General features: G+C 37.6%; 11 protein-coding genes across 17 annotated transcripts in view; 2 read left to right on the top strand and 9 right to left on the bottom strand.

Annotated features, from left to right (window-relative positions):
- The window catches only part of LOC311086005 (polymeric immunoglobulin receptor-like), a 3,604-nt gene extending 2,796 nt beyond the window's left edge, over positions 1–808 (bottom strand). The window contains exons 1-3 of the mRNA XM_084118633.1: positions 688–808; positions 292–603; positions 1–189 (exon numbers count right to left, since the gene is read on the bottom strand). The exon at positions 1–189 is cut by the window's left edge and continues 120 nt beyond it. Of these exons, the coding sequence (XP_083974759.1) occupies positions 1–189; positions 292–603; positions 688–748 (562 nt within the window). The 5' untranslated portion in view covers positions 749–808. The remainder of the gene's footprint in view (positions 190–291; positions 604–687) is intronic.
- Positions 809–7,144: 6,336 nt separating this feature from the next.
- Positions 7,145–20,900, bottom strand: LOC311085999 (polymeric immunoglobulin receptor-like). The gene is made up of 7 exons (XM_084118627.1): positions 20,783–20,900; positions 20,001–20,336; positions 10,703–10,999; positions 10,544–10,606; positions 9,867–9,897; positions 9,625–9,710; positions 7,145–7,373 (listed from the first exon to the last, which is right to left on the bottom strand). The coding sequence occupies exons 1-6, from the start codon at positions 20,868–20,870 to the stop codon at positions 9,647–9,649; spliced, it is 879 nt and encodes a 292-aa protein (XP_083974753.1). The 5' UTR covers positions 20,871–20,900; the 3' UTR covers positions 7,145–7,373; positions 9,625–9,646.
- Positions 20,901–22,313: 1,413 nt separating this feature from the next.
- On the bottom strand, positions 22,314–29,949 carry LOC311087051 (CMRF35-like molecule 7; the record flags this gene model as incomplete). Its single annotated transcript, XM_084120302.1, has 8 exons — positions 22,314–22,429; positions 22,637–22,734; positions 24,286–24,361; positions 26,419–26,645; positions 26,789–26,870; positions 27,768–28,112; positions 29,723–29,767; positions 29,928–29,949. 8 exons carry the CDS (start codon positions 29,947–29,949, stop codon positions 22,314–22,316), a joined length of 1,011 nt encoding a protein of 336 aa, XP_083976428.1.
- Positions 29,950–33,889: 3,940 nt separating this feature from the next.
- Positions 33,890–46,862, bottom strand: LOC311086004 (polymeric immunoglobulin receptor-like). The gene is made up of 5 exons (XM_084118632.1): positions 46,741–46,862; positions 34,908–35,222; positions 34,498–34,806; positions 34,382–34,418; positions 33,890–34,186 (listed from the first exon to the last, which is right to left on the bottom strand). Exons 1-5 carry the CDS (start codon positions 46,799–46,801, stop codon positions 34,159–34,161), a joined length of 750 nt encoding a protein of 249 aa, XP_083974758.1. The 5' UTR covers positions 46,802–46,862; the 3' UTR covers positions 33,890–34,158.
- A 2,139-nt stretch (positions 46,863–49,001) lies between these two features.
- On the bottom strand, positions 49,002–50,592 carry LOC311087050 (CMRF35-like molecule 1; the record flags this gene model as incomplete). The annotated part of the gene is made up of 5 exons (XM_084120301.1): positions 50,395–50,592; positions 50,014–50,310; positions 49,854–49,916; positions 49,196–49,226; positions 49,002–49,041 (listed from the first exon to the last, which is right to left on the bottom strand). The coding sequence occupies exons 1-5, from the start codon at positions 50,501–50,503 to the stop codon at positions 49,002–49,004; spliced, it is 540 nt and encodes a 179-aa protein (XP_083976427.1). The 5' UTR covers positions 50,504–50,592.
- A 120-nt stretch (positions 50,593–50,712) lies between these two features.
- On the bottom strand, positions 50,713–94,800 carry pigr (polymeric immunoglobulin receptor). Of its 5 annotated transcripts, none has more exons than XM_084118621.1 (9): positions 94,615–94,800; positions 88,307–88,651; positions 87,435–87,516; positions 87,078–87,304; positions 84,236–84,314; positions 81,248–81,342; positions 58,020–58,069; positions 57,560–57,701; positions 50,713–50,730 (listed from the first exon to the last, which is right to left on the bottom strand). In XM_084118621.1, the coding sequence occupies exons 1-8, from the start codon at positions 94,661–94,663 to the stop codon at positions 57,618–57,620; spliced, it is 1,011 nt and encodes a 336-aa protein (XP_083974747.1). In that variant the 5' UTR covers positions 94,664–94,800; the 3' UTR covers positions 50,713–50,730; positions 57,560–57,617. The 5 variants fall into 5 exon arrangements, with proteins under 5 accessions (XP_083974747.1, XP_083974745.1, XP_083974748.1 ...); XM_084118619.1 differs by lacking the exon at positions 50,713–50,730 and adding an exon at positions 51,689–52,312 and having other exon boundaries at positions 57,541–57,701; XM_084118622.1 differs by lacking the exons at positions 50,713–50,730; positions 81,248–81,342; positions 84,236–84,314; ... (1 more) ...; positions 87,435–87,516; positions 88,307–88,651 and adding exons at positions 51,689–52,312; positions 58,276–58,373; positions 59,907–59,982; ... (1 more) ...; positions 62,534–62,615; positions 63,513–63,857 and having other exon boundaries at positions 57,541–57,701; positions 94,615–94,770.
- Positions 53,364–57,500, top strand: LOC311086002 (uncharacterized protein). 2 transcript variants are annotated; one of them, XR_014606987.1, is made up of 2 exons: positions 53,364–53,872; positions 57,273–57,500. XR_014606987.1 is itself a non-coding variant. In XM_084118630.1 (2 exons), the coding sequence occupies exons 1-2, from the start codon at positions 56,381–56,383 to the stop codon at positions 57,426–57,428; spliced, it is 810 nt and encodes a 269-aa protein (XP_083974756.1). In that variant the 5' UTR covers positions 56,209–56,380; the 3' UTR covers positions 57,429–57,500. The 2 variants fall into 2 exon arrangements, 1 of the variants encoding a protein (XP_083974756.1); XM_084118630.1 differs by lacking the exon at positions 53,364–53,872 and adding an exon at positions 56,209–57,034.
- Positions 74,905–79,570, bottom strand: LOC311086000 (polymeric immunoglobulin receptor-like). The gene is made up of 6 exons (XM_084118628.1): positions 79,399–79,570; positions 78,628–78,963; positions 78,247–78,543; positions 78,087–78,149; positions 77,430–77,460; positions 74,905–77,263 (listed from the first exon to the last, which is right to left on the bottom strand). The coding sequence occupies exons 1-6, from the start codon at positions 79,499–79,501 to the stop codon at positions 77,224–77,226; spliced, it is 870 nt and encodes a 289-aa protein (XP_083974754.1). The 5' UTR covers positions 79,502–79,570; the 3' UTR covers positions 74,905–77,223.
- A 252-nt stretch (positions 94,801–95,052) lies between the features above and the next one.
- On the bottom strand, positions 95,053–99,235 carry dad1 (defender against cell death 1). 2 transcript variants are annotated; one of them, XM_084119107.1, is made up of 3 exons: positions 98,919–99,235; positions 97,988–98,151; positions 95,053–95,233 (listed from the first exon to the last, which is right to left on the bottom strand). In XM_084119107.1, the coding sequence occupies exons 1-2, from the start codon at positions 99,127–99,129 to the stop codon at positions 98,021–98,023; spliced, it is 342 nt and encodes a 113-aa protein (XP_083975233.1). In that variant the 5' UTR covers positions 99,130–99,235; the 3' UTR covers positions 95,053–95,233; positions 97,988–98,020. The 2 variants fall into 2 exon arrangements, with proteins under 2 accessions (XP_083975233.1, XP_083975232.1); XM_084119106.1 differs by having other exon boundaries at positions 98,003–98,151; positions 98,919–99,234.
- A 759-nt stretch (positions 99,236–99,994) lies between these two features.
- abhd4 (abhydrolase domain containing 4, N-acyl phospholipase B) lies at positions 99,995–106,260 on the top strand. The gene is made up of 8 exons (XM_084120408.1): positions 99,995–100,168; positions 101,361–101,449; positions 101,865–101,969; positions 102,056–102,344; positions 103,478–103,662; positions 104,733–104,844; positions 105,471–105,657; positions 105,741–106,260. Exons 1-8 carry the CDS (start codon positions 100,125–100,127, stop codon positions 105,828–105,830), a joined length of 1,101 nt encoding a protein of 366 aa, XP_083976534.1. The 5' UTR covers positions 99,995–100,124; the 3' UTR covers positions 105,831–106,260.
- Positions 106,261–108,855: 2,595 nt separating this feature from the next.
- tgm1l1 (transglutaminase 1 like 1) lies at positions 108,856–136,487 on the bottom strand. Its single transcript, XM_084118607.1, has 14 exons — positions 136,360–136,487; positions 128,096–128,382; positions 127,813–128,004; positions 126,109–126,360; positions 121,314–121,432; positions 120,210–120,317; positions 118,855–119,032; positions 116,672–116,810; positions 116,137–116,329; positions 114,995–115,148; positions 112,924–113,208; positions 111,586–111,746; positions 111,307–111,443; positions 108,856–110,593 (listed from the first exon to the last, which is right to left on the bottom strand). Exons 2-14 carry the CDS (start codon positions 128,379–128,381, stop codon positions 110,446–110,448), a joined length of 2,352 nt encoding a protein of 783 aa, XP_083974733.1. The 5' UTR covers position 128,382; positions 136,360–136,487; the 3' UTR covers positions 108,856–110,445.
- Positions 136,488–144,179: the final 7,692 nt, after the last annotated feature.

The raw sequence follows: 144,179 nt of genomic DNA, 5'->3' as shown, positions 1-144,179 counted from the left end.
CATCATTACTGATCTGGACTGATGAATTCTGGGATGTGTCGGTCCTCTTCTCAGTGTAACAGCTCTGATCTTTATATCTGCACCACTGTTTGAGTTTATTCTTATATCTAGAACTGTAGAAACACTGGACACTGACATTACCACCTTCATGTCCAGATACACTGCTGTTCATCACAGACACATCAGGAGCTGAACACACAGACACAAGACATTTGAGATAATAACATATGTGTGTGAAGTCAGAGAATTATTCATTAGAATGTGATTAAAATTATTACAAAAATCTCATACCAGACTGAACCCTGATATAAAGATCAAATGTAGCACTCGACTGTCCATCAGTCTCCACTAAACAATAATAGTGTCCAGTATGTTTGCTCTGCAGGTTTCTCATAGTCACAGTAAAGAGACTCTGATCAGGATGATCGATTACTGACAGATTCTCCTCTGTTGTGTTTGTGTATATATTAGATAGATCATTATCTGAGTGCCAGTATTTCTTCTGTGGTGGGTTTTTCTCATCATAATGACATGGGATGGTGACAGATCCTCCAGTCTTAATAGTTACGATATAATTTGACTCATTGCTGAAGCATTCAACACCTAAATAAACACACAAACCATTATAATATCCATGATTTACAATAAATATCACTAAACAAACACAGCACAACATAAAATATTCACCTAAAGTGAGCCAAAACCCGATTGAAATGTAGAATATTTTTGCCTTCTCGTACGCAGTCATTGCGATTGCTCCTGCTTATGTGTCCTGTATGAGGTTTTCACTGCAGTTCAGTCGTACAACTGCTCAGCTTCTGCTTTCTGCCCTCATATTATCATAGACGGAGGAGGAAATGCCCTTACATGTCTTGGACCACGTGGATAAGGGGTGAACAGACTGTACATTCATAAAATACAGTGCAATCAATATTTCTTCCATTGCTTTATGGGTGTTCAGTATCAGTTATCAAAAGCATGTTTTAACGTGAACATTAGTTAATGCTTCAGGTTTCTAAGAATGAAATGTTTCAACACTTAGATTGATGTTATTTTCTGCATAGACAAGTTTTATAAATGACCATTAATGTATTATGAACAAAAATGTATTATCTACAAACAAATGTATATTTATATGTAAAGAAAAAAAAAAACATTAGGCTAATAATTGAAAATAAACTACAATTTATATTTTTTATTATTATTCATTGCAAGTTTATCACACTTACAGCAATGCATTAACTAATAGTAATGGACTGAACATCGTTGTAAAGTGTAACCAACTAAAATCGTTTTATTTATTGGCATGCATGTCTATGTCACATGAAGTAATGCATTTTTTGCAGGTTTTAAAGGAATAGTTCACTTCATAATGAAAATTCTGTCATCATTTACTCACCCTCAATTTGTTTCAAAGCTGTATGAATTTATTTTCTTCTGCTGAACACAAAAGATGATATTTTGAAGAATGTCAGTAACCATTGACTTCCATAGTAGGAAAAAAAAAAGTATGGAAGTCAATGGGGTAGGCCGACATTCTCCAAACTATCTTCTTTTGTGATCAGCAGAATAAAGATATAGGTTTGAAACAACTTGAGGGCGAGTAAATGATGACAGAATTTTCATTTTGAAGTGAACTATTCCTTTAAAGGTCACATAGTTTATCAACTAAAAGTCTAATTTGTGTAGTTTTGTTTATGTGCTTATTAACTTTCATGATGCTACACAACCCAGTTTATCTTGCAGATTTAAGACACAAAATGAGAGATATGGATGTAACACGTGATGATCGATTAACCAAACACAACATGAACTAATGACCATTAAAGGACAATAAGAAAAATCTCCAAATACTGACATTTCCCCCAGTTCTGCTTATGATCCTTAAATAGAGACAGATGTAATAATGAGAACATTCATCAAGTAACATCATAAGGATGTTCTGGAAATGTTCTCAAAAAAAAAAAAAAATCCCTCACTGTTAGAGAACATTCAAAAACAACATCATGGAAATGTTCCAAGAACGTTGTTCTAAGTTAAGTGGGCAGAGATATAGACAGAAAGATTGGTATTTTGCAGTTACACAGCTACAAAATGTCTCTCAAGATTAACATCCAGAACTCATACTGTGTTAATTTGGTGTCCTGTATATTTAGCTATGGGCAAATGAGTCCGAAGTCTTGAACATTCTCAGAAAACAGATTATTCCACATTGCAAAACAAGGTGGTTAGTGTCAGTTTCAGGCAACCGCTCAAAGGGAAAGCGCGTAGTGTGTAAAGCTAGCTTTAATTATGGCCACTATTTGATTATTGCAGTGACTGATTTCAGATAACCGCCCCTAAATGACACTTGGAAACAATGTGGTTGGTCACTTGTGGTTGGTGTGTCAATCAGACCGTCACTTCCTGTCTCCGTGGGTGGATCCTGGCCACTAGAATAGCCTACTTGCACAACTTTTTTTTAATGCTTTATTTCCCACAAATAGCAGTTACAAGGGTAACTTCAATATTACATCAGAAGACTTTCACAACGGCTTCCACGTTCTACTTACTATTAGAGCTCAGAAGTTTCCAGTAACAGCATTCAGCGCATGCGTTAACATGAATTATCTTGAACCTGCTGAAATGTTTCTATAAATATATTTTCTTTCCAACTGTGCATTCGATAGTAAATAAATATATTTCCCCTCTAATCTGCAGCAGTCCAGTGCACGTCTTCTCATTAACAGTGTTTTTTCTCTTAATGATAATATTTCATACCTGTTGAGTTTACATTTTTAAATTAATTTGACTGATAAAAAGGACTGCTTGTGTGCGATGGTGTGTAGTACGTGCCATTAATTTAATGATGTTAATATTTAATTAGCTAATCTTAAACAGTAAAGCACACAGTGTAGAGGAGAATGACAGTCAACTACTTTGAATATTCCATCCATCCATCTTCTTCCTCTTATCCGGGGCCGGGTCGCGGGGGCAGCATAAGCAGGGATGCCCAGACTTCCCTCTCCCTAGACACTTCCTCTAGCTCTTCCGGGGGGACACCGATGCCCAGAAACACCTTCCCGGGAAGGCGCCCAGGAGACATCCGGAAAAGATGCCCGAGCCACCTCAGCTGGCCCCCCTCGATGTGGAGGATCAGCGGCTCTTCTCTGAGCTCCTCCCGAGTGACCAAGCTTCTCACCCTATCTCTAAGGGATCGCCCAGCCACCCTGCGGAGAAAGCTAATTTCGGCCACCTGTATCCGGGATCTTGTCCTTTCGGTCATGACCCACAGCTCATGACCATAGGTGAGAGTAGGAACGTAGATTGACCGGTAAATCAAGAGCTTCGTCTTGCGGCTCAGCTCCTTCTTCACCATGACAGACCAGTACATCGACCGCATTACTGCAGAAGCTGCACCGATCCGTCTGTCAATCTCCCGTTCCATCCTTCCCTCACTCGTGAACAAGACCCCAAGATACTTGAACTCCTCCACTTGAGGCAGGAACTCTCCACCAACCTGAAGTGGGCAAGCCACCCTTTTCCGACTGAGGACCATGGCCTCGGATTTGGAAGTGCTGATTCTCATCCCAGCCGCTTCACACTCGGCTGCAAACCGTCCCAGTGCATGCTGAAGGTCCCAGTCTGATGGGGCCAGCATGACAACATCATCCGCAAAGAGCAGAGATGAAATCGTGTGGTCCCCAAACCTGACGAACCGGCGACAAAGGGCAGCCCTGCCGGAGTCCAACATGCACCGGGAACAAGTCTGACTTACTGCCGGCAATGCAAACCAAGCTCCTGCTCCGGTCGTACAGGGACCGGATAGCCCTTAGCAAAGGGCCCCGGACCCCATACTCCCAGAGCACCCTCCACAAGAAGACACGAGGGACACAGTCGAATGCTTTCTCCAAAACCACAAAGCACATGTGGATTGGTTGGGCAAACTCCCATGAACCCTCCAGCACCCTGGAGAGGGTATAGAGCTGGTCCAGTGTTCCACGACCGGGACGAAAACCGCACTGTTCCTCCTGAATCCGAGGTTCTACTATAGGCCGTATTCTCCTCTCCAGTAGCCTGGCATAGACTTCCCCGGGGAGGCTGAGATTTTGAATATTAAAGTGTAAATTGCAGGTTAACCACCACAACCAATTAATGTCTAAATTAAAGTGTTCAATATGTATATATTTAAACATTTCTGTCTTAAAATGCATTACAATAAAATGTATTGGGGTTTCTTCAAAGGTAGCATGTTTTTTTACAGTAACTGGGTGATAACGTCATAAGAGCAGTGGTGTAGTCTACGTGATACGCAGGTATACGCCGTATACCCACTAGAAAAGGCCAAGGATTTCCGTATACCCACTTAAAAAATCGTGAGGATACGTAACAACTTCGTTTTGTGTCAGAACTTTCACACTTTCATTCATAAATTCACCCCGTCAGTGTTTGCGAAGCGACACCGAATCGCGGAATCCAGTCACAAATGGAGCTTGCTAAGCAGAACGTCATCACGGAATTTGGCTATTTTTTAATGAATAAATCAAAAGTAGGGATATGATATGGACTATAGTGTCTGTGAATATTAAAGTTAAAAGAGACTGCAATTGTTCTACGCGTCTCTGGGAATGAGCGCTCAATGTGTGCTCCACTACGCGCACACACACACACACACACACACACACTGAAGCACGCGTGACTCACGCTCGTGGTGTTTTCAGCGTTTCACTGTATTGAGACATGATGTAGGATAGGATACACATGTGCACTTTCATCGCAGAGCTGCTATGAGAGTCAATGCACGAGAATTTCACCATTTAATTTGACAAAACTATCGTCATTCATTCGTTTCATATAGCCTACACATAGAAACTGTAATGTCTTCAAAACAACCTGTCAAAATAAAAGTTCGGTATAACTTGAAGAAATTATAACAGAAATATATTACTATTGCACAGTAGAGTATACTTCAAGTAGGCCTAATAATAATAATAATAGTTTATTAAAACACACAGAAACTCAAATGTCTACAACCCACCAAAATAAAAGTTTGGTCTAACTCAAAGAAATTAGAAAGAAATTGCACAGTAAAATGAATTTTAAAATAATAATAATAATAATAATAATAAAATCTATTAAAACGTTATTTTAAGGGAATATCACACAATTTTTCATACATGTTATAATTTAAACAGTAAACTTGCCAAAACAATAACACCTTTTTTTTTCTTTTCTTTTTTTAAAACACCATTTCTAAAGGTAAATTTGTATTTGTGCCTATAATGTTTCTTTTTTTCTTTTTTTTGTGTGAAAATTGTCAGCTGATAAAACCTGTGCTTCAGGGACCATATTCATATAACATCTAAGGCTAAGTGTAGCTCTTAACTGGCTAAATTAGATGGTGATTAACACTAAACAGTAGAAAATCAGTCCAGTCTCCCCAGCTGTAAATGTCATTGGCTGTTAAAGTCTTGTGTTGCTTATAATAAATTGACATGTTGATAACACCTAATACTTCATAATGCTCTCAATTTCATGTTGATGCATATATGCATTAGTGAGTGTGGTGGTGCTTATGGGGTGACGCTCTGGGATGGGTGAGTATGAGGCGGTATATTACAGTATACTCACTACAAAAAACTAGACTACACCACTGCATAAGAGGGAGTAGCAACCCATACTCGGCTAGATTCCTACTGTTTGTGGCTTGACTATGGAGAACGACTGGGAGACTGATAACATTAAGGAACAAGCCAAAGTCTTTTCAAAATCTTGCCGTCATGTAGAATAGCAAGGAGGGACAACGACTGAAGACATTATTTACTTACATGGTGTCAGAGTAGTCCTAATCAGAGCTGTAGAGATGCACACACTGCACAGGCACAATGGCGCTTTGCCGGCATCTGCTGACAGAACGCGATATTGTCAGTGCTAAAACGCAACTCCGCAACGACACAGAGCTGTTGCAAGATATGCGCCTTTAACTGGATTAAGCCGAGAAAAGCCGTTTTGGACGGACCGAGCTCAAGGCGGATGAGCGCAGCCCGCGGGAGGGCAAGTGTGTTTCTGCGGCGGGGTCCAGTTAGCGAAAGATGAACAAAAACCACAGAGTGCCGAGCAACTGAACTCTGAACGCCGTGGAGGTGAATTTTGATGTATTCGTACATCCCGCACAAACACAATAGTTAACCATTTTTGCTAGCTAGGTCTCCAATATAACTGCTAGCCTACTTGCCGTTAGACTAACGGTAACTCTAGGCTTGGAGTCCCTCTTATGACGTCACGCCCAGCTTAGTGGAAGGGAGGGCGAGTGCTTAAAACCACTGTAAAAAGTACCAACTTTTCATATTATATTCAGCATTTTGGTATAAAAAACATACAAAACAATGGTGGGCGGTTCTTATCTTTATGTTTAATAAGCACATTGCATTATCTTTGTGAAAAATGTAACCTGCAATTTACACTTTAAGGCGAGACACGGCAGGCAAAAACATTGTTTTTGTTTTTGTTTACTGGTCAATTTTTAGATTTTTGGATATTGTTATATTTACTGAAAGAAGAATTATATTTACTGAATTATATTATATTTACAAATATATTGTAAATATATTATTCCTAGCCTGATTTATATAATATTTTATTCCAAAAAACATGGCGAAAATAAATTTTTTTAAGGCTATTGACAGTATATTCTGATTTACAGGATAACAAAAGTAGATATCCATAAATCCCTCTGTAATTTTTTCCCCATCTAATATGTGAACACAATGAAAAAATAATTTTTAACCTGGCTTTATCCAATACTCAGATTTCGTTTTTTAAAATATATGCAAATTACCACATATTTAATTAGATATTGCCTAATTTGCATATTTAAATATTAAATTACAGAAAACTTGTAATACATTTTTTTTTTCTCATCTTAATGTCAACTGGGAAAATTTCATGGTGATATCTGCTAGTTAAAAATGTTACCCTATTCACCTGTTGTGTCTTGCCTTAATTCAGCATTTTAAGCATAAACATGTAAATTACATTACATTACAATATTTAATTAAAATATATAAATGTTTGTACTGATGTTATTCATCAGGTCTCACACACTTCAGCATCGCGGTCACTAGTTTAGACGAGCACTGACACCCTGTGGTGAAATAATCACGTGTTTATATACGTTGCTTTCTATGATACTTTCTAGGCTCAGTGCAAGTAGTCCACGAGGATTTCCTACCGCAAAACAAAAGTCTGCTAACTGCTAACAGTAGCAAATACAAATCTAATGAGTTTCACAAAACCTGTTATTTAGATACAAAAGTCCATTTTCTTCAGGTCAGTGTGGAGAATAGTCTGATCTCTAATTCTGTGACAGACAGAAATGCTCCATCATGTGCCATCTGAAAGAGAGAATAGATATAAAGATATGAAAACAGCACAAAGATGAACATATGAGTGCAAAGATAACAAGACACATCATGTAGATTTAGGGCACATTTAAAAAAAAGTAAACTATGTTTACTGTTTATAAAGCACATTTTTATTAATAATTTGATCCACTTATATTACCTGGTTTTAAAAAACTAAAGAAAAGGCAACAACACGTGCAAAATTGACAAAATGTTTAACAATGAATTCAACTCTATTACACAGATAAATAAATAAAGACATGTCAACGTTTAGGGTTATGATTATAGGATTATGAGGAGTAGAATAAGTTGACAGTTGCAAAGTTACTTATAGTCAGTAGAATGTCTGTTAGGGAAAAACTCAAGAGGAATCAAGAAAATATTTAAACTATTTATGTAATAATAATAATAATAATAATAGTATTATAGTATTATGTCATTTTAATTGATATTCAAATTAATATTAAACAAAACAAACATTTTCAATGGAAAATGTCTTTTGAAAAGTTAATCGTCTTAATCATAAATGTCCGTTCCGTGCCACCATCACCCATTGCCTCCTGTCATGGTTGAGGACAAGGATCTTATTCAATGTGTGCATTCACCCCTTATTGCTTTCGTGTCCTTGGAGCAACTGCTGATTCCACCCTCTCTTCTGTCCGCCAGTATATCCTAAATGGCTGGCCAGCTCAAGTCATAACAGATATCCAGCCGAAACATGAATTTTCATGCTGAAATGATACATGCTTGTCCCGTGGACATTGTGTCATTATCCCTGCTAAGCTCAGAGGACGAGTGCTGGCCATGGCGCACGAGGGCCATCTCAGCATAATCAAACTGAAGCAGTGTTATATTGATCTTGTATGGTGGCCAGGGTTGGACAAAGATATTGAGCTGCTTTTTCGGGACTGTACTTCATGTCATGCAAGCGAGCCACTGGGGTCTTTGCCTTGGCCAACTCGATTTTGGGACCACGTTCAACTGAAATCTGCGGTGAATTCTGTAATGTGCCCTGTCATAGTTGTATCTACACTCAAAGTGGCCAGAGGTTGTGTAACCCCTCCAGTTCGAACCGCCCACTCTAAGTGGGACTCGAACCCGGGCCTGTTGCATGGGAGGCTAAAGATCGCAGTCTCTAGTGTCAGTCGCTAGAGCGCCTCTTGAGATCATGGGATTGAGGTTTATACACACAGAACAAACCGAGCAAAAAACTCATTCATTCCCATGGCAATAACACAATCAAATAAGATGTGGGGAGGGGTATGACTGGAGGAATATATGTGAAGTAATGTGAAGTAGTTTTATTATTTATGATATTGTGCATGTGGATAATGTTTGTGTTGTGGATTGTGTGTCACTATGCCTGTACTGTACAACAAATTGCCTCTCGGGGATATTAAAGTTTAAGTCTAAGTCGCACAGCTCTCACAGGCCGACGTCTGTTAATCCGCCTTTCCACTGCACACGACATTCGCATATGATTATCGCATTTCGCCCACCAGCGGCAGTCGAACAAACTTTGAAATTGGTCGTGAAGCAACCGTCACCTCGGCTTATTCACCATGGTAAAATTAATCATTTTAATGAATGCAATATGAATACATCCACACAAAACAAATGACCCTCAATACATTTTATAGAGCTAATCAAAAGTGATTTAATAATTATAAAATAATTATTTCTGCCATAATTAATAATTACTCTTACAGTAATGCATTAACTAATTGTAAAGTACTGAACGTTACTGTAAAGTGTTTTTTTTTTTTTTTTTTTTGGCATGCATGTCTATGTCACAGGTAGTAATGCATTTTTGCAGGTATTAAAAGTCATATAGTTTATCAACTAAAAGTCTAATTTGTGTAGTTTTGTTTATGTCTGTGCATATTAACTTTATTGATGCTACACAACCCAGTTTATCTTGCAGATTTAAGACCCAAAATGAGAGATATGGGTGTAACAAACATGATGATCGATTAACCAAACACAACATGAACTAATGACAATTAATTCTCCAAATACTGACATTTCATCCAGTTCTACTTATGACCATTACAGATGTAACTGACATTGGGATTTATTAGGAGAATTGACAGGAAAGAGTAAAATTTTAGCGGAAAAAAATAGTGTCTCCAATACACAGGAATCTCCAGCTGACGGATTTATGTTCTGAAAACTTTGGCCAAAATATACTGCAATGAGGACTCCCTACTGCAAAACTAAACAAACAAAACCTGTTATTTACCGACAGACAAAAGTCCTTCTGGTCAATGTGGAGAATAGTCTGATCTCTTATTCTGTGACTGACAGAAACGCTCCATCACATGCCATCTGAAAGAGAGGATATAGAAAGATATGACAACAGCACAAAGATAAACATATGAGTGCTGAACAAGACGCATCATGTAGATTTAAGTCACAGTTTTTTTTTACATTGCTCATATTGTATTTCAATCAATTTGAATAATGAAACCAGTTAATACTAACGTGCTCCTCTCGGTGTCTGTGCTTACAGTTGCTGTCAGAAATGGAAAACAATTTTAAAAAAGTGGGAATAAAGCAAATCTTTATTAATTATTTGATGCACTTATATTACCTGGTTTTGGAAAAGGAAAGAAAAGACAACAACACATGCAAAAAATAGACAAAATGTTTAGAAATACAAAGAATTCAACTGTTATGTAAATAAATTGGTTACACTTATTTCGATAGTCCACTTTAGACATTCTACTAACTATGAGTAACTTTGCAACTTGTCAACTAGCACTTAGTATTAGCAGACTGTATGGTTACGGTTATGATTAGGGTTAGGGTGAGTAGAATAAGTTGACATGTAGTTGCAAAGTTATTTACAGTCAGTAGAACGTCTGTTGGGGGAAAATAAAGTGTTATCGGATATTAAGCAGACATTCTACTAATACTCTAATGATGATTGCTAGTTGACATGTAGTTGCAAAGTTAGAATGTCTAAAGTGGAGTATCAAAAGTGTTACCAATACATTTATAATCAATCAGGCCATGACAGAAAATATAAATCCTTATTAATATTTTCCTTATCAAACTGGTTGCTCTCAAATACTTCTGTGGTCATAACTGCTGTCAAAGAATAAAATAAAATGATTTATTATGAATTTATCATAACCACCAGTAAGACTCTGCATTACCTGGTTTTGGTGCAGTGACAGTGAGAACAGGAACATGTGGATCTTCAAGAGAAACATCAGGAACTGAACACAGAAAAAGATGCAAACATTTTTTAGCCTTATCCCCTTAATTGTCCAGCAGGAAAACCTATACAGATTTGATTAGTGAGTGAGTTTTACCAGTGACTGTGAGTTGAACAGAAACCTGCAGATCTCCAGCAGAGCAGAAGTACCATCCAGAATCACTGAGTCTCAGTCCAGTCATCAACACAGTGAAGGAGCTTCTCCCATCATCACTGATCTGGACTGATTGATTCTGGGATGTGTCAGTCCTCTTCTCAGTGTAACAGCTCTGATCTTTATATCTGCACCACTGTTTGAGTTTATTCTGATATCCAGAAGTGTAGAAACACTGGACACTGACATTATCACCTTCATGTCCAGATACACTGCTGCTCTTCACAGACACATCAGGAGCTGAACACACAGACACAAGACATTTGAGATTTATTAGGAATCAGGATCAGAATTATTCATCTGAATGTGAAACTCATCTCATACCTGATTGAACTGTGAGATGAAGCTGCTCTGTTTCATTTCATCATTTTGAAATATTCCTCCAATCTCCACAACACACCAGTAAGATCCAGTGTCTTCATGCTGCAGGTTTCTCATAGTCACAGTAAAGAAACTCTGATCTGGATGATCGATTACAGACACTTTTCCTTTGGTTTCATTAGCATATGCCAGAATAGAGCAGTAATTATATGCTCCCGAGTCATCAAAGCACCAGTATTTCTTGTGTTCTGTGTATTTCCTGTCATAATAACATGGAATAATGACAGATCCTCCAGTCTGAACCGTTAACTTTCTGTTTACTGATCCTGTTGTGCATTCAGGACCTGCGCGAAGAAAAGATCAACAATCATGACATAAAGAGTCATTGTAACTTTTTGTCAAAGCTTATTAATGGATGATGTTGAGATTATGTTTACATGCCTGTAACATTTATGTTTATATTTTTAAAAACCTACACATTCATGAAGAATATGAATACATTAAAAACAGAAAGAGAGAACACTTGCCTCTTATGAGCCAAAGAAACATCAAAATGAACTGCATGACAGTGAGGATCCGCTTGTGAAAGCGTTGCGATAATGTTTCTTCGCTGATCATCTCTGAACTCTAAAATAATAAACTTCCTCTTGTCTTCTCAGAATAGGCTTCACGGTTCTTCACACCATGAGGGGAAACGTCACTGACTCTCTCTATATATAGGCGGCGTTATCACTTGGCATTAACATGCGATCACTGTGAACTGATCAAGCAGATCAGAGTATCAGTCAATCAGGACTTATCAACATAAAGTGGCTTCTGTAGCTGGATAAATGATCGGATCCATATTTCCAGTGTAATATTTAGGCCCTGGTGCAAAGTCGACCTGAAGTGGTGGGGTTTCTTTTTAAATTTATTTTCAGTTATTTCAAATCTCATAAAACTAAGAGATGGAGATTGCACATTGCATAGATTCTGTGATCGAAATGGTAAAAAGAGACATATGGGTGTACATATGGGCATATGGGCGACATATCGCACAGAGTGACACACACACCTCTGCACTGTGATGCCTGGCAGATCATTTATAAGGCGGCTGGAGACAGAATTGTTTTTTCTCATCACTGTATTGCAACCATCCGACCCGAACCCCACTATGTTTTCGACAGGTACATCTGCATCGGTGAATGACTTCATCATTTTGCTGTAAAGGCCCCTTCAGTGGAAAACTGTCTCTGTTGGTCTGAATAGATCTGCACCAGTTTCCAGAAACGGGTCTGAATCCTGTTTGTGCCCTCATCGAAAAAACTAACAACGACACAAAACGTTTTCAGATTCCTGATGTCTGTTGACTCGTCAATAAAAACGCTGATTTTTTTTCCTTTTCAGGATTTCGGTTAGACTCTCAAAGTAACAGTAACAGCCTGTGCGACCAAGACTCATGTGCTGAGCTGTTTCCGAACCTTTAGAAACATCTTTTAAGACCCGACCAAATGGTCAGAGGTCCTCAATGCTATGTTGTGCTCTGCCATGAACCCTGTTAGCTTGATCTCTGCATTTTTCACTGCTGTATCTAGCTGTTCACTCTCTGACAATTTCTGCAAATGGGCTATGGATCTTTGAGCCTAGATTTTTCTTTTTGTCCTGATGTTTTTTCGATTTTTCGTGATTTTTTAAAACAGTGATCTCAGCCACCATGTGCACATTACAACACCGGCAGAAGGCTTTGGTGTCATTGCCCGAAACAGGTCTTAGCCATCCTGCAAAACTGGGGTCCTTTTCCCACTCAGTTCTGTATATTTGCTGTCAGTGCTTACTTTTAGGCTGCTCCATAGACTCTGCCTTCCTCTTAGTCTCATCTTGTCTTCACCTTCCTTTTCAGCATTAATTTTCTTACTCATTACTTTAGTATTGCTTTACTATCGACCTCTTTGAAACCGCTGACTTAGCGCCACGGCAAGAACGTCACCCTGTGTTGTGCACGTGAGAGAGAGTCAATCTCCACGATGATTGGCCAAGAAGACATAACGTGATTTTTTTTTTTTTTTTGTGAGATGAGATGGAAGACATGCGTAACACCACGTTTATGACACACATATTCTCCTCACAATCATGATGGTAAATGTAGGATCTACAGCAACGACCATGATTTGAAATATCACAAGATTCTGAAATTGTCGTACATTATGGGATTTTTTTCATTATTGATTGTACATCGTACAGAGGTCAAAATTATTGTACAAATATGATAATTATCGTACGTCTGGCAAGTGGCAACACTGACCAAGCCCTACATTACATAAGCATAAAGCTGTGGCATGGAGGCTGGAAACTTTTTCATCACAGACAATAATTTCTTTATTTTTGTAGATGTTTTTAATGCATTTTAAAATATACAAAACAAGTCTGAAAATAAATTGATAATGTACACCTAAATATTTACATACCATGTATCTTAAATATTTAGTGATTTGCATTATTATTTATTTGCTATTATTAGATTATTGCGGGGGGGGGGGGGGGGGGGGTGTAATCAAACAAAAAACAAACATAACAAATAACAATGTCTTTGACATTACAACTTTGCAATATGAATGCTTTTTACAATCAACAGTTTTCACACACATTTGGTTCTTTACTAACCCCTATACAGTAAGTAAACCACTTGGTTTGTACATGGAAGTACTGTACTTTCACTATGTTACCACTAGGAAAAGTAAGTTAATATATTTTTTTAGAAATTGGTAATAAAAAAAAAAAAAAGGTTTTCCATGTGTAATAATGCATGAAACATAAAGTATGTTAGCCTGTTTCAAGTTCAGCGCTGTTGTGGTCATATTTTCTCAGGAACATGCACCTGTGATAGAGAAATTAAACAATGAGATGAAATCACATGTTCAGTGTCTGTGTAAAACTTCCTGTGATCATTAACATCAACAAACCTGTAACTTCTCACTGTTTGTGCACAGAGCTGTAGGTCACCTCGTCCTCCACTGATACTGGGCTAAACTGGAGATATGAAAGATGATTAAGAAGAATACTGACAATTACATTACAGGACAAATCTCTGTGCATGTTCTTGTGAGTTCACTTACTGCTTTAGTTTTAGGTCGTACTGTCACAGAGCTGTAAGTCACGTCATTCTCTGCAACCGCTGATGATGAACGGACACCGTTTCCCTGTGAATAATTATAAACAAATCTGATTATAATGAGTCTCTCAGTAATGAGCTTAAACTCAAATCGGTTGTCAGCTCAAACCTACCGCGTCACTGTCTCCATCTCTGGTATTGTGGGTGTTATTTCTGTCTGTTAGTGAGAAAACAAATGTTATCAGTCCTTCCATTAGACAGTTCTTAAACATCAGCATCACTGACGGACATCCAAACGGGTTTGATTGACATCAGAGTTTGATGACCTATATCTCCATCCCTCCACCCATTAGAGGTCCAGAGAGGTGGAGCTGGACATCATGACTCTGCAGTGAGCACCACTTGTTTCTGCTGGCCTTCAGGACAAATGGACTCCTGTGATCTTTAGAACATTTGCGGTACATTGATAAACGCAAATTGCCATTATGTGCTGACAGCCTGACACTTTGAAAACAAACCCAAAGGTTTAAAAGCATCTCCGGTTACCTAACGTAACCTCGGTTCCCTGAGAGGTGGGAACGTGACACTGCGTCAAAGCTGACGCTTTTCCTCTGCTTATGAGTAAATGAGCGATCAAAGCTCTTACTCCTCTGTGCGTATCAGGTCACAGCACTGAGATTTGTGGACGACCTACCGCTGTTCTGAGACAGGGGACTGTTTATTATGTTATTATCGTGCTCTTGAGTGAGCGACTGGATCTTTTTCCATCTTTTTCCACCGCAGACCGCTGCTTTGAGACAGGGGCTGCTTATGTTGTGTGGCGGGAATTTTGCCTTCCGCACACGACAGACCGCCGCACTGAGACTGGGGCTGTTTATTTCATGTAAGTGCCGGGCATTTTGTCTTACGTTCACGACAGACCGCAGCACTGAGACGAGGGGCTGTGCATAGATCAAGGGCCATGCGGGACCTGTGCCGACATGAGAACCCTAGTTGCAGTCTCTGCAATCTACCACAGGGGGGAGAGCAGGAGAAGCCAGGCTTATGTCCTGAAGGGTTGGGTGAAAGAAATGAGGACGTCGACATGACATAAGGTCCACGGCTGTTATTGAGGGCAGACAGACTCACGCAGCGCTGCTTCTGAGTAGGCATCACCCAGGCAGAAACACCATGGTCTGGAAGGCATCTGAAAGAAATGTCATACTCACCAGAATCCGGGTCCGTCCCCCAGATGAGCGCACCTCAAAGGCGAGCTGTAGATGGCTTCTTGTAGCTGAAGGAAAAGATTCTAAGGCAATGGCTTCCAGCGGCACCTTATCGTGCGGGGGAACCCGCCTCTATTTTGCCCACTTGAATGCCATTGGCGGGCGAATTCTCAATTTCATAAGGTTTCAGTAGATTAGAGGAAGGAGGGGATAAAACCCCAAGCATCAGCTTTGATGCAAACGCAATTTGGGTCATATTCAAATAATGTAATATGAACACAAACCGGTGGAGGCAGCAATCGAACTCTGGTTTGGATCAGGCAGTCGAAAATCAAGTGTGAAAGCACCCTAAATTACCCCTTTTCCACCAAAAAAGAACTGGTTCGGAACTGGTGCTGGTTCAAAGTTGGTTCAACTTGCGAACCTTCTCAGAACCTGTTTGTTTTTCCACTGACTAGAGACCCCAGTGAACAACGTCATTACATCACTGTGTACGTTGCCATACGTCTTAGTTTTCCCAGAAACGCTTGCGCCAACTTCAAGCATAACAATTACAATGGCGGACTACATCGTCTTTCTGCAAATGTTTCTCCTGGCTTTGCGATCCTATATTGGGGTCAGAAGAAGACGTTTATAACACATTTGTGCTGTACGTCTGGATTACTATAGACGGAGATTACGTTCGAGAAGAAGTTCGACAATAACCCCTCCCCCAGCCCCCGACGTAAGCATGACGTGGTAAAAGAACGGTTCTAGTCCAGCAAAGAGTTGGTGCCGCTTTGGAACCAATTTTCCTGGCCGAGAACCGGTTCTTTGGCTGTCGAAACACAAAGAACTGGTTCACGAGTGGGCACCGGCTCCGAACTGGCACCAGCACTGCTTTGGTGGAAAAGGGGTAAATGATTGATGGAATCTGTCATATGTGACCCTGGACCACAAAACCAGTCACATGGGTCAATTGTTTGAAATTGAGATTCATACATCGCCTGAAAGCTGAATAAATAAGCTTTCCATTGATAGGATAGGACAATATTTAACCGAGATACAACTATTTGAAAATCTGGAATCTGAGGATGCAGAAAAAAAATCGAAACATTGAGAAAATCGCCTTTAAAGTTGTCCATTTATGTTCGCGATTGTGCTGCATTCACTCAAAAAAAATAAAAAAAATAAATAATGTTTTATACATTAACGGCAGAAAATTTACAAAATATATTCATGGAACATGACCTTTACTTAATATCCTAATGATTTTTGGCATAAAAGAAAAAAAGATAATTTTGACCCATACAATGTACTGTTGGCTATTGCCACAAATATACCCGTGCGACATGTGACTGGTTTTGTGATCCAGGGTCACATATATTAAAAAAAATGTATCAATACTTACTGCGCTTCTTTCTCAATATTATGATTGACACAACCACCATCAGCAGCAATAGAACAACTGGAATCCACACCTCCAGATACCCATAATGCCTGTGATCATGAACAAATCATGAAAAAGGTATTCAGTTCATCCTATAATTTGTAATTTGCTCATATACACATTTATTTACATTATTTGCTACACACATTTATTTACATTTTTTGCTACACTATATTTCTAAACTAAATACTGAATTGCTTTGAGCTGTTCAAATGACCTTTACAGCTTGTTGTGGTTCTAAACCATTTCACACCAGCCACAGTTGCAGTTTAACTGCAGTTCTGCTAAAATTAAAATAGATAAAGGCAACAGCATATGCAAAAGACGATGGCCTCACTCATGTAGCTACTGTTTTGCTGTAGACTATTCTTTGCTACACCAGTTACAGTCAAAAAATGAAAATAAATCCGGTAGCAGATGATTAATCTCAAAAACGGTGCACGCTTACGTTAACACTTACATTTCAAACAATACATCCATTATTTACATTGTCTCTGGTTAGAATGAATGTACATTTTTTAATATTATTGACTGCTATCAGGATGTGAAGAGAGTTTCAACCAGAATAACAAGAAGTGTTTATGAAAAAAAAAAAAAAAAAACTACCCTACCTTTAACCCTGGACCAAACCCCGGATACATGGAAACCTGGGTTGTTTTCCTTCATGTTTAACACTGCTTATAATTAACAAATAATCCAACTGCCATTTCACACTGTACACTAAATCCTGGGTTAATGTCCTTGCATATTTGTGGTGTCAGTGTCACCAATTGGACAAAATCCGCAAAGGATGTGTTTGCATAAATGTTCTAGCAATGCGTATCCTCATATTATAGGCCTATAGCCGAGGAAGGCTATAGCAGTGGTTTTCAACCTTTTTAAATAGTTATCAACAGAGTCACTGAAAAGGACAAATGCAGATGTTTCTTCATCTACAAGTAAGGATAAATCTTCAGCAATGACTGACATCAAAAAAACTAAAACTAAAGTTAAATTAAGAAAATAAAGTTTAGCGTTAGTCTTCACATATGTGGGAGCGGAGAAGAAGCAACTTTGTTTTGCTCAAATTAAGCTTTACATTATTTAGCTTATTTTAGCTTTACACATTGTTTTACCAGAATAAGATTCACGTCAAGTCTGATTTCCACTTGCAACTTTCTTCTCTTCAGCCCGACATACAGTGCTTAGTAAATGCTAAACAACGCCAACCTTTGCATTAGGTAAGTCACAAAGATTTTAGTTTATAAGGTCATAGGTCTATGTTATGTCCCAGAGTCTCTTGAGGCTCGGCCAGGCCTGGTTCCACAGGGGTGCTATAGTTGAAGCTGTAATAATAGGATATTGGCTAAACAGATTTGGCAAACGCTCCAGTGCATGTTTGTGTTTGCTCTCTGGAGAGCATCAAATGTTTCTCTTTACAATGTGCTTTTGCAGTGTTGAGCAATATAGCCACAAGTCCTCATTAACCAATGCAACACAAATAGTCGGGTCAGTTAAAATTCTTGCAGTGGGCCATGGAGACGTACGTGTTTGGGGTCGTGAGTTGGAAAAGACTGGGAACCACTTCTACAGAGGATGTGAAGCTGGCTTGAAACAAATGTTTTTTCAATGTGTGGTGTTTCCGTGACAAAGCACGTGAATATGAGGTATGATTGACCTTCGGTTGCCAAGCATGAAAGTGATTGGTTGCTAAGCATCTAGACATTCACTGCATCGTTTCACACTGCCACAAACGCTTTTTATGGGTAAAAGAGGTAACCCAGCTTTTAGATTACAAGTATGAAACGTTATTTTAATCTTTTTTGTTAAAAGCGATGTTTAGAACAATGATGTTTATCCTCATCCAATGGAGAATATTTCATCCTTAATAAAGTTTTTTTAAAAAGTATAACAATTTCTGTATAGTTAATTTAAAAGTTCTAATCTGTTTTTTCATGTTTTAATTTAAGCAATAAACATCCTATTTCAATACTCGTTCTGCTGCTCTTCACTGTTTGATCATTGTTAATTGGTTTTGTATGAGAGAGCTGCATTTCTGCTAAGAAATGACAGAGAGAAATTAATCTGATCAGAAAACTAAAGAAAAGACAAAAAATAAGCAAAGACAACACCACAAACAAAATAAAAAATCAATTAAATGTTCAGAAAGACAATAAATTAAAATCTGTTACACGGACAGCTAAGCATCTAATCAAGACCATGACAGAAAATATAAATCTTACATGTTAATTAGTTACTAACCTGTTTCTCTCAGATGCTTCTGTGGTCACAACTGCTGTCAACAAGAAATTAAGAAAATATTAAAGTAATTTATGACTTTGTCATACATCAACAAGAGTCTGTATTACCTGGTTTTGGTGCAGTGACAGTGAGAAGAACATGTGGATCTTCAAGAGAGACATCAGGAACTGAACACAGAAAAAAGATGCAAACTGTAAAAATGATCCACTGGAGGCAAGTTGAGAGATGAGAACCCAAATGCAGTTTATTATAAACATGGCGTGACATGAAAACTCAACATGATCAAGAACAGGACTCACAACAGTGGTTACAGGTAACAATACTTGACAAAGACACATTGCAAACAAGAGGTCTTAAATACACACAAGACTAATGACTAGACAAGGGACACCTGTGAACAATGAAACAATGACAACATGACACATCAGACAAGGGAACACATGGCAGGATCACATGACTTACAAGGGATCACTGACAGACAAGGAAACATGACATGAACAAACCCAAAAACAACTTATTTTAGTCTTTTTTCCTAGCAGAAAACCCTATAAAGATTAGATTAGTGAATGAGTTTTACCAGTGACTGTGAGTTGAACAGAAACCTGCAGATCTCCAGCAGAGCAGAAGTACCATCCAGAATCACTGAGTCTCAGTCCAGTCATCAACACAGTGAAGGAGTTTCTCCCATCATCACTGATATGGACTGATGAATTCTGGGATGTGTCAGTCCTCTTCTCAGTGTAACAGCTCTGATCTTTATATCTGCACCACTGTTTGAGTTTTTTCTGATATCCAGAAGTGTAGAAACACTGGACACTGACATTATCACCTTCATGTCCAGATACTCTGCTGCTCATCACAGACACATCAGGAGCTGAACACACAGACACGAGTCATTGTGATTTATTAGGAATCAGGATCAGAATTATTCATCTGAATGTGAAACTCATCTCAAACCTGATTGAACTGTGAGATGAAGCTGCTCTCTTTCATCCACTTGAAATATTCCTCCAATCTCCTCAACACACCAGTAAGATCCAGTGTCTTCATGCTGCAGGTTTCTCATAGTCACAGTAAAGAAACTCTGATCTGGATGATCGATTACAGACACTTTTCCTTTGGTTTCATTAGCATATGCCAGAATAGAGCAGTAATTATATGCTGTCGAGTCATGAAAGCACCAGTATTTCTTGTGTTCTGTGTATTTCCTGTCATAATAACATGGAATAATGACAGATCCTCCAGTCTGAACCGTTAAATTTCTGTTTACTGATCCTGTTGTGCATTCAGGACCTGCACGAAGAAAAGATCAACTTTAATTTGACTTATTTGTCAATGTTAATGACAAAAAAATTATATTTACATGCACTTGCTATACACCATTTCTTTTAAGTATCAGTAAAAAAATAAAATAATAATAATAATAATAATACGAAGGCAACACAAAACATGTGCTTGGACTTTTTTTTAAATCAAGATCACATCAAAATCAATATGAATGTATAAGGTAAAATGCAGTATTTGTATAACTAGTCACTATTTCTTTCAAAGGCACTTTTATCTTCACTTGGTTCATCTTAAATAGTCCAGTGGCATGACAAATTAACTTCTCTATTAATAAAAGTCTGTAATTATAAAATAAATATTGCAAAATGCTGTTTGAAATAGTTTTAGCTGGAGTACAGCATGTCATACAGCAGAACATGCCAACTAACCGTATGAAGAAACTCAACACTTGCCTGTTATAAACCAAAGGAAAAACACAATGAACTTCTTCAAACTGACATTCCTTCTGGAAAAAAGTTGCAATGTTTCTTCTCTCTGCATCTTTTTTGCGTACGTCTTCTTTTCCCTTTCTTAATACCACAGAGACTGCTTATCACTCAAGAGGGTTTGCCTATATTTAAAGCTCTAGCTGTATTAGACTCACTTCCTGCATCCGTGCTCTGTGGTTGCTCGTGGCAAAAAACTTTATTTACTATAAAATTTCATAATGCTTGATTGCAAATGTTACAAAAATCACAAATGCATCACCTGGACAAGAAGTCTAAAATTATTCTGAAAAATAATTATTTACTTTTACGTGCAATGCAGTCGACATAAAAGCGGTTCCTTCTGGTATTACTGGGTAGTGGCGATGTTTCCTTCTCTACTCATTTTACACTTACAGAACTACTGCAGTCGGTCACACCATAAATGAGTTGTGTGTGGTCAACACTTGTAAGCAAAAGACAGCAGGTGACAAACAACCTCAATTAAAGATTTTAATACAGCTTGAAACAAAATGTGAATAAAGCACTTTTTTAGTACAGAATTTAATAATGGAAAAATGCAGATAAAAAAACATGACAAGACAAAAATAACAAGAGTGAGACACTCAGTACTTCCCCTCTTCTAAAATCATTCACAAGTGTCTCACACATTTCCTTCACTGTGTTAAATAAACAGCGCTTATAGTAACACATCCATTCCACACTACACTACTCACTCATAACAAGTCTTGTACAAAAGCTGTGTTTTTACCATAATTACCGTAATTACTAGATGACAATCCGTGACGTTCTACTCAAAGCTGTTCTTGGACTCGGAATTATGCGTTTCTATGGCAGCGCTATCAACGCCAAACTGAATCTGCAGCAGTCAGGTGGTACAGCAGTCACATGGTACAAGTCAGAGCTTTCAGAGTTTACAAGTTGGAATCTCGTAATTACGATATTTCCGAATCCACCTTTACTTACAGACATGAAAACATGATAAACATGAAATATACAACATGAAAAATGCATTGAAATTAAAGATTATACTCCATTTAACTGTTAAATGTCAAATATAACCCCAGTTTCTCGATTCTGCAGGTCTTTCATTGACTAGAGTCATAGTGTCCATCAGCTCACTTTAAATTCTCCATCATCAGAATGTCCATGAGTTGTTTCCCATCACGAGGCTCCTCTGTTAGAGCATTTGGACCTGCTGAGCTGGAGCATTCAGGAAAATCACTGAGGTGTTCTTATAGTCTCCTTCTCTCCATGGACACATCTGCAAACAAGCAGAATACTATCAAATACTGCACCCAGAAGAACTTCATCAATATTTGCATCATTAAACATCCACTGGTCACCACAAAAGCTTTATATCGCAATTACCCTTTTTTAATTCCTAGTTTATATCTCACCATTCTGAGGGAAAAAAAGTCACAGTTGTGAGATAAAAAGTGCCAACAATTGCTTCCATAATAACATGCACCAATGAATCATCCTCAAAGAAACAAGGTTATATACACGAAGAAAGTAAATTGGGTGATGTGACTGTCAGATAACAGAGATAAACTGCACTGACTGTGGAATCATCGTTTGTTTCATTTGTCCTTTGATGCTTCTGCTTTTTCTCTGCAAAATGAACCAAAAAATAGTTGTGAAGCATTATTCACAGAAAAATGAGAACACAACCTTTTGAGTTTGAGGTTTAATGAAGGAAAACAGGTAGTCTACAAATTCAGAGACATCAGTTAAGCTTAGAAATCAGAATGGAGTAATGTTCCAGACGAGTTTGGAAGTAACCAATAACTTTTTAGGCCACTTAAAACACAAACTTACTATAATGTTTCCGCAACTTCCAAAGTGCCAGAGAGACAGTCATGACCAGAAGTACTACCCCACACACCACGAGAAGAGACTCCCAAACAGGACGACTGAAACAGACATGGTGTGTTAGTCGAATACCAATATTAGTGCTGGTCAAATATCAGGTTCACTTTATTTTGATGGTCCCTTTAACACATTCTATTATTAGTCTATTATATAGTAGATTATTAGTAGACTGGTAGGGTTAGAATAAGTAGTTGCAAAGTTACTTATCGTCAAGTCACCTTCATTTATATTGCACTTTTAACAATATAGATTGTTTCAAAGCAGCTTTACAGTGATAATAGGAAACAAGTAACAGAGATTGTTTTGGCTTTACAGCAGCTCTAGAATAAAGTTATTGTCCAGCTAAAGTTAGTTTTGATTGATTCACTTCCGTTCCGTTGCAAAGATCATTAGTTATTAACTTAGGGGCCGCTTACAAGACACCGCTCTAACAGAAAACCTTTAACGCACTCCTTCTGCTCATTCACACATCAACAGTGCCTGGCGGCTCGAGAACGCAAACCTTGAAACAGGTTCCAAGGTGGAAGCCTTGAAAAATTGAGAAAAAAAAGTTCTCTCTGCCCAAACTTTAAAAAACGCGAACCTGTGAAAACGCTGACGGCGTGCACATGCGTGTTACGTGTTTAGTCTATAGGTATGTGCGTTTAAATATATATGTGCGCAGGCGTGTAGTCTTTCTTTACAAATTGAACACAACAAATTACTTGTCTGGCCTTAAAAATGTATAATGCAGAATCATTTAGCCATGTGAACCGGAATTATTTTGACAGCGTTTTATCTTTGCAGAGTTAAAGGGAAGGGAAGGAGGCCTTATGATGTGTTATACTGTATGTATGCCAGGTTAAAGAAATGTGTTTTTAGTCTAGATATGAACTGACAGAGTGTGTCTGCTTCCCGGAAAATTTTAGGAAGTTTTGGTGCTAATTAGGAAAATGATCCACCACCAACAGTCGATTTTGATATTCTAGGTATTACAACTGGACAGAATTTTGAGATCGCAATAGACGTAAAGGACTAAAATGCGTTAAGATTTCGCTGGGGAGCTAAACCATTTAGTGCTTTTTTTATAGTCAGTAGCATGTCTGTTGGAGGAACAATAAAGAGTTAGCAGATATTAAGCAGACAGTCTACTAATACTCTAATGAGAGTTAGTTGACATGTAGGTGCAAAGTTACATATAGTCAAAAGAATGTTCAAAAGGAACCATCAAAATAAAGTGTTACCCAAATATCAACTAATGGTAAAAGAATATTCATTCATACACTCTTAAAAATAAAGATTCCAAAATGGGTTTTTCACAGCAATGCCACAGAAGAACCTTTCAGTGATCAGTTCTTAAAATAAACTTTATTTTCTTAGTGTGAAGAACATTTAAAACATCTAAAGAACATTCTTCCACTGTAAAGAAGCATTGAGCATTTCCGTGGATTGGAGCATTTCCATGAATTTTAACGGTTCTTCATGGAACCATCAGTGCCAATAGAGACCCGTTATTTTTAAGAGTGTATGTGACAAATCTGAGTATCGCTCATTGCTGAAAGCGTTTTATCCCTTCATGTGAAATCTGCCATGAGGAAATATACAGAGGTCAACTGTGAGGGTCATTTGTGCCCATTACAGATGGAGTCCGGACTGTTGTCTTCAGATACTGGACAGGAGACACTGTGGCCCCTGGCACAAGGACAGAGATCAAACGTGACAAAATTGAGCAGAGTTTAACTTCAGATCAGTGATGTATGGAAGCCTGTTTCCACCACGTGTAAAAAAATAATAAATAAGAATAATTGTGACTTTTTATCAGACAATTCTGACTTTTCATCTGTAACTGCTGGACCTATCAGACATAATTATTTGTTATATTTAACAATCTTTAAAACCCCTCAACCAACAACAAAACGAGACACCAAGGTATCTGTGGACAACCCCCGGAGAGCAACTAACACCCAGACATGAAAGCCATTTACCAAAAAGAATGTGAAAGACTCTCAAATAAAATCTATACCCCTTTTGAAACACACATAATGACCTTAAAAAGGACTCTTCCACATTCATTCTCTATGAAGGAACGTGCATATCTTCAGAACATTGTGTGTGATTATTACTGTCCTGTATAGTGTCTTTTGTATTGTATACAGTATGCATGCTTTATGATAGAACCACCAGTTAATGTAACCTGACCTAAACCATGTTAGGCATCTACGAATTTGTATTTTGATGATCTAAATGATCATGTATATTATATGTTGATACCTATGCAACATATTAGTATTACAAGAACAGTTGTCTTTAATAGTTTCTGCATCAACACCCAATCTAGTTACATATGCAAATTACCATGATCGAAAACAAAGATTTGTAAACTTTCCCTCTAAACGTTTAAGTTACCACAGGCTCACTGACCCCTATGAGAGACTATGCTCAGAGGTTAAAGCGCACAGATCCCACTTCCTTTTCTGCATCTTCTGGCTGCTGTTCTGTGGGCCTCGCCCGGCCCTCAGGCCTCGACTAATGCCAGCTATGTTTAAACAGTCAGACTAACATCGCAACTTCATCAAAATGTCTTCATTCAACACGGAAGAAATTGATTGCAACTTCCACACCATCGACTCACAGAAGCACCAAGATTTTATCCTGAGACTGCATCCAGATGCATTTTCAACAGCTAAGGCAATGCAAGTATCGTACAATTAACTAAACTGAGGTTTATTATAAGAAGTGGACCTCTCTTAACAAGGAGCTTTGAAGTCAGAAACTGATGGTTCTGTTCAGATGGTTAAATGACTCTTTTCCTTGCTTCATTCCCTGTTTCTGTTTCCAGTTTCATTCACTTTCACTTTCCATTTTACTCATGCAGGATTGTGTGTATGTGTTTGTTTAGATAGTTATGTGTTAGTGATTTAGTTAAATGAAACGGTGTAACTACATTCACACAACGAGTGGATTCTGGTCCCTTGCATGTAAATCAACGTCAATTTAACGATGCTATCACAGCTACATGCTAAGGAAAGCGTTAATTTTCTGTGGCCATAAAAAATATCCTTTCTGAGAGTTAAGACACGATCAATACTAAGTGTTCATTGGATGAACAGATTATTGATTGTAATATTAAATCAGCTACAAGTTATTCGATTAACTCATCCAAATATTTATAATTCATAATAACAAGTTATGATTATTTATATTTCCCTTTTGAGCTAATTTGCTACACTTCTCGCAATTACAAGTTTATATCTCACAATTCAGGCTTTACTTTTCGCAATTCTGAGTTTATATCTAAACTCATAATTTTAAGAAATAAAGTCAGAATTGTGAAATATAAACTCAAAGTCAGAATTGTGAGATAAGTTCATTAGAATTGAAAAACTCCCATTTCTGACTTTTTTTCTTGCAATTGCAAGTTTAGCCTATATCTCGCATTTATTTACTTTATTTCTCACAACTGCAAATTTATTTCTCACAGTTCCGTTTATGTCCTGCAATTCAGAATTGATATCTAAACTTGTAATTTTAAGAAATCATAAGTCATAATTGCGAAATAAAAAAGTCACAATGAAGTTATTTTCTATTCCCTAACAAACTTCCATAGTGATGCAATGCAGCAGCAACCATACAGAGCACTTACAACATCTTGACATCTAACATTGTGACAGCAAGTTTTGCATACACGTTTCTACAAAAACTGTAAGAATGTAGTTTGTGATGTTAGCGATAGGCTCTGTGTAACATACGTGTAGTGGCTTGTGGTGTGACTGACACATGAACAGCCCCATGCTGCTGCCCGGCTCCACACCAGTACCAGCCCGAGTCTCTCATCTCCAGCTGCGTTAGTGTCACAGTGAACATGCTGATCTTGTCATCGTGGATGAACACGTTTCTACTGCTGAATGTTCCTTCAGAATCCGTCACCATGCAGGAGTTCCAGTTCCCACTGCGACACCACCGCTTCTCACTGGACCTGCAGTGAAAACAGTAATACTTAAATTATTTGTATTTGTTAAATGTTTTTTAATTAAAAATATATATATATGAATCAGCAAAAAGTTTGGCATAGACAAAATTTTAATTACACACACATATATATATATATATATAGGTTACCTGAGGTTCTTACTGTAGAGACACTGAACAGTGACACTTCTGCCTTCATCTGCACTCACCATACTGTTCACCACTGACACACCTGCAACAAAACCACCATGAGTTACGCTGACTACTACACCTCTATGACACCTTCACAAACGCTTCAGTGGTTTATAGATTTCATTTAGGGATGCACAAAATATCAATATGTATCAATATGAGAAACAATCATTTTAAATAAATACAGTCAGCAGAATGCGGGATATGACCTGAACATTAAAGGGACATTGTGTAGGATTTTCTCCCATCTAGTGGTGAAATTGTATTTTGCGTTCAAACGAATAGTGCTCTCCAGCGCCTCGCTTTTTCAAATGCGTGTTGCATCTACGGTAGCCGTTATGTACCAAAAAGCTAAGCTTCTAATAGCACTTCATCGAGTTTTCCTTCGGGTGAACTGGTTTGTTATTTCAAACAAACTGCAACTTGACACAACGAACAAACGAATGTTACAGTTTTGAACAAACAAAACTTACAACCTTGTTTTTAGGGCCTTCTCTGCTATACTCAATAGCTGCTATTCATCAAAGAGCCTGTTTAACTTTTAACTATAAATGTTCTACTGTCTATATAATAAAGTACACAACCAAGCAATGAAAAAAAGCTTGTAATTAAGACCGTAACATTGACTTACCTGTCGAGAAGAAAGCAGGCAACAAGAAAGCAAGCGTCTCTTTTGAAAGCTTTCTCCTGTATTAGCTATCCCGACATTAACCCTTGTTTTTTGTAATCTCCGGTCACGTTTCCTTTTATGGTCTATTTTGGATATTTTCAACGACGAGGACTCCTTATCCTGTGACTCAGCACATGTATGGACTCCTCCATTATTAATAACCGTGCAGTGCAGCCTTTTAAACTTGCCGGGGCAGTGACAAGCGCCTCTCACTGCTCTGCTCCTCCGCTTAGTTGTATTTTCATTCATATGATTTTCTTAACTCACCTTGAATGACGCTGATATAAAGGGAGGCAGTGCTGTCAGCAACCCACATCCCTCCGAGCTCCACCCCACACCAGTACCACCCCGAATCCCCCTCCGTCAGGTTCTTCATGCTCACGGTGAACACATGCTGAGTGGGGTCATCCGCGATCGTCACCCTTCCCTTGATGTTAGGGGTTGATGTGGGGTCATCGGTGCGTGCCAGGCTGGAGCAGAAGTCCTTCATCCGGCCGTAGCACCAGTACTTCACGTGGCTGATATACTGCGGGTTATAGTGACACGGGACAGTGACGGATTGACCCTCCAGCACAGACAGATCTCCTACAGTCGTCACGGTGCAGTAAGAACCTAAAAACAGATCGAACCAGATAACGGACAGATAATGACACCACTTTACAATAAGGTCTCAGTTGTTAACATTAGTTGATGCAATAACTAACATGAGAAATAACACGTCATTTTTTAACCTTTGTTAATGTTAGTTCGCATTCACAGTGCATTAAAGGTTATAAAAACTGCATGCATTTTGCAGAAGAACATTGATTAGGTTGTGCTTCGGCTCTGCGTGACTGTGCGGATGAATGTGACCCTTCACAATAGATAATGCTTTACAGGGAACTCTGTTGGAGAGCTACATGATGCAATTTATCAGTTCAACAAAATGCCTTACCAGTTGAATAATAATCAACTGCCAATATTCAGCAGCCATATCACCCTGTAGCCCAAGACTGGTTGCCCGCTGAAGCTAAGCAGGGCTGAGCCTGGTCAGTACTTGGATGGGAGACATCCTTAGAAAACCAGGTTGAGGTGTTAGTGAGGCCAGTAGGGGGCGCTCACCCTGTGGTCTGTTTGGGTCCTAACGCCTCAGTATAGTGACAATATACTGTGAAAGAGCACCGTCCTTCAGATGAGACATTAAACCGAGGTCCTGACTCTCTGTGGTCATTAAAAAAATCCCAGGATGTCCTTCGAAATAGAGTAGGGGTGTAACCCCGGCGTCCTGGCCAAATTTGCCCCTTGGCCTCTGTCCATCATGGCCTCCTAATAATCCCCATATACTGATTGTCTTCATCACTGTCTCCTCTCCACCAGTAAGCTGGTGTGTGGTGGACGTTCTGGCGCAATATGGCTGCCGTCGCAGGACGATGCTGCACCATCTCCGCATCACGTTTACAACATTTCAAATCCCTGTTTTTTTCATGATTTCCGAAAAGCCAAGCCAATGTTGATTCTTGTTTTTTTACGAGCTCTGCCTGTTTATTATTCTCTTTTTGCCAGCAGACTCTCCTCTTTAAACGGGTGATTCCCTGGAAGTTTGAGATTAGCTGTTCCATGTCAAGCTTTCTCACTCGTGACATCTAACCTCTGCCACACCAGACACGGGTCAAAGTAGCCGGAGCAACTTTTCTCTATTTATTTATGACTTACTATTCTGCAATACTATTGACTTGAATGCACTGACAATATTGGATAAGAGCTGAACTGAGCTGGTTGCTTTATGGGTGAATTGAACTCATTTCACAATTGATTAACTTTACAGTTATTGAACCAAACTGAATCAACACTAAAGTGATTTCAACTGAATAATCACTGTTTACTATTGTCCTTTTAGAGCTGCTTTAAAACAGAATTGAATTCTGTTTGCATTATAGAATCATTATTTTCCTGTTTATCCCTGTAGATGGCTAATCTGTATTGTATAAAGCGCTGTATAAATAAAGGTGACGAGACACACATGGGCGAATCAGGGGCAAGACAAAAACACGTTTTGGAAGAAGGAACGATAATGCATTGACTCATTCACATTTTGTTAATTTTGAACAAAATTTAAATAATGTTAACAGATAGGCCTACAACTTGTATTAGTAAATGCAGAGATTGATTAATCAAAACTGTAGATGTATTGTTTATTGTTAGTTTAATCTTAACAATTAAACACTGGACACTGACATTATCACCTTCATGTCCAGATACACTGCTGCTCTTCACAGACACATCAGGAGCTGAACACACAGACACAAGTCATTGAGATTGTGATTTATTAGGAATCAGGATCAGAATTATTCATCTGAATGTGAAACTCATCTCAAATCTGATTGAACTGTGAGATGAAGCTGCTCTGTTTCATCCACTTGAAATATTCCTCCAATCTCCTCAACACACCAGTAAGATCCAGTGTCTTCATGCTGCAGGTTTCTCATAGTCACAGTAAAGAAACTCTGATCTGGATGATCGATTACAGACACTTTTCCTTTGGTTGCATTAGCATATGCCAGAATAGAGCAGAAATTGTATGACGATTTTGCATGAAAGCACCAGTATTTCTTGTGTTCTGTGTATTTCCTGTCATAATAACATGGAATAATGACAGATCCTCCAGTCTGAACTGTTAACTTTCTGTTTACTGATCCTGTTGTGCATTCAGGACCTGCGCGAAGTTAATATCAACTTTAGTTTGACTTTAATGTATCAGTAAATGTAGAAAAGAATTAGCAAAATGCATGTCATACAGAAGGATATGTAAACTTGTATGTGTAAAATTAATTGTAAACAAATAGAGAACACTTGCTTGTTATGAGCCAAAGGAAAAATACAATGAACTTCTTCAAACTGACTGTCGGTCATTCGAAAAGTTGCAATGTTTCTTCTTTCTTTATCTTCATCATTTCCATGCAAGTTTAAAATGTTCTGCTCAACCATTTGGTAGATCACTTTTTGAGTCGCTATTCACCTTATTTTCGAACGCGGAAGTAAACATGGGTCCAGTATCCGGTTTTTGTGCGGCACTTCCGTTTCCTCGCTTCCCTGGGCTAACTAACGATATCAATCGCAAAGGATTAAATGCAGAATTGACAGAAAAATGTTACACATAACGTAACAGATGAATACAACAAAGATCTAAAGCCCCGCCTCACCCAGTTCGGGTACCGGACCTGGTTGAAAACACTCATGCATCTAGCTGGCAGAGTGCCAACTTCGCCGGCGCCTTCAGCACCGCCCTAAACACGGCCGAGCCAGCGCTGGACTAATATATCTATGGAGGTATTTTTGTCATGTCGAATGTATTAATAATGCCATCAGAATGCAACCAAAGCACAGGACAGCAATAAGTAGATGTCTATAAATAATTGTAAATCATACAAAATAAACGCCATGATGACTAGATTTTATACAGAGGTTACTATGATTTTGTTTCTCCTTAAGAGTTTTTTATTGAGACTTCATAGCCCAGCCACTTTTCTGGTATCGGGTGGTCTTCTGTAGGTCTTGTGTTCACGAAATGAAAAGAACAAACATACGGTCGTTTCGGTGGTTTCTTCAAATGTAAAGCTTTTAACCACAGGCGAAGGGTAAAGTAGGTTTTATGTTGGACATTCGTTAGACATTCGCCAAGCAAATTAAGGGACTGTCTTAAAACTGCACACACACACAAATAAGCATTCCAAGGTGCGAAACCACGCAAAGCATACTAATAAAATGTAAATATGTGAATTAAGTGGACAACCTATTTTGCGTCAATACTGCCGACGTTGTCTTTGCTGCTATATATTTATGTTTAACATAGGCCTTCCACAACTCTCTCCCCATATGTCGAATATATCACCAATGAGGCTTATCATATGTCACCAAGCAGCAGCAGCGCCGCGTCAGACACGTTTGGTGTGCAGAGATATAGAAAACGCCACGCAACAGAAACGCCAAGTAAATCTTTCTTTTGTACCAGTTATTATGACAACCTCTAACTGCACAAACAATCCCGGTCTTCCTTGAAGCCATAACGATGAGTTAGTTGTTATGAATACTTGTTTGATTAACCGCTACGGTGAGCTCGCCAGTAACCGGAAGTGCCTGACCGGAAGTCTCGCACAAAATACCGTCAACTGGCTGCGTCCGTATTTCCGTTAAAAATAAGGTGAATATCTTATTGAAAAATGTGTGGAACTGAACTCAAGCTGACTGGGTCATCTCTACAACTTGGTTGAGGTATGCTATGCTTCAAACATCCACTAGAGGTCACTCTATTTTTTGACAGTAGAACTTTTCACTCATCCTGCTGCTAGCAAGTTTAAAATTGAAAAATCACCTCTGACATGTGGACTATTTTTGGCAGTACTTTTAAAGGTGAGTTAGTTTTGTCAACATTTTATATCATCTAACACGTTACTTAACAGAATTATGTAAATTGATGCAAAACAGAAACATCTTATAATGGTCAAATAATTTTTTTAAAACATGCTTGACCATACGGTTGAGTTGGCACTCCATGGTAAACCTTGGCATGGAATGACAGCTCAACCGCATGGTAACAGTTTGGTGAAGTTATGCTAATTTTATTAAAATGCACTATTTTCCATGGAATAAAAACACTGCTGTTCATGCATTGTTATCAATATGTTACAGTTATAGTGTTATTATACTTAAATGGTTTAATATGTATGATTTTTGTAACATGCTGACATTTATATGTAATGGTGCATCATTTCCTTATTCCCGCCTTGTATTTCTGTGTTTTAGAAGCAAAAGATGGATGCTAAATCAGTTTATGGTTCAAGGCCACGGAATTTTCTGGCCCTTGTACCAGAAGATCCTCAAGACTCTGAGGCTGATCTGAGTGATGATGATGATGACATAATAGGGGATCCTGATTATCTGCCCAAACAAGCAGAAATGATTAGGGATCTTTCCACTGAATCGGATGAGGAGGAGATGCCCTCAACAAGCACATCTGCTAAGAGGAAGATAAAAGGGAAAAACACCCTAAAAACAGCCATGGAAGAGCTGGATGTGGCTCCTATGTCACCCCCAGTCACAAAGAAGAAGAAAATGGCTGAAAAGAAAGATAAAGAAGCCAGGAGAATCTGGAAGCATGTAGATATTGAGGAATTCCAGGTTCCTGATTAGTTTTGCACCCCCTGATGCTGTTCCAGTACTTCAAAAGGCTCTTCACTGATGAGATGATTCAACATATTGCTCATCAAACCAATCTCTACTCTGCCCAGGAGTTGGGGGATCCGATCAAGACTAACCCTGGTGAGATTGAAGATTTCCTTGCTATGCTACTTTTGATGGGTGTTTTCGACTTCCCGGCCATGGAGGTCTACTGACACCCTGCATCACGCTTCAGAGTGATTGCTGATATCATGCCGCAGAGGAGATTCAAGCAGTTACATCGCTACATTCACTTCAATGATAAACAGCAGTGTGATGGCAGTGATCAGCAGTGTGTCCACATTCTTCAATGTTGATCTAAGTGAGGAAGAGCAGGAGCTACTTCTAGGGAGCAAAGTGGTGACAACATTATGCAAAACCATAACACAGCCACGGCTTTCAGTTGTCTTCTTTGACAATTACTTCACTAGTTTCGACCTGATCCTGAGCCTGCACGCAAATCTGGGCATCAAGTGCATCGGCACAGCCCGATCAAACCACATCGGTGGAGCTGATTCACATTTGGAAGAAATATGCATTTTAAATGTATATAGTCTCTGTCTACCAACAATATGAGCAACAATTTTGATGATGTCATTCTGCACTTTAGCTTCTCCTCAGATTTTCTGTCCAATCAAATGCTCTCTAGAATCTGAAGAGTCCCGCCCCCTACATCTTAAAAGACAATGAAGCTGTGGCTGAAATCGGCCACTTGTTCACACATTTACTATGTTCTATATGGCGAATGACATATAGTGCACTATAGGGGCTAGGGAGCGATTTAAACTGTTTAAACATGCTTTCCATTGGGGTAAATGAAGTCTGGTTTCAATCACGTCAATTTCACGTGAACCTTTACAGCAGGAACAGTCTGTTCTGGTGTTGTGCTGAAATTTTTCTCCCCTTGAAAGTTCGACCTCTGATTGGTCTGATTCATCAAAAGAATAGACTGTTGATTTTACAGTAAACTTATAAAGTTTTTATTTGCATATTTTTGAGATATAAAAAATTTTCATATGCAATATTTTTAATTTAGCTTTGATGTTTCTGAATTAAAACCCAAATCTCTTTTATCTGTATGTTGTTGGTTAGTTAACATGATGACAGATACAAATACTGTCACTGGCAACCACTAAAATTAAATTACTGTCTGTGATGTGTCTGATATCATATTGATACAAAAGATGATGACTAAATTGAGAGAGAGAAAAAAGAACATATATTTGTTATTTTTGTAGTTTTATTTGGTATGTTCCTCGTTAGTAGGCTAAGTCGCTTTTGGTAAAAGAAAAAATACATTTGAAGAAAAATGGTGAGAAAAAAATACATTGCAGACAAGGTTAACAGGCATTTAGCAAATGTAGGTTCTACACACAGATCTTTAATCTGCTGACTGAGTGTTAAGCAAAAGCAGAATCAGCAGTTTTCTGATAATCTGATCTTTCTGGTCAATGTGGAGAAAACTCTAGTTCTGTGAAAGACAGAAACGCCATCTGAAAGATAAAAGACAATAGCACACTATCAGATATTAACTAAACATTTATCTCTAGATTATTTATAATTTAGACACATTAAAGAAAATATTTTGTTAGAATAAAGACTTGAATAACTGTTTATAGCATTAAAGACACAATGTTTTGATGTTGCTAAAGAATTAATCACAATAATGAGAATTTGTTAAGACTTACTTGTCCTTCTCAGTGCCGATGTCTGTGGTCACACTTACTGTCAAAATAACCAAATAACAATTATTGATTGAGTTTTACCCTTTCAGTTTTTATATAAACTGTTAAATATGTTTTACCTGGTTCTGCCTCGATTACAGTGAGTTGAACAGGATTCAGTGCCTCTCCAGCAGAGCAGAAGTACCATCCAGAATCACTGAGTCTCAGTCCAGTCATCAACACAGTGAAGGAGCTTCTCCCATCATCACTGATCTGGACTGATGGATTCTGGGATGTGTCAGTCCTCTTCTCAGTGTAACAGCTCTGATCTTTATATCTGCACCACTGTTTGAGTTTATTCTGATATCCAGAAGTGTAGAAACACTGGACACTGACATTATCACCTTCATGTCCAGATACACTGCTGTTCATCACAGACACATCAGGAGCTGAACACACAGACACAAGACATTTGAGATAATAACATATGTGTGTGAAGTCAGAGAATTAGGCATTGGAATGTGATTAAAATAATTACAAAATCTCATACCAGACTGAACCTGGAGATAAAGCTCATATGTGACAGTCGGTTTTCCATCAGTCTCCACAACACAATAATAACGCCCATCATGTTTTGAGCTCTGCAGGTTTCTCATAGTCACAGTAAAGAGACTCTGATCAGGATGATCGATTACAGACAGATTCTCCTCTGTTGTGTTTGTGTATATATAAGTTTGATCATTTTCTGATAACCAGTATTTCTTCTGCGGTGGGTTTTTCTCATCATAATGACATGGGATGGTGACAGATCCTCCAGGCTTAACAGTTATGGTGTGATTTGACCCACCGCTGAAGCATTCAACACCTAAACAAACAACACACGCTGTTATTATGTCCAGGTCCAGGATTAACAGTATAAAGAATTTAATCATTTGTTCTATCTTCACATAAAAAACACATTAAAAGCAACATGAACAGCTGAGCATACAATGTGTCATTACAAAATCATAAACAGGATATATTAGAAACAAAAACAGCACAACATAAAATATTCACCTTGTAAAAGTTTATACGATGAAATACCGTTCCAAATTATTTTACATCCTATCAGGACATATAAATAATCCCGCGGTATCTAAAGAGCCTAACCTTTAGTCGTACTTTTAAGAGTTAGGTGATCAGTCTCTACAAATTCGTATTTTATTATAAAGATAATAAGGATTATAAATATAATAAATGTCCCCTTCGTAGTATAAGTCTACCTGTTTAGGTACTCTTCAACCGTGTTTGCTATACAACAATAACCCTGTTATAAGTTGTTTCTTTAGCCAGGCGTGTCAATCAATCAAACAGTGCATACTGATTATTCACATATCAGAATTCATGCTCACCCTCTGTAGTTTTCCCCCGGTTCGGATCGTCCTGATCCAGGAAAGAAAAGGTGAAGCGTACTCAAAAATTCCAAGTTCCAGTCAGATGATTTTGAATAAATGTTTAACAATATTTATTAAAAGAATCAAAAATGAAAAGAATACTTGTTACAGAATATAATAGAGTACTTAGACTAACAGAGTAATATTAGCTATGCTTAAACAGCTTCTTGCATTCAGGAACTGCTGGGGTCCTGAATTGGAGATTGCAAGGATGAGCCCTTATCCGTCTCCAGTTCCTTTCTTTTATAATCCAGATTCGAATACCTTTCGTCATATTTACTGTAAGGCAAATCACATGTGCAGATGCTGATCCCAGCAAATGTCTTAACACTCTTATCCGTAGTTGCTTGACTGTCCAGTCGACGGAAATCCCCCCAGAAGATACAATAGCTTCTCTGTATGTGTGGACAAAGACCCATGTCACTGCTCTCTCATGTGACTTTGAGAGTAGCAGCGATGGACAGAAAAACTTTTCATACAAAGCAATTATCATTGAACAGTCATGTGTTCTAAAAGACCAAGAATTGCATCTGCAGCAGTATTGGGTACAGGCTTCTTATTATGGCCCTTTCTGCGTTGTCGGCGAGTTTGAGGTATGGGTGAAGTGAATGAAATGCCGCTCTCAGGTGGATCCTCGTGACTTGACATCACACCCCCTTTCGGCATTAAATGAGCTTCTTTAATTCTTCTAAACTTGTTCAATCTAGCTCTAGGTTTTCTTGGTTTCAGTTTATCTACAAAATCTCTTACACCAAATCTATCCATTTTGCTCACAAAATCAGTACAGTAGATACTTGGGGTAATGCCGTCAAATTCTATCTCGTACAGTCTATGACTAATCCCATCATTTTTACATATCATCACTTTTAATGAGTTGGCTTGATCCTGGCTCATCCCAACTTGATGACACCAGGTTCTCAGACTCTGGATAACCTTCTGCCTGTACCACGGTTTGAGTGCTGGCTTCCACTGAAACTCGTGTTTGTTCCGCCAGACTTTCAGCAGTCTGTCCAAGTTCACTTGGTTGACTGCGAAGATGAGTCCTCTTTCGGCCACATCCAGAGTCAACGGTACCATTGTCCAGACTCCAGGGGCCTTTGATATGAGGACTCTCTGCGGGGACATAAACACAGCTATAATTGAATTTTTGTCTAGCACTTCCGGGTTGGCTAGGATTATCCAGAACCCAATGCCTGTAAACCATTCCTATTATTTCTTTTAAACCTCCATTTTTCTTTTTCTTTAGATACACCCGTGGTTCCAGGTGATATCTGGTAGCTGCATAATTATTTCTGTAGCCAGCCTGTACGGTTAGAATTTCACTGACCTTACAGCATTTAAATTTCATTGCCATGCACCATTCTATATAAATCTTTGACACCCAAGGACCACTACGGTCCATTCTTTTTCCTCGTTGAGTCACAGTCACTTGTACAATTTCATCCATCTTTACATTTTGTATTACAGTACAATTTGAACAGAGGTCTTGCCGCTGATTCATCAGAAAACATCTTATTCTTAAACCTCCTGGAAGCTTTCCACATATAACACAGTTCGTCTGTTTTTTAACTACATTTCTTGGTCCACAAATTTCATTTGAGATGCAGTCTATGTATCGTTTCCTTTGCCATCCAGAAGCTGATGCATCCTATTGGTAGGTTATAAAAGGGTTTGTCAGCTCAATATTGAAACAACATTCTTTACCAGCTTTTATCAGTTTTGTTACATAAAACCAATCATTACTAACTATCAATATTGCTATACCACACATCACATAATCATCATAGTACTCTGCAATCATCATTATCATAAATGCAGTTGCAACTACAGTTATTTCATAGACAGTCATTTTTGTACCTTCAATTTCTACTCTTCTTGTGGCAAGTATTATAAGATACAAAATCACCAATAGTGTAGAAGAGAGTACTATGTACTTTACAGATTGGATCTCAAGATAATACTTCAATAAATCACATGCAAAAAGTATTATATTAAGTGTTGCCAATCTGATCATGCCTCTAAGTCCAAAAATGGATTTTATCTTAGGGCTTTTCACAACTTGTCCTATTATCATGCTTGCCAGATTTAGCCTTTTCTCCAAATTAAATGAGGCTATGTTACATATTGCAATTGGAATTTGCCATAACCCTTGTAAACCCATTAACATACATATCCAATAAAGGATCAAAATTACATTGTAGATTATAATTTGAAATTTATTTACCGGCAATTCAGAACAAGTTGCAGTGGAGTTGTTTCCCCAATTTGGTTTGGTTAAAGCCATTCTTCAGGTTTCTCAAAACTTTTTAGCTGGTATACTCCGTTCAGTATGCTGGTTTTCAGGAGAATGAAGTGATTTTACGAGCCACTAACTTTTTACGATCTTTGAATTAGCCGTAGGCACTTTCTCCTTCACTCTCATTCTCGGACTCTGAAAGATCAGCTGACAGTCGAATCTTTCTATATTTGGCTTGGACAGCTAACTGTTTTAGCTTCCTACAATGTAAGCATATTTTCACTAATTTAATTAGAATACCTATTATCACAATGATTGCTATCGTGACTCCCACACAATAAAGAATAGTTTTTACTATCTCCCATGTGTCTGTCATTATACTCCATACATTTGTGGCCACTGCCTTAATTTTCCCGCCTATATCTTCGAATGCTGTTTTCACTATTCTCCCAATTAATTTAATCAAAGTTACGTCTGAAGGGCTTCTGGTTTTTGACCAGTAGTCTAAACGGTGAATCCAGTGAGCTCCAAGGCTCTCCGATTCCGTTAAATCATCGACTGGATGTAATAAGTCTTTCCACTCACTTATATATTTAATATAAGGTATAATAGCACATATTTTCCTGATTTGCGTTTCTCCTACCATTTGCTTTAGAATCAGTGGAGTAATCTTTAAGTTCTCTCCTGCCCAGAGGGCGCCTTCCATGGCTTCGTAGTTGCATGACATATAATTCCTATCAATGTTCCCCTTTGTGTTTTTAGCTGCGTAAGATTGCATTATGGGGGCACTAAAAGTTGCATGTTGCCAATTGTTAAATAGGTCCCCTCTGCATAAATATTTAGTTTCTACGCGGTCACTCCAAAATTCGATCTTTTTATTATCCATTCTTTCACCTACCATCAATACTTCTGTTCCTAAGTCGAATTCTTTAACACATTTAAGGTTATATGCTATCCTTTTTCCTTTTGAAGATTTTACAATATCAAAATTGCCTCGTCTTGTGCACGGCTCTCCATACCAATCCGTAACATTCCATCTTTTGTTGAAGTTTCCTCGAGTGGGCCTGATATATATTTTACTCTGAGTTCCCCACGAGTAACTATCTGGATCAGATACTTTTAAATAATAGCCAGTTTCCCATTGTCCTATATTTTGGGATTTATAGGAGTTTAAGATTTTGTGTGAACCTAGATATTTCATGTGTAACGGCCATACAAGGTTGCCTTCTTTTCTTCCAGTATGTACATCTTTTATATCTTGATGTCTTCCGTGGTATCTTATGTAACCATTAGGTCTTTTAGTGATGGTATAATGCTTTAACGCTTCTCCTCCCTGCAGCATGTATAACAACAATGCGCTCCTATATTGTTGCTCCATCACTTTTGTTGTTAGGTATTTTGATATTCCGGAGATAGCTATAAGTTTCTCTGGAATACCTGCATTTGGAAAATATTCTAGCGTATATGGATGTTTATAGTTTCCATTTGCTCTTTTCTTTCCTTCTAATGTGGCTTTCACAGTCCACGTAGTCCTATCTGCTTCACTACCTGTTCCTTGTGTGAAATTATAATTCTTTATTATCCATTTGTGCCATATAGTAATAGTATCTTTCTCATATTTTTCCATAAGAGTTTGATTCCATGGAGCTTCAGCTTTTATGACACAATACCAAACTTTTTTCTCCGGGTTTAATTTACGAGCACACTGCTTTTCGTGATCAACTGTTGATCTGTCTTTGTTACTTGGCCAGACCATCTTTCCCAACCAGGGACATGGTATTTTATGGCACATAGGTGTAGCTCTAGGCCTATGGTAGCAGTCTATCCACTCTGTGGTTTTTGCAGGAATTATAGGTTTGTTTTCATGGATTGAATGAATTATAGTTTTATCTTGGAATTCACTCATACGAAGCCAACGATCTATTGGTTTTGGCCCTGCGCGTTGCGCTGCAGGTTTCAGTGGACTTGATTTTGGTGACTCCCTTCCTTTGGTTTCTTCCATGTCACCTGCCACTTCAAAGTCATCTGCCACTTCTAAATCATCTGCCACTTCTAATTTATTTTGGTTCTCTTTGTCTAATACCTTTAATCTTTTTATGTTTGCTTTGGCTGTTTCACAATTCCATTCTAAAGTCGAGATTGTCTTTCCATAGGAATATGTCCACCATACTAGATCAAAGTTTTTTACACTAATGTTTCTAGCTGCACTACCATTTATTTCTTGGCCTGTTAATAACACATGTGTTTGATTTAGTAGTTGTAGTTTATTCCATTTCATTACAGTTAATCCTTTTTCAGTTGTTGGACCATAATCTGCAGCTGATTCTAAGAAACTTCCTTCACTAGTACAATTCCAGTATTCTGGATCTATGTCTACTATCCAGTTTCTTATCAGCTTAGCATTATTTTCAGGATTGTATACTATCCCTGCTAAAATCAAAGGTGAACCTTTAACCATTATTGTTTGATTATAGCAGTGTAATTTAACTATCTTTTCCATTTTAGTACAAGGATAGACAGTATAGATTTCCTCTGTTTCCTTTGTTCCGAATCCAGCCAAAATGCATACAAAAAGAATGAAAGCCATACTTATCCATGCTACCATTTCCTGAAAATGTTCAGTCTTTTCTTGATGGAGTCTTCTGTAGATGGTTTTCAGTCTTTGTCTACTCCCCCCTCTAGGCATGTTGGCCTGTGGGTGAGAGAACAAAGAATTGCCTGTCTGACCCTAGAATCGTTGTTTTAGCAGCCAGTCTCGGACCCTTTGTTTAAAAGGTTTAACGTCTGTCCTCCAATCAATATTAAAACCCTGTATGGCAAAGCCGATGCCCATGTAATTTCTGGTACAACATAGATTCACCACCAGTGTTTTAATCATAGATGCATCGTTTTCTTCATATTTAATCTTATAACAGGCTTCCCCAGTCATAATTATTTGACTTCTGGACATTCTTGTGATGTCTGTTTCTCTTACACCCAGTTCCCATGTCCTGGTCTCGTAGTTATAGTCTGTAATTAGGAAGCTCATATTTTTAAGTTCATTAACAATTAATTGTTCGGCTGAGCTGCGTTCATACTGTCCCTGTCTTTTCACAAAGATAGTTTGCTTTGGTTTATTTAGATTATGTGAGACAACTCTTTCCCACGCCTCCAAACAAGTGATTTGTCCTAGTACCTGACCTAATACAGATCCAATCTCCAGAGGATCTGTATAGGATGGGCTACCAAGCCCTGACAATTCACAGTATCGATATAGCCATGCTTGTTCATCTTCTTCCATTAATTGGATCGGATTACTAATCCATGCTGTCATAATTTTACCCTGTGACACGCATCCCATGGCTAATTTCGATTTTCTGGTTAACCAGACCTCTTTCTTACTGACAGTCTGGACCCATTGCCGCTCTTCTAGCTTTTCACATCTGTTGCACAGTTCCAGTTTATAGTCACTAAACTTACAGGAACATTTTGAGCCTAGTAAAATTAGTTTTTCTGTACACGTTTTACAGGTTCGGCAGACACAACTCGTTTGTCCTCGTTGTATTGTTTGAATGACCCATCTTTGTTTGCCTAGTCTGCAATTTCCGCATACTGAAATTTCTCCCAAGGCACAGTGGCCGATTCTACCTTCAGGATTGTACCAGGAGAAAAGGTTATGCTCTCCCTTGGTAGGGAGTGATTTTAAGCTCGCTTTGGTAGGCCGAGACTCATTCGGACCTTCCCAAAGTAATTCTGCCACGTTCGCTGCTTCACAAATACAACAGCTTGTGAATGGTATTAATTTACTATTAGTACCATCAGGGCAGTCCTCATGCCATTTTTTGACTCTTAGTAGCTCATACGCTTCATTTTGGCACCTGACCCATCCTGTTTTTGATTCAATAATGGACTCAAATACCACTTTCTTCATGATTATGCCTTAATTAAGTCTCTCAAGGACCAAATGCCGTCATTTTCTAATTGTACAGTAGTATTCGAAGTGATTTTTGTTACCGTGTCCACGGTCCCAGTTTTATGCCTAAATCTTTTACCTCTGATTTTATGCAATATAATTACTTGATCGCCTACCTTAAATGGATTGGCTTTCAAAATTTTCCTGCTCAGGTTGATCTTCACTTTTGAGTTCACTTGGTTTGATTCTGTAATTTAGAAAATGCGTACATTGGTCAATCAAAGTATCCCACTGTCCTAGTTGTTCGTTCTTCACGAAAAATTGTTTACATCTCTTAACAGCGTTCTCGGCTAGTCCATTGCTTTCCGGTCTATATTTTACACTTTTTATCAATTCGACCCCGATTTTATTACAATATTCCTCAACTTCTCGTCCTGTAAGGTTCGGAGCACCATCCCCCCTAATTCTTTTAGGTGGCCCCCGAAATCTGATCCACTCTCTTAGTGCTTGTACGACAATCGCACTAGTAGCTTGTTTGCATGGATATATTTGAAGAAAATTGGAACAATTATCTACAATCACTAAGAAGTAACAGTTTTTTAATTTCGTAGCTGGCCTAATAGGTCCTCCGAAATCCATCGATATTTCATCATTCTCTTTATCTGTTTTAATCTTTCCATACTCATTGAACCTGCAGTTCATGACCTTTCTGCATTCAGGACATTTTTTCCTTATTTCAAGATAGGTAGCTTTTAGATTCTGTATATTCAGTCCTGTGGCCTTACAATACTTTGACATATAAGCTAAGCTTGGATGCATTAAATCCATGTGTAGTTTTTCAACAATATTATTTTCACTTGTCTTAGTGATAACTTTAATAATTTTTATTGTTTGTATTGTCTTATGTCTGATATATTTGTCTACCTCAGCATTACCTTTGGCAGCTGATGTAGTCTGTACTGTGTGACTGCTTTGGTGCAACACTACCGGTTTAACATCTTCCAATAATATTGCAATTTCCTTCCACAAACTGTCCTGTTTTAATGGCTTTCCCTTTGCTGTGCAGAAGCCATTCAGTTTCCAAGTGTCTACGTGCTCAGTTAGCGCTTTGTAAACATAATCACTATCTGAGACAATAATTCCATTATTCGTGGCTGTGGCTTTCATATGCCTTAGGGCTTCTAAAACAGCTTTTACTTCTGCCAGTTGCGCTGAGTCTTCACTAGACAATTGACCCTTTCGTTTAAAAACTATTTTTCCTTTTTCTTTCCTTATGAAGCCCCACCAGACTTCTTCATTTTCTTTTGAACCATCTGTAAAATAACAAATATTAGCCCCTTTAGGGATTTCTGTTATTTTGTCTTTTTTGTTAAGTTTACTTTGTCCAAAAATTATCTGAGTATCTTGCAGCAATTTGCTCCACTTAGCCCAAGTAAATTGATGAATCTTAGGAGCTTCACTGACTAGGTTTTTGGATTCTCTCACTAGTTGTGCGATGCCTTCACCTTTCGATTCTACAATTATCTGTTGATCTAGAGCTAAGGTTTTTATCGCTATCAAACATTTAGCAATACTAGCTAAGATGTCAGTTGCTGATTTAGGTTCCTGTTTTAGCTGATTAGTAGGTTTTGGGTATGACATGAACTGTATAGGATTCTTCCTATCTTTTTCATTATACAAGACCAGTTCAATTTCATCTGCAGTATTTTCAACACTCACTACTAATCTTTGATCCGATTCTCTTCTTGCTATTTTACCTGAGGCTAATGCCAAGTCAATTAATTGTAGCCTGATATTTTCTAATTCATCGCTCCAATTAAATTCATTTCCTTTCGTGGCTCCATAAAGAGGTTTCGCCAATTTTGCATAGCCTGGTATCAGATCCCTGAGAAAATTCATGTGTCCCATGAAGCTTTGTAAATTCTTTAGGCTTTTTGGGCTGTTTTGTCTCAAATCTTCCAGTTTCTCCTTGGTGGTTTTTGAGAGTCCACGATCCATTCCTGTCATTGCAAAGCCTAAAAAATCCACTTCTTCTTTACCTATTTCGATTTTCTTGTAACTTGGCTTAAAACCCGCATTTATTAGTCTAGTAAATACTTCATCTACGATTTTCAGGTGTTCATCAGGATCGTCATTTATGATCAAAAGGTCATCTATATAAACTGTCACCGGTAAATTTGTCATTAGCGTGACCACGATAGATTGAAATGCGTTCGGGGAATTTTTATAGCCTTGGGGCAATCTTGTATAACAATACGATTTCGATCGGCAGGTAAATGCAGTTTTAGCCATGCTATTTTCAGTTAACGGAACTGTCCAGAAACCGTTTGCTAAGTCAATTTTAGTTAATATTCTACCCTTAGGTAAACCATTGGTTATATCTTTTGCATTAATTAAGTACCTCGTATCTGGTTCTGATACTTTATTCAAAGATTTGAAGTTATTAACGACCCGGTAAGTTTTATCTGGTTTAGGGACGGCTTGCAGCGGAGAATTAGTGATCGGATTTTGTATTTCTTTAATAACACCTAATTTTTCTAATTCTTTAATAGTTTCTTCAATTTCAGGTAAAGCTTTTTTATTAATAGGGTATTGACGTTGTGGTTTATGCACACCTCCCTTTATTTCATACTCATATTCTTTACCTAATAGGCCTACATCATTTTTAAATTTAGCGGCTCCACCTTTATGTTTTTCCAGGATTTCTCTCAATTTGTTTTTATCAAGTATGGTTTCCTGTACCATTCTATTAATTTCCTTTTTAAGGTCGACCATTTTCATCCATCTAACTGTTATTTCTTTATCAATTTTACCTACAATTTTAGTTGCATCTTGCAATGTCATCAGGTTTTCTGACTGATTAGGAATAATGGCTATGTCCTTCCACAAATACCAGTCTGTATCAATTGGGCCTTGAGTTTTATTAAAGCTGTATACCCTCATTATACCTTTTTGTTTTATGGCATCTTCAGGTAAGTCAGTAAGGCAGCTAATTTCGGCTCCTGTATCAAGAATGAACGTTCTACCATTGTATTCTATATAAAAGAAACCTTCATGTTCTTTAACTAATTCAGATTGGATGGTCGCTTTTCCTTTAAGGATTTCCTATTTTTGTTTTTGCTCAGACTTGTTAAGTCTCACAGATTTAGGCTTAGACTGACCAGCACTGGATGTTTTTTCTACAGTCATCTTCTGTTTAGCTCTCTGTTCTCTGATTTTGTTTTGTTGCTCAGGAGTCATTTTGTCCCATTCATCCCTAGAAACATACGTGGAGCTAGTTTGCTTACTTGCATATTTTGTCAATGGAGGTCTTTGTTCCCAATTAGGTTTTCTCTGCACTCCTCTGCTCTGAGATCTGCCTCTTCTCTGAAAGCTTGCTGGTCCAAATTGGTCCCTTTCCTCCCTGTAAGATTTCTGCTGCCCAGAAAATCTGGACCCCTGTTGACCATCACGGCCTCGAGCCTTAAGTCTCTCTGAACGTCTCAGACCTTGCTGTTTGCTATTTCCCTGGAAATTTAAATCTTGACTGCCTTTTTTCTCTGTCTCCTGTTTGGTTCTTCTATCATACCTCACAGCAAAAGTTTGTAACTCGTCCCATTTAGTCTCATAACCCCAAGATTTTAAGTTATTTAGACCTGGGAGATCTTTGTCAAACAACAACAGTTCTTCTACAGTTTCTGATGTGCTTTTTCCTTCAAGGGCCCTATTCTTGCAGAATAGCAGTAACCCTGTGCTTTTTATTTCTTTCAGCCTTTTCTCCGGGTTTTATTCTTTAAAGACCGACGAGCCCCCATGTAAAAGTTTATACGATGAAATACCGTTCCAAATTATTTTACATCCTATCAGGACATATAAATAATCCCGCGGTATCTAAAGAGCCTAACCTTTAGTCGTACTTTTAAGAGTTAGGTGATCAGTCTCTACAAATTCGTATTTTATTATAAAGATAATAAGGATTATAAATATAATAAATGTCCCCTTCGTAGTATAAGTCTACCTGTTTAGGTACTCTTCAACCGTGTTTGCTATACAACAATAACCCTGTTATAAGTTGTTTCTTTAGCCAGGCGTGTCAATCAATCAAACAGTGCATACTGATTATTCACATATCAGAATTCATGCTCACCCTCTGTAGTTTTCCCCCGGTTCGGATCGTCCTGATCCAGGAAAGAAAAGGTGAAGCGTACTCAAAAATTCCAAGTTCCAGTCAGATGATTTTGAATAAATGTTTAACAATATTTATTAAAAGAATCAAAAATGAAAAGAATACTTGTTACAGAATATAATAGAGTACTTAGACTAACAGAGTAATATTAGCTATGCTTAAACAGCTTCTTGCATTCAGGAACTGCTGGGGTCCTGAATTGGAGATTGCAAGGATGAGCCCTTATCCGTCTCCAGTTCCTTTCTTTTATAATCCAGATTCGAATACCTTTCGTCATATTTACTGTAAGGCAAATCACATGTGCAGATGCTGATCCCAGCAAATGTCTTAACACTCTTATCCGTAGTTGCTTGACTGTCCAGTCGACGGAAATCCCCCCAGAAGATACAATAGCTTCTCTGTATGTGTGGACAAAGACCCATGTCACTGCTCTCTCATGTGACTTTGAGAGTAGCAGCGATGGACAGAAAAACTTTTCATACAAAGCAATTATCATTGAACAGTCATGTGTTCTAAAAGACCAAGAATTGCATCTGCAGCAGTATTGGGTACAGGCTTCTTATTATGGCCCTTTCTGCGTTGTCGGCGAGTTTGAGGTATGGGTGAAGTGAATGAAATGCCGCTCTCAGGTGGATCCTCGTGACTTGACATCACAACCTAAAGTGAGCCAAAACCCAAATGAAATGTAGAATATTTTTGCCTTCTCGTACGCAGTCATTGCGATTGCTCCTGCTTATGTGTCCTGTATGAGGTTTTCACTGCAGTTCAGTCGTACAACTGCTCAGCTTCTGCTTTCTGCCCTCATATTATCATAGACGGAGGAGGAAATGCCCTTAAAAGTCTTGGACTACGTGGAGAAGGGGTGAACAGACTGTACATACTCATAAGTGCAATCAATATTTCTTCCATTGTTTGATGGATGTTCAGTATTAGTTATCAAAAGTATCAAAGTTTCAATTTGTGATAGTATACACCTCACGTTTCTAAGAATGAATAACACTGTTTTAACATTTAGATTGATATTAATTTCTGCATACACTAATGTAAATTAACATTAATTTATTACGAACAAAAATGAATTAACTACGAACAAATTTATATTTATAAAATAAACCTTAATAAGTAAAAAACAAACAATACATTTTTAAAAAATCACTCTTACAGTAATGCATTAACTAATTGTAATGAACTGAACGTTACTGTAAAGTGTTACCAAGCTAAAATCTTTTTGTCTTATTTTTTTTATTGGCATGCATGTCTATGTCACAGGTAATAATGCATCTTTTGCAGGTATTAAAAGTCACATAGTTTATCAACTAAAGGTCTAATTTGTGTAGTTTTGTTTATGTCTGTGCATATTAACTTTCATGATGCTACACAACCAGTTTATCTTGCAGATTTAAGACCCAAAATGAGAGATATGGGTGTAACACATGATGATCGATTAAGCAAACACAACATGAACTAATGACAATTAAATCTCCAAATACTGACATTTCATCCAGTTCTACTTATGACCATTACAGATGTAACTGACATTGGGATTTATTAGGAGAATTGACAGGAAAGAGTAAAATTTTAGCGGAAAAAAATACAGTGATTTGCAAGAGTGATTTGCAATATTTCTAAAATCATTCTGTGTGATTGGAAAATTATTTAAAAGGTTACAATAATGTTAGTACAACATTCTCTTAACCTTATTTTACTTAAAACATAATATTGAAATTGAAAATTTTAAGAATATTAACATTACGATTCATCAAATATCAATAACATAAGGACATTGAAAGAATGTTGTTCCAAGGACATTTTCTGTCAGCATTACATGCGAAAATTCATCAAGTACAAATAACGTCATATGGATGTTCTGAAAATGTTGTTCTCAAAGCGCTCTCTCACACTGTTATGAGAACATTCAAATAAAAACAATCATGAAGACGTTCCAGGAACGTCTATAGAAGTTTTTTCTCAACATCATGAGAATGCATATCAAATAATGTTAAAAGACCATTTTATCTTAACATTTACAAAATGTGAAAGTTGTGGGAACATTCTCTGTTAGTTGGGCAGATATTAAGACAGAAACATACAAATTTTGCAGTTACACTGGTTCTGCTAAATGTATCTCAAGATTAACATACAAAATTCATACTGTGTTCATTTGGAGTCCTGCAGCGAACCCAACCGTATCCCCTGTGTGTTAAATGGAAGTGCGCAGCCATTTGTAAATTGAATGTGTGAAGCTTATGGGTGTCATAGTCATTTTAGCTGTACAAAAATAGCCAATGCTGCTTTACATTGCAAACTGTTATCATATTACTTTATTATCGTAATCATAAATGCACTGATTTATAGCACAAATAGTTTTACTGTTTACTGCACTTTGTCATTATTATAGTTATTTAGCGGCTAATGAATCAGAAGTTTTGCACATTCAGAAAACAGATTATTCCACAATGCAAAATAAGGTGGAGAGCGTCAGTCTCAGAAAACTGCACACAAAAGGGCAAGACTAAAGCTGGGACTAAAGCCACATGTTTTGTTGTTGTTGTTGTTGTTGTTGTTGTTGTTTTTAGTCCACCTGAAGTCCACACCAGTGCACTAGATTAACTATATTCACAAGGTTAGTGTCACCTAGTTGGAGTCAGTAAACTAAACTGCTTTATTATTAACTTATTATAAACCTCTTTATTAATTTCTATAGTCTGTCATGCCACTATTTAATTGTTGTAGTAAATGGGGGGGGGGGGGGGGGGGCGCGCGCAATGAGGACTTGCAATGAGGACTTCCTACTGCAGAACTAAAGTCCTCTGCTAACCTTAACCTTGACAGTAACAAATACAAATCTAATGAGTTTCACAAAACCTGTTATTTATCGACAGACAAAAGTCCTTCTGGTCAATGTGGAGAATAGATCTCTAATTCTGTGACTGACAGAAACGCTCCATCACGTCCCATCTGAAAGAGAGGATATAGAAAGATATGACAGCAGCACACAGATAAACATATGAGTGCTAAACAAGACACATCATGTAGATTTAAGTCTTTTTTTTTTTTTTTGCTCATTCTGTATTTCAATCAATTTGAATAATGAAAACATGTTAATACTAACGTGCTCCTCTCGGTGTCTGTGCTTACAGTTGCTGTCAGAAATGAAAAAGTGGGAATAAAGCAAATTTGTATTAATTATTTGATGCACTTATATTACCTGGTTTTGGAAAAGGAAAGAAAAGACAACAACACATGCAAAAAAAAATAAGAAATACAAAGAATTCAACTGTTATGTAAATAAATTGGTTACACTTATTTCAATAGTCCACTTGACATTCTACTAACTATGAGTAACTTTGCAACTTGTCAACTAACACTTAGTATTAGCAGACTCTGTATGGTTGGTTATAATTAGGGTTAGGGTGAGTAGAATAAGTTGACATGTAGTTGCAAAGTTATTTATAGTCAGTAGAACTTCTGTTGGGGGAAAATAAAGTGTTCGCGGATATTAAGCAGACAGTCTACTAATACTCTAATGATGATTGCTAGTTGACATGTAGTTGCAAAGTTAGAATGTCTAAAGTGGAGTTTAGATTTTTAGGAATACATTTATAATCATATAATCAGGCCATGACAGAAAATATAAATCCTGATTAATATTTTACTTATCTAACTGGTTGCTCTCAAATATTTCTGTGGTCACAACTGCTGTCAAAGAATAAAATAATACAATTATTTATTATGAATTTATCATAACCACCAGTAAGACTCTGCATTACCTGGTTTTGGTGCAGTGACAGTGAGAACAGGAACATGTGGATCTTCAAGAGAAACATCAGGAACTGAACAAAGAAAAAGATGTAAACTTTTTTTTAGCCTTATCCCCTTAATTGTCCAGCAGGAAAAACTATAAAGATTTGATTAGTGAATGAGTTTTACCAGTGACAGTGAGTTGAACAGAAACCTGGAGATCTCCAGCAGAGCAGAAGTACCATCCAGAATCACTGAGTCTCAGTCCAGTCATCAACACAGTGAAGGAGCTTCTCCCATCATCACTGATCTGGACTGATGAATTCTGGGATGTGTCAGTCCTCTTCTCAGTGTAACAGCTCTGATCTTTATATCTGCACCACTGTTTGAGTTTATTCTGATATCCAGAAGTGTAGAAACACTGGACACTGACATTATCACCTTCATGTCCAGATACACTGCTGCTCTTCACAGACACATCAGGAGCTGAACACACAGACACAAGACATTTGAGATTTATTAGGAATCAGGATCAGAATTATTCATCTGAATGTGAAACTCATCTCATACCTGATTGAACTGTGAGATGAAGCTGCTCTTTTTCATCAAATTGAAGTTTTCCTCCAATCTCCTCAACACACCAGTAAGATCCAGTGTCTTCATGCTGCAGGTTTCTCATAGTCACAGTAAAGAAACTCTGATCTGGTTGATCGATTACAGACACTTTTCCTTTGGTTTCATTAGCATATGCCAGAATAGAGCAGTAATTATATGCTCCCGAGTAATGAAAGCACCAGTATTTCTTGTGTTCTGTGCATTTCCTGTCATAATAACATGGAATAATGACAGATCCTCCAGTCTGAACCGTTAACTTTCTGTTTACTGATCCTGTTGTGCATTCAGGACCTGCGCGAAGAAAAGATCAACTTTAATTTGACTTATTTGTCAATGTTAATGACAAAAAAATTATATTTACATGCACTTGCTATACACCATTTTTTTTAAGTATCAGTAAAAAAATTAAATAATAATAATAATAATAATAATACGAAGGCAACACAAAACATGTGCTTGGACTTTTTTTAAATCAAGATCACATCAAAATCAATATGAATGTATAAGGTAAAATGCAGTATTTGTATAACTAGTCACTATTTCTTTCAAAGGCACTTTTATCTTCACTTGGTTCATCTTAAATAGTCCAGTGGCATGACAAATTAACTTCTCTATTAATAAAAGTCTGTAATTATAAAATAAATATTGCAAAATGCTGTTTGAAATAGTTTTAGCTGGAGTGCAGCATGTCATACAGCAGAACATGCCAACTAACCGTATGAAGAAACTCAACACTTGCCTGTTATAAACCAAAGGAAAAACACAATGAACTTCTTCAAACTGACATTCCTTCTCGTAAAAAGTTGCAATGTTTCTTCTCTCTGCATCATCTTTGCGTACATCTTCTTTTCCCTTTCTTAATACCACAGAGACTGCTTATCACTCAAGAGGGTTTGCCTATATTTAAAGCTCTAGCTGTATTAGACTCTCACTTCCTGCATCCGTGCTCTGTGGTTGCTTGTATCAAAAAACTTTATTTACATTAAAATGTCATAATGCTTGATTGCAAATGTTACAAAAATCACAAATGCATCACCTGGACAAGAAGTCTAAAATTATTCTGAAAAATAATTATTTATTTTTACGTGCAATGCAGTCGACATAAAAGCGGTTCCTTCTGGTATTACTGGGTAGTGGCGATGTTTCCTTCTCTACTGTAGTTCTCATTTTACACTTACAGAACTACTGCAGTCGGTCACACCATAAATGCGTTGTTTGTGGTCAACACTTGTAAGCAAAAGACAGCAGGTGACAAACAACCTCAATTAAAGATTTTAATACAGCTTGAAACAAAATGTGAATAAAGCACTTTTTTAGTACAGAATTTAATAATGGAAAAATGCAGATAAAAAAAACATGACAAGACAAAAATAACAAGAGTGAGACACTCAGTACTTCCCCTCTTCTAAAATCATTCACAAGTGTTCCTTCACTGTGTTTAATAAACAGCGCTTAGTAAGAACACATCCATTCCACACTACACTACTCACTCATAACAAGTCTTGTACAAAAGCTGTTTTTACCATAATTACCGTAATTACTAGATGACAATCCGTGACGTTCTACTCAAAGCTGTTCTCGGACTCGGAATTATGCGTTTCTATGGCAGCGCTATCAACGCCAAAATGAATCTGCAGCAGTCAGGCGGTACAGCAGTCACATGGTACAAGTCAGAGCTTTCAGAGTTTACAAGTTGGAATCTCGTAATTACGATATTTCTGAATCCACCTTTACTTACAGACAGATAAACATGAAATATACAACATGAAAAATGCATTGAAATGAAAGATTATACTCCATTTAACTGTTAAATGTGAAATGTCAAATATAACCCCAGTTTCTCGATTCTGCAGGTCTTTCATTGACTAGAGTCTGTCACGGTTCATGAATTCACTGTTTTCTTCGTGTCTCGTGTATTTGTTGTTCTGTGTGTGTGGGTGTGTGTGAGTGGGCGTGGCTGCTCATTTCAGCTGATCAGCGCTCCACCTGATCTCATTCCCCTCACCAGCTGCTGCCAGTTCATTCATCTATATAGACTCATCGCACTCTCCTTTCTTTGTCAGATCGTTGTTTTGGTGTCTTCAGTGTGTGTCGTCGTGTGCCATTCCAGTCCTGTTCCTGTTCCTGATCGTGTTCCTGTTCGGTGTTCTCGTGGTGTTCGTCGCGTTGGATGTTCACTTCACTGGATTCACCGTCACCTGTCTTCACCATCACGCTGACCATCAAGTCCCTGCGCCACCAGCCCACCCGTGTATTTTGCCTTGTGTCTACTGACCCTCAATAAAAGAGTACTTGCATTTTTGCTTCCACTTCATGAGTTATGACAGAACGATCTGACCAAGCGATGGGAGCAGCAAGTGGATCCTCTTCTCCTCTGGATGACTTCATCAGAGCCACCATTTCTCGGATAGAGGCCCAGGAGAGGACTTCTAATGAGTCGGGTCGGGCCATTCAAGCTCTCGTGGCGCAGGTGTCCGAGCTCACCCAGCAGCTGCAACAACTACGAGCTCCCACTGCGCCACCACCCGCACCGCCCGCTCCCCCAGTACCACCACCAAGCGTCTCCCAGTCAGAACCCCGCCTACCGGTTCCTGAGTCGTATAGTGGTGAGCCGAACTTTTGCAGAGCATTTCTAACACGCTGTTCAATGCATTTTTCTCTGCAGCCCAGAACATTTGCCACCGAACAGAGCAAAGTGGCGTTCGTGCTCACACTGCTGACTGGGAGGGCAGCTCTATGGGGGACGGCGGTGTGGGAGAATCAAGATCCGTGCTGTGCCTCGTTCCAGACACTCGCCGCCGAGATGAAGATGGTGTTTGACCGCGCGGTCGCGGGAAGAGAAGCAGCACGAACCCTGGCGGACCTCAAGCAGGGAGGTAAATCTGTATCTGATTATGCCATTGAGTTCCGGACCTTGGCGGCTGAGTGTCAATGGAACGAGGCGGCGCAGTGGGACATGTTCCTGCATGGGCTGGCTGACCGCGTCCTGAAGGAAATCTACGCCTTGGATTTACCCGCTACACTCAATGGACTTATTGATCTGGCGCTTCGCGTGGATTCTCGTCTCTCCCGAGTGGAACGGATGAAGTTACCAGCTCGGGCTTCTGCAGCCGCTGAGACCACGCAAGCCAGCGGCGGGGACGCGGTCAGCCCCGTCTACGATCACGAGCCCATGCAGGTCGGGCGAGCTCGGCTTTCCCGGGAGGAGAAGGAAAGGCGGAGATCCCAGGGCCTTTGCCTGTACTGTGGGACTGCTGGTCATTTCGCGTACAACTGCCCGGTAAAAGGGCAAGCCCGGCAGTAAATCTGAGGCTACTGTCGGGTGGGATCTCCGCTGAGAAGACCTCATCAACATCTACGCTCCTCCCGGTAAGACTTAGATGGTCAGCCAACACTCACGACTGTCTAGCACTTTTGGATTCCGGGGCAGAAGGTAACTTCATGGACTACACATTCGCTCACAAGATCCACGTTCCTCTGTTACCCCTCACCCACTCCATTGCTGTTCACGCCCTCAAAGGTCAAGCTCTTCCTACCATTTCATTCACCACTGGACCCATTACACTTAGAGTATCCGGAAATCACACAGAGACTACCTCATTTTACATCCTGGACTCCCCCCTTGCACCTATTGTTCTCGGTCACCCCTGGCTCATCAAACATAACCCCAAGATAGACTGGCAGCAGAGATCAGTGTTGGAGTGGAGTAGTTTATGTCACGAGTCCTGTCTTGTGTCTGCTTGTCCGTCTGTTGTTGTTTCTGCGTTACAGGAGGAGGCAGTGGATTTGTCAAACGTGCCCACGGAGTATCTGGACCTGAAGGAAGTGTTCAGTAAGTCTCGGGCTGCTTCTCTCCCTCCGCATCGTCCCTATGACTGTGCGATAGATCTACTACCAGGTACGTCTCCGCCTAAGGGCACGCTTTACTCTCTGTCTATTCCCGAGAGGGAGGCCATGGAGAAATATATTTCTGATTCTCTGGCATCCAAATTCATCCGACCTTCCTCTTCTCCAGCGGGGGCGGGGTTCTTTTTTGTGGGGAAGAAGGACGGTTCTCTGCGACCTTGCATTGACTACCGAGGGTTGAATAACATCACGGTAAAGAATACTTACCCTTTGCCGTTGATGTCTTCAGCCTTCGAGAGGTTGCAGGGAGCGTCGGTCTTCACAAAGCTGGACTTACGTAATGCTTATTGCTTATCATTTGGTCCGCATCAGGAAGGGGGATGAATGGAAGACTGCGTTTAACACCCCCAGGGGGCACTTTGAATATTTGGTTATGCCTTTTGGGCTGTCCAATAGCCCAGCGGTCTTCCAGGCACTCGTCAATAACGTGTTGAGAGACATGGTCGATCAGTTCATTTATGTCTACCTGGATGACATATTGATTTTTTCTTCGTCTCTCCAGGAACACGTTCAGCACGTCAGACGAGTGCTTCAGAGGTTGCTAGAGAATGGGCTTTTTGTCAAGGCGGAGAAATGCGCTTTTCATGCACAGTCTGTTCCTTTCTTAGGGTACATTGTGTCGTCTGAGGGGATGCGTATGGATCCTGAGAAGGTTAAGGCTGTGGTGGATTGGCCAAGTCCAGATTCCCGTAAGGCCCTACAGAGGTTTCTGGGGTTTGCAAATTTCTACCGGCGGTTCATTCGCAATTTCAGCCAACTAGCCTCGCCTCTGACCGCCTTGACCTCCCCCAGAACTACGTTCAGGTGGTCAGACGCAGCTGAGGCTGCGTTTGCCAAACTGAAAGGCCGCTTTGTTTCAGCCCCCATCCTAGTTACCCCTGATCCATCACGTCAGTTCGTGGTGGAGGTCGACGCGTCAGAGGTGGGGGTAGGTGCAGTGTTATCCCAACGTTCTTCTACAGACGACAGAATGCATCCGTGCGCGTTTTTGTCTCATCGTTTGTCCCCTGCCGAACGTAATTATGATATTGGTAACAGAGAGTTGTTGGCAGTCAAGTTAGCATTGGAAGAGCGGCGTCACTGGTTAGAAGGGTCGGGGGTACCTTTTATCGTTTGGACCGATCATAAGAATCTGGAATACATTAGAACCGCTAAAAGATTGAACTCTAGGCAGGCACGGTGGGCACTTTTTTTCGGACGTTTTGACTTTACTCTCTCGTACCGCCCGGGCTCCAAAAACATCAAGCCCGATTCTTTGTCACGCATTTTTGACCATTCCGATCGCCCGTCTACTCCCGAGTGCATTTTTCCGGAGACCCTAATTATCTCCACACTCTCATGGGAGGTCGAATCGAAGGTCAGGACGGCCTTAGAAGGGGTAACGCCTCCGCCCGGTTGTCCACCGAACCGTTTATTTGTGCCAGAGGAATTACGGTCCAACGTCATTCAGTGGGGTCATTGTTCCAATGTGGCTTGTCATCCAGGAGTCAGTCGCACTACGTCCTTAGTTAAGCAACGATTTTGGTGGCCACGTATGGCTCGTGACGTTCACAGTTTTGTTTTGGCTTGCTCAGTTTGTGCCACTGGTAAGACTTCCAATCGACCCCCAGACGGGCTCCTTCAACCGCTGCCGATCCCTTCGAGACCCTGGTCCCATATCGCACTAGATTTTGTTACCGCCCTCCCACCCTCTCAGGGTAACACGGTAGTTTTGACCGTGGTGGACCGGTTCTCGAAGGCGGTCCATTTCATTCCCTTGCCCAAATTACCCTCAGCCAAGGAGACAGCGTTAACAGTCGTTAACCACGTCTTTCGGTTACATGGCCTCCCGACAGATGTGGTCTCCGACAGAGGACCCCAATTTGTGTCCAAATTTTGGCAAGAATTTTGTAGATTACTGGGTGCGACGGTTAGTCTGTCCTCAGGGTTCCATCCCCAGAGCAATGGCCAAACTGAGAGAGCCAACCAGGATTTGGAGAGAACGTTGTGATGTCTGGTCTCCAAGAATCCTTCCTCATGGAGCCAACAACTGTCAATGGTGGAGTACGCACACAATTCGTTACCAGTATCATCTACGGGCCTATCGCCGTTTGAGTGTAGTCTAGGTTACCAGCCACCAATTTTTCCTAGTCTGGAATCTGAAGTCGCGGTCCCCTCCGCTCACGCCTTTGTCCAGAGGTGTCGTCGCACTTGGACTAGAGCCCGCGAGACTCTACTCCAAGCGGGAGCGCGCACCAAGGCTAAAGCCGATCGCCACCGGTCTAGGCCTCCCGTATACGTCGTTGGTCAAAAAGTGTGGCTTTCTACTAAGAACATTCCTCTCCGTTCCGTCTCTAATAAACTAGCTCCCAAATTTATTGGCCCATTCACTGTCACCAAGATCATTAGCCCGGTGGCAGTCCGCCTCAAACTCCCTCCAGTGTACAGGAGGATTCATTCCGTCTTCCATGTTTCCAAAATTAAGCCCGTGTTTCATTCTCAGTTTAATCCGCCTGTCCCGGTTCCTCCCCCGCCGCGTCTCGTAGAAGGGGAACCTACGTATTCGGTTAATCGTATTCTGGACTCAAGGCGGAGGGGACGCGGATTCCAGTACTTGGTGGACTGGGAAGGTTACGGTCCGGAGGAGAGGAGTTGGGTTCCTGCTAGAGACATCCTGGATCACTCTCTTATCGATGATTACAATCGACAGGTAAGGGAGTCTGGGGACGCCAGGAGGCGTTCCTAGGAGAGGGGGTACTGTCACGGTTCATGAATTCACTGTTTTCTTCGTGTCTCGTGTATTTGTTGTTCTGTGTGTTTGGGTGTGTGTGAGTGGGCGTGGCTGCTCATTTCAGCTGATCAGCGCTCCACCTGATCTCATTCCCCTCACCAGCTGCTGCCAGTTCATTCATCTATATAGACTCATCGCACTCTCCTTTCTTTGTCAGATCGTTGTTTTGGTGTCTTCAGTGTGTGTCGTCGTGTGCCATTCCAGTCCTGTTCCTGTTCCTGATCGTGTTCCTGTTCGGTGTTCTCGTGGTGTTCGTCGCGTTGGATGTTCACTTCACTGGATTCACCGTCACCTGTCTTCACCATCACGCTGACCATCAAGTCCCTGCGCCACCAGCCCACCCGTGTATTTTGCCTTGTGTCTACTGACCCTCAATAAAAGAGTACTTGCATTTTTGCTTCCGCTTCATGAGTTATGACAGAGTCATAGTGTCCATCAGCTCACTTTAAATTCTCCATCATCAGAATGTCCATGAGTTGTTTCCCATCACGAGGCTCCTCTGTTAGAGCATTTGGACCTGCTGAGCTGGAGCATTCAGGAAAATCACTGAGGTGTTCTTATAGTCTCCTTCTCTCCATGGACACATCTGCAAACAAGCAGAATACTATCAAATACTGCACCCAGAAGAACTTATCAATATTTGCATCATTAAACATCCACTGGTCACCACAAGAGCTTTATATCGCAATTACCCTTTTTTAATTGCTAGTTTATATCTCACCATTCTGAGGGGAAAAAAAGTCACAGTTGTGAGATAAAAAGTGGCAACAATTGTTTTTATTTTTTATTCTGTTTCCATAATAACATGCACCAATGAATCATTCTCAAAGAGACAAGGTTATATACACGAAGAAAGTAAATTGGGTGATGTGACTGTTAGATAACAGAGATAAACTGCACTGACTGTGGAATCATCGTTCGTTTCATTTGTCCTTTGATGCTTCTGCTTTTTCTCTGCAAAATGAACCAAAAAATAGTTGTGAAGCATTATTCACAGAAAATGAGAACACAACCTTTTGAGTTTGAGGTTTAATGAAGGAAAACAGGTAGTCTACAAATCCAGAGACATCAGTTAAGCTTAGAAATCAGAATGGAGTAATGTTCCAGATGAGTTTGGAAGTAACCAATAACTTTTTAGGCCACTTAAAACACAAACTTACTATAATGTTTCCGCAACTTCCAAAGTGCCAGAGAGACAGTCATGACCAGAAGTTCTACCCCACACACCACGAGAAGAGACTCCCAAACAGGACGACTGAAACAGACATGATGTGTTAGTCGAATACCAATATTAGTGCTGGTCAAATATCAGGTTCACTTTATTTTGATGGTCCCTTTAACACATTCTATTATTAGTCTATTATATAGTAGATTATTAGTAGACTGGTAGGGTTAGAATAAGTAGTTGCAAAGTTACTTATCGTCAAGTCACCTTCATTTATATTGCACTTTTAACAATATAGATTGTTTCAAAGCAGCTTTACAGTGATAATAGGAAACAAGTAACAGAGATTGTTTTGGCTTTACAGCAGCTCTAGAATAAAGTTATTGTCCAGCTAAAGTTAGTTTTGATTGATTCACTTCCGTTCCGTTGCAAAGATCATTAGTTATTAACTTAGGGGCCGCTAACAAGACACCGCTCTAACAGAAAACCTTTAACGCACTCCTTCTGCTCATTCACACATCAACAGTGCCTGGCGGCTCGAGAACGCAAACCTGGAAGCCTTGAAAAATTGAGAAAAAAAAGTTCTCTCTGCCCAAACTTTAAAAAACGCGAACCTGTGAAAACGCTGACAGCGTGCACATGCGTGTTACGTGTTTAGTCTATAGGTATGTGCGTTTGAATATATATATGTGCGCAGGCGTGTAGTCTTTCTTTACAAATTGAACACAACAAATTACTTGTCTGGCCTTAAAAATTTATAATGCAGAATCATTTAGCCATGTGAACCGTAATTATTTTGACAGCGTTTTATCTTTGCAGAGTTAAAGGGAAGGGAAGGAGGCCTTATAATGTGTTATACTGTATGTATGCCAGGTTAAAGAAATGTGTTTTTATTCTAGATATGAACTGACAGAGTGTGTCTGCTTCCCGGAAAATTTTAGGAAGTTTTGGTGCTAATTAGGAAAATGATCCACCACCAACAGTCGATTTTGATATTCTAGGTATTACAACTGGACAGAATTTTGAGATCGCAATAGACGTAAAGGACTAAAATGCGTTAAGATTTCGCTGGGGAGCTAAACCATTTAGTGCTTTTTTTATAGTCAGTAATGTCTGTTGGAGGAACAATAAAGAGTTAGCAGATATTAAGCAGTCAGTCTACTAATACTCTAATAAGAGTTAGTTGACATGTAGGTGCAAAGTTACATATAGTCAAAAGAATGTTCAAAAGGAACCATCAAAATAAAGTGTTACCCAAATATCAACTAATGGTAAAAGAATATTCATTCATACACTCTTAAAAATAAAGATTCCAAAATGGGTTTTTCACAGCAATGCCACAGAAGAACCTTTCAGTGATCAGTTCTTAAAATAAACTTTATTTTCTTAGTGTGAAGAACATTTAAAACATCTAAAGAACATTCTTCCACTGTAAAGAAGCATTGAGCATTTCCGTGGATTGGAGCATTTCCATGAATTTTAACGGTTCTTCATGGAACCATCAGTGCCAATAGAGACCCGTTATTTTTAAGAGTGTATGTGACAAATCTGAGTATCGCTCATTGCTGAAAGCGTTTTATCCCTTCATGTGAAATCTGCCATGAGGAAATATACAGAGGTCAACTGTGAGGGTCATTTGTGCCCATTACAGATGGAGTCCGGACTGTTGTCTTCAGATACTGGACAGGAGACACTGTGGCCCCTGGCACAAGGACAGAGATCAAACGTGACAAAATTGAGCAGAGTTTAACTTCAGATCAGTGATGTATGGAAGCCTGTTTCCACCACGTGAAAAAAAATAATAAATAATAATAATTGTCACTTTTTATCAGACAATTCTGACTTTTCATCTGTAACTGCTGGACCTATCAGACATAATTATTTGTTATATTTAACAATCTTTAAAACCCCTCAACCAACAACAAAACGAGACACCAAGGTATCTGTGGACAACCCCCGGAGAGCAACTAACACCCAGACATGAAAGCCATTTACCAAAAAGAATGTGAAAGACTCTCAAATCAAATCTATACCCCTTTTGAAACACACATAATGACCTTAAAAAGGACTCTTCCACATTCATTCTCTATGAAGGAACGTGCATATCTTCAGAACATTGTGTGTGATTATTACTGTCCTGTATAGTGTCTTTTGTATTGTATACAGTATGCATGCTTTATGATAGAACCACCAGTTAATGTAACCTGACCTATACCATGTTAGGCATCTACGAATTTGTATTTTGATGATCTAAATGATCATGTATATTATATGTTGATACCTATGCAACATATTAGTATTACAAGAACAGTTGTCTTTAATAGTTTCAGCATCAACACCCAATCTAGTTGCATATGCAAATTACCATGATCGAAAACAAAGATTTGTAAACTTTCCCTCCAAACGTTTAAGTTACCACAGGCTCATGACCCCTATGAGAGACCATCCTCAGAGGTTAAAGCGCACAGATCCCACTTCCTTCTTTTCTGCATCTTCTGGCTGCTGTTCTGTGGGCCTCGCCCGGCCCTCAGGCCTCGACTAATGCCAGCTATGTTTAAACAGTCAGACTAACATCGCAACTTCATCAAAATGTCTTCATTCAACACGGAAGAAATTGATTGCAACTTCCACACCATCGACTCACAGAAGCACCAAGACTTTATCCTGAGACTGCATCCAGACGCTTTTTCAACAGCTAAGGCAATGCAAGTATCGTACAATTAACTAAACTGAGGTTTATTATAAGAAGTGGACCTCTCTTAACAAGGAGCTTTGAAGTCAGAAACTGATGGTTCTGTTCAGATGGTTAAATGACTCTTTTCCTTGCTTCATTCCCTGTTTCTGTTTCCAGTTTCATTCACTTTCACTTTCCATTTTACTCATGCAGGATTGTGTGTATGTGTTTGTTTAGATAGTTATGTGTTAGTGATTTAGTTAAATAAAACGGTGTAACTACATTCACACAACGAGTGGATTCTGGTCCCTTGCATGTAAATCAACGTCAATTTAACGATGCTATCACAGCTACATGCTAAGGAAAGCGTTAATTTTCTGTGGCCATAAAAAATATCCTTTCTGAGAGTTAAGACACGATCAATATTAAGTGTTCATTGGATGAACAGATTATTTGATTGTAATATTAAATCAGCTATAAGTTATTCGATTAACTCATCCAAATATTTATAATTCATAATAACAAGTTATGATTACTTATTTATATTTCCCTTTTGAGCTAATTTGCTGCACTTTTCGCAATTACAAGTTTATATCTCACAATTCAGGCTTTACTTTTCGCAATTCTGAGTTTATATCTAAACTCATAATTTTAAGAAATAAAGTCAGAATTGTGAAATATAAACTTGAAATTGATAGTCAGAATTGCGAGATATAAACTCACAATTACGAGAAAAGTCAGAACTGAGAGTTATAAACTCAAAGTCAGAATTGTGAGATAAGTTCATTAGAATTGAAAAACTCCCATTTCTGACTTTTTTTCTTGCAATTGCAAGTTTAGCCTATATCTCGCATTTATTTACTTTATTTCTCACAACTGCAAATTTATTTCTCACAGTTCCGTTTATGTCCTGCAATTCAGAATTTATATCTAAACTTGTAATTTTAAGAAATCATAAGTCATAATTGCGAGTCACAAAAGTCACAATGAAGTTATTTTCTATTCCCTAACAAACTTCCATAGTGATGCAATGCAGCAGCAACCATACAGCACTTACAACATCTTGACATTTGACAATGTGACAGCGTTTTTTGCATACACGTTTCTACAAAAACTGTAAGAATGTAGTTTGTGATGTTAGCGATAGGCTCTGTGTAACATACGTGTAGTGGCTTGTGGTGTGACTGACACATGAACAGCCCCATGCTGCTGCCCGGCTCCACACCAGTACCAGCCCGAGTCTCTCATCTCCAGCTGCGTTAGTGTCACAGTGAACATGCTGATCTTGTCATCGTGGATGAACACGTTTCTACTGCTGAATGTTCCTTCAGAATCCGTCACCATGCAGGAGTTCCAGTTCCCACTGCGACACCACCGCTTCTCACTGGACCTGCAGTGAAAACAGTAATACTTAAATTATTTGTATTTGTTAAATGTTTTTTAATTTAAAAAAAATATATATGAATCAGCAAAAAGTTTGGCATAGACAAAATTTTAATTACACACACACATATATATATATATATATATATATATATATATATATATATATATATATATATATATATATATAGGTTACCTGAGGTTCTTACTGTAGAGACACTGAACAGTGACACTTCTGCCTTCATCTGCACTCACCATACTGTTCACCACTGACACACCTGCAACAAAACCACCATGAGTTACGCTGACTACTACACCTCTATGACACCTGCACAAACGCTTCAGTGGTTTATAGATTTCATTTAGGGATGCACAAAATATCAATATGTATCAATATGAGAAACAATCATTTTAAATAAATACAGTCAGCAGAATGCGGGATATGACCTGAACATTAAAGGGACATTGTGTAGGATTTTCTCCCATCTAGTGGTGAAATTGTATTTTGCGTTCAAACGAATAGTGCTCTCCAGCGCCTCGCTTTTTCAAATGCGTGTTGCATCTACGGTAGCCGTTATGTACCAAAAAGCTAAGCTTCTAATAGCACTTCATCGAGTTTTCCTTCGGGTGAACTGGTTTGTTATTTCAAACAAACTGCAACTTGACACAACGAACTAACGAATGTAACAGTTTTGAACAAACAAAACTTACAACCTTGTTTTTAGGGCCTTCTCTGCTTTACTCAATAGCTGCTATTCATCAAAGAGCCTGTTTAACTTTTAACTATAAATGTTCTACTGTCTATATAATAAAGTACACAACCAAGCAATGAAAAAAAGCTTGTAATTAAGACCGTAACATTGACTTACCTGTCGAGAAGAAAGCAGGCAACAAGAAAGCAAGCGTCTCTTTTGAAAGCTTTCTCCTGTATTAGCTATCCCGACATTAACCCTTGTTTTTTGTAATCTCCGGTCACGTTTCCTTTTATGGTCTATTTTGGATTTTTTCAACAACGAGGACTCCTTATCCTGTGACTCAGCATATGTATGGACTCCTCCATTATTAATAACCGTGCAGTGCAGCCTTTTAAACTTGCCGGGGCAGTGACAAGCGCCTCTCACTGCTCTGCTCCTCCGCTTAGTTGTATTTTCATTCATATGATTTTCTTAACTCACCTTGAATGACGCTGATATAAAGGGAGGCAGTGCTGTCAGCAACCCACATCCCTCCGAGCTCCACCCCACACCAGTACCACCCCGAATCCCCCTCCGTCAGGTTCTGCATGCTCACGGTGAACACATGCTGAGTGGGGTCATCCGCGATCGTCACCCTTCCCTTGATGTTAGGGGCTGATGTGGGGTCATCGGTGCGCGCCAGGCTGGAGCAGAAGTCCTTCATCCGGCCGTAGCACCAGTACTTCACGTGGCTGATATACTGCGGGTTATAGTGACACGGGACAGTGACGGATTGACCCTCCAGCACAGACAGATCTCCTACAGTCGTCACGGTGCAGTAAGAACCTAAAAACAGATCGAACCAGATAACGGACAGATAATGACACCACTTTACAATAAGGTCTCAGTTGTTAACATTAGTTGATGCAATAACTAACATGAGAAATAACACGTCATTTTTTAACCTTTGTTAATGTTAGTTCGCATTCACAGTGCATTAAAGGTTATAAAAACTGCATGCATTTTGCAGAAGAACATTGTTTTGGTTGTGCTTCGGCTCTGCGTGACTGTGCGGATGAATGTGACCCTTCACAATAGATAATGCTTTACAGGGAACTCTGTTGGAGAGCTACATGATGCAATTTATCAGTTCAACAAAATGCCTTACCAGTTGAATAATAATCAACTGCCAATATTCAGCAGCCATATCACCCTGTAGCCCAAGACTGGTTGCCCGCTGAAGCCAAGCAGGGCTGAGCCTGGTCAGTACTTGGATGGGAGACCTCCTTAGAAAACCAGGTTGAGGTGTTAGTGAGGCCAGTAGGGGGCGCTCACCCTGTGGTCTGTTTGGGTCCTAACGCCTCAGTATAGTGACAATATACTGTGAAAGAGCACCGTCCTTCAGATGAGACATTAAACCGAGGTCCTGACTCTCTGTGGTCATTAAAAAAATCCCAGGATGTCCTTCGAAATAGAGTAGGGGTGTAACCCTGGCGTCCTGGCCAAATTTGCCCCTTGGCCTCTGTCCATCATGGCCTCCTAATAATCCCCATATACTGATTGTCTTCATCACTGTCTCCTCTCCACCAGTAAGCTGGTGTGTGGAGGACGTTCTGGTGCAATATGGCTGCCGTCGCAGGACGATGCTGCACCATCTCCGCATCACGTTTACAACATTTCAAATCCCTGTTTTTTTTCATGATTTCCGAAAAGCCAAGCCAATGTTGATTCTTGTTTTTTTACGAGCTCTGCCTGTTTATTATTCTCTTTTTGCCAGCAGACTCTCCTCTTTAAATGGGTGATTCCCTGGAAGTTTGAGATTTAGCTGCTCCATGTCAAGCTTTCTCACTCGTGACATCTAACCTCTGCCACACCAGACACGGGTCAAAGTAGCCGGAGCAACTTCTCTATTTATTTATGACTTACTATTCTGCAATACTATTGACTTGAATGCACTGACAATATTGGATAAGAGCTGAACTGAGCTGGTTGCTTTATGGGTGAATTGAACTCATTTCACAATTGATTAACTTTACAGTTATTGAACCAAACTGAATCAACACTAAACTGATTCAACTGAATAATCACTGTTTACTATTGTCCTTTTAGAGCTGCTTTAAAACAGAATTGAATTTGGTTTGCATTATAGAATCATTATTTTCCTGTTTATCCCTGTAGATGGCTAATCTGTATTGTATAAAGTGCTGTATAAATAAAGGTGACGAGACACACATGGGCGAATCAGGGGCAAGACAAAAACACGTTTTGGAAGAAGGAACGGTGATGCATTGACTCATTCACATTTTGTTAATTTTGAACAAAAAAATAAATAATGTTAACAGATAGGCCTACAACTCGTATTAGTAAATGCAGAGATTGATTAATCAAAACTGTAGATGTATTGTTTATTGTTAGTTTAATCTTAACAATTAAACACTGGACACTGACATTATCACCTTCATGTCCAGATACACTGCTGCTCTTCACAGACACATCAGGAGCTGAACACACAGACACAAGTCATTGAGATTGTGATTTATTAGGAATCAGGATCAGAATTATTCATCTGAATGTGAAACTCATCTCAAACCTGATTGAACTGTGAGATGAAGCTGCTCTCTTTCATCCACTTGAAATATTCCTTCAATCTCCTCACCACACCAGTAAGATCCAGTGTCTTCATGCTGCAGGTTTCTCATAGTCACAGTAAAGAAACTCTGATCTGGATGATCGATTACAGACACTTTTCCTTTGGTTTCATTAGCATATGCCAGAATAGAGCAGTAATTATATGCTCCCGAGTCATCAAAGCACCAGTATTTCTTGTGTTCTGTGTATTTCCTGTCATAATAACATGGAATAATGACAGATCCTCCAGTCTGAACCGTTAACTTTCTGTTTACTGATCCTGTTGTGCATCCAGGACCTGCGCGAAGAAAAGATCAACTTTAGTTTGACTTTAATGTATCAGTAAATGTATAAAAGAATTAGCAAAATGCATGTCATACAGCAGGATATGTAAACTTGTATGTGTAAAATTAATTGTAAACAAATAGAGAACACTTGCTTGTTATGAGCCAAAGGAAAAATACAATGAACTTCTTCAAACTGACTGTCGGTAAGTCGAAAAGTTGCAATGTTTCTTCTTTCTTTATCTTCATCATTTCCATGCAAGTTTAAAATGTTCTGCTCAACCATTTGGTAGATCACTTTTTGAGTCGCTATATCTTATTGAAAAATGTGTGGAACTGAACTCAAGCTGATTGGGTCATCTCTACAACTTGGTTGAGGTATGCTATGCTTCAAACATCCACTAGAGGTCACTCTATTTTTTTGACAGTAGAACTTTTCACTCATCCTGCTGCTAGCAAGTTTAAAATTGAAAAATCACCTCTGACATGGGGACTATTTTTGGCAGTACTTTCAAAGGTGAGTTAGTTTTGTCAACATTTTATATAATCTAACACGTTACTTAACAGAATTATGTAAATTGATGCAAAACAGAAACATCTTATAATGGTCAAATAATTTTTTTAAAACATGCTTGACCATACGGTTGAGTTGGCACTCCATGGTAAACCTTGGCATGGAATGACAGCTCAACCGCATGGTAACAGTTTGGTGAAGTTATGCTAATTTTATTAAAATGCACTATTTTCCATGGAATAAAAACACTGCTGTTCATGCATTGTTATCAATATGTTACAGTTATAGTGTTATTATACTTAAATGGTTTAATATGTATGATTTTTGTAACATGCTGACTTTTATATGTAATGGTGCATCATTTCCTTCCAGAAATGATTAGGGATCTTTCCACTGAATCGGATGAGGAGGAGATGCCCTCAACAAGCACATCTGCTAAGAGGAAGATAAAAGGGAAAAACACCCTAAAAACAGCCATGGAAGAGCTGGATGTGGCTCCTATGTCACCCCCAGTCACAAAGAAGAAGAAAATGGCTGAAAAGAAAGATAAAGAAGCCAGGGGAATCTGGAAGCATGTAGATATTGAGGAATTCCAGGTTCCTGATTCAAGTTTTGCACCCCCTGATGCTGTCAAGACACCCTTCCAGTACTTCAAAAGGCTCTTCACTGATGAGATGATTCAACATATTGCTCATCAAACCAATCTCTACTCTGCCCAGGAGTTGGGGGATCCGATCAAGACTAACCCTGGTGAGATTGAAGATTTCCTTGCTATGCTGCTTTTGATGGGTGTTTTTGACTTCCCGGCCATGGAGGACTACTGACACCCTGCATCACGCTTCAGAGTGATTGCTGATATCATGCCGCAGAGGAGATTCAAGCAGTTACGTCGCTACATTCACTTCAATGATAATCAGCAGTGTGATGGCAGTGATCAGCAGTGTGTCCACATTCTTCAATGTTGATCTAAGTGAGGAAGAGCAGGAGCTACTTCTAGGGAGCAAAGTGGTGACAACATTATGCAAAACCATAACACAGCCACGGCTTTCAGTTGTCTTCTTTGACAATTACTTCACTAGTTTCGACCTGATCCTGAGCCTGCACGCAAATCTGGGCATCAAGTGCATCGGCACAGCCCGATCAAACCGCATCGGTGGAGCTGATTCACATTTGGAAGAAATATGCATTTTAAATGTATATAGTCTCTGTCTACCAACAATATGAGCAACAATTTTGATGATGTCATTCTGCACTTTAGCTTCTCCTCAGATTTTCTGTCCAATCAAATGCTCTCTAGAATCTGAAGAGTCCCGCCCCCTACATCTTAAAAGACAATGAAGCTGTGGCTGAAATCGGCCACTTGTTCACACATTTACTATGTTCTATATGGCGAATGACATATAGTGCACTATAGGGGCTAGGGAGCGATTTAAACTGTTTAAACATCAAGCATAGCGTTAGTTCTGGCAGGTCACGTTAGTCAAGCTCGCATCAGCTGACCATCAGCTGATCCACATCTACCTATAGGAATACGACACCTATCACCATATACATATATAAGCTCCTTCAGTATTATCAGCAGCTATCGCGTTTCTCAGGAGCTCATTACCCTCCTCCATCCCCAGCTCCTCCTCTCGCCCAGTCAGGATTTGACATTCTGATTCCCCTTGAATCAGAATAATTATCGAATTATGTTGTACTTTAAATCTTGAATTAAATATATTTGCAAATTTTCATGTTGGTTCTGTTCTGTTTACTCCAAGGGGGATTATTGCTGCTCTCCCTGCTCTTATCCATGCTAGGCTGCATGGATGCGCAGGGAGTTCTCGCCCAGAACGGAACCATTCCGCCAATCCAAACTGTATGCTAATTGTCAATCATATTTGACGGTAGTGGTCCTGACAGAAATGCTTTCCATTGGGGTAAATGAAGTCTGGTTTCAATCATGTTTTTTCACATGAACCTTTACAGCAGGAACAGTCTGTTCTGGTGTTGTGCTGAAATTTTTCTCCCCTTGAAAGTTCGACCTCTGATTGGTCTGATTCATCAAAAGAATAGACTATTGATTTTACAGTAAACTTATAAAGTTTTTATTTGCATATTTTTGAGATATAAAAATTTTTCATATGCAATATTTTTAATTTAGCTTTGATGTTTCTGAATTAAAACCCAAATTCTATTTGGTATGTTCCTCGTTAGTAGGCTAAGTCGCTTTTGGTAAAAGAAAAAATACATTTGAAGAAAAATGGTGAGAAAAAAATACATTGCAGACAAGGTTAACAGGCATTTAGCAAATGTAGGTTCTACACACAGATCTTTAATCTGCTGACTGAGTGTTAAGCAAAAGCAGAATCAGCAGTTTTCTAATAATCTGATCTTTCTGGTCAATGTGGAGAAAACTCTAGTTCTGTGAAAGACAGAAACGCCATCTGAAAGATAAAAGACAATAGCACACTATCAGATATTAACTAAACATTTATCTCTAGATTATTTCTAATTTAGACACATTAAAGAAAATATTTTGTTAGAATAAAGACTTGAATAACTGTTTATAGCATTAAAGACACAAAGTTTTGATGCTGCTAATGAATTAATCACAATAATGAGAATTTGTTAAGACTTACTTGTCCTTCTCAGTGCCGGTGTCTGTGGTCACACTTACTGTCAAAATAACCAAATAACAATTATTGATTGAGTTTTACCTTTTCAGTTTTTAAATACAGTATACAGTTTAAATACAGTAAATTTCCTTCTCTCTGGGCCTCTAGTTAGTTCACGTAGTGTTTTTGCGCAGAGCGTCTCTGTTACACGTCACCACGTAGGCTCACTATTGGCCGACGCTGGTCATGTGTGTGATGCGTGTTGACGTGCAACACAGACGTGCAGTGCAAAAACACTACGAGGCCCAGAGAGAAGGAAATGAATAGTGGAATAAAGTCGTTATTTTTGTTTGTTTTTGCGCACACAAAAAGTATTCTCGTCGCTTGATATACTTAAGATTGAACCACTGTAGTCACTTGGACTATATTAACGATCTCTTTAATAACTTTTCTGGGCCAGCAAGTTTCGGTCACCTAGCAGCCTATGGAGAAGTGATCCAGCACTCAGATTTCATCAAAAATATCTTAATTTATGTTCCAAAGATGAACGAAGGTCTTACGCGGTTGGAACAACACACAGCAATATCAGCAGTGCTAATTCAACACCTATAGAGTTAAATTCAACACTTTAAAAGTGTCTATATTGGTCCACACTAGATCGAGTTAAAACTACACTTTTCAAAGTGTTAAATATGATAGAGTTGCAGCAACTCTCTAAATAGTTAACTTTTAACACTAGTCACCACTGGTTAGTGTTGAATTTACCCAACACCAGTGCGTAGTGTCAAAATTTAACACCAAATGTGTGTTTTTCTTTCAACACTACCGAGTTGTTGCCATATTAACACTACATAGGATGTAAAGTTTAACATAAAATGCAACTCTTGTAGAATTGATCTGTATTGATTTGTAATACTATTGGGAATCAATTTATACATTTCAGAAGTGTTAAATTTGACTCAAAATGAGTTTGTATTTATGAGATTTGCTTTTTGACAAAAGGAATCTTTTCAGAAATAAAAGCAAAGCATTTAACCTATTGATAACATTGAATGCACATCAAAACAATCCAGAAAGTTAAAATGTAACCTTAGTCTGGGATCATAAAATGCAAACAGTTGTTTTAACAAACTAGTTTTTATTAACGAACAAGTCCCTTTACATCATACATCATAGGTTAACTTTTAAAATAAATGAAGGCAAAATATAGCCATTTCTGTCATCAGAATTATGTGAAAGCTGCTCATCAAATGGTCTAATACTTCAAGTCCTGTACATGTCAGTGAATGTAAGTCCTGTGTCAGTGAAGTTGAGTCAATACCTTCGACTTTGCAACAGTACAGTAACAACATTCAACAGATGAAAAACAGTTGCAGGATATGAGTGGATCAGTTGTGTCCAGTTCCTAACAGTAAAGTTCAGTGTATAGTTGTTTCACAAAGCAGGAAAGGCTGTGCAGATCCAACTTTCTCAAAATCCTGGAGTGCTGGTTCTCTAGACAACACAAAACCAGACCATTTACAATTAATACTATTTGTGTTTTATAAATACAGCAAGTTTATGGTGGAAAAAGTTCAACCATCTTAGACTTTCGTGACTCAAACCAGAAACTATTTTAGTTAGATTAAGACTTGAATTTACTGATTTCCAAGTAAATTAAAGACTTAATTCATCCAAAAATGTAAATTCCGTCATTAATTATTCACCCTTATGTTGTTCCAAACCAGTAAGAGTTTTGCTCATCTTCGAAACACTTAAGATATTTTTGATAAAATCTAAGAGATTTCTGTCCCTTCATCGACAGCCTATTCAACTATCACTTCCAAAGCCACAGAGAGGTATAAAGGAAATCATAAGTAATCAATGTGAGTCAAGTGATTTAACCTCAATTTTTTTTTATGAAGCAACAAGAGTGCTTTGTTTGCACGAAAAAACAACAACAAAAAAACTCAACTTTATTTACAAATTATTAATCTTCGATGCATGCTCACTTAACAACGCATGTTGGAAATTAATATTTTATAAATTAAGTCGTAAATGTTTTGTTGCTGCAAACACAGCACTTGCGTAGTTTAATAAAATGTATGTTAAACCACTGGAGTCGCATGGAGTACTTTAATGATGTACCTTTACACCTTTCTGGGGCTTGAACGTGGTATTTGCGTGGACTGTCAATGGAGGGACAGGAAGCTCTCAGATTTCATTAAAAATATCCTCATTTGTGTTGTGAAGATGAAAGAAAGTCTTACATGTTTGGAACGAGATGAGGGTAAGTAATGACATAATTTTCCAGTTGTAGGTGAACTAACCCTTTAGGAATAAATTTAGACACGCACCTTAAGAAATCTCACTAAATAGTCAGCTGACGGAAGAATCTTCGTTCCCTTCTTGTGGCTTTGTGATGTTGGAGGCAGGTGATGGGCAAAGATTTCCCAATCAGTTGAGTCTAAAATTAAAAAGCAAGAAAACATCTACCTGTCAAATCATGAAAACAATTGGTTTGAAAACTAATTTTATTTAAGTAAAATGAAAAAAGGGGGAAAAAAATACTATTGTAAAGTAATTTGACTGGACACATTCAAAATGAGTGTTATGAAACACAAAAAATCTAGTTATACCAAATAGCAACAAAGCTATGATTATTTTTTATGTTTATGCACATTATCTCATATGTTATCTGTAAAATCTGACCCTCACCAGGTTCTAGTCTGTAACTTACAGCCTTTAAAGACCAAGCCTGGTTAGCCTTAGCCATTTGGTGCAGCATGGAAATGGTCCTAGCAAACACAAATAGCAAAATCAATACATTTAAACATTAAAGAATCCAAACATCAACCAAAATTGAATCTGATAAATACATTTTCATAAACATTTAACGTTAATCTTAAAGAATTAACTTACACATTCTAAGAAAAAAAATTTCAGTTAACGTTAGGTTTCAGTTAAGATAGGTGTGCTGGCAAACGAAAGTAAAAGATAGTTTGAGGATAAATACATTATGATATTTGCAAATCACAAATATTGTCATATTGTCAAACTATAGGGGGATCACACTTCTCAGCCTCCCTGGGAAAGTCTATGCCAGGGTACTGGAGAGGAGAATCCGGCCGATAGTAGAACCTCGGATTCAGGAGGAACAGTGTGGTTTTCGTCCCGGTCGTGGAACACTGGACCAGCTCTATACCCTCTACAGGGTGCTGGAGGGCTCATGGGAGTTTGCCCAACCAATCCACATGTGCTTTGTGGATTTGGAGAAGGCATTCGACTGTGTCCCTCGTGGCATCTTGTGGAGGGTGCTCTGGGAGTATGGGGTCCGGGGCCCTTTGCTAAGGGCTATCCGGTCCCTGTACGACCGGAGCAGGAGCTTGGTTCGTATTGCCAGCAGTAAGTCAGACTTGTTCCCGGTGCGTGTTGGACTCCGGCAGGGCTGCCCTTTGTCACCGGTTCTGTTCATAATTTTTATGGACAGAATTTCTAGGCGCAGCCAGGGGCCGGAGGGGGTCAGGTTTGGGGACCACACGATTTCATCTCTGCTCTTTGCGGATGATGTGGTCGTGTTGGCCTCATCAAACCAGGACCTCCAGCATGCACTGGGACGGTTTGCAGCCGAGTGTGAAGCGGCTGGGATGAGAATCAGCACCTCCAAATCCGAGGCCATGGTCCTCAGTCGGAAAAGGGTGGCTTGCCCGCTTCAGGTTGGTGGAGAGTTCCTGCCTCAAGTGAAGGAGTTTAAGTATCTCGGGGTCTTGTTCACAAGTGAGGGAAGGATGGAACGGGAGATTGACAGACGGATCGGTGCAGCTTCTGCAGTAATGCGGTCGCTGTACCGGTCTGTCGTGGTGAAGAAGGAGCTGAGCCGCAAGGCGAAGCTCTCGATTTACCGGTCAATCTACGTTCCTACTCTCACCTATGGTCATGAGCTTTGGGTCATGACCGAAAGGACAAGATCCCGGATACAAGCGGCCGAAATGAGCTTTCTCCGCAGGGTGGCTGGGCGCTCCCTTAGAGATAGGGTGAGAAGCTCGGTCACTCGGGAGGAGCTCAGAGTAGAGCCGCTGCTCCTCCACATTGAGAGGGGTCAGTTGAGGTGGCTCGGGCATCTTTTCCGGATGCCTCCTGGACGCCTTCCTGGGAAGGTGTTCCGGGCATGTCCCACCGGGAGGAGACCCCGGGGAAGACCTAGGACACGCTGGAGAGACTATGTCTCCCGGCTAGCCTGGGAACGCCTCGGTGTCCCCCCGGAAGAGCTGGAGGAAATGTCGAGGGAGAGGGAAGTCTGGGCATCCCTGCTTAGACTGCTGCCCCCGCGACCCGGCCCCGGATAAGCGGTAGAAGATGGATGGATGGATGGAAATATTGTCATAAAACAAAATAACATTATAAAATACGTATTGTAAATGAGTTAAAACACTTACTCTGTGTTTTCACCGTTAAAAGCAAACTCCGTGTCTGCACTGTTACGAGTCAAAGAAGATGCAGGGCATAACGTTAGTCTGTGAGAAAGGTTTAGGCACGCACATCACATAAATATCGTTATAAAATAATATAATGCCATGAAATACATGTTGTAAATTAGGTTACAAAACCCTTACTTTCGGTGTTGTTCCTGTTAACGTTGCAAGCAAATCTCCTCGTCGTCAGCTCCGTATTGAGTCAAAGATGTCTCCTTTGAGAAAGGTTTCGGCTCGTTTAAGCACGCAGAGCATTTAAATTTCTCTATCAATATGTTATAAAATACATATTGTAAATTAGATAAAACACTTACTTTTGTCGTTTCTCTGTTTAAAAGCAACCTCATCCTGGTCTGCTCCGCATCGCGCGTCAACGAAAATGCCTTTCTGAGAATGGTTTAGCCGTTCACAGCACATAAATATTGTAATAAAACAATATAATGTAATAAAATGCATATATAAATGCGATAAAACACTTAATATCTGCGTTTTCCCTCCTCGTATGCCTTGCATCGCGAGTCAAAGAAAATGGCGTCTGTGGAAAAAAGTTTCAGGTCGTTTCGTCGCGCCCAGCGCGTAAATGTCCCGGATGTAACTAATAACACTCTCTCGGTGTAAATTTAGTAACTCTACGTATTTTCACCAGCCAGAGTTTGTGGTTTACACTAGCAGTGTTAATCCCTTGAAATTCAACACCAGAAAATTAACTCTTTACTCTAAGAGTCCTTAACACCAGGATTTCAACACTGGAGATTTTGCTGTGCATGAGGGTGAGTAATTACTGACAGAATTTTCATTTTTGGGTGAACTAACCCTTTAATATTCACCTAAAGTGAGCCAAAACCCGATTGAAATGTAGAATATTGCCTTCTCGTATGCAGTCATTGCGATTGCTCCTGCTTATGTGTCCTGTATGAGGTTTTCACTGCAGTTCAGTAGTACAACTGCTCAGCTTCTGCTTTCTGCCCTCATATTATCATAGACAGAGAAGGAAATGCCCTTAAAAGTCTTGGACCACATGGATAAGGGGTGAACAGACTGTACATACTCATAAAATACAGTGCAATCAATATTTCTTCCATTGCTTGATGGATGTTCAGTATTAGTTATCAAAAGTATCAAAGTTTCAATTTGTGATAGTATACACCTCACGTTTCTAAGAATGAATAACACTGTTTTAACGTTTAGATTGATATTAATTTCTGCATACACTAATGTAAATTAACATTAATTTATTACGAACAAAAATGAATTAACTACGAACAAATTTATATTTATAAAACCTTAATAAGTAAAAAACAAACAATACATTTTTAAAAAATCACTCTTACAGTAATGCATTAACTAATTGTAATGAACTGAACGTTACTGTAAAGTGTTACCAAGCTAAAATCTTTTTGTTTTATTTGTTTTATTGGCATGCATGTCTATGTCACAGGTAGTAATACATCTTTTGCAGGTATTAAAAGTCACATAGTTTATCAACTAAAAGTCTAAGTTGTGTAGTTTTGTTTATGTCTGTGCATATTAACTTTCATGATGCTACACAACCCAGTTTATCTTGCAGATTTAAGACCCAAAATGAGAGATATGGGTGTAACACATGATGATCGATTAACCAAACACAATATGAACTAATGACAATTAAATCTCCAAATACTGACATTTCATCCAGTTCTACTTATGACCATTACAGATGTAACTGACATTGGGATTTATTAGGAGAATTGACAGGAAAGAGTACAATTTTGGCGCTTTTCCACTACACAGTACCAGCTCGGCTCGGCTCGGCTCGACTCGACTCGACTCGGCTCTGTTTGGTTTTCCACTGTGTAAAAGTTGTACCTGTACCTGCTTCCAGGTACTTTTTTTCGTACCACCTCCGGCGAGGTTCTAAGCGAGCTGAGGCGAGCTGAGGTGATACTAAAATGTGACGTGAAATCACGGCAGACTGCTGATTGGTCAGAGAGAATCGTCACTATTCACTGCGTCATCATTGCACGCGCCAGACGCAGTATCCTGAATAAAAAACAGCAAAAACAAAAACAAAAACATCCAAAAACAGCATACACTCGATTTCCTCCATTGTCCTGTGTGTGTGGGTAGCGGGTGTGTCTCGCGTAAAAGATTAAGTCACGGCAGTTTCCTGCGGCGTCGCTATGACCATAGATATCATATATAAACGCTAGATGTCTTATGGCGCAGTCACTTCCGGCATCACCGTTCGGCCATCTTATGTCAGTGCTCTGTGCATTAAGGTGAGTGATCAGCATGCACACAAATCCTCATATCTCGCTGAAATATTGACGGATTTACAAACGGTTTGGTTTCTTACAAACGTTATTAACGTGGCTATAATTCCGAATGCTTGAACATGTATGTTATAATTTTTCATATGTATGCAGTGTATGTATGTAGTGTCATAACTACATCTCTGACGTTTATAACAAACCAAACCGTTTGAAAATCGGTAGAAAATTGGGCAAGTTATGGTTATTTAAAAGTATTTGCACCATTAAACGAGTGAGCGAGCGCACTGCCGCAAGATGGCCGCCACGTGCGGACGTCGACCTCCATTGGCCAGCAGCGCGCACGAGACATCTAGCCTTTATATATGATATCTATGGCTATGACGACCCGGTACTATTGTGGAGGTACTATCTGCAATGGAAAACGGAGCGAAAAGCGAGCCGAGCCGAGCTGAGTCGAGGCGAGGCGAGTCGAGTCGAGGCGGTACTGGTAATGGAAAAGCGCCATTTGAGCGGGAAAAAATACAGTGATTTGCAAGAGTGATTTGCAATATTTCTAAAATCATTCTGTGTGATTGGAAAATTATTTAAAAGGTTACAATAATGTTAGTACAACATTCTCTTAACCTTATTTTACTTAAAACATAATATTGAAATTGAAAATTTTAAGAATATTAACATTACGATTCATCAAATATCAATAACATAAGGACATTGAAAGAATGTTGTTCCAAGGACATTTTCTGTCAGCATTATATGCGAAAATTCATCAAGTACAAATAACGTCATATGGATGTTCTGAAAATGTTGTTCTCAAAACGCTCTCTCACACTGTTATGAGAACATTCAAACAAAAACAATCATGAAGACGTTCCAGGAACGTCTATAGAAGTTTTTTCACAACATCAAGAGAATGCATATCAAATAATGTTAAAAGACCATTTTATCTTAACATTTACAAAATGTGAAAGTTGTGGGAACATTCTCTGTTAGTTGGGCAGATATTAAGACAGAAACATACAAATTTTGCAGTTATACTGGTTCTGCTAAATGTATCTCAAGATTAACATACAAAATTCATACTGTGTTCATTTGGAGTCCTGCAGCGAACCCAACCGTATCCCCTGTGTGTTAAATGGAAGTGTGCAGCCATTTGTAAATTGAATGTGTGAAGCTTATGGGTGTCATAGTCATTATAGCTGTACAAAAATAGCCAATGCTGCTTTACATTGCAAACTGTTATCATATTACTTTATTATCGTAATCATAAATGCACTGATTTATAGCACAAAGAGTTTTAAACAAAAGAGGCACAAAGCACAAAGAGGGCGCAATGAGGACTTGCAATGAGGACTTCCTACTGCAGAACTAAAGTCCTCTGCTAACCTTAACCTTGACAGTAACAAATACAAATCTAATGAGTTTCACAAAACCTGTTATTTACCGACAGACAAAAGTCCTTCTGGTCAATGTGGAGAATAGATCTCTAATTCTGTGACTGACAGAAACGCTCCATCACGTCCCATCTGAAAGAGAGGATATAGAAAGATATGACAGCAGCACAAAGATAAACATATGAGTGCTAAACAAGACACATCATGTAGATTTAAGTCTTTTTTTTTTCTTTTCTTTTTTACATTGCTCATTCTGTATTTCAATCAATTTGAATAATGAAAACATGTTAATACTAACGTGCTCCTCTCGGTGTCTGTGCTTACAGATGCTGTAAGAAATGAAAAAGTGGGAATAAAGCAAATTTTTATTAATTATTTGATGCACTTATATTACCTGGTTTTGGAAAAGGAAAGAAAAGACAACAACACATGCAAAAAAATTAAGAAATGCAAAGAATTCAACTATTATGTAAATAAATTGGTTACACTTATTTCAATAGTCCACTTGACATTCTACTAACTATGAGTAACTTTGCAACTTGTCAACTAACACTTAGTATTAGCAGACTCTGTATGGTTGGTTATGATTAGGGTTAGGGTGAGTAGAATAAGTTGACATGTAGTTGCAAAGTTATTTATAGTCAGTAGAACTTCTGTTGGGGGAAAATAAAGTGTTCGCGGATATTAAGCAGACATTCTACTAATACTCTAATGATTATTGCTAGTTGACATGTAGTTGCAAAGTTAGAATGTCTAAAGTGGAGTTTAGATTTTTAGGAATACATTTATAATCATATAATCAGGCCATGACAGCAAATATAAATCCTGATTAATATTTTACTTATCTAACTGGTTGCTCTCAAATATTTCTGTGGTCATAACTGTTGTCAAAGAATAAAATAATACAATTATTTATTATGAATTTATCATAACCACCAGTAAGACTCTGCATTACCTGGTTTTGGTGCAGTGACAGTGAGAACAGGAACATGTGGATCTTCAAGAGAAACATCAGGAACTGAACAAAGAAAAAGATGTAAAAAATTTTTTAGCCTTATCCCCTTAATTGTCCAGCAGGAAAAACTATAAAGATTAGATTAGTGAATGAGTTTTACCAGTGACTGTGAGTTGAACAGAAACCTGGAGATCTCCAGCAGAGCAGAAGTACCATCCAGAATCACTGAGTCTCAGTCCAGTCATCAACACAGTGAAGGAGCTTCTCCCATCATCACTGATCTGGACTGATGAATTCTGGGATGTGTCAGTCCTCTTCCCAGTGTAACAGCCCTCATCTTTATATCTGCACCACTGTTTGAGTGTATTCTGATATCCAGAAGTGTAGAAACACTGGACACTGACATTATCACCTTCATGTCCAGATACACTGCTGCTCATCACAGACACATCAGGAGCTGAACACACAGACACGAGACATTTGAGATTTATTAGGAATCAGGTTCATAATTATTCATCTGAATGTGAAACTCATCTCATACCTGATTGAACTGTGAGATGAAGCTGCTCTTTTTCATCAAATTGAAGTTTTCCTCCAATCTCCTCAACACACCAGTAAGATCCAGTGTCTTCATGCTGCAGGTTTCTCATAGTCACAGTAAAGAAACTCTGATCTGGATGATCGATTACAGACACTTTTCCTCTGGTTTCATTAGCATATGCCACAATAGAGCAGTAATTATATGCTGTCGAGTCATGAAAGCACCAGTATTTCTTGTGTTCTGTGTATTTCCTGTCATAATAACATGGAATAATGACAGATCCTCCAGTCTGAACCGTTAACTTTCTGTTTACTGATCCTGTTGTGCATTCAGGACCTGCGCGAAGAAAAGATCAACTTTAGTTTGACTAATTTGTCAATGTTAATGATAAAAAATATATATTTACATGCACATGCTATACACCATTTATTTTAAGTATCAGTAAAAAATAAATAAAAATAATAATAATAATACAAAGGCAACACAAAACAGGCGCTTGGACTTTTTTTAAAATCAAGATCAAGTCAAAATCAATATGAATGTATAAGGTATTTGTCTAACTAGTCACCATTTCTTTCAAAGGCACTTTTTATCTTCACTTGGTTCATCTTAAATAGTCCAGTGGCATGACAAATTAATTTCTCTATTAATAAAAGTCTGTAATTATAAAATAAATATTGCAAAATGCTGTTTGAAATAGTTTTAGCTGGAGTACAGCATGTCATACAGCAGAACATGCCAACTAACCGTATGAAGAAACTCAACACTTGCCTGTTATAAACCAAAGGAAAAACACAATGAACTTCTTCAAACTGACATTCCTTCTCGTAAAAAGTTGCAATGTTTCTTCTCTCTGCATCATCTTTGCGTACATCTTCTTTTCCCTTTCTTAATACCACAGACACAGCTTATCACTCGAGGGTTTGCCTATATTTAAAGCTCTAGCTGTATTAGACTCACTTCCTGCATCCGTGCTCTGTGGTTGCTCGTGGCAAAAAACTTTATTTACAATAAAATGTCATAATGCTTGATTGCAAATGTTACAAAAATCACAAATGCATCACCTGGTCAAGAAGTCTAAAATTATTCTGAAAAATAATTATTTACTTTTACATGCAATGCAGTCGCCATAAAAGCGGTTCCTTCTGGTATTACTGGGTAGTGGCGATGTTTCCTTCTCTACTCTCATTTTACACTTACAGAACTACTGCAGTCGGTCACACCATAAATGAGTTGTGTGTGGTCAACACTTGTAAGCAAATGAATAGACAGCAGGTGACCAACAACCTCAATTAAAGATTTTAATACAGCTTGAAACAAAATGTGAATAAAGCACTTGAATTTAATAATGGAAAATTGCAGATAAAAAAACATGACAAGACAAAAATAACAAGAGTGAGACACTCAGTACTTCCCCTCTTCTAAAATCATTCACAAGTGTCTCACACATTTCCTTCACTGTGTTAAATAAACAGCGCTTAGTAAGAACACATCCATTCCACACTCACTACTCACTCATAACAAGTCTTGTACAAAAGCTGTGTTTTTACCATAATTACCGTAATTACTAGATGACAATCCGTGACGTTCTACTCAAAGCTGTTCTTGGACTCAGAATTATGCGTTTCTATGGCAGCGCTATCAACGCCAAACTGAATCTGCAGCAGTCACATGGTACAAGTCAGAGCTTTCAGAGTTTACAAGTTGGAATCTTGTAATTACGATATTTCTGAATCCACCTTTACTTACAGACAGATAAACATGAAATATACAACATGAAAAATGCATTGAAATTAAAGATTATACTCCATTTAACTGTTAAATGTGAAGAAATGTCAAATATAACCCCAGTTTCTCGATTCTGCAGGTCTTTCATTGACTAGAGTCATAGTGTCCATCAGCTCACTTTAAATTCTCCATCATCAGAATGTCCATGAGTTGTTTCCCATCACGAGGCTCCTCTGTTAGAGCATTTGGACCTGCTGAGCTGGAGCATTCAGGAAAATCACTGAGGTGTTCTTATAGTCTCCTTCTCTCCATGGACACATCTGCAAACAAGCAGAATACTATCAAATACTGCACCCAGAAGAACTTATCAATATTTGCATCATTAAACATCCACTGGTCACCACAAGAGCTTTATATCGCAATTACCCTTTTTTAATTGCTAGTTTATATCTTACAATTCTGAGGGAAAAAAAGTCAGTTGTGAGATAAAAAGTGGCAACAATTGTTTTTATTTTTTATTCCGTTTCCATAATAATATGCATCAATGAATCATCCTCAAAGAGACAAGGTTATATACACGAAGAAAGTAAATTGGGTGATGTGACTGTTAGATAACAGAGATAAACTGCACTGACTGTGAAATCATTGTTCGTTTCATTTGTCCTTTGATGCTTCTGCTTTTCCTCTGCAAAATGAACCAAAAAATAGTTGTGAAGCATTATTCACAGAAAAATGAGAACACAACCTTTTGAGTTTGAGGTTTAATGAAGGAAAACAGGTAGTCTACAAATCCAGAGACATCAGTTAAGCTTAGAAATCAGAATGGAGTAATGTTCCAGATGAGTTTGGAAGTAACCAATAACTTTTTAGGCCACTTAAAACACAAACTTACTATAATGTTTCCGCAACTTCCAAAGTGCCAGAGAGACAGTCATGACCAGAAGTACTACCCCACACACCACGAGAAGAGACTCCCAAACAGGACGACTGAAACAGACATGGTGTGTTAGTCGAATACCAATGTTAATGTTGGTCAAATATCGGGTTCACTTTATTTTGATGGTCTCTTTAACACATTCTTTTATTAGTCTATTATATAGTAGATTATTAGTAGACTGGTAGGGTTAGAATAAGTAGTTGCAAAGTTACTTATAGTCAAGTCACCTTCATTTATATTGCACTTTTAACAATATAGATTGTTTCAAAGCAGCTTTACAGTGATAATAGGAAACAAGTAACAGAGATTGTTTTGGCTTTACAGCAGCTCTAGAATAAAGTTATTGTCCAGCTAAAGTGTTTTGATTGATTCACTTCCGTTCCGTTGCAAAGATCATTAGTTATTAAAGGAACACTCCACCGTTTTTTGAAATAGGGCTTATTCACCTTCTTTCCTACATTTAGATAGGTGGGCAAATGCATTTGTGTCTCCGTGCATGCATTGTTTTAGTTTGACAGGGTCGGCGCTAGCTTAGCTTAGCATAATGAATGGAATCCTTTGTTGCCAGCTAGCATGTCCTGAGTAAAAGTGATATAAAAAATAAATAAAAAACACCTTTACTTCTTGTGGCCTGCGTATTCACAACGAGTACAAATCTGCGATGCAGATGCAGATTAACACTAGGCGACTTCCTAGGCAGATTTTGACTTGTATATTAAGGACTATATTAGGGGGAAGCACCTATGCTTCCCCCTAATATAGTCCCAAGTCAATATCTGCCTAGGAAATCGCCTAGTGTTAATCTGCATCACTATTTGTACTTGTTGTGAATACACAGGCCACAAGAAGTAATTAGGTGTTTTTTATTTATTTTTTATATCACTTTTACTCAGGACATGCTAGCTGGCAACAAAGGATTCCATTCATTATGCTAAGCTAAGCTAGCGCCGACCCTGTCAAACCAAAACAATGCATGCACTGAGACAAAAATGCATTTGCCCACCTATCTAAATGTAGGAAAGAAGGTGAATAAGCCCTATTTCAAAAAACGGTGGAGTGTTCCTTTAACTTAGGGGCCGCTAACAAGACACCGCTCTAACAGAAAACCCTAAACGCACTCCGGCTGCTCATTCGCACATCAACAGTGCCTGGCGGCTGGAGAACGCAAACCTTGAAACAGGTTCCAAGGTGGAAGCCTTGAAAAATTGAAAAAAAAAAGTTCTCTCTGCGCAAACTTTAAAAAACACGAACCTGTGAAAACGCTGGCGGCGTGCACATGCGTGTTATGTGTTTAGTCTATAGGTATGTGCGTTTGTGTAATGATCCTGGCTCTTCCTATCCTTTTCCGCCCTCTTCTGGTCACTTGCTTTATCACACTCACCTGTTTTACGCACGCACTCAATCACTCACTCTCCTCTTCCCAGCTGTTTCCTATCTTCTCCTGCTCTACTCTAAGTACATCGCACCTGTCCCCTTTTCTCTCTGATTACGTTTGCTACTTCTCCTCTCTCTTCCTCCTGCCTCTTTGTCAGATTGTTCGTTGACTACTGATGAAAGAAGTATATTGTTGCACACTCGCTCTTCCTTGTCCTTGTCCTTGTCCTTGTCCTTGTCCTGTCCTGTCCTGTCCTGTCCTGTCCTGTCGGGGATTCATCTAGCTGCAAGTATTATACTGCTTATGCTCTAACCAGCTCTCTGTGCCTAGTGCTGCGCTTGACTGTGCCGCTGCAGTTCCCCGCTGTGCGTCTTCTGTGTACTCTCCTGTGTGACCAGAGGCTAGCCGCCAGCTGTGCCCGAGCATCTACGCTGACCACTGTCTAAGCTCGTTCTCAAGAAGATTTCTCCGTTGATGATTACTGGCCTTATGTTTTGGCTGTTTCTGTTGTGATTATTCTCAAGAAGATTTCTGTTTTCTCGCCTTGCTGGTGGCTGCCTCATTTACGTTCTATTAAAAGACTATTTGACTGTCATTCGCTACTGGGTCTTTTCTCACCACACAACAGTTTGAATATATATGTGCGCAGGCGTGTAGTCTTTCTTTACAAATTGAACACAACAAATTACTTGTCTGGCCTTAAAAATGTATAATGCAGAATCATTTAGCCATGTGAACCGTAATTATTTTGACAGCGTTTTATCTTCGCAGTTAAAGGGAAGGGAAGGAGGCCTTATAATGTGTTATGTGTATGCCAGGTTAAAGGGATGTGTTTTTAGTCTAGATTTGAACTGACAGAGTGTGTCTGCTTCCCGGACAATTTTAGGAAGTTTTGGTGCTAAATAGGAAAAGGATCTACCGCCGGCAGTCGATTTTGATATTCTAGGTATTACAACTGGACAGAATTTTGAGATCGCAATAGACGTAAAGGACAAAAATGCGTTAAGAGTTCGCTGGGGAGCTAAACCATTTAGTGCTTTTTTTATAGTCAGTAATGTCTGTTGGAGGAACAATAAAGAGTTAGCAGATATTAAGCAGTCAGTCTACTAATACTCTAATAAGAGTTAGTTGACATGTAGGTGCAAAGTTACATATAGTCAAAAGAATGTTCAAAAGGAACCATCAAAATAAAGTGTTACCCAAATATCAACTAATGGTAAAAGAATATTCATTCATACACTCTTAAAAATAAAGATTCCAAAATGGGTTTTTCACAGCAATGCCATAGAAGAACCTTTCAGTGATCAGTTTTTAAAAGAAACGTTATTTTCTTAGTGTGAAGAACATTTAAAAAATCTAAAGAACATTCTTCCACTGTAAAGAAGCATTGAGCATTTCCCTGGATTGGAGCATTTCCATGGATTTTAACAGTTCTTCATGGAACCATCAATACCAATAGAGAAGAGTGTATTTTTAAGAGTGTATGTGACAGATCTCAGTATTGCTCATTGCTGACAGCTTTTTATCCCTATTTTTTAATTTGCCATGAGGAAATATACAGAAGTCACCTGTGAGGGTCATTTGTGCCCATTACAGATGGAGTCCGGACTGTTGTCTTCAGATACTGGACAGGAGACACTGTGGCCCCTGGCACAAGGACAGAGATCAAATGTGACAAAATTGAGCAGAGTTTAACTTCAGATCAGTGATGTATGGAAGCCTGTTTCCACCATGTGAAAAAAAGGTAATTGTGACTTTTTATCAGACAATTCTGACTTTTCATCTGTAACTGCTGGACCTATCAGACATAATTATTTGTTATATTTAACAATCTTTAAAACCCCTCAACCAACAACAAAAAGAGACACCAAGGTATCTGTGGACAACCCCCGGAGAGCAACTAACACCCAGACATGAAAGCCATTTACCAAAACGAAAGTGAAAGACTCAACTCTTACTCTATACCCCTTTTGAAACACACATAATGACCATAAAAAGGACTCTTCCACATCATTCATAGAACACCCGCTATGAAGGAACGTGCATATCTTCAGAACACTGTATGTGATTATTACTGTCCTGTATAGTGTCTTTTGTATTGTATACTGTATGCATGCTTTATGATAGAACCACCAGTTAATGTAACCTGACCTATACCATGTTAGCTATCTTTGAATTTGTATTTTCATGATCTAAATGCTTGTGTATATTATATGTTGATACCTATGCAACATATTAGTATTACAAGAACAGTTGTCCTTAATAGTTTCTGCATCAACAGCCAATCCAGTTAAATATGCAAATTACCATGCTTGAATAGAAATAATCGTAAACTTTCCCTCCGAAAGCTTAAAGGAGAACTCCGGTCAATTTTAACATTGAGCTCATTTTTTGTAAATTTGGAGTGCTGTCAATACAGAGAACAACGACAAAAATCGGTGTTGCCTACACCGTGTTATCCTCTTTTTAAAATTTGCACCCTGTTGACTTTAATGGGGCAAGTTTTAAACCTGCTTTTAGCCTCTTAACATCCTTGATGTGTCATTACAAGTGCACAGGTCATATGAGTGATTCCTTCAGAGTGAACACGGGTGAATCTGACTGCAGTAGATGAGAAAGATATGAATAAAAGTGATGTTATTTCAGCCAGCGCTCATACCTGTATTTACATCCTGTTTTCGGTCGAAGTCCATAGTAATCGATTGTCGAGTTCACGCGCATAGGTTTAGTTACCTATGATCACGCGCGTGAACTCGACAATTGATTACTGTGGACTTCGACCGAAAACAGAATTCTGAAGGAATCACTCACATTGGCTGTGCACTTGTAATGACACATCAAGGATGTTAAGAGGGTAAAAGCAGGTTTAAAATATGCCCCATTGAAGTCAACAGAGTGCAAATTTTAAAAAGAGGATAACACGGTGTAGGCAACACCGATTTTTGTCGTTGTTCTCTGTACTGACAGCACACCAAATTTATAAAAAAATGAGCTCAATGTTAAAATTGACCGGAGTTCTCCTTTAAGTTACCACAGGCTCATGACCCCTATGAGAGACCATCCTCAGAGGTTAAAGCGTACAGATCCCACTTCCTTCTTTTCTGCATCTTCTGGCTGCTGTTCTGTGAGCCTCGCCCGGCCCTCAGGCCTCGACTAATGCCAGCTATGTTTAAACAGTCAGACTAGCATCGCAACTTCATCAAAATGTCTTCATTCAACACGGAAGAAATTGATTGCAACTTCCACACCATCGACTCACAGAAGAATCAAGACTTTATCCTGAGACTGCAGACGCTTTTTCAACAGCTAAGGCAATGCAAGTATCGTACAATTAACTAAACTGAGGTTTATTATAAGAGGTGGACCTCTCTTAAAAAGGAGCTTTGAAGTCAGAATGGTTCTGTTTAGATGGTTAAATTACTCATTTCCTTGCTTCATTCCCTGTTTCTGTTTCCAGTTTCATTCACTTTCACTTTCACTTTCCATTTTACCCATGTATGCAGGATTGTGTGTGTTTATTTAGATAGTTATGTGTTAGTGATTTAGTTAAATAAAACTGTGTGTACAATCACACAACGAGTGGATTCTGGTCCCTTGCTTGTAAATCATCGTCAATTTAACGATGCTATCACAGCTACATGCTAAGGAAAGAGTTCATTTTCTGTGGCCATAAAAAATATATTTTCTGAGAGTTAAGACAGATCAATACTAAGTGTTCATTGGATGAACAGATTATTTGATTGTAATATTAAATCAGCTACAAGTTATTCGATTAACTGATCCAAATATTTATAATTCATAATAACAAGTTATGATTACTTATTTATATTAATTTTCTACACTTCTCACAATTACGAGTTTATATCTCACAATTCAGGCTTTACTTTTCACAATTCTGAGTTTATATCTAAACTCGTAATTTTAAGAAATAAAGTCCGAATTGTGAAATATAAACTTGAAATTGCTATTAAGTCAGAATTGCGAGACAAACTCACAATTACAAGAAAAGTCAGAACTGAGAGTTATAAACTCAGAACTGCGAGAAGTCAGAATTGTGAAACTGAAAAACTCCCATTTCTGACTTTTTTCTTGCAATTGCAAGTTTATATCTCGCATTTATTTACTTTATTTCTCACAACTGCAAGTTTATGTCCTGCAATTCTGAATTTATATCTAAACTCGTAATTTTTTAAGAAATCATAAGTCATAATTGCAAATAAAAAGTCACAATGAAGTTGTTATTTTCTATTCCCAAACAAACTTCCATAGTGATGCAATGCAGCAGCAACCATACAGCACTTACAACATGTTGACATCTGACATTGTGACATTGAGTTTTGCATACACGTTTCTACCAAAAACTGTAAGAATGTAGTTTGTGATGTTAGCGATAGGCTCTGTGTAACATACGTGTAGTGGCTTGTGGTGTGACTGACACATGAACAGCCCCATGCTGCTGCCCGGCTCCACACCAGTACCAGCCCGAGTCTCTCATCTCCAGCTGCGTTAGTGTCACAGTGAACATGCTGATCTTGTCATCGTGGATGAACACGTTTCTACTGCTGAATGTTCCTTCAGAATCCGTCACCATGCAGGAGTTCCAGTTCCCACTGCGACACCACCGCTTCTCACTGGACCTGCAGTGAAAACAGTAATACAAGGATTTTTTTAAATAAGGAATGAATCAGCAAAAAGTTTGGCATGGACAAAATTTTAATTACATACTGTATGTATATGTATATGTATATGTATATGTATATGGGCTACCTGAGGTTCTTACTGTAGAGACACTGAACAGTGACACCTTTGCCTTCATCTGCACTCACCATACTGTTCACCACTGACACACCTGCAACAAAACCACCATGAGTTACGCTGACTACTACACCTCTATGACACCTTCACAAAAATAAAATTCTGTATCAATATTTATAAGGAAAGACCAGTACTTTGTTTAGGCTTGGTTTGTAGGGAATTACAAACCTGCGCACATATATTCAAACGCACATAACTATAGAACCAATTCTTAATGCGCATGTGAACGCCATCAGCGTTTCTCACAGGTTTGCGTTTAAAGTCTGTGTAGAGAGAATGGTGTCGCCCTAGCGGCCCCTAATTTAATAACAAATGATCGTTGCGACGTAAGTGAATCAAACAAAACTAACTTTAGCTGGAAAATAACTTTATTAAAGAACCGCTATAAAGCAAAAAAAATCTCTGTTACCTTAAATTATACGTTTATCTCTGTAAAGCTGCTTTGAAACAATCTACATTGTTAAAAGCGTTATATAAATGAAGATGACTTGACTTGACTTGACAAACGCTTCAGTGGTTTATAGATCATTTAGGGATGCACAAAATATCAATATGTATCAATACGAGAAACAATCATTTTAAATCAATACAGTCAGCAGAATGCGGGATATGACCTGAACATTAAGTTTGGTTGAATTCACATATCCATAACATTAAAATGACAATTTTAAAATTGTTATTGTTTCTTTTGCTAATTAGCTTTGATAATCAAAATTACTTTTTTGATGATACAAGATATAGTAGTGTGATGGATTTAGCATGGCCTATATTTTAGTTTGTGAAGGTTTAGTTGTATTTTCATTCAAATGATTTTCTTAACTCACCTTGAATGACGCTGATATAAAGGGAGGCAGTGCTGTCAGCAACCCACATCCCTCCGAGCTCCACCCCACACCAGTACCACCCCGAATCCCCCTCCGTCAGGTTCTGCATGCTCACGGTGAACACATGCTGAGTGGGGTCATCCGCGATCGTCACCCTTCCCTTGACGTTAGGGGCTGATGTGGGGTCATCGGTGCGCGCCAGGCTGGAGCAGAAGTCCTTCATCCGGCCGTAGCACCAGTACTTCACGTGGCTGATATACTGCGGGTTATAGTGACACGGGACAGTGACGGATTGACCCTCCAGCACAGACAGATCTCCTACAGTCGTCACGGTGCAGTAGGAACCTAAAAACAGATCAAACCAGATAACGGACAGATCATGATACCACTTTACAATAAGATCTCAGTAGTTAACATTGGTTAATGCAATAACTAGCATGATGTAACAATGAGCATATATTTGTACATCATTTGTTAACCTTTGTTAATGTTAGTTCGCATTCACAGTGCATTAAAGGTTATAAAAACTGCATGCATTTTGCAGAAGAACATTGTTTTGGTTGTGCTTCGACTCTGTGTGACTGTGCGGATGAATGTGACCCTTCACAATAGATAATGCTTTACAGGGAACTCTGTTGGAGAGCTACATGATGCAATTTATCAGTTCAACAAAATGTCTTACCAGTTGTTGAATAATAAAAATGCCATTGCGTCACGTTTACAACATTTCAAATCCCTTCTTTTTATTCACCATCTCCGAAAAGCCAAGCCAATGATGATTCTTGTTTTATTACGAGCTTTGTCACGTTCTCTTTTTGCCAGCAGACTCTCCTCTTTAAATGGGTGATTCCCTGGAGGTTTGAGATTTAGCTGCTCCATGTCAACCATAGCTGGCAACTTTTGAGTTTTGCTTGGAGTGAGATTTATGGGGGGGGGGGGGGGGATTGGGGGATGTAAAAAAAATATTGCATCACAATAAGTGTATTGTGACTGTCAAAACATTTTAGTAACTAAACTGAATTTTATTAGGTTTAGTGAAAACATGTTACAATGTTTTTGGTACAATTTCTGGTAAGATAAGAGGTATGGAGAAAGAATTGTGTCTTTATTACATGCAAGAAAATAAATGATCTGAGAGAGAAAAAAAAGTTTGAGAGAAAAAGTTATCACAATGATAGCAAAAAAGCATTTTATGAGAGAAAAAAAAATATTTGAGAGAAAAAGTTTTCATACCAATAGCAAAAAATAATAATATTTGAGACTAAAAAAAGTTTTGAGAGAAAGTATTTTCTCAGAACAAAAAAAATATAAATTTTTTTTTTTTATTATTATTTCTGAGAAAAAAAAATCTCTCTCAAAATACTTAGAAAAAAACTCTCATATATATTTTTTTTGCTATCAGTGTGAAAACATTTTCTCTAAAAAAAAAAGTGTTTCTCTCAAAACGCTTTTCTTTGCTCTCGATGCAATTTCTTGCTCTCGTGTCAGGATTCTGCTTTGACTGTGAGAATTGTGTCATGGGCGGGGCCACGATCCTATTGGCCAGTCGGGTGAGCATCGTCTTGTCTTGGGAGTCGAACTGAATCATTATACCATTGTTCGGTTCACCGGCATAGATGCCGCCTCTGCTAGTTGAGCAAGGACACTCCAATGTTTGGGTAAGATGATTCATGGTGATCTTAGATGATCACGGACGTATTGCCTGCGATAATTAATGCGATATTGCTCAGCTTGTCAGTGAACTACGACTCTGTGTTAATGCCGCTTCATCTGAAAGCAGGAGATGGCGATTTACTACTAATCAAGGAACCGGCTTTACTGACGAGATGCGCATTTGGTAACTTCTGTAAAAATGTATTTTTTACATATTTGTTAAAACTGTCATTATGTCCTGACAGTAGAATATGAGACAGATAATCTGTGAAAAAATCAAGCTCCCCAGGCTCCTCCCAGTGGTCCTATTGCCATTTGCAGAAATACACCGCTCCCGGTAAGAAACAACCAATCAGAGCCAGGAGGAGTGTCTTAGCAGTGTCAATCATGCTTGTGTACGCGCTGATCACCCCCCTCTCTCGCACAGCGCCTACAGTCGTTCAAAATCAAGATAGCCGGTGTGCCGCAGCTGTGCTAATGGCCTCGGACAAACAACCAAAACTGCCCATTTCTCGAGTGGCACCAGCTCATGCAACAAAGACAGGTAAACGGAAAAAGACCGATGATGATAAACAAGCCCGTCGGAGCCCAAATGACGGTACGTTCACACGGGGCGTCAGCGTCAACGCTTCCCATTGACTTTGAATGGGTGACGTCAAGCGTTGCCGAAAAGAATTGTGGATCCGTCGGCGGCGCTTCACTGGCGTTGCTCACGGCAGAAGTTGAGAATTTTTCAACTTCTGCCGCGAGCAACGCCAGTGAAGCGCCGCCGACGGAAGCGTCAGCCAATCAGATCGCTCTATGCAAATACAGTAGCCAGGCGGCAGCCAATCACGTTCATCCTGTTCAAGAGCAGCAAACTGAGGATAAATTTTAAAATGGAGGAGAAACTAATTATTGCGGTGGGCAATCACCCGGTCCTTTATGACCATTGAATGACAATGAAGCTTGTTGTTGAGTTCCTGTCTAATTTCATTGGCTGACGCTGCTATGACCATGGCGTCAGTGCCAAACTTCAGCCACGCCTTCCGTCAAGCGTTGACGCTGACGACCCGTGTGAACGTACCGTAGTCTCTAGCCGCATAGCATACAGATAAAATGTCACGCACTGTGCAAAGCAACAATAGAAACCTGCTAATTCACTGGCTTGTCATGTTGCTGAAATAATGTACTAGCAAACCTTATTTAGCATTACACATCGCTAGAATAATTACTTAGATACTGTAACGTTACCATTATATTATCTTGCTAGCTATTTATAACTTATAGAAAGAGTGCAACGTTATGAAGTTACATTACATGTATTGCAAAATACGTAATGATTTGAGGACCAAGTTTGTAGTCAAAGTATGGGCAGGCCATAGTCAATGTAAAGCATATTGTTGATGTTTCGTCCCTAACCAGTGAATGTGCGATAACTGTCCGCCGTCATCAGTGTCCCTGCATGTTTACTAGCCTGCGCGTTCACGGCAGGCTGCGTTGTGGGGGAGGAGCAGTGGAGGGAGGGCTGTAGTGCAGCAGAGAGCGAGTGACCTGTAAGCTGTGCTTGTTCGAATTTTCAGGCTAAAAAAGTCAACGTTTTCTAAAAGCTCCCTACTGCAGCTTTAAGATTAAAAATAACTCAAATTAAATATAATGCGTTTTTTTTATTATAATAACAACTTTATTTAATGATATCACGTTAGGCTTAAATAAAATATAATAATAGCTAAATACTCTCTATAGCTCTTTTTTTTCTAGCCAACTAAAGTGCTATAGCCTATATTATGGTAATCAAATGGCTTTCCTGAGGTAAATGTTATGTGCCATAATTGTTCTCCAGCTGTTTTATTGACCCCTTTGTTTGTTTGATTGATTGGTCGACATTATGTATGAGGAATATACATTTCGGTAAGTTGTACTGTATCTTTCAACAGTGTTCATTCGTGTAACCTGTAACCTGGGCCCGTATCCCTAAAGAATTTTTGTGCAAAAAGTGGCTCCTAGCGGCCAAATTCTAAGAAAATTCTCAGAGTCATGACGTTTTCTTAGAATTTCCCCTAAAAGTGACACGAAAATCCCAGTTAATATAAAAGCTATTCCTCAAGATTCCTAGCGCTTAAAAGGGCTCCTAAGGCGAGATCTGCTAAGAGCAGGGAAGAGGACTTTTAGTGGCTTAGGAGTTCCCCTAAGCAGCTGCACAAAATGGCCAACAGAGGAGGCAGGAGAGATGTCCCGCAAACACTGGATGACAGGGAATTATTGAGACGCTACAGATTGGACTGAGCCGTGTTACCCTCGTTAAGACCACACTGAGTTGTAACGTTGCAATTTCTACTTCATTAAGGACAGCCCCTTGAGATAGGCCATCTTGTTTTCAATGGGGTCCATATGGGAGTGAAAGTACAAAATATGCCAGCTAGGATATTAATATGAGCAAATAAGACACGAATCATTATTTGAACAGGGTGTAATGAGCTTAAGTTTTCACATATTTTAGATTCTAATGTTAGGCTATAACCCCTACAGCTTACTATTCATTTTCCAGATATTTTCTTGAATGTGAAATATTATTTACAATTACAGTCTGCATAAGATTAGAGTGTATAATTATGTTTATTGATTTGAGGGTACATCCTTTGCTCATTATCACCAAAAGTTCATTTTCATCAAACTTGTAGGATCAACCAATCACGGATTTTGAAATGATGACTCATACCTAGCAACGGGGTCAACCACACCTCCTCACTAAGATAGGATTTTCCATCCATTCCTTGCTCAGAGTTCACTGAAAATGTTCTGGAATCACTTCTAAGCTAAAACTCCTGGCAAGGAATTTTTAGGTTAAGTTAGGAGCTCTCTGAGAGGATTCTCAGAATCTTTAGGGATACGGGCCCTGCTCTGTCTAGTCTGTCGGTCTCCATGTCCTCTTTGCTTCACGATTTTTCTGTGCGTGAGAAAATGGATGTGTGGCATGAGAGCGTGTGAAAAGTGTCAATTGCGTGTCTCACGGTGAATGCGTGAGAGTTGGCAGCTATGTCGTCAACCTTTCTCACTCGTTGTGAAAACTAACCTCTGCCACACCAGACACGGGTCAAAGTAGCCGGAGCAACTTCTCTATTTATTTATGACTTACTATTCTGCAATACTATTGACTTGAATGCACTGACACTATTGGATAAGAACTGAGCTGGTTGCTTTATGGGTGAATTGAACTCATTTCACAATTGATTAACTTTACAGCTATTGAACCAAACTGAATCAACACTAAAGTGATTCAACTGAATAATCACTGTTTACTAATGTCCTTTTAGAGCTGCTTTAAAACAGAATTGAATTCTGTTTGCATTATAGAATCATTATTTTCCTGTTTATCCCTGTAGATGGCTAATTGGCTAGATGGCTGTATTGTATAAAGCGCTAAATAAATAAAGGTGACGAGACACACATGGGTGAGTGAGACAATTTCCTGTGAAAACCACCTAAAATATAAACACTTATAGGCAAGACAAAAGCATGCTTTGGAAGAAGGAACGATGATGCATTGACTCATTCACATTTTGTTCATTTTAAACAAAAAATGTACCTTTAAATAATATAAACAGATACAACTTTTGATCTTAAAATAATATTAGTAAATGCAGAGATTAACTAGATTAATCAAAACTGTAGATGTATTGTTTATTGTTAATGTTAACAATTGTAGTTAACTAATCTTAAATGAAACCTTGTAAGTTGTAAAGTGTTAACGATATTACAAATAAAAGTATTATATAGGGTATAAAGAGCAATAAATTACAAAAACGAGTTCATGGCAATTCAAATATTCTTTAATACAAATATATCATTGTGAGAATTTTGTTCCTTGACCTCAAAAGACTCAAAATGTCTCTCCAGTGATATACATACTTTGTCTATGAATGCAGATGAACAGAGCTCTTAAATCAATAATACATATTCAAATTACCATTACTTATTTAGTCATTTACATAATAATAATGCTAGAATGCTTCTGGTATTATTTACACTCATAAAAGCAAAAAAAAATCAAATAGTCACAAAATGGAAACTTTATCATCATTGTAAGTTCATTATAAAGCTAAAAACTCTTTAGAAATGTTAAATAATTGAAAACTGTAAATATCTTACAATGGCTGCATGAAATGGCCGTTTGTTACTGTGACCAATAGGGCCGGTTTTCACTGTCCAGTTTTTTACTTTTACTTTTTCCAAATAAAAACTTATGAAAGTCACAACATCCACAAGCTGTTGTCCATCATTCTTCCAAAAACGACAATCAAGCATAAAAGGCAAATAACAAAATATAAAATTTCCACATGTATTTTCAACAGACTCTTTTGAAAATGAAAACTTAACTAAAAACATTGTGTTTGGAAAAGCTACCAGACGACACTCCAAAATACTTGGAATTTAGGGTCACAGCCTTTTCCTTCGTATGAAAACTCAACTAGGAACACTTTTTAATTCTGGGTTTTAAAACTGCAAACAGTTCAATATAATATTCCAAAGAGAGGAAGCTTAAACCCATGACCAATTTTAGCAGCAGAACGGCTTTCTAAACATGTTTCCAAGCTCCCTTCCATATAACAGTTTTGGAAAATGGTTTCAATGCCTCATTAACATTTGTTTTTGCTAAAGGAATGATAAAAGCTCACCTGGCAGTTCACCAAGAACAAGAATGGTTAGAAGTAGCGGAAGAGTCATCGTTGATAAACCATCGGAGTCCCTCTTTTCTAATGACAGCTGTTGCAAGAAGGAATTTTTCTGCGTTTAACTCTCACTTCCTTCTGGCAAAACCATATCCAGATGTGGGAGGTTTTACCATTTGTTTTCCACACTGCAATTGTGCAATGCTAATATATGGTGGCCTATAAGCGTTATAAAAAATGTGTTTTTTCACACTGATGCCTGCAAAAATGAATTGCTTCATTGTAACATTAACTGTAAGGTCACAATGACTAATTTCATTTAGACTCAAAATAAAATAAAATAGCCTATTGTTCAATGTTTTCATTTTAATATATTTTTTAAAAATAACACAAAGATTCAGATGAGATATGTTACAAAGAATAAAACACCACAGGATCATTGAATTGTTTTTAATGGAATTTATTTTTCTTTCTATAACTTTCAGAAAGTTTTACAAAAGTAGAAAAATTAAGGAACAAGACGAGAACTGATCATTAATGACAATTCTGTCAAAACATATATTAACATTGAGAGATCAACAGACTGTTGTGTTTGTAGTTGTTCTGCAGGATTTGGTCTTCATATCTGTGGAAAACAAATATAATTCATCAACGGTTGTTGCAAAATACAAGACCAGTAAATCTTGAGAAAACAAGTTACACATAAAAAAGTGCTGTCAAATCGCTTAATCGCATCTGACATAAAAGAACACAGACACAAACTTTTATATTAGATTTGATTAATCGACTTGACAGCACTAATAAAACATTTTCTTTTTTTACAGACAATTAAAGACAATATTTTTGTATGACTTCTTCCTAATGTTCCAATAATTCATCCTATCATGAACATGTCATGATGATGACTTTACATTGGACGTTTACATTTCTCTAAATAACATATGTGCCTCTGGACCACAAAACCAGTCATATGGGTACATTTTTTTTTAAATTGAGACGTATACATCACATGAAAGCTGAATAAGTAAGATTTCCATTGATTTATGGTTTGTTAGGATGGGACAATATTTGGCCGAGATACAACTATTTATGTAAATAGTTGTTTAATATATAAAACAAAAATAAATGTTTTATATATTTACGGTAGGAAATTTACAAAATATCTTCATGGAACATGATCTTTACTTAATATCCTAATGATCTTTGGCATAAAATAAAAATCTATCATTTTGACCCATACAATGTATTGTTGGCTATTACCACAAATATACCCGTGCGACTGGTTTTGTGATCCAGGGTCACATATGGTAACTGAAAGCCTTATTGAACAAACATGAACACAAAATGCTGTAACAGAATGAAAGACAGAATCAAGCAATTATAGATTAATGGGGGACTATATTGTGCCCCTTTTTACAAGATGTAATATAAGTCTCTGGTGTCCCCTAGAGACTCTGGTGAGTCCCTCATCATTTATCATAGCTTGTCAAATTTGCCCCTTTTTGGCTGTGAACAAAAACACAACATTTTTGTATGTGTCCCTTTAAATGCAAATGAGCTGCTGCTCCCCGCCCCCTTTCCAGAAGAGGGCGGAGTCTTTACAGCCGGTGCTTCAGATACTACAGCAACAACAAAACTGGAGAATATCACGCAGCCAAAACGTCAGAAATTGTCAGTTGCGGTGTTCAGCTTTACAGGAATCAAACCAAAGTCTGACACAGATAGAGACTCAGAAATAAGTTACAACATTTCTGAAAAGTTCGTAAATGTATGTAGTTGATGTGGAGTTAAAGGGATATTTCACCGCTGGAAAGATGAATGTGTATTTAAATTGTGTCATTTATGTAGTAGAAATGTGAAATTATTTTAGAAGTTGGTGCCTTCTAGACTGAGAGACGCCAGAAAATGTATTTTTGGCTCATGTGGATGAAAGACTACAACTCCCAGAATGCACTTGCTTCGCTGCCCTACGAGGACACTCCCAAGCCACGCCTACCGGTTACAGAGGGCAGTATCGGGAGAAATGATACAACTAGGCTACTAGTCGACTGGAAACTGAAAAGACGGCGTTTTATCGTGAGATCCCCCTATGGGCGGGTTGAAGAGATGCGGGACGAGCTCCTCCTACTGGCTGGAGTCTCTCGCCTCTGGACAAAAGAGCCTCTGATGAGCTAAATGACGATTTTTGCGTCATCAGAGTTTTCTTTCCAGACACGCAATAAAGAAATCTCTCGTCTCAGGGGGACATGAGGGAGGGAAGCACGGTCATTCGAAAATACTACCGGGTTTCTACCGATACAAAGCTTAATGCTAATCGGTGAAGTATCCCTTTAAGTTGATTCAACTCATCAACTAGCATGTACTGTCATATTAATCTAAAAATCTTTCAGAAACAACTTTTAGTAAAATCCAGCATTGCACTGACCCTCGTCTGTGAAGTAGTCCGGCGAAAAATGATTTGCGCAAATATATTACACTTTAACGACTTTCTTCGGCACATTTTCTACATAAATGAAATTCAACTACGGTGTCCTCAGTGGCTCAGATGCCAAGAGTCTATTGAGACTCTTATGTTCATTAGTACATCCAATAAAAGAACATTTGTAATGTTTTTGGTGCATTCATTGTAAATCTTCAGCTTCTACAGTGAGTAAACGGCAATAGCGAACTGTTACGGCTCACTCAGGGTGTGATTATGCTAATTAGGGCAAATCGTCACCAGTCATGGGCGAGGCTTCTGGAAATCTGGAACCTCTTGTTTGGAGAGACTGTTTATGGATTATGGAGATTATAAAAAAGGAGTGGGCGGATTTTACCATTATAGGCAGGTTGTTAACACACACTGCTGATACACATCTATGTTCAAACACCTTATAAAAGTGAATTTTGCATAATAGGTCCCCTTTAAGGCACTTCTGTCCAACTAAATATTTCATTGCACACAAATCAATACATGACATGAAAAAGGAAGCATGTACAGCTGTATCAGGTCATCTGTCTATATTAGGCACCAGAGGGTTTAATATCTGTCAGCTAGAGAGTTTTTAGAGAAATTGGCTTAGGAAGCAAGCAGTTTAGAGTGTATTTTAAAACACACTCTAAACTGCTTGCTTCCTAAGCCAATTTCTCTAAAAACTCTCTAGCTGACAGATAATAAACCCTCTGGTGCCTAATATAGATTAAAAGGATCAGGATACATATCTGCAATTTTGTTGCTTTGTTTTCTTTTCTGGTTTCTGAGCTTTGAGACAGTTCATCTGTGCACAACAGAACCTCATATTCAATTGTAACTGAATCACACACAGATTTTACTAAATATATTGTCTGACAAATTACACACATGAAAAGTGATTTTGAACCATTCTTAAAATGCAACCACCTGCTGTACACACACCTGCTGTGACGCTCTCATTCAGCCAACAAAATTGACGACCACTAGATGCAGAACGGTGTGAGCGAAGAGGAAGTCAGCGAATGCTCTCTCAGGAGAGACGGTCAGGAAGTCTCCTTTATTCTGAGGGTTGATCTGGATGCGAAGACAGACTGAAGATAGAAGAACAAAGACATTAATTATCAATAAATTATAGCCTACTTTATGATTGACTACAGCACTAAACACACATACAAGACCTGGATATATCAATATTGTTTGGTGTAGGTGGTTATTTAAATGGTTAAGGATTAGAAAACAATGGGATGTTTTTATTTTTTGACCGATACCACTTTTTTATATATATATTTAGATGGCCAAAACTCAGATATGAGGTTCTTTAAATAATCACATTAAATAAATAAAGATAAAACAATGCAATATTAATATTAATATAATTAATACATATTTATCTTATATTATAATACGCTATAATTCTTTAATATTAAGTTGTTTTACCATCTAAATGGGGTGTGTGTAATTTTATATATATATATATATATATATATATATATATATATATATATATATATATATATATATAAAAACACTAAAAATAATAGCTGAACAATTTAATTTTAACATACATAAAAAAACAAGTTATTTTAAATTGCATAAATATTTCACAATTTTACTGTATTTTTGATCAGATAAATTTTAAATCATTGCAAACTTTTTTGAACCCTTAGTGTATGTTTGTGTGCATATATTATATACTGAAATCATAAAGACAATTAAAATAAGTTTTACATGACCGTTTGCCTTTTTGGTGCTATTTAGAACAGACATAAATATATAAATTGGACAAAGATACAATATAAGCCCTCTAAACAATAACTTTTGATTCTATTTATATATATTATTAAATTTGCGTAAATACCCGCCAGTATGAAGCATCCCACACATGAAATGAATCCAGATAAGAAGCTGTTGAAGGGAAACGTTCCCACCAGCACACAGTACAGGAACTGAAACACTCCTGTCAGCAAAATATACAGCATATAAGCGTCGATCATCTTCAGCTTATTCGGTGTGCTGCTCCTGTACTCCTCCACAAAACGCGACAAGACAGAAAATACCGAGTTAGACATAATTTCTCCTCAACACGAGCACAATATCCCTAGAAATCAAGCAGCAAGGAAATGAATGACGTGTAAGCAGAGAGAGACAGATGTGCGTCCACTAAATGTTCCCCAGTGAAACTGCAGGTGAATTTTAGTTCCGATGCTCGTGAAGCGTTCGTGTTCAAGAAAACAAACAGGTACATATTACAGAATCATATTAATTAACAACGATAAACTATGAACATTGCTATTGATCAAAGAAAATAATGACGTTAAACCCAATTCCTTTAACACTATAAAAGACTGACATGATTTGACTATTTATATATATCATTTTAAATAGAAATATTATTTTTTGAATATAAAGCATAATACAGTTTAGCCAAATTATCAGCTATACAATTTCCTTAGATTGCAAAATACATGTCTAAAACAAAATAACACATCAAATACATCAATTATAACTACACAACCTAATTTTCTAATCAGTAGGCCTATAATTTTCCAAATCCACTCGGAATAACTAGAGACAATTGTGAAACTAAAGAATAATAGGCTGATAGGTTAAAATTTTCCAGAAAACCTAATTATCCAGATAAAGTCGTTCCAAGTCTTCCAATTCCAAATACTATCAAGAAAATGCTACAGGAAATGGATCAGAGCTAAGATTATTCCTTATCTTATAATCTCATTACCACAGTAATGTTTTGAAACATACAAATTTCATATATATATATATATATATATATATATATATATATATATATACATATATATATATATATATATATATATATATATATATGTTCACGAATCACGAATTAAGACAATAGTGCGTTTCATGCCATTTCACCCACTTATTTTATTTCTATGGTGCGGCTCCTTTAAATGCGCTACGTCAGTGTTACAAAACACAAACACGGGCCTTTAAAGGGACTCTATGTGACAGGTCCGGTAGCAAACATACGAATCTGAAGTGTAACAGTCTTTCGTCTTAGATTGTTCTTGTATTATGCTTCATAATGTCTCCAGCAAACGCCACAATGCAAGACGAGACTGACACAGAGTGAGTACCGTAATATTTTAATAAATACAGTCATATTATACAATATGCGAGTCGCTCATGTAACATGAAGTGTCCTTCTATTATGTAACACTGTATGTTTAACATCTCACTATTTTCAGGATCCCTGCCGTGAATGTCTGAAATGAAGTAATAGAATAAATCATACATGCTGGTATGACTTGTGTTGGATGATTTCATAAGGTTATGCAAAGTCATGCTGAGTTATTAGCCTACGTCACAGTAGTTATGGCTCAGTTTTTCAACCAGATAACAATATAGAATACTTTACAGCTTATTTTTTTGTTGTATTATCATATTCATTTTTAAATTTAGGACTTAAAATGTAAATGTTAGTGGCACCTTTTATTCAAATGATGTACACTGCAGACTATAAATAAAAAATATTGAATAATGAAGTGATGCTCCTAACATAATTCATATTTTAACTTTTCTGTCTGTAAGACTAAAAATTTAAATGTAAATGTTAATGGCACTTTTTATTTATATGATAGACCAATAAAACATTGTAGACCATTAAAAAAACATTTTATAATAAAGTGATGCTTCTAAAATAATTTACTTCTAAAGTTTTTAGTCTTATTATTGGTATAGGAATATTAATGTTTAAATGTAAGAGGAAAATGTAAATGTTAATGGGACCTTTTATTCATATGATGTACAGTTCAGAGCAGACCATAAATAAAAGTATTGAATAATAAAGTGATACTCCTAACATAATAACTTAACTTTTCTGTCTTATTTGCTCATAGGAGTATTATTTTTAAATGTAAGACTAACATTTTAATTGATAATGGTACCTTTTATTTATATGATGTACAGAACAGAACATAAATAAAAATATTTTATAATAATGTAATGTTCCTCAAATTATTTACTTCTAAAGTATTGTTTAAATGTAAGATGAACATTTTATTCACATGATGTACAGTTCAGAGTAGACCATAAATACAAAAATATTGAATAATAATTAGTTGTTTATAAAAAAAAAAATATATATATTTTGTGTGCTTGTGAATGAATTGTACTCACAAAGCATTATGAATACTAGGTTTATTGCCAGTAGGTGACAGGCTTGTACTGTGTATAAAGGCAGATGACGTAACATGTACACAGTCTCTAGCCCTTCTATTGCTCTCTCCCCTTCAGTGACTTTACATGTCTGTCTTTCCAGGCCGACCTCTGGGAACTGGTCCTGGTGGCCCTCTTGGAGACCAACATCCATGTCCTTATTGAAAAGTGCCGAAGCTAAAATTATTGCATGTAAGATCCTCACTGTTCCCTTTTAATATTTAGAATTTGTATAGGATACATTGGTAACACTTTACAATAAGGTTAATTAGTAACATTAGTTAATGTATTAACTAACATGAACTAACAATGAGCAGTACATTTGTTACAGTATTTGCTTATGTTAGTTAATACAATTAAAGCTATTCATTGTTTGTTCATATTCGTTCACAGTACATTAACTAATGTTAACAAATACAACCTTTGATTTTAGGCATTAGAAGGTATTAGTAAATGTTTAAATTCATTTTAACTTGGATTAATAAATGCTGATGAAGTATTGTTCATTCTAAGTTCATGTTAACAAAGTCAGTTAACTAATGTTAACTAATGAACCTTATTTTAAAGTGTTACCGATACATGTTTTCATTCTATTTAATATGTCCAGGTATCCAGAATAACGTTTGGTCCAGATTTGTGACTTTGCCAAATCAAAACAGAATATGGACCCTTAAAGTCACCAATAAGACAGCACTCAAACATAAAGACCAAGGTAGAGTTTCTAATCTTCGTCTACAGTAGCTGCAAAAGTATTTAGCACACTTAAAAAAGCCTGACTGTGTCCCGTTCTCTCTCTAGCCGATCAGACGCCCCTAGTGATGGTCCACGGGTTTGGAGGGGGGGTCGGCCTCTGGATCCGTAACTTGGACGCATTGTGTCATTCTCGACCCGTCTACGCCATTGACCTGCTGGGCTTCGGGCGCAGTTCTCGCCCGTCATTCCCATCTGAAGCCTCACTGGCCGAAGAGCAGTTTGTTAATTCAATAGAGCAATGGAGACAATCAGTGGGGCTGGAACGCATGATCCTATTGGGCCACAGCTTGGGTGGTTACCTAGCAACGTCATATACCATTCAATATCCAGAAAGGTATCTAAGAAAGCATATGTAGTCAAATTATAGTGCAATAATAGTAATAGTTTACAATAGGAGTTATCAGCTACTCACCATTATTTAATTTTAAACCCATATTATATTTTATGGAACACAAAATGTTATAGTTGCTTTAAAATATTTATACATGTTATGCAAAATAAAATTTTGTGTAAAAAATAATATCTTAACTTTTGTCAGTCTGATCAAATAGTGAGACAAAAAAAAGGTTAAACATCTTATATTACTGGTGTTACTTTTGGTTTCATTTCCTCACATTGGAAATGAAAGTTCGATCTGAGCACTTTGCAAAGTATTTAGACATTTAAGCCACTACTGAAAATGTATAATTTGCACATGTAAAATAAAATATAAATAAATACAACAATATAAATTAAAAATACAATACAAAAAAGTATAAATAACATAAAAGATCCTACAGCAAAATTATGGGATGAATTGATTATATTCCTCTATTGCATAAAAGCATCTAAATGCATAAATGTAAATAAATATGTATATATATATAAATAAAACAACGTATAAATTAATAACAAAATATAAAACCTTGTGACATTTATTTTTTGCAATCAAAGTATTTAATGCAATTAATTTCGTAGCTTTCAAAATATGAAAATATATTGTTCAAAATGAAGTCCTGGACTTTTTGGCTGTCAAACTACAGTGTGTGGGTCATGTTAATTGTTAAAGCAAAAATTTAAATTCTGTCATTAATTACTCACCCTCATGTCGTTTCAAACCCATAAGACTTTCGTTCATCTTCAGAACACAAATCTTTTTAATGAAATCTGAGAGATTTCTGTCTCTCCATTGACAGATCTGCAACTAAATTAAATCTGTTCATCATATAAAGCGATCGAGTCTCTTCAGAATTTTTTTACTAAACCACTCAAATGGATTAGTTTTACGAACTCTATGAACTTTTTGAGGCGACAAAGTGGTAGTTGTGTAGCTGTCAGAAATCTCTCAGATTCATCAAAAAGATCTTCATTTGTGTTCTGAAGATTAATGAAAGTCTTACGGGTTTGGAATTTTCTATTTTGCATGAAGGACACCTTTAATATACTGAACTACACGACCCTGAGACCAGTTGTGTTTTTGTCCACTAGAGTCAGTCACCTCATCCTGGTGGACGCGTGGGGTTTCCCTGAGAGACCCCAGCCTCAGTCACAGGAGTCAGGAGGTCAAGGGTCAGAGCTGAAGAGGGTATCGCCGCCTCGCTGGGTGAAAGCTCTTGCTTCAGTGTTCAGCCTCTTCAACCCACTGGCCGTCATCAGAGCAGCTGGACCGTGGGGTGAGTGTGAGAACCACGACCATGATCAGTGATGTCCTGCAGTGATGTCTAGTTCCTACAGAGGCACCAACTGAAATGAACATCACATGTTACTGATCTGGAACTATGCATAAGCATGGTTGTTTATCACACGAATATTCAAACGCACGTCTTTTTCTTGTTCATAATAAATTAATAAATAATAATGAACAACTATTTGTAACTGATACTTTTCAGTATTAAATGACTTTCTGATTTTGATTCTTCTTTTCTGATTTTTTACTGTGCTGATCACAATGCATCATGAGACTAACATCTTTGTTATTCAAATATGTGATTACGCCTAAAACTTTGATCGTAACTTGGTATCTTATGTTAGCCTGGAAATCCAGAACTAAATCTGAAGGATTAATGGTCTGGCATCGACTAATGTAAATCGGCCAGCTCGAGGGGCGGCACCAAACATGCATTTGAAAATCTCACTGCACGCAATTGGATAACACTAAGACCAATCACAACAAGCCCCATACGCTTAGCTACCAGCGGAGCTAACTGGTAGATTAGACTCTTGCCGTATCCGGTCGGCAAAACAGCAAAAACGGCCTTCTTGCAAAGGAATGATTCGAGCGCCGTCTTCTGTTCCTCTTTTAGATAAAAAGCCAAGTCTAACTCGTTCATTGTAGCGGCCAAAGCCATTTCAAACAACTGGTGTTCATCCATAGCCATCTTGCAATGTTCACTAATGACTTCGACGTCACAACGCTGTCGTCTTCTGTTTAACTCGCCTCTGGCCCGCCTATATCAGATAACCCGATGTGATTGGTGCAGCTCGGATACAAGGGCATATTTAATGAGCATCATTACTCGACACCAGAGTAAACTCGCTGAGCAAATTCAACTTGTGCTCTCGCGAGAACTCTGGATTTCCAGGGTAATCTTATGCTGCCTTGCTTATAATGCTGTCTATTTAGGCAGCATACTAGACTTTTGACAAAAAGTTGATGTTTATCTGTTAGTCAAGAAAACACTAAAGCACTTCATTTCCACTTAGAAAAAATAAACATTTGCTCACATCGCATCTTCATCTGCAGGTCCAGGGCTGGTGAACAGATTCCGTCCTGACTTCAAGAGGAAGTTTGAGGGTCTGTTTGATGACGACACCATGACACAATACATTTACCACTGTAACGCCCAGAGCCCGAGGTACAGTCGTATTAAACAATACCTAAAATATGCTTTTTCACATTTTCAGCTTTCTGTAGTGTGTAATGTTGCTGTTTGAGCATGTAAATAGTCTGCAAAGTTACAAAGCACAGAGTCCCTCCAGCGACTCTATATCGGTGTCAGTGTTTCTGAAGCGCCTCCATTGTAGTCTTGAGTTTTCTTCCGGGAATGAACACGTCACAATATTCCTTATTAAAATAATTCCTGTACAAGGCATACGTAAAATAAAGAGGCGGGGCCTGGTTGAGTTAGTTAGTAGTGTGTTGAAACTCGTGGTTATGGTAAGGGGCGGGGCATTTCCCAAACATGCTCAAAACGCTTGACCAATCACAACACACTGCTCCAGCCGACCAATCAGAGCACAATGCGCTTTTCAGAAGGAGGGGCTTCATAGAGACAGGAACTAAACAGAGCGTCACTGACAGACTGGGAAGAGAGGAGCTGCAACAATGTTAAATATGTGAAAAATAATGTGTTTTTTAAACATTCAAGCTTGAAAAATATTGTGGTAGACCCCAGAAACAAAATCAAGACTTTGTAAAAGGTTCAAAGGTTTCTTTACAGATGTAGAAGCAATAGTGTATTTTATTCTCTTTTCCTCTCAGTGGTGAGGTGGGTTTCAAAGCCATGTCTGAGTCTCTCGGCTGGGCCAAAAGGCCTATGGTTCAGCGTGTGAATCTGCTGCCACCGTCGACACCCGTCAGCATGCTGTACGGATCCCTCTCATGGGTGGACAGCTCTACTGGAAACACTGTCATTCAGATCAGAGGCAAAAACCTCACCAGTGTCACGGTGAGTAAGAAACGACAGCGTTTGCACGTTTTAAATTCATGGAAAAACAAAAATGAGTAAATGTTGTTGGCTTTTCTCTGCAGATGATTGAAGATGCTTCCCATCACGTCTACGCCGATCAGCCGGACGAGTTCAACCGAGTGGTTGAGAATATCTGTAATACGGTCGACTGAATATGATCAGACAGGATGGACATTGATTTGTGTTTTGGCATTTCTATCTTTGAAAGAGTTCTGTCCTGTGTTTGTGGGATGGTCAGATTGATAGAAACATTTAAAGGCAAAGCTGTTCTCAGACCTTGTCACTTCATAATCAAATTGTATTGTTTGTGGCCTTTAATGTTGAAAAGCTCAATGACTGTACTGCAGAATTTAATGGAAGCTGGTTGTATTTGTATTTTCTAAGCTATATTTTATTCAGATTTCTTTTTTTAGCATGCACTGAGAAAGTCATGCTACCCGTTAAACCTGTGCCATGAATGCATTGACAATGTTTGGACGGTCATATTGACTAAGAGATGTTTAATAATTATTTCATTCTGCATTATAAGCGGTTGTCTGTATTTTATAACGTGCATATCTCAATACAAGGCTGTACCTTTAATACAGTGTGTCTGCATTTGTTTCTCTTTATTAATTTTTAAACGTGTTTCTGGAAGCAGTTCTCGTTCCTCTTGTGATTACAATTAAGTAACACTAAGAGGTGCTAGATGCAAAGTTTTGCTTTTTCGGGTAGAATAATGCAGCTGATTTCATCAGAGCATTCCCATTAAAACTAGCTCATAGCATACACAGTTTAGTTCCTGCTATTGTAAAAATGGCATGTGAATCAGTATGCAGTATGCAACAATAAACAGCTATAGCATGATCTCACTGGATCACAAATATGATTTTGTATTTTAATCCAATTTAAAATAATCTGCTTCAAGGTTCAACGTGTTTTTCTATTTTTCAGATCATTCTCTATAAATCCTAGAGATGGTTGTGCATGAAAATCCCATTAGATACTCAGACCAGCCCGTCTGGGACCAGCAATCCTGCCACGTTCAAAGTCACTTAAATCACCTTTCTTACCCATTCTGAAGCTCAGTTTGAACTTCATCAGATCATCTTGATCATGGCTGCATCCAAAATTGCATACTCTTAAGTACTTAATAAGTAATAAGTAATTACTTTCATGACTGCTAAAAAGTACGTTCTATATTGTATGAATAGAAAATAGTATGAAATCTACTACATTGGGCATGCTTTCATTATCATGTGACCTACCAGCATCATTTGCGTTGCTTCACTGCCATTCATAAATCCTCTTCAATGGCCTCATGGGATAGTAAAAAATAAAAAAAACTCACCAGAAGTAGTTGGTCATCTGGGTAGGTTTGCCTACTCTTTTATGAGTAGGCTACTGTGAATTTGGACATGCTTCTTTTGTCACATACGGTGTTTGCAGAGAATATTTATTCAATATATAATAAACAATTGTAGCAGCAGTATTATGAAGCTGTGAGAAATAATAATTACAAAGGTCAGATGCGTCTGAGAAAGTCTTGTGGCCCACTGACCAGTGATTGTAAAGTCAGGGGATTTCCATCAAACAGATGACTGTGAAAGACCAAAGAATATATCAAACCATTATTAAAGAAGTGTGAAATAAATATGTCTTTTGGAGGCATATTGACTCTGGGAAAGGGTTGATCGTCTACTGGCAGGATTCCAGTATTTAAGAGAAAGACGAGAGGAGTAAGATTTAATTGTGGGAAACAGGTGGGGTGAATCTTTAAAAAAAAAAATAAGTTGCATAGTCATTGCTAAACAGCATATAAGCAATTATAGGGGTTCAAGAGCTTTAAGGCCTTTAAGCACTTTTGTAAAAAGGTATTATGTTACATTTAGCAAGCATGTAACCTCATAGATGGAAAAGACCATTTACAGCCAATACAGGCATTTTACCAAGGAAATATAGTAGTTTTAAAGCTTTTAACAGTTATCAAGGTTTAGCCAAAAACCTAGGACTAGTTCGCGAAAGTATATATATATATATATATTTTAATAATATTTAATATTTAACTAAGAATTTGTTTGACAACGGTGGTCTGTTGCTCAGAATGATGAGTTCTACCATATGGTATGAATGTCGTGGGCATGTGCGAAAAATCTTGTGATATAGCCCTACAATCCTTTTTCTATTTCACACGACCACAGACCGAGCCCGTATATCGAGTTTGGTGAAATTATCTCATTAGGGATAGCCGTTTTAAAAGTGGCCACGCCCAATTCGAACGTTTTGGCGTGCATCGCGGACGATAATTTTATAATTATTGACAATCAGACTCTATAGAATCTTCCTGCACTGGTTTGGTTCCGATCGAGCGGAAAACCTAGGACTAGTTCGCAAAAGTAGGTTTTTCGAAAAATCCCAAAATACCCCAAAAGTTGGCCAGTGACTATCGAATCAGAGATCCATTAAAGAGCAATTTAGGAGCCATTACAGACTTTTGATCGTTGTAGCGCCACCATCAGGCCAAGTGGGGCGAGCCTTGGTGACGTTGTAAATGGTAGATGGTAAATGGACTGCATTTATATAGCGCTTTCACAGACCTATGGCCACCAAAGCGCTTTACATATAGCCTCACATTCACCCATTCACTCACTCATTCATACACCGACAGCGGTGTAGATGGGGTGGGTACTACCATCCCTCAAAGTTTCAAGTCTCTATGACTTATATGGTTTGGTCTGCCAAATCACTTTTAGGGGAAAATATGGATCCTTGGAAATTCCCGCTGTCATCTTGGCTTTGTCCAATAAAGTCTTATTTTAATTTCTGGAACTTTGCCTCTTGAGCTTAATTTACAAGAAATGGAAGACTTTTCTCCACAACGTTTTTCACCTACTATATTGTAGAGAAGTGTGTGATTTCGATGCAGCCACCGTCTACATGCCCACATGCATCGAGTTGCCATGTGACTGGCTGATTTGATATTTGCGTTAATGAGCAGTTTGTGATGCACAAGTGTTTGGTGTTATTGGATTGTTTAATAAAACTCTTCAACGGGTTATCTCAAGAAGACAGATGACATTTGTTAAAATCCAAACACTAAAGGGAGTGTTTTACTTCATCTTTCCAAATCAAACACACAGGTCTTGTCTTGTTCAAGCAGGCCAAACATGTTCAAAAACAACTACAGAGAACAAAATATGCGGTTAATAAAATGTAATTTGTTAAAGAAAAATACATTACACAGATAAATAATACAAACGTACATAAAACTTTTATATTCTTCATAAAAATCTAATATATTACGAAGTATAAGTAACTTCAAATGTCTTCATAGTTTAAGTGTACATGAATAGTGTTAGTTTATAGTTTTTGCAGTAGCAAATTAAGTGAAGATACGACAGCATTTTGCAAGACCAATGCAACTCAATATTAACTCAGTTCCTTGAAGGCACATTAAATGAATTCATAATAGCCATTATTGTGAACAATATCCAATACAAGGCAGCAGAAAGGCAAAAAAAAAATTGTCTCCAAATATTTTTTTTAGATTAAGATTCATTATGTAAAATCATAATAATCATATATGGTAATACCACGGCCTTAGTTTTTTCAGTGTTGAACAGAAACATTTGATCAGCTAAACTGAACCAACAAACAGTTAATACATACAGTGAAGCAAAGCAAAACCATTTTTAAAATAAATAATGTGTAAAATGAATTAAGCGATATAAAATCAGGCACATACAGTAGGTATTTCATAAAATAGTGTGTTGAAAAAGAGGGTTATTTCTTTAAGATGTCTAACCCTAAAGAAATAATCGTGTGGCTCAGTGTAAACCACTTAAGAATGGTTAATGTAGTTCATTAACAGGCAGTTATGACCAGTGTTGGGGGTAACTCATTACAAGTAACTTGAGTTACGTAATCAGATTACTTTTTCAAGTAACCAGTAAAGTAACATATTACTTTTTCAATGAAAAAAGTTACTTTTTCACATTTATTGACTGACAGCTCTCCTGTCCTCATGTTGAGAGAAATAAATTTAGGAGGTGTTGTGTGTGTGCAAACACATGCTGTGTAAACATGATGGTTATTATAGTTCTAGACTAAATGTGAACATGCATTTGCTCATCTCACTTGCACGAAAACATTCAGTATTCCACAAAATGTATAAAAACAGTACAATGCAATCTCATAATTTTATGCAAAACTTTTATAATTAACTTTATTGAATTACACAAATATACTTTATGAATTTAATCTCACTTTATCAACCAATGTCTTTGCTGCTGAGCTTCAAGATCTAATTCAACCATACTAATAAGCAAAAATGACTTTAGATTAGATTTAGAAATTGAACTTCCTTCTCCTGTATCCTATTGTTCTTTAATCCAGAATGGCTGAAAGGTTTGTTTGAGCGGCGTCTTCTACTGTGCAGGCGTAAACATGCATTTCCTTCAGCCTGAGGCTTAGTAATTTCACTTTTGGTGTGAAAGGGCCTTAACATTTGCCAAAAGTAGAACTTTTTTTGTTGTCATTAAAAAACAAACAAGCAAGCCCAGCCCAGGTGAGAAAAAGTAATGCAAAAGTAATGTAACGCATTACTTTGCATAAAAAGTAACTAAGTAACGCAATTAGTAACTTTTTTTGGGAGTAACGCAATATTGTAAAGCATTACTTTTACAAAAGTTAAAAGTAACTTTCCCCAACACTGGTTTTGACACATACAGGATCTGATGATACTGAAATAACACCGTTAAGAATAAAGTCCGTAACAGCAGACTGAATTCACTGGCTTTCGTGAACGTTGATGTTGGCTACGCCGTGCACCTGCGAGAGCTGTTTGCAGTCCAGAGACGCCACAAGCTTCCTCTGGCCGGCGATCGTCGGGATAAAGTGCTCCGTCACAGTTACATTGGCATGCTTGCCTACATCACTGAGAAAACATGGAAGAGAGAGATAAATGCAACACATTCATTGGTGGGAGAAAAGCGAGGACTTTTATATGTGTGACTATTCAAACACTAAGGCCGTGTGTCCACCAAAGCGTTTTTTCACGTGGCTGGCGTGTTTTTTCAATTGTTTTTAATGGGAGCGCCGCGTTTTTAAAACGCCATGAGCGTCACGAGGCACTGAGCGTCTTTTTCAAATTGAAACGCTGAGCGCTCGGTGTTTTTTACAGGTCGCTGAGAGTTGAAGAATGTTCAACTTTGGGTAAAACACAGCGCTCATCAATGTCACTTTTTACCCAACCGTCCAATCACAGTGGAGTCCAATCACGGAAAAAAACGCAACACTGCCAAAACGCTCTCAAGTGCCCACAGCTAGACGTTTTCAGCAGAGCGCCTAGCGTTTTCAGCTGGATAAAAACGCTTTGGTGGACACACGGCTTAAGACACAAGAGCAATAAACTGAATCAGTCAAAAAGATATAGGCCTAGTTTCACAGACAGGGCTTAGATTAAGCCAGGTTTAGGCCTTAGATCAATTATGCTCTATGGGATTTACTTTTTGTTGGGTTGCTATAAGACAAAATCCCATTAGAATCGTTCAGAATTGTTTCCAAATGGTAAAATTCCGATGGAATCCTGCACATGTTCCATTCTAACTAGTGATGAGGAGTAATCTTGAATCATTTTGAGGCTCTTACCCCACTTTGATGGGATGGAGGTCTCTCAGCCCCAGTCCTTCCACTCGGACCACCACATTGCGCAGAGTACAGGGCAGAGGATTTGTGAAGGTGATCTTCGCGGACGTCTCCTTGCCCACATACGCCTCTCCTATAGGCTACAACGAGAAGCAAAGCATATTTACAAACCCTCTCATTTGTTTTAGTATGAGACAAATATTTAATATGCAATAAAATATTCTGCACAAAATTTTTATCTGTACGGTGTTAAAATGCAGCTGAAGGTTCTGGGTGTCTCACCTCGATGTGGATATCAGGTGTTCGGAGCCTAAAGCTGGTCTGATTGGCCAAAACCTGCTGGGTCTCACTGACCCGTCCAGACAAGGTCAGCATGAGCGCGGCCTGGTCCACCAGCTGATTCTGATACTGCGTGTAAGGCAGGATCCAATCAATGATCTTTTCTGAAGGACAAAAATAAGAGGAATCAGCAATGATCATGAGCTTTACACATAAGAGTATATACTGTATACCGCCTAATGTTTAAACACTCTCTTGATTAAATAAATGATAATGAATATAATATTTAAAAATATATATAATAACATTATTTGTTCTTTGTTTATTTATAACTTATATGAAATAAAAACGTGTTTTTATTTATTAATAGTTTATTAATTATTTAATTTATTTAATTTTAAGTGCTTTTCTAAAGGATGTAAAATAGACAGAAGAGTGAATTTCAGCAATGGTTATGAGTTATTAGTGCCTATTTTTTAAACACTGTGGATTAAATAAAATAAATAACATAACTGTTAAAATGTTAAGAAATAAAACAATTATTTTTCTTTGTTTATTTATCATTTATAATAAACATTTAATTTGATATAAATGTGAAAAGAACAAAAAAAAGTATCAATATTTTATTAATTACTTAATTCATTAAATTTAAAATAGTTGTAAGAAATCATTTCTAGTAAATGTACAGTAGCAAATATGTATACATTTATTCATCATTTACTCATCCTCAAGTTTTTCTAAACCTGTATGAGTTTCTTTCTTCTGCTGAACACAAAAGAAGATATTTAGAAGAATGTCATTAACCAAACAGTTGATGAACCCCATTGACTTCCATAGTATGGAGATAAAAAAAAATACTATGGAAGTCAATGGTTTGGTTTGGTCAAACTATCTTCTTTTGTGCTCAGCAGAAGAAAGAAATTCACACAGGTTTGGAACAACTTGAGGGTGAGTTAAAGTACAAAAATTGCTGAAACTGAACAATAAATTAATGAATGTTATTAGTGTTCATTTTACCATATAATGAATAAAGAACATGTTAAATGTGGTGTATGTGGTTTTATGTTAAATATTTTATGTTAAATGCATAGCAGAATGCATTGCCTAATGCAAGTATTTTATACATTCAGAAAATGTGTGTATTGTAGGCTACATACTGTGTAGCTAGTATGCCACGGGAGAGGGTTTATGAATGGCAGTGAAGCAATGCAACTGACGTTGGTAGGTGGTAATGACAACATGGCGAATGTGGTACTTCGGGATTACATTCATACTACACATTCATATAGAACGTATTTTTTTAGCAGTCGCGAAGTAATCACTTCGTTAAAACTAACTGACCTTCATGCGGCATGAGCTCCACGTTGAGTTTTTCCTTCTTCATTGTGTCCTTCAGCACGCCGGTGTAGTACATGACCGCCACCTGGCTGTGAAGGGTGGTCCTGCGAGGATGAGAGCTCGTGTTCTTCACCACGATCTTCAGCTGAGCGTCTCCTCCCATGCATGGACCTTCTCCCTCCATCCTCACCTCCACCTGCACGTCCTCAGCAATGGGACTGGAGTAGACATCGGGTTTACTGCCGTAGCGGCAGGCCGTCTCCACAGCGATGCGCTCCTCCTCCGAGTCTGATGAGGGAAAGAAAATTACAAATGAGGACTTTAAGCAGGGAACACAACACTTCCCATACTAAATGATATAAGCTGCTATATATCCATCTCACAGCTCTTTACTCTTACTTTAAGTCTACTCCTACTTTTAAGTCTGTTTAATTGTCTCATTTGTTTATATTTTCTCTAACTGAGACAATGATGCCATTGTTTCCTGTGGGTGGGTCTCCGTTAAATTTAAATTACCCGTTTGGAGATAATGACAGGTATTTTGGTGTGAAGGCAGTGGAATGTTAAGCCAGCTAAAAGGCACATTGTGTGTTCTTGGCTGCATCTGTCCTGGCTTTTGCCAGTAATTCATGCTCTGTATTGTAGGTTGCTCTGGTAAGACAGCATTGGCTAAGAATATGAATTTACAGTATGGATAAAACTCCGTGAAGTTGGCACCCCATAAAACGAAATAATACCCAAAACTATGCCATTCGTTTGTGCTACATTTGTGCCATGTGGTGGTTTTGGAGATATTGAACATCATTTTTTGGGGGTTGTGTGACGTCGCTCTCCATCCCATGTCGTTCAAATCGCTCCAAACCTGAGTCATTCGTTTGTGCTCGGTTTGTGCCATTAAAATGAATAAACTGTATCTATTTCCCCTCCTTAGAAATAACCAATATAATTCTGAATCTGTGACGTCACTCTCCACCCCATGCCGTCCAAATCGCTCCAAACTTGAGCCATTCGTTTGTGCAAAATTTTTGCCGGTTTATGCCATTCAAATTGTTTTAACTACAACCGTGTCTTAAATATATGTTGGAAAAAATGTTCAGGAACAAATACGTCACTCTCCACCCAATGTTGTCTAAATCGTTCCAAACCAGTGTCGTTCGTTTGTGCTCAATTTGTGCCATTAAAAAGAACAATACAATAAATTAATTAAATATATGTATATATACACATTTATTAATATGAACACATTTTCTACTGCATGTATGTACATACAGTTCTAAAATCTATATTTATCATTTACGTTAAATAAAAAAAAATGTTTTTGATTTAATAAATAATACATATGAAGAAATAATAGTAAGATTCTGAATATATTTATAGTAATACATTTATAGTATCAAATGTGTATGTATAAATGTATTTACTGTAGTAATACAAATGTGGGTGCTTCATTTTAATTAAAATTATGTAACAATTAAAAAAATGGTACTGAAATAGGCTTAATTTCTTTATGCAAAATAAATTTTCCTCTGTTTTCTTTTGATTTTAAAATGTAATATTACATAATATGACTTCTTTTTCGATCGATATTTGGATCTAATACAATTTTCTCTGGGAAACTGAACAAGTTCCAATAAAAATGCAATAATTATATCTCATAATTTTAAAGCTGCAGTCCGTAGTTTTTACTCTTTGTCGCCATCTCTGTTCGAAATCTGCAACTGCAGTTATTCGCGGAATTCTCAACTTTACTGTGCCTCGGCACGGCACAGCGCGGATGAATCCAATGTTTTGAGGAGAATGTGAGGCTGTCAGTCGCCACCGGTGTGGATACTGGCATTCGCAATCACAGATTCTACTTTTTTGGAAGTATGACCAACATAATAATTTTCACTGGAAAGTGTAATCTGAACTAGTAAGTAACATCCACTGTTCTGACCAACAAAGGGAGAAAAAAAATAGAGCTTAGGCTCAGGGCCTCTATTTTACAGCCTGCTGATGTCTTTTCATGTGGGTACATGCAGGGCGAGACATTGAGATTGATTTGTCTGAAAGTGTGCATGTTTGTGTTTCTCACCTTCAGGATATTTGTAAATGTTTGTGATGTCAACACGCTCATCAGAGCCAACAGCCTTCGTGCTGATGCAGTGACCGACGGCTTTCTTCTCACTGTGGATTTGACTAAAGCTCCCGTCAAGGTTCCTCTGCCAGTAGATCTTATCACTGTTCACCTGCACCAAAAAAAACAGCACAGGTTTAGAGCTGAGAATCACTTAAAGAGACATGACTGTCAGGATAAATGCAGGTTTCAAACACGATTTTATGCAGGGTATAAAGAAAATATTTAACATGGATGCCAACAAGTCAGGACCAGCCCATCCTCTAGGACAGGAGTGAAATGAGGGCAGAACTTGATTCAATTTGGGATTTGAAAATGTTATCTTTTAGTTGTAACTAAAATTATTCAAAATAATATCTGAGTAATTGAAATACAAACAAACAAACAATAAAAAAGAAATACAAATTAATATTAGATGGAAAGTTGCCTTTGCAACTCCTGTAACTAAAAAGAAGTTTATGTTTAAAATTGAAAAACTGAAATAAAATATAAGTTAAAGCTAAATAGAAATATAAAAAACAATTTAAAAATGACTAAAACTAAAATGACTAAAACGGAAAATATAAAAATAAAAGCTCATTTAAAATATTAATAAATATTAAATTAGTACAAAAAATTATACTAAAATAACACTGATGTTAGCCAAAAAAGTAAGATTTTTAAGAATTAAGCTGGAGCAAGTTGTTATATTTTAATAAATGAAAAACAAGCACGAATAAATCATACAATTGCATGAATGTGCAATAACCCTATTTTCCAGAAAATAAGTCGCACCTGACTATAAATGCCAAGATTGCATTGTTGAAAAAAATACATTGATGTGACTAATACTATATGTGTGTAAGTCACTTTTTTTATGATTACATTCAGAAATAATGTAAATTGCTGATAATAATATTCCAGTAATACTATTCCTTATATTCCAGAAAATGTGGTAAAAGAAAATAACCAGTTTTCAAGTGATTGTCTTTGAATGTGAACTTTTATTTGTTTGCAGTCAATTTGACTAAACTAATGAGCACTTTTTGTAGACAGAAAGGACGTGGATGGTTGTTCTATGGATATAATGATAATTTCAACATTGACGAGTCTGGACTCACCTCAGCGAACACAAAAGGTGTGTCATATTTCAAAAAGACCTGTCCAGAGCGCACAGCGGCCAGTGACGCCGGCCCGCAGCGGAACGTCCCATGACTGGTTTCCTGTGGCGTGGAATCCACGACCTGCCAGCCACCCATTCCAGGAGGCAGATCCGGACGGGCCATCCAGCAATCATTCCAAACATGGAAGTTCCTGTAGGAACAGAAGAAAACAGAGGAAATCAGGGATACAGAAAGAGATCATAAGAGAATGTGTAGTATTTATGTGTAGTTATATATATATATATATATATACTGTATATATATATATATATATATATATATATATATATATATATATATATATATATATATATATATATATATATATATATACACACTATATATATATATGTCAGTATAAAATGATACAATCCAATATATACTGTTGTATCGTTGGAACACTGACCGACCAATACAACAGCAGTATTGGGTTTTATCATTTTATACTGACCCACACCTATTAATTCTTCCATGAAAAAACACAAATGCTCACCATACAGAGTCAGAGTTAAGCTCATGGATCGGTTCCATATTCTCATCGAAATACACGTCTGTTGTCAAGGAGACATCCGTATCATGGGCAGACTGGAAATTCGTTACGGAACGCGCAGGAATACCTAGACATCTCAATACTGGGACAGATATATATAGAGAGAGAGTTATTCGTCTGTTTGTAGAGATTCAATACAGTAATATACATAAATGTTTGGGGTCAGTACGATACTATTATACTATGATACTATTATTCAGCATTAAACTGATCAAAAGTGACAGTAAAAGATATTTATAATGTTACACAAATTTCTGTTTCAAATGAAAATTTTTCTTTTAAACTTTCTATTCATCGAAGAATTCTGAAACAAATGCATCATGGTTTCTACAGAAATGTTAAGCAGCATAACTGTTTTCAACACTGATAATAATCATAAATGTTTCTTGAGCATCAAATCAGCATATTAGAATGATTTCTGAAGGATCATGTGACACTGAAGACTGGAGTAATGATGCTGAAAATACAGCTTTGATCACAGGAATAAATTACATTTTATTTTAAGTTTTAATAATATTTCACAATATTTTACTGCTATTTTTGATGATCAAATAATGCAGCATTGGTGAGCATAAGAGAAAAAAATAAAAATAAAAAAAAACTTTTGAATGGTAGAGTGAATCATATCAAACTAGGAAGAGGAAAGAATGAGAGAAAACTGAGGCAAAAATAATTCGCTGAAGACGAGTAGTAATGAGTGCAAGAGTCAAACACTTAATGTCAGTGTGTGGAAAGAACAGTGTGCAGACTGAAGTTCACTACTGTTAAACGGGGTCAGCTATGAATGTCACAGCACTCGGACTGCTGTAGAGATAGTGTGTGGCTGGCGACTCCGGATTCCGATGCTTATTTAAACTTGTAAACAATAGCATTATTTTTTTAGTCCTATGACATCAACACCCTCCTGAAATCCACTGATATTACAATTTGACCCTGTACTTTTGATGTGTAAAACATCATAAGATAATTGCAGGAAACAGAATACAAATTTCAATAAATTAGCCTGTTTTAGGAAATTTTCAGGAATTAAAAAAAAAAAAAAAAAAAAAGCATAGTTGAATTTTGATTTTGATATTTTTTTTTTTTTCATTCATAGAATGTCCTCACTACCTGACAGATATCACTGAAATAAGTCTTGACAAATCAGTTTTTATGAAAACAAATGTTTTTTGTTGTTTTTTTGTATGTGGAATGAAATGCATTGATAATTTGTACACAATAACACCAAAAACATGCAATTAGAAAAGACTATATATAATGTACATTTTTGTTTTGTGTTGACTAAGAATAACACGTTTAATTTTACTTATACATTATTATTTTTTCCACATTACTGTAAGTAATTTCACTGAATATTTATGGAACATTTGTTCAATTACAGTAAATCTGATTTACTGTACTGTGACTAGAATCTATTAACAGAAAAAAGACAAAGAGTAAAAAGTTTTATGTTCGGGTTACAGTTTCATGTTAGATCAAATATGTATGGCTGTTATATTCTCAGTTTATCTGCCATTGGCAGGTGTGGTAAAAAGTTAAGTTTGGACTTAATGCGTCTACATTTTTTTCTCCAGAGAAAATCTTTGAATAGAGGACAACAAATTAACTTGATCTCTGGTCAAACATTTTGATTTTGTGTTGACTTAAAGAACAATACATTTATGTATACATTATTATTTTATTTAGTCATTTTTATTAAATAATTGCACTTTTTAGGGGCCATTCACACAGAACGTTTTTGTGGTTAAAAATGTGAGACGCAGGGCAGTGAAATGAAAAAACGTTTTATTTATGAGTTGAACTTCTTTAAGCTTGAGCGCTTAAGGATGCGCGACATGCTGCAAAAGACACAAGTCGCGAACGCATGTCCGTCTAGCGCATGTTGTTTACATAGAAAAACCATGACAAATTATCATAGTGCAATGGAAAACTGCGTTCTGGGTGAACGGACCCTTACAAAGCTAATCACAAACGTTGATATCGGATTGGCCGATGTGTCTTAGGAGGGAGGGGTTTTAGTGAGAGCGTTAGATACATATGCTTACATGTGATTTTTCACAGTCAAAGTTTTTTATGTTAGAAACTGGAATCCTGTTATCTCCACACACACACACACACACACACACCTGTGGTCGTGACTCCAGAAAACACCCAGCACTGCCCGTATTTGACGGGCTTTCCTCCATCGCTGTGGTATTGCCTGAGGATTTCTACACTGCCGCTCCAGGCCGTGGGACACGTTCCACCCGCGTAATTCCCAGACCAGTTTCCCTCCAGAACGCCAAGGTCATCCGGAGAATTGATCTAGAAAAGGTTAATTCAAGGGTCTCTGAGGTCAAGCGGGTAAAAGGTCTTTGTAAAGAAAGAGTGGTTTTCATGGAGAGATCATAAGCTGTGATTCATAAGGCTCAAGTTTCTACTATAGAGGCTTGGGATAAAGCTATTGGTGCACTTTTAAAAACCACTTGTTATTGCACAGATTTAGCATATCACTTAAGGCCCCGATATACCTTAAGCGAATTTGAAGTACGAACTGATGTGACGTCATTTCGAACAAAATCAGGCCAAAACAAAGTTCGTTTCGGTAGTTCGGAACAGTTTGCTGAAGCGAAGTTACTGGAAAACACCGTCGAACTACCATTGGTCCATGGCGATTAAATAATAGGTGGGTGTGGCTCTGAGGCTCCGCCTTCTTTGACGCAGAACCTACTCTGGTTCATTCCTTTTGTTCAGTCCATTGATGCCAGATGTGAGTTAAAACATGAACACACTGGAGAGCTGCGTCAGAGTCGAAATTGAATTTGTAATTCTTAAGGGTTTTTCATGCAAAGCTGCTTTCTTTAAAGAAACTATATAAATAAACGTGACGGGACTTGACGGGAGAGATGAATTGCAGAGCTGTGATCAATCGCTATGATCAGATGCTTTCTTAACTGCTGTTTTCTCACCGCTGTGTTTTTGTTATGCTTATTTTGTTCTTGATAGGAAAGCGCGCAGCACATATTTATATATTAATTTAAATGCCGCTCTCAGCAGTGTGTGCAACATTGGGATGTTTGCTAACAGTATATCACTGGTCACGTGTTTCCGACTTCTTTTTGCCCCTAACCGAACAACGAAAAAGAACTCGCCGTGAGTATATTGGGGCCTTTAAACACTCATGCTTCTGTGAAAAAAAGCCAATTGTAAATAGATTGTGTTAAGTATTGTTATTGTTTTTTATATATATTATATGCCTAAATATAATTGACGGGACTCGCTCAGACAAGACATCGGCAGAGACTGGATGGCCAGGGACCGAAAAGACTGGTGAAGTTGGTGTGGCCTGCGTCGAAAGACCGAAATACAGGCCGATTGAAGATATGTCTAAATATGCATGCATGTTATTTTGCACATAACAAAAGTTGATAACAAAAAAGAATAATACGGCACTTTTTACTATATGTGTTCCATTAATATAGTCAGGCGAGGTGGGACTCACCATGGCAGAAATGACCCGGACCACACTGACAGGATTTCCTCTACCTGAGGGAGGAACCTCGCTATTATCCAGCACAAACAGACAGGCCTCCAGAATTCCTTCATCAAACTGTGAGAGAGACAATCCGGAGAGACAACTTTCATTTGGTGTAAAATCTCAATGGTGCTGTCAACTAAGTCTAAACATGGTCCAAAATTAACACTCCCTAAAATTAGCTTTGTTGTGTAAACAAATTCTGGTTGCAAAGTCGACACACATTTTCCGCTAATTTCACAGTTAACCTTTCCCCATTGTTTTTTCAATGCAATCTATAATTGTGGTATAATTGATGTCAGATTTACCATAAATGTCACATAAAACAAAACAAACTGTGCTTTATGTGTTGTTAAGATGTTTTTTTCCTGTCTAAGTGGGCGATTTATGCGAGAATATGTTGAAAATGCTTATTTTTTTGTGATACAACTACAACAACAACAAAAACTAACTAGTATCAGTGTTGTTATTATTAACTAAAAGTATTAAAAATTGTTTTTGATCATTGAAAGTTGAAATAAAAGGAAATACAAGTATTAGATGAAAACCTAAACTTAAAAAACTTAGATGGAAATTGGAATTGTTGCCTTGAAGTTGAAGATGAACTAAAACTGAACTAAAAATAAATTAAATAGATAAAATATAATATTTTTTAAAAACTAATAAAATTGACAAAAGCACATAACCAAATTTTCAAAATCTTAAACTAAAATTTAAAAAAATAACAGCTAATTCAAGCAAAATCCTAATAAATACTATAATGGTGTATTAATAATACTAAAATAACACTGACTGTTATAAATGCTGTGGAAAGGGAAAATTACTAAAACATTTCACCCTGACAAAAATATATATTTTACGAAAATAATGCAAAACAGTTTCACGGCAGGTCATTTCTTTATGGCCAGTAAATTTCAAGTTCACCTGCCTTTGGCATTTGTGGTAAAAATGTAATTTGAGACTCCATGTGTCAATTATGATTTACTTCGTGCTTTCTTGAATGTATAAGATAAGTTTTCACAAGAATTTTCATTAACATGTTTTATTTTCCCCAGAGAAAGTGCTCCACACCTGGCCGAAGTTCCACGTCCGAGCTCCGATCTGCTTCTCAGTGCCGTAGTAGATTCTTCCAGTATCACTTAAGACGTACTCCTTCAGCTCTTTCTCACTCTCCATGTACACCGTGTCCTCTGAGAAGAAAGACAGAGAGAGTCATGAGGGAGGATGAAAACACAGTTACAGGATTTGATACGGTGGTTTGGTTCATTTTAAAGGAAAGCAGTGACATCATCAACGTCTGGAATCTGTTCTGTTCTGCTTCCATTGGAATGTTCCCTGTTTCTCCACCAGGGCGTGAACACAAGTGTGGTGCAATCAGACGGGAAAAGGGAGAGAATGGAGGCACTACAAAGTAAAGGAAATGATAGTAGAGAACTTAGAAGAGGAAAGGAGAAATGAATGGAAAAGAATGACTCAGACATGCTGGAGAAAAGACCAGTGTAATGGAAAGAGGCCTGGAAGAGTGAAGCAGTGAGACAAAAGAAGATCAGAAGGACAGAAAAACACAGCAGGATCATTCTTTTTTTTTTCTTTTTTTTTTTTATGTAAATCATATTAGTTTTCCTTTAACACAATATCACAATTACCTGAACAACTTCTAAAACAGTGGTCTAAAACTAAAAATATTATTCATTAAAAAAAGGTCAAATAAAATAAAAGATAAAGAATAGATGAAAAACCTAAACTTGAAAGCCTTGACAACTAAATAAAATAAGTTTAAAGTACTAAAATTACTAAAACTGAAATAAATAAATTAAATAAAAATTAAACCTAAATGGAAATGGAAACCTTAAAATTACTTAAAATAAAATTGTTGTGATTCGGTGTTCTGTCCTTGGCTTCGGGCATTTATGTGGTTTATGCGAGTGTTCCCGGATATGGAAGAAAGCATGTAGAAAACGCTTTTGTTATTGTTTTGATCAAAGCCATTCGCTGAATAAAACATTTCAGTCATACGTTTTTTACTTTATCGAAAAAGATGAACTAATAGCCTATAAGAATGGCAAATGATGGTAGATTTATTCATAATTCCGTTTACATGAAACAACGCAAGTTATCATTTATCAACTATAACTGTGGTAACTCCAAGTACTTTAACTGTATTTGTCACAACCAAGACTTATAAAGCATATTTATTACGCAAAAATGTTTCACGTTGTTGGCAAATGTTTCAAGTATGTAACAGGATATTTTCCACATTCTGAGTTTTCAAAACAATTCCACACGTGTAATGACTGGAACATTGAAAATTATTTTAATATGCAAAAACTGTTAAGCAATCATAGCAGTGCGTGTTTACTTCCAAGTCTTGAATGCCCATTAAAACAAAGAGAGGGTCAAAAGCAGGATAGAAAATAGCCTATTACCTCTAATTAGGATGTTTTTTGATGTACAAATCTTGGACCTGAGAGAAAATTATGCAGTTCATGATCCCTTTAATTGGTCACTTTTATTTAATGTTTTGTAAAAATTGGGCTAATAAAAGAATACTCCCTAAATTGTAGCATTGTGCCCTTGTGTAGCTAATCAGGTTATAATGAATAAAGAGTCTGAGCTTGACCAAACATTTATCTGAAACTCAGCTACACCCTGTTATTGAAGTACTTCCTTAAATTACAGCATTACATTCAGAGTTACAGAGTTCAGCATGTTCTGAAGTTCAAGAATGAGCCAAATGTAGTGTTATAAAACAAGCTAAGCTGAAAGAACCCAGTAAAGAATGACAGGAAGGGCCTGGAGTGAAAGAGCGGCCGAGGAGGGAGAGAAAGAGAGCGGCCGAGGAGGGAGAGAAAGAGAGCGGGAGAGGGGAAGATTTATTTGACATTTGGACTGCCAGATGAGGTTGGACTGTAGAAGAAACGTCAGAAAAAAATGCAGACAGAGGAAAAAAATAGAAGGAGAGAGAAAAGATTATAGTGCCAGCTAAAGCCCTGCATTTCAGCCCGAGCCCGACGGGCCCCGACTTTTTTACGCCCCTAGGGCCGGGCTTCGGGCCAATTTTCACGTCATAGTTCACATGCGGGCCGGGCCTCGGGCTTTTTTTGGGATATCCTTCTTTTTATATTTTTAGACATTAATTAAAAAAATATGAGAAGTTGACGTCGACGATAGAAAAACAAACATAGAAAGACGTTTAATAACCTCATAACTTTCATAATCTTATAATTACACTGACATATGATTGACATGACAGTCGCACGCACGCACGCACGCACACACAGAAGGTTTCCCGTCAGCGCGACCCATGATTCACCTCATGTGCAAATAATGGAGAATATGAGAAAAATCGCGAGTGATAGAAGAGGACTGGGTTAAAATCTTCCACTGTGGATGCTATTCTTTTTCTCCACGATGCTCTGTAAGAGACTGTTCTAACTTTTCGTTTGGTTTTCGTTTACACTGTTGGAAACTACTGATGTTTTTCGTTTGATTGGACTTTATTTTCGTTTAACTGTTGGAAACTACTGGAAAAAAGAATGGCCATGTTCTGTGGTGCATTTTTGAGGTAAGATAACCTGCAAGTTTGTTTTTGATTTATTTAATTTAATTTGTTTAGATTGTAGGCTGCTGCTCATTTCGTTTGCGAGCGCTGTTGCGAGCAGCCTGAGCCTGCCTCAGTATTTCAAAAAATTGTACTCACTGTGGTTTAATAAATAAACATTAAACTAACTGTCTGTGTGATATGCTTGAAGTGTTTTTATATCTATGGATTTTATTGTAGCTAAGTAAAGTATTAGCGTTGATTTGAGAGGCTAAATTGATCAAACATGTTTTACTCGCTGTTGGCTCGGCTTGCTGCTGGTAATTTTTTTTTTTTTTTTTTTTTAATGCTCCAAACATTTGTCTAAATTAACTTAATAAAGAAATGAAAAGAAAAGAAACATAACTAACAAAACGGACATATTTTAATGGCAGTCTGCCGCTGAAAAAAAAAAAAAAAAAAAAACGGGCTCGGGTCGGACTCGGGCTGATAATTCTGATGAGCTGTCGGACACGGGTCGGGCTAGGGCCGGAGCGTCTCGGGCCAGGGCCGGGCTCGGGCCTAGATTTGAGGCCCGTGCAGGGCTCTAGTGCCAGCAGTGAAAGGTGATTTGGCAATCCTCTCTCTTTCCTTAACAATCATCTCTGGCATTCAAGCGCAGGAAAGAGTGCAAAGCCCGAACCACCCTACAAAACAAGCTTTAAAGAGGACCTATTATCTTTTTGGGCTCTACTAGTAATTGTTCATGCTTGAATGTTCAAAAAGAACATAATTTTTCACATATTTAACATTGTTGCAGTTCCTCTCTTCCCAGTCTGTCAGTGACGCTCTGTTTAGTTCCTGTCTCTATGAAGCTTTTATATTAACAGTTCTCACATCTGCATTTTATCGCCTATGCAGATGTAATATTGCACTAAAATACAGTGATTTCTGTGAAATATTACAAATTAGTTTAGCCAGTGAGTTATAGCCAGTCGTTGCAGTGAAGCCAAAGTAGTTGTTAATCCAAACTTCTGCAACACAAATGGACTGCAAGAATACGTTCAATCCTCCTGAAGACTGATGTAAGTCACTGGGCTACAAGAGGAAACTTGCACCTTCATGTTATATTGTGTTAACAGTTGCCTGTGCAATATTTTAGACTAAATATATCAGCGTTTCTCAGACAAGCTTCAGTGGAGGTGTAGTTTGGCTTCTCATCAATGGATGAGTTTGGTACAGTCATCCGCGTTGCATTCCGACATTGTGACATGACGTAATTCATAAATGCATTACATTCTCTGTGTTGATGAAAATGGCAATCATGAGCATAAAATATCTTCTAAAAGGATCATGAAACCCTACAACATTTTTGAGATGTTTACAGGGATGAAACAATGATAGCAGTCATTGTTTTATTTTATTAAAGGGCCCCTATTATACAATTTAAAGGTTCCTAATTTTGTTTATATATATAATATACATTGCAGCATCAGCTCTTTTCTCACAGCGTCTGAAACGGTTCAATCAAGGATTCGGTCGCTCTAAACCCCTCCTTTCCGAGAGCCTACTCCGCTCTGATTGGTCAGATGGCACATTGTGATTGGTCCACCACTTACAGCGCGCGTCGGAAAAGAAACGCCTATTATCATATCAGAATTTCAGATCCAGACCTTCCTCAGCACTTGTGCACACACAGTGATACAAACAGTAACGATGGCGTCAGTTTTACAGTATAAATTCGCGCCCAACTCCTCATCCAAAGTGGATCTGCATTCGCAGCACAGAAAACATCTTCTTCTTGACATGTTGACAACACGAACCAAACTCTTCCAGGCCTCAGCTACAACTACAGTGTTTGAGGGCGGGTCAAAGTAGATGTTGTTCATAGGGAGCCAATGAAGTCTATTTATGGGCATTATGCAAATTTTGTTACAAACCTACATAGGCTCATGCAGGAAGTAAGACTGGATTTACTGAGACTCGTTTCAGGCAGTTTAGAAACAGTTCTTTCTTTTGAGACAATAACTCCATTTATCCTGCACTTTGATCTTTGAAACTTTGCAGACCTTTTCCATTCACAAACAGCTATATTACACACTAAAAAAAAAGGTAATATCTGAAAAAAGCATAATATGGGCACTTTAAAGGTGGTTATTTTTCAGTTTTTCAGAGCCGTTCTTTTGGTTTAAAAAGCAAAGTTAAACCAATGTCACGAAATGTGAGGTATACGCATTCATTCAGAGTGGACACACATATACATCAGTGTATGAGCTTTTCAATCTGATCACTGCGCTGTATTACGCATAAGATCGCATAAGTTGGAACAAAGTGTTTTTGTCATACCTTCACACCAGGGATTGAAGAGCATGTAAATGTCTTTGTCAGGGTCATGTGTGGTAGTTTCGCCCGTCTTCAGACATTGCGTTGCGATGGTCAGCTTGTACTTTCCGATGACAGCAGTGGTGGAGGAGTTGACGGACAGCTTGACTCGGTTGATGTTCTGCTCCACGATCTTGGCCTCCCAGCGTTCATCCTGGAGTTCTTCCACTAATGGGATGATGATGTGCGTGCCCTTTGACACCAGCGGGAGCGTGCCTGAATGATGACATGGACATGAAACACATGCTTTGAGAAGAAGAACATGATTATTTTGGTTCTGAGTTTTGAAATTTCTGGTAAATTATTGCATGAGGGAGGATTTCAGCCAAATCAAAGCAATCCAACAATGTTGAAATACAGATTCAGTCACTCAAGGTCAAGGTCAGCCAAAAGCAGTTAGCTGGTAATAAAACACATAAGGCTTGCACAAATGATGAAACCTGGTCCTTCCTTTTTCAATTCCTGTTCTTTATGTAGAGGAAAAATTCTGTGATTTATTAATAGTTAAATAAGTCATGCATTTATATGTTTATGTGTCAAGATGTGAAACATTAAAATAGCTGACTAAGAAAAATAGTGCACATGTCAGCAGAAAGGAAAAGTCAAGTTATATTTTTTAAAGAAAAATTACTTTCATGATCCAATCAAATCCAGATTTTTTTTTCCTGACATTTTTTGGGAGTTGAATATCCTGTTTCACTCTGAAATTTGGAATTAAAATTGATTGCGAATCAGTCCGCATCAGTTTGAACAGTAGAGTTATCTTGTATCAGTGTGAAGTGGATTTATTGTTTATCTCTCACTCCTTAACTTACTATCTCTTCAAAAGAAGTGAGCTGTATCATTGGATGCGGCCTGAGAGAGAAATTTTAAAACCACAGATGTTTAAGCCCTTATCAGTGAGACGAGATGAGCACTCCTGTCGTGTTCTCCAGTCTGTAAATACTCATTTCAAATAAGCAGTCAACAGAAACAGTAGAAAGAAAGACTATACTTGAAATAATAACAATGTGATATTTTTGCCCATGAGAAAATGTGCAGGGGGAACTGGGGCTATTTGTCACACATTTTACTCTGGTAAATGTTTTTTTTTTCTGAATTTTTAATACCTTGAGGTCTTGACTATAAAATCTCTGAATTTAATTTTTCCACATAAAAAGGGAAACATTCACTGATGCTCCAGAAGGAAACACAAAGCATTAAGAGCCAGGGGGTGAACATTTTTGAACAGGATGAAGATTTTTCTTATTTTGTTTAAATATAAAAAAATGTAATTTAGTACTGCCCTTCAGAAGCAACAGAAGATACATACATGTTACCCGGAAGACAAAGTACAAATGACCTTAATCTTCAAATGCAAAAAGTTTTCACCCCTAGGCTTTTAATGCATCGTGTTTCATTCTGGAGCATCAGTGAATGTTTGAACCTTATTTAATAGTTGTGTTTGAGTCCCTCAATTGTCCTGAGAGTGAAAAGATGGATCTCAAAATCATACAGTCACTGCTGGAAAGGGTTTAAATATGCAACAGATGCTGGAAAAACGGAAGAATTTGAATCAATCAATCAATCTACCATCTATCTATCTATCCCATGGTTTTTACTTTATGTTTGAAACCAACATTCAAAATAGATAAAGCACGTATTTATGCGACTTCTCTTCACGCTCACCTGTCTTCAGTTCCAGGTGAAGTTTATCTGTGTTTGGGTTGAAAGGTCGTGAGAGCTCAAGCTCCATTTGAAACGTCTGTCCTCTGCGGATGATGAGCTGGTCACCATAGTATTGATCCGTGTGATGCTCCTTCTTGTTCCGATCAGTTTTCCGGCTGAGCAGATCCACAGAACGCACTGCTAGAGACAACTCTGATGGGAAAAGATGGAGAAAAAAGATTGAATTTGAGAAACTTCAGATGAGGTTTTTAGTATTTTGACTGTCTGAGACTGAGCTTCTCACCGTTTAGTTCTGTATCACCGCTAGGAGGAACTGGAGATGCCGGCTCTTCTTTTTCTTCATCCCCGACACCCCCAGCTTCCTTTTCAGTGGTCAAATCATACGTGTTGCTCTGTTGCCGGAAGCAACATGGACAAGCCTTACGTAACCAACGTCGACATCCGCTCTCGTCTTTCTTCACTTTGTCCTCGGTCTGTCCCTCAGGGACGGCCAGTCCATTGCTTTCAGAAACACCGTGGAAACGTCCAACAGCGGAGTTATCTCGGATTGACCGTCTTTCTCCTGGCATCCTGAAAGACATTGTACAAAGTAATTATTACATGGAAAATCAAAGACTTGATGCAAGTGAAATGAGCAGACAATATAAGTTTCACAATGACATTTGTTGATAATGATTAATCAGTGAAGCAAATTCAAAGAGGATACAAACAAGATCTCATTAATCAGAGAGCCAAGATCAATCTAAAAGTAGCATATGGTAAAGCATTAAGCATTTGCATAATGCATCAGTCAAGATATAAAACAGTTCTCAACTTCGAAATGGAACCGAAACAAGTTAGAGATAGATATGGGCCTGGCTTGAGGAAATGTAAAGTGTGAAGTTTTTGTTTTTGAGGTTAGCACAAGACTATTTCCTCTGCTTATGTTCTCTAGCAATACGTATGCAACTGATTAACACTTTGTGTAGGTGAAGAAGACTTTAACATTTGCAAAAAAACTAAATAAAAATGAAACCAAGGGTCATACATATGCATCCAGTATGAATCACACATAAGATAAATGCATAATGCAATAATGCATTGTAATTGTTTCTTTTTGTATTTTCTCATTCAAGACTGAATTTAAATGGTGTTTAAAGATCATGCTTGAAGTAAAACATTTGCACAAAATAAAAATCAGTACACAAAATTGGTTTAAAATGCAAAATATATATGTTTTTATGATGATAATTGGATGCATCTCATGGAATTAAACATAGCAAAAATGTTGTGCATTCTACCATTAGAAAAGTTAAATCATAGTGATCATAGTTTCTCATACTAGTTTTTTTATGCATTAATTTGTATAGGAACAGCACAAAACAAAAAGATGCAATGCACATAATGACTCCCTAACGACAACCCCTTATTTTCTCTAAAAAACATAAAATAAGATATACACACACACACACACTTTATAAGTTTTCTTATAAGGCTTTCTCCCATGTCACTTAATCAAAAAGTGCATGAGTTAAAGCCACCATGCAAAGGAATAGTCCACATACATCTGCGTTTCTCCAGTGTTGTTAAAGTAATTGCCTATTTGGTCATGACCTGTAAACTTTAACATGCCGCTTAAAGATACAGGAATTTCCCAGCATTGCTTACACCACCAGATACTATGTCTCAGATTGCCATTGCCAAATAAACATCAGTAATTATTCCCAAATGATCAGTGATCGGTAGTTGTTTGGTGCAAAATAGAATAATCAAGAGGATCAGAAATGCTGACGTCGACATGTGCGTTCTGTCCCAGTGACGCTGAGTAAACTGATAATGAGAACCATGTGTTTTCCTCCCAATGGCCTCGTGCTCTCCTTTAATCTCCACAACATGTTTTCTTCTGTTTTCTCAAGACATTTACCAAATTCCAAACTCTCAACAACCAACCAGCAGCATTTCTGAGACTCATTCCCTTCAGTTTAACAAACCAGACACGTCTCTGCAGCACTTTCTCTTTAACATCTCAGCGGTTTCTCCTCAACTGCAAAGAGATTGAATGAACAGCAAATTGAGCCTTTTTGTAGGATTGTTCTCATCAGAATTTTCTCTTAAAACCCCAATAATTTTACTTTTAAAATTCTAGAGGAGACTAAAGAGATAACAATTAATAACTAAAGCTCAAGAGCTATGTTTCCATCGATCTATTATTTTTTTTTTTTTCATTTTGGGATATTACATTACTTTATGCATTTAGCATATGCTTTTATCCAAAGCAACTTACATTGCATTTCAAGGTACACATTACATTACATTACATTCTTATCAGTTCTTGCTTTCTCTGGGAACCGAACCCATGACCTTAACTTTGCAAGCGCCATCGCTCTACCGTTTGAGCTACAGGAAAGCTGTCATTAAAAAAACTGGATGGAAAAAATTGCATTAAAAACGTATGAGGCAGATACATTTTTTATCCGATTAGACGTGCATAAATGGAAACACATTTACCAAATAAATCCCTCGATGAGCAAAAAAAAAAAAATCACATGACTTTTCCTCAACAGTGGATGTGATTGGATAAGTGGATTAACCAATGGATCAAGTTCTCAAAAGTTTGTTTAGTCATTCTGAAATGCTTGAGCCAAAGTCTGTTATCAAAATGATTCAGTTTAATTCCCAGAAGACAGAAGCATCTCAAGTTTCGTCTGCCGAGTCATTTATGATGTAGGAAGAAAGAGCCACAGTAGCTTCCCCTATTGCAGCAACTTCCATTTTTATTACAGATAATTTGCGCCAATTTCCCAGGAAGTGATGATTTTGTCCTCTTGAACACATGGGATGGAAACGATGCTTTATTCGTTTTATAACTTGTTACTCGTTTTATAAATTCGCGACTTTGAATGGAAACATAGCTAATGACATAAAAAATCTTCTATTTCTCTACATTTCTCCTCTTCTCTAGCTTGCTTGCTAATCTACTATTCTACTATTCTAATAAATCTAGCATTGTATATTATGAATACTGAATTATTGACTCTTGACAAATTTCTTTAGTTCCTCTTTTGAAAGTTGTTTTGGATAAAAGCTAAATGCATAAATGTAAATGTACTGTAATAACTCAAACGGTGATAAGATTTGTAGAGATACTAACATCTGTAATCCAAAATCAAAGATTTCAATGTGAAACTCATCTAAACTCCTACTGTATGACAACTATTGAGTTTCTTTTTTCTTTCTCCGAATAAATTTTAGCTGAAACATCTAAGACAAAGGTGATATGTCATCAAAACATAACTTAAAGCTTGATTAAGTCTCTTTAGCAGTGAAAAACTTGACTCTAGGCACGTCATTAATCTGTTATCCTCTTATTTAAAAGTGTTGTAAGCAATTTCACCCCCATTTCACTGACTTCCATCAGATTTAGCCACTGAATTAGACCACCTTTAAACACATCAGATAACATGTTTACCTATGTTTACTATTTGTGACCCTGGACCACAAAACCAGTCACATGGGTAATTTTTTTTTAATTTGAGATGTATACATAATCTGAAAGCTGAATGAATAAACTTTCCATTGATGTATGCTTTGTTAAGATAGGACGATATTTGGCAGAGATACAACTATTGAACATCTGGAATCTGAGGGTTGAAAAAAATCTAAACATTGAGAAAATCGCCTTTAAAGTTGGCCATTTATGTTTGCGCTTGTGCTGCATCCACTCACAAAAATAAATGTTTTATATATTTACGGTAGGACATTTACAAAATATCTTCATGGAACATGATCTTTACTGAATAACCTAATGATTTTTGGCATAAAAGCAAAATCGATAATTTTGACTCATACAATGTATTGTTGGCTATTGCAACAAATATACCCGTGCGACATGTGACTGGTGACGTGATCCAGAGTCACATTTAGCTAAAAATGAATACAGCCAAACACACACACAGTTCTGCTCATAAGTTTGCAGCTGTATATGTGATCATGTGCAGTACAAGAATGTGAGCAATGCTGCTCTGGATGAGTGTAAGGCACTGAAGCCTGCAGACTACACCATTAACACTACAGTTACAGGACAGACTACAGAGGACAAATGTGAATCTGCTTTATTGTTTTATTCAATTAGGAAATATGTACTCATGACGAGATGAGGTTGAACTGTGATGTCCTGAGACCTTTCACAAGGCGTGATGAGTCGCCTCAAGCTTAAAGATTCTCAAAAGAGCCATTGCTCATTCAAAGACTTTATTCAAGCAATTCTCTGTGTTCAACCAACGAGCCGCCCAATTTCCTAAACACAAGCCTCAAGAGGTCACGACCTCTATGGTCCTGGAGGCACAAAGTGAGACAACACTGAGAGGGTTATATTGGTCAAGGAAGGCGAATCGGTGTAATGTGAATTTTATAGAATAGATCTTAACACTGTAGTCTGACATATAGAAAAATCACATTTTTGGAATGGAACATTTCTTGAAATTACAAAAAATCTTTAAAAAAAAAAGTTTGCATGTGTTTTTTTTTTGCTGAGTATCATATTCGATAAATAAGGATTTTATGGCCCATATATAGTATGATATAGTGAGAATATGGAGGAAAAAACACCTTAATTTTTTCAGAGCCCCAAACTGAGCAAAAATATGCAATTTGTTGATGATGCTCATATTTATATGGCTACAAAAAAGTAAAAAATTCTGATTAATGAGATCTTCATTACTATATAGCAAGATTTCAGTAATTCATAGCAAAAAGATCATGGATTATTATTTAAATTTTTTTACAATTATACAAAAAAAGCTTTTTACTTGCTAAAAAAAAAGTCTACAATATCAGGCGACAGAAAGCATGTAGAATTGTGGACAATGTTTTTTTCAGCAAAGTTTTGATTATGTTGAAAATTTAGGGGACTTTTTAGGGAATTTGTGTATTAGATATAGGCTTTATGGGGTTAACGATATAACATACCGAAAGATACCAAGGTATCAAAGAGATCTCAATATTTCATCAATGATCTGTGCTGTTATGCACATTCCTTCTATAGCTCTATACACTTACTGAATGACTATTTTTATTTCAACAAAGGACTTTGAGGAGAAACATCTTTGCTGTGTTTCAACGATGACTGAGAACAGTTAGGTCTCATGAGCTATATAAGAGCAGCACATTTTTCCACTGGGTGTCATGAGATGCCGCAGGGATATATGGATGTTAAGAATGAATCTTACATGTATACATAGACAGCTATGATCAGAATGCTAGAATGTAAACTCAAGCCTGACCTGACCTCTCCAATGCAGGACAGCCTTTCTCACACATCTGCTCTCTCTAAATCATGATTCACTGTGACCCATGAACCCTGCTCGCTAATATATGTTTTCCAAAAATAAAACTGCCATTAATCCCATTCTTTTGAACTTCCTATTCATCAAAGAATCCTAAAAAAATAAAAAAATAATGTATTACGGTTTTTAACATATCAACATTGCTAAAAAAGCGCAAATAAGCATATTAGAATGATTTCTGAAAGATCACAGGAATAAATTACATTTTTTAAAAATATATTCACATACAAAACAGTCATTTTAAATAGTAACATTACACATATTACTGCTTTGAACAAATAAATGCAGCTTTGGTGAGTATAGAAGACTTCTTTGTAAAATCTTACCAACCCTAAACTTCTGGAATTGTATGTGCCCACTTTTTTGATAGTGTGTGTATGAGGGCTAATGTAACTCCAGCAGCCGGTCTGAAGCCAAAGATAGAGCGAGCAACTGACAAATATGTGCACATGAGAGGGGCGGTGGTTGCAGATCTACTCCTCTGAGCTGTATTTAGATTTTAAAGGGATAGTTTACCCAAAAAAAGCGAATTCTCTAGTCATTTATTCACTCTAATGAGCCCCAAACCACTTTTTTCTTTCGTAAAGCACAAATGGAGATGCTAAGCAGAAAGTTGACACTGCTCTTTTCGGGACAAATGTTAATACATTAGCTCTGTGTAAGGAACAGTCTGAAATTTTAATGTTATTCACTTGAAATCGTCTCATTCACTGTTAGTGGTTTGATGTCAATGATGGCTTGAATATGCAGAAGCATACAGCTTTAATTTCTGTCTGTTGTTCTGTGCAAAAATAGCCGACTCTTTTTGTATTCCACTAATCGGTTACAACATAAAAGTGAGTAAATGATGGTGTATTGTCATTTTGGAGTGAACTATTTGACAAAAGCAGTGCACAAGTGTGTGTTCATCTTGTAGACCAATCTTGGTTTACACATCCAAGTTTTATATGGAAGCCAATTATTTTTATTTCACACCACAAGGCACATTTGGAGGGCCAAACACCCAACTCGGATACTATGGATACGTCCCAGACTGTAACACCTGGCAACAGCGTTATAAACACAATGAAAATAAACAACTGAAGACATAAGTTCACACACCTAATGAAGTCATCATGAGATGTGACACACCTTTATTCCTCTATTCTTCAAACTTTCATCATTTCCATGATGTAGTGACTGGGTTTATCAATGGTTGAGAAAGATCTTGACTCAACATGCTGTTCTTACGTCACAGCAAATAGATGTTTTAGATAAGTTAATGCTCTAGTTCATCACAGCTAACAAAAACATGTTCTAACAATCTTTTGCAAACATTCCCATTAAGTTATGAAAACATTACTTCTGAATGTTCTCTGAATGTTTAAAAGGTAAAAAAAGAAAAAAAAGAAATAGTTTTATTTATTTTTTGGTTATGCAAAAGTTCAGGAAACGTTCCATTTTATTACTCAGAAAACATTATGGGAACGTTACTTTTGAATGTTCTCTGAACATTCTGAAACAAGTTATAACATTTAAAATATGTCAGACGAATGTCCAACTAAAACGTTTCATTTTTGTGCGTTTTGATTATTAAAGGCCCGATAAGTTTAAACAAATGTTCTGTTAACGTTACAGGGAGAATGTTTGCTCATAACTTTGAGAGAACCTTGCTAGAACGTTAGCCAAAATTTTGAGAATGTTCTGTTAGCTGGGATCACCTTGCAACCAATCAGAACACCCTAGCTTGGTGGTAATGGTTACCCAAGCAATCACATAGCAGCAACCTGGCAACCACCCAAAAACAGATTTTTTTGGATTCTACTGCTTTATTTGCACCACTGTGGTTCACATCAGGTTGTGTGTGCGTATGTATGTGTTGATTTTGGCCGTCAAAACCAGACCCTTATTGTTGGAATGCAATAGGGCAGGAACAGTTAGGTCAGATAAGACTCAAGCACTCCAAAACTGCAGCTATAAAATTACTTTACCTTTACTTTCCAGAAGGTTTAAAAATGTCTCTTGGCTCTCTATTCCGTTTATGAGTTACTACACAGAACATTCACAATATCCACCCAACAGAAGTTTAGTTTGAGGGGAGAAGATCTTACCAGAGAGTTTTGCTATACAATCAAATTCATAAATGTTTAAAAATAACTAAAGCACAAGAAACGCATGCGGAAAAGTTAACAGAAAACAAATAATAATTCTGTCATCATTTTCTCCATTTAAATGAAATGTTTGTCAGTGATAACTGAGATGGATGCTAAACACATAAAAGTTCATGTTTACAGCCGTCGGTGGAGTCATGAGGAGAAGAGCACATGATAATCACACTGACCAGTTATGTGGAATACACAAAATCCTCCTTCAAATGGATGGCCAAGAAAAAAATTCTTGAAAGCAGCCTCAAGAAATTGGACTAGTATAATAAACAGACACATGTAAAAAGCAGGAAAAACAGCAGGAAAGGCTTTTAAACCATCAGAATCTAACTCATTCATTCATGCAGAAACCAGGGGAGAGGTATGGACAGATACAGATGATCTCAGGTTCTGATGAACCGAAGTATCTGAACAATGTGAGGAGCTTATTGTTCAGTTCCCCACCCTATCAAATCAGAAACAGCTGGAATCCATAAGCAAAGACATCTGGAAACCATGCAGTGTCTAGCTTTAACTGTGTTTCTAGCCAAACACTAACATACAGTATATCCTATGTATGTAGATCCCAAAAAATATTTGCACTCATAAGAAGTATGAGTGTCATTGCATTATACAGCTATCTGCTCTTAAATGCTGCAGAAACATTTGCACAGAACTTCACTTCATAATTTTTTTTTGCGCGAAGGCTTGATATTTTACCAAACAATGTGTGATTTCAGTCCAAATACGTGATCTATGCACTGCATATCCTTAAAGCATATTAGACAATTATATAAATCAAAAAAGAATAACTTTGGCTTGTAACTGTGGTTTTAGTTTTTCTGTTCTCAAAAGTTCACACAACAGTCACCCAATCGAGACTACAAATACATCGTGAAAGTGCTACGCTTCACTTAAACATAAACATGCGCAGTAATAGTTACTAATTATGGATGATAATTTGATCTGCAGAACCTCAAACCTTGGAACGCAAGGCGCGCGAGACCACGCAAAAGTCAAGTAATACTTCTGCACAGATCAAACACGACTGACAGTAAGTCATTGAACAAAAAAAGAAAAGAAAAAAGATTTCGCCTTACTTTTGCAAACTGGTTTTGTTCACGGGATTCCGATAGTGTTCTTCAAATGAGTGCAGAACGCAAAACTTGCAGCAGGGTCAGATCAACACTGTACTAAGACTAGCACATATATAAACCGCGTTCATAATACGCCCATCAGAGACACACGCCCACTCCCTCGGCAATGACGTGCTTAGCGATCTATCTATCTATCTATCTATCTATCTATCTATCTATCTATCTATCTAGCTATCTATCTAGCTATCTATCTATCTATCTATACATTTCATAAAGGAGTTCACATGGTCAGTGTCATAAATTTACTTACATTAGTGACAGAATCGAGATATCAATAATTACAAATATATATATATATTTTTTTTTGTATTTATTATTGCAGATTATGATATAGTCATTTACAATGTAAATTTCGTATTGGTAGTGCTATTTTTTCTAGAATGAAGTAAAATGTTAAAATGTAGGCTACTTCCCCAGTCTCCCCTTAACTTGGACAGTTCTCCTAAAGTCTTATAAAGGGCTCAGTTCATGAATCGACATTTGGGATATGAACGCATACAGTAGCCTACCGTTACCAGTCTTGATATTTAACTGTATTCTATATAATTATTTGAAAGGACTGGATTATCTCACAAGAGCAATTTCCTTTCTGCCCTAATAATAGTTTAGAGGAAGTGAAAGTGTAAGCTATCAGCCTAGTCTCATTGTTAATACGTAATTTTCAAAGATAGAAAACGTACTTTTTTGTACGTTTGGATAGATGCTGAAACGTATAATATGGACGTATCTGCAACGTTTAAACGTAACATTATTACGTTTTTACAGCTAAAAAACGTAAACTATTTACGAATATTTCATATCATAAAAATATTTGTATAATTTCCTTTTTACCATTTTATAGATTATAAATGTAAGATCCCTTAACCCTACTCCCACACCTAAACATACCCATTTTTATTGACAATATTAAAAGGATAAAACGTAATGGACAGATATGTGTAGGGAAATGGGAGTTTTATTAACAATATAGCATTCAAAAATAGTTTGAGCCACTAATCCTACCCCTAGCCTACCCCTAAACCTAACAATTTCTTAAAACTACGTAGGCTACAATTATAAAGAAAAACAACAGACAGACACGTATAATCACAATAATTTATTTATTGAGAAAATGTCAAAACCGGTACCAAAAGTCGTTCACATGACGATGTGTCGTAGTCCTCTCTGGCAGTATATAATAGTTTTGTATGAGGTAACGTTACAGAGCAGAATTTAAATTATTAATCCATGAAAATGTTAATCCGGTTTCGGTTCGCTGTTCGCTCTGTGAAGGCGCGCGCGCTTCTCCATTTCTTCTTCTTCTTCTTTGTTTCGTTTAATGGCGGGTGGCAACCAGCATTATGGTGCTTCTCCATTTCAAATGTAGCACACCAACTTTTCAGACCCCTTTAGCGACAATTTTTCAAAAAAGCGACTAGCGACTAATCTAGCTACTTTTTGAACAAACCTCAGTAACCTCCAAATGTTGTCAGCATGAGCGCGAGATTTGCTTTCTCCTTGCCGTCACACACCTCTCTCTGCGTCTACCCTGTTCTGTGAATGGCTGAGGGCAGCAGCACGGCAGCTGACATACGTGAATGAGCAGTGTTGTTTCCATGGACGGACTTATCACTTATCTTTTGTTTTATATTTAAAGAATTTAGTTTGACCATTTTATTTTCCTTTCTTTTCTTGTGCTTATTACTTGTAATACTCACTATCACAGTGCTTTAGTTCACCCAGTTCCCGAACTCTCTCAGTTCAGATAATTTTACACATAAAAAATAGTCATTCAATAGCTACTCGTTCTATTGTCTGACAAAAAAGCTTTATTGGGCATTCGGCTATATAGCCTATATTATATTATATTATATTATATTATATTATATTATATTATATTATATTATATTATATTATATTATATTATATTATATTATATTATGTTATGTTATATTATATTAAAATACAGTATGTAGGCATGATTTTAATGAGAAAAAACATTAGGCAGGCAGAAAGCAAGTACGCCGCGATGACTCATGAATATGCTAATTGATGTATGACGTCATCTAGCGACATTTAGCGACTTTTAGGGGAGGCGTTAGCTACTTTCCTTTGAAAATAGTTGGCAACACTGCGTTTACGGTCTCTGCTGAGAATGGAGATGAAGATCGCTGGATAAAGGGCTGAATTTGGATCTGTTTCTTGCAAACAATGTATGGATTCTAAAGATTTGGATTACATCAAGCTAATAAAATTGATGTCTTTTGTGAATTTATGTTGTGTTTTAATGTATTATGGGTCTATAGGAGAAAACGCCTTTTGTGTCTCACGGTAAATAAACCAAATATTACAAAATGGTTAAACGATTAAAGAAGGTATTTTTAAGGTTTTAAAGTGTAACATTATTCTTGTTTAACACCATGTAGGCTAATCCTCCAAAACGAGTTTGCAGCAGAAGGCACGAACAGAGCAAAATGTTATTATTTATGAGTAGCCTAACGTTATTATATAAGTAACGTTAACGTTAAACTGTATTAATAAATGCGACTTAAAATTTAATTGATAAGACAATTGAATGCAATAGAGTCAAAACATTAATGCCACGATTTGAATATGCATAAGTTAAATAGGAATATGTACAAATTTGTACGTCGGTAAAGTTGTTTAATACGTAAATAAATTACGTTTTTGTGCTGTCAATTACGTGCATTTTATACGTTTTAGTGCTGTAAATACGTCAGTATTATACGTTTCTGTGTGTATAAAACGTAAATAAATGTACGTATAGTAGAACTACACTTTACGTAAAAATACACACGTATTCTCATGAGATCACGTTGCAGCTATACACCCTTTAAAGATCTGTTTTTCTATTGTGTTTTTATAAGTTTGTTGGTTAAAACATTATTACATTTGCCTACACTAGGGCATAAATGTTACTTTAAAGTACAACCACAGCGTGTTATGCAATAAGAACAAAGCAATGTGTATTGCATTCTGTCAAATTATTATAATTCATCAATCCACAATCCACAGGGTGAATCGTTCTATCAAAATCAATTTAACCAAGTTTATTTTTAAGACGTCATAAAATCAAATTTGGACTTCTGAGTCTTTTAGTCCATGTTTCAAAGTTAATTACCAAGTCTTTAAATGACTATAATTCAACAAGACCATCCACAATCCACAGGGTGAATCGTTCTATCAAAAGCAATTTAACCAAGTTTATTTTTAAGACATCATAAAATCTAATTTGGACTTTTGTGTCTTTTAGTCCATGTCTCAAAGTTAATTGCCAAGTCTTTTAATTGCTAACTACTAAGATGACTAAATATAATTTAATCAGACATACACATTTAAAATCCACTTTCTCTTCACTCTTCAAAGAAAATGGACCATCATCCTGCACTCAGGGCGTATCCATATTTTTGTCCAGTCAAATAGTCTCTAGAATGAGAATGTTTCTCTCTTTAATATGCCTCCCATATTTGCCTGTTTTCATAGAAACATGTCAACACGGAATCCTTTCATATATAGTTATGTGAATGTGAATTAGGCTTTTTTTGTTGTTGTTTTCATTGTGCCTGCTTTTTTTCCCCAAAGGTTCTTTGATACTTTTTGGAATGTGCTGAATTATTTTTACACATACACAATGTGTAACTGATGAGACAGTCAGCAGAAGTTACTCAGGTCAGTGGAAAGTTTTGAAAGTAGGCTACTGTATGTGGTTTCCAGTAAAACCATTGCACAGGAAAAGAAAACCTCAGAGTTCACAGTTTCACAAGTGTCTGACTAAATGAATAGAATGTTATCACTTATTCTTCCATATTAATTGGTAAATGGCATCATTCTGCGGTCAAATACTTTTGTATTGTGATGTTAAACTTTATTTTTGACTGTTGCCATCCCAGACTTGTGATTTTCACATGCAACTGTATTAGTTTTATGTTTCTTATAACACTTGTATCACTCTCACTTTCTTCTTAATAAGAAATTATATTTTTTGCATGAAGAGTACCCAGAGTTTATTTCGCAATTTATGACCTTAAAGAGAAAGAAAATTACTGGTGGGCATATAGCTTTGACGTCAAGACTATAAAAATGAGTATTGAGTAAAGCAACCTTTCTCGGCTAAATTAGAGAGCAAGTGGGAAATGAGTAAGAAGAGTTACAGACACAAACTTTACACTCTCTGATTCATATGGTTATATGTCACAACATATAGTACGTGAATACTTTGATAAGTTATGACTTCATAGAGTCTGTAGTGGGGGAAAAAATTTATGTGTCAGCAGGATTAAGCAATGAGGGTGCGTCTTATTTTTTCTTATCTGAACAAAAAGCCATTCAGAAAAAAAGCTGTTAGGAAATACATCATCATGAGCAGAGTAATTCATCTCGTCATGCCCTTACGAAAGAGAAGTTTATTCAAGTGTTCTATTAGTATACTTCTTTTAAACTAAAAATGAGAAAGTATACTTTCAGTCTACATTTTATATACTTCTCAAAAATATACTTTATGTACTTCTCAGAAATATACTTAAAATTACACTTAAGTGTACTTGACTTATACTGAGTGAAAAGTCCAAGTATATTTGGCCTGTACTTGTACTCAATCTTTTGATCGAGATATACTTAAAAGTATAATTAAGTATTCAAAGTATACATGGCTTGTAGTTGTGTTAATCTTTTGATCGAGTAGCTTATTAAATATACTTTTTTTTACATAGTTTTACATACAGTCTTATGAAACTTACATTGTTTGAAAATATTGATTAGAATATTGATATAAAACAGATATGCTTCTAATTCTGCGTATCTGAATTTTTGTGTATATAGGCTAGTCCACTGGTAGTGTATAGGAATTTACTCTGATTCTACTTTACTCTTTCCCCACCATTGACTGAATTTTCCAGCTATCCATGTGTTTACTGTTATACGGCTGCGCTATGACACATCTTCTAGTGCAGAATCTCCGGATCAAAACACAGGAGAAGAAGAAGCTGAAACAAGCGATGGAAGATTGCTCACTCAAATGTAAAATAATGTGATCATCAAACATTAAACAGCGTGTAAATCAAAACTGCTTAATATTACCAAATGAAATGAAGCGTAACCCATGAAGAGAAAACGACTGTGAAGCTTTGGGGGTGTTGGACTCGATCTACTCCATCTGTGTTTTGATCACGTTTCTGAATCTGATCAAGGCGTGTAGTCTTTGACAAAAATTGGATTTTCTCAACTCTTTTGTTTAAAATGTTGCCTTTCTTTATGAAACTTACCGACATTCAAGTGTTGATAAAAAAGGATGCATGAAGCTAATAAAATGTTTTTAAAATTAAAGTACAGTTATAGGTATTTTTTTCAAGTATAAAAAAATAATATCTACATTTGAACATAGTAGTATACTGCAAGTGCAAAAATAATATATAAATAGTAAAGTATAATGTTATGTTCACTTAAAGAAAACTTACAAGTATATTTGCAGTATAAACTACTAAACTAGTAGTTTACCGAGAGTACACTTCAGTGTGTACTTTCATAAACTAAAAAATGTACTACTAGTATACTTATAAGTTTACTTGTAGCATAGATGCATTACCAATGAGAAACCTAGTTGTGTACTTATACTTTTACACTAATAGTACACTTAAACGTATATTTTTATATACTAAAAGTGGGCCAATTTAGTCCCAAGCAGTACTGAAATAGTACACTTACAAATTTACTACAAGTACACATTGATATTAGTATACTTACTACATAAAGTATACTTAAAAATATACTTGAACATTACTTAAGTATACTTCATAAAATTAACTTAAAGTATACTTCTTTTTCGTAAGGGTGATTCATCCATAAAACATCCGCTTCTCTTATCTCACAATCTAACCCACCCAATTCAGATCACAAACTAGAACTAAAATGAGTTGGGTTAACTAATTTAAAGAGATTGTTCACCCAGAAATTTAAATTCTGTCATTTATTACTCACCCTCATGTCATTCAAAACCCATAAGACAATTGTTCATCTTTGGAAAATATGAGATAAAAAGAGATTGTAAAACTAATCCATATGAATTGAGCGGTTTAGTCCAAATTTTCTGAAAAGATTCAATCGCTTTATATGAACAGATTTAATTTAGGCTTTTATTCCTTACTAACATTGATCAGCGAACATAAACATAAAGAAGCTCAACCGAACCTGCTTGATGCACGAAATGTTGAATATGTGAATAAAAGCCTAAATTCAATATGTTCATCATATAAAGCAATCGAGTCTCTTCAGAAAATTTGGACTAAACCGCTCAAGATTATTTTTGCGAACTCTTTATGAACCTTTTAAAGCGTCAAATAGGTATGAGTAGCTGTCAATAAAGGGACAGAAAGCTCTCAGATTTCATCAGAAAGTTCTTCATTTGTGTTCTGAAGATGGACGAAAGTCACATGAGGGTGAGTATTTTGACAGAATTTTCAATTTTGGGCAAACTATACCTTTAAGTCAGATTTGACTGAACTGTAATACTGTCTAATTGGTAGTTGTTGTTCTGTGAAAGCTATCGCAAGCTTTTGCTGCTACCAAGGGCAGGGTTATTTTGGAGTCACCGAATGCTAAAGATTCACAGAATGACAGTTACCATCCAGGCAGACAAGCCCAAACTGGGAACACTGATCTTGAAACATGGAGTGCCCTCTAGAGGCAGAGGCCATATATACTGCTCTAAATGTCTCTCTATTTTGGGTTCTGACTCTGAGGTCTTCAACCCTGTTCCTGGAGACCCACTGCCCAGCAAAGTTTCTATCCAACCTTGAACCTGCTTCAGCTTGTGATTTTCAAGTGATCCTGAAGAGTTCTTTTTGCTGGTTCAGGTGTTTGGAGCTAAAATCTGGAGGACAGTGGTTCCCCAAAGAGCAGGGTTGAAGACCTCTGATCTACTAGTGACCCAATCAATGCATGCTATATTTACTAGATTTGCATTATATAGTAGGCTAAGTATAATGTCTATAGTAGCCCATGTGAAATGTGTGTTTGCATAGAATAACTGGATGACCTACAATACAAGGCAAAAGTGTGATGTATAGACTTGACCTCCTTTTTTTGATTGTGACAAATGAATCTGAATTATAGCTGCAATTTCTTTTTTGGACAGAGAAAGAAAATTATGGGAGTTTTGTTCTTATCACGACACAATATTACAAATTCATTGGATTTTGAGGCCAAAATAATTCTGACTTTAAAAGAAGGGCTGCATTGGTACTGCATCTAACAGAAATCTCTCTACTTAAATTATATAGGGCAAACTGATTCAACGGAAACTCTTCCCTTTGAGCTATTAATTAAAAGAACCGGTTCATAAGAGTAATTTGTTTCAGGAATGAATGATACCAATAATCCCAATCCCAATCCACAATCTGACTTGTGATGCAGACGGGAATTAACATTGGTTCATTGGCCAGAGGAAAACTGGTCCCCTACTGAGTCTGGTTTCTCCCAAGGATTTTTCTCCATTTATGTCGCCTGATAGAGTTTGGGTTTCTTGCCACTGTCACCTTTAAGTGGGGCACATAATATTCCACAAAATTATTAATTTGACTGCACTGAGACTCACTAAACTGGGCTTGACGATGATATAACTGTTTTCTAAGCTGCTTTATAACTAAATTTAACTAATTTCATAATTGATGATCTTTACACAGTAATTGAACGGAACTGAACATTGAACTGACCTACAAACCTACTTGGTTCACTTAGCGTTCACACTTTTAAGAAGACTGAACCTAAAG

Source organism: Abramis brama, assembly GCF_963993115.1.
Source record: "Abramis brama genome assembly, chromosome: 7".
Lineage (NCBI taxonomy): Eukaryota > Metazoa > Chordata > Actinopteri > Cypriniformes > Leuciscidae > Abramis > Abramis brama.
Note: the sequence above shows the minus strand (reverse complement) of the source record. Positions and strands in the feature narration are given on the sequence as shown.

Excerpts from the sequence above, each read along its gene's own strand:
- LOC311085999 (XM_084118627.1), bottom strand. The coding sequence starts at position 20,870 with ATGCAGAGAGAAGAAACATTGCAACTTTTTTCCAGAAGGAATGTCAGT. Across the intron at positions 20,337-20,782 it reads TTTCCTTTGGTTTATAACAG|GTCCTGAATGCACAACAGGA; the intron begins GCAAGTGTTGAG and ends TTCTTCGTGCAG. Across the intron at positions 9,711-9,866 it reads ACAGACACCGAGAGGAGCAC|ATGGCATGTGATGGAGCGTT; the intron begins GTTAGTATTAAC and ends CCTCTCTTTCAG.
- LOC311086000 (XM_084118628.1), bottom strand. The coding sequence starts at position 79,501 with ATGTACGCAAAGATGATGCAGAGAGAAGAAACATTGCAACTTTTTACG. Across the intron at positions 78,964-79,398 it reads TTTCCTTTGGTTTATAACAG|GTCCTGAATGCACAACAGGA; the intron begins GCAAGTGTTGAG and ends TTCTTCGCGCAG. Across the intron at positions 77,264-77,429 it reads ACAGACACCGAGAGGAGCAC|ATGGGACGTGATGGAGCGTT; the intron begins GTTAGTATTAAC and ends CCTCTCTTTCAG.
- LOC311086002 (XM_084118630.1), top strand. The coding sequence starts at position 56,381 with ATGGTGGAGTACGCACACAATTCGTTACCAGTATCATCTACGGGCCTA. Across the intron at positions 57,035-57,272 it reads TCGATGATTACAATCGACAG|ATCGTTGTTTTGGTGTCTTC; the intron begins GTAAGGGAGTCT and ends TTTCTTTGTCAG.
- LOC311086004 (XM_084118632.1), bottom strand. The coding sequence starts at position 46,801 with ATGACTGCGTACGAGAAGGCAAAAATATTCTACATTTCATTTGGGTTT. Across the intron at positions 34,419-34,497 it reads TGTAATCGAGGCAGAACCAG|TAAGTGTGACCACAGACATC; the intron begins GTAAAACATATT and ends TTATTTTGACAG. Across the intron at positions 34,187-34,381 it reads ATCGGCACTGAGAAGGACAA|ATGGCGTTTCTGTCTTTCAC; the intron begins GTAAGTCTTAAC and ends TTTATCTTTCAG.
- abhd4 (XM_084120408.1), top strand. The coding sequence starts at position 100,125 with ATGTCTCCAGCAAACGCCACAATGCAAGACGAGACTGACACAGA. Across the intron at positions 100,169-101,360 it reads CAAGACGAGACTGACACAGA|GCCGACCTCTGGGAACTGGT; the intron begins GTGAGTACCGTA and ends CTGTCTTTCCAG. Across the intron at positions 104,845-105,470 it reads TGTAACGCCCAGAGCCCGAG|TGGTGAGGTGGGTTTCAAAG; the intron begins GTACAGTCGTAT and ends TTTTCCTCTCAG.
- pigr (XM_084118621.1), bottom strand. The coding sequence starts at position 94,663 with ATGACTCTTCCGCTACTTCTAACCATTCTTGTTCTTGGTGAACTGCCA. Across the intron at positions 88,652-94,614 it reads TGTTCTTGGTGAACTGCCAG|GTTCCTACTGCACCGTGACG; the intron begins GTGAGCTTTTAT and ends ATCTGTTTTTAG. Across the intron at positions 84,315-87,077 it reads CACACCACAAGCCACTACAC|GGGCCACAGTGTCTCCTGTC; the intron begins GTATGTTACACA and ends TCCTTGTGCCAG.
- tgm1l1 (XM_084118607.1), bottom strand. The coding sequence starts at position 128,381 with ATGCCAGGAGAAAGACGGTCAATCCGAGATAACTCCGCTGTTGGACGT. Across the intron at positions 119,033-120,209 it reads TCCGGGTCATTTCTGCCATG|ATCAATTCTCCGGATGACCT; the intron begins GTGAGTCCCACC and ends AACCTTTTCTAG. Across the intron at positions 116,330-116,671 it reads CTTAACTCTGACTCTGTATG|GAACTTCCATGTTTGGAATG; the intron begins GTGAGCATTTGT and ends CTGTTCCTACAG.
- dad1 (XM_084119107.1), bottom strand. The coding sequence starts at position 99,129 with ATGTCTAACTCGGTATTTTCTGTCTTGTCGCGTTTTGTGGAGGAGTAC. Across the intron at positions 98,152-98,918 it reads GGGATGCTTCATACTGGCGG|TCTGTCTTCGCATCCAGATC; the intron begins GTATTTACGCAA and ends TTCTATCTTCAG.